Here is a 144,179-nt window from a genome sequence, read left to right as displayed (position 1 = left end):
GTGTTGTGGGAGGGCCTCAGTGGGAGGCAGTTGAATCATGGGGGTAGGTCTTTCCCATGGTTTTCTCGTGGTAGTGAATAAGTCTCATGAGATCTGATGGTTTTAAAAATGAGACTTTCCCTGCACAAGCTCTCTCTTTGCCTGCTGCCATCCATGTGAGATTTGACTTGTTCCTCCTTGACTTTCACCATAATTGTGAGGCTTCCCCAGCCACATGGAACTGTAAGTCCATTAAAACCCTCTCTTTTGTAAATTGTCTAGTCTTGGGTATGTCTTTATCAGCAGTGTGAAAAGAGACTAACTACCAGTAGCGTGGGGTTCTGCTGTAGATACTCAAAAATGTGGAAGCAACTTTGGAACTGGGTAACAGGTAGAGTTTGGAATAGTTTGGAGGGCTCAGAAGAAGACAGGGAAACGTTGGAAAGTTTGGAACTTGCTAGAGATTTGTTGAATGGCTTTGACAAAAATGATGATAATAAAATGCACAATGAAATTCAAGCTGAGGTGGTCTCAGATGGAGATGAGGAACTTGTTGGGAACAGGAGCAAAGGTGACTCTTGTTATGTTTTATCAAGCAGACTGGTGGCATTTTGCCCACGCCCTAGAGATTTGTGAAACTTTGAGCTTGAGAGAGATGATTTAGGATGTCTGGCAGAAGAAACTTCTAAGCAGCAAAACATTCAAGAGGAGACATGGGTGCTGTTAAAGCATTCAGTTTTATAAGCAAAACAGAGCAGAAAGTTCAGAAAATTTGAAGTCTGATGATGTAGTAAAAAAGAAAATTCCATATTCTGAGGAGAAATTCAAGCTGCCTGCAGAAATTTGCATAAGTAATGAGGAGCAGAATGTTAACCCTCAAGACAATGGGGAAAATATCTCCAGGTCATGTCAGAGACCTCCACATTAGACCTTACCATCACAGGCCCAGAGGCCTAGGAGGAAGAAGTGGTTTCATCAGCCAGGCCCAGGGACCCTGTACTGTGTGCAGTCTAGGGACTTGGTGCCCTGCATCCCAGATGCTCCAGCACCGAAGGGATCAATGGCTAAAAAGGGCCAACGTAGAGCTAGAGCCGTTGTTTCAGGGGGTGCAATCTGCAAGCCTTGGCAGTTTTCCTGTGGTGTTGAGCCTGCGAGTGCACAGAAGTCAAAAATTGGGGTTTGGGAACCTTTGCTTAGGTTTCTGAAGATGTATGGAAATGCCTGGATGCCCAGGCAGAAGTTTGCTGCAGGGTGGGGCCCTTATGGAGAATCTCTGCTAAGGCAGTGTGGAAGGAAAATGTGGGGTCAGAGCCCCCACACAGTGTCCCTACTGGGGCACTGCCTAGTGGAGCTGTGACATGAGGGCCACCATCCTCCAGACCCCAGAATGGTAGATGCACTGACAGTTTATACTGTGCACCTGGAAAAGCTGCAGACACTCAACACCAGCCCATGAAAGCAGCTAGGAGGGAGGCTGTACCTTGCAAAACCACAGTGGCAGAACTGCCCAAGACCATGGGAATCCACCTCTTGCATTGACGTGACCTGGATGTGAGACATGGAGTCAAAGGAGGTCACTGTGGAGCTTTAAGATTTGACTATCTCGCTGGATTTCGGACTTATATGGGGCTTATAGTCCCTTTGTTTTGGCCAATTTCTCCCATTTGGAATGGCTGTATTTACCAATGCCTGTACTCCCATTGTATCTAGGAAGTAACTAAGCTGTTTTTGATTTTACAAGCTTATAGGTGGAAGGGACTTGCCTTGTTTCAGGTGAGACTTAGACTGTGGACTTTTGAGTTAATGCTGAAATGAGTTAAGACTTTGGGGGACTGTTGGGAAGGCATTATTGGTTTTGAAATTTGAGAACATGAGATTTGGGAGGGCCCAGGAGTGGAATGACATGGTTTAGCTGTGTCTCCACTCAAATCTCATCTCAAATTCTCACACATTGTGGGAGGGACCCTGTGAGACATAGCTGAATCATGCAGGCAGGTCTTTCCCATGCTTTTTTTGTGATAGTGAATAAATCTCACAAGACCAGATAGTTTTAGAAATGGGAGTTTCCCTGCACAAACTCTCTCTTTGCCTGCTGTCTTTCATGTAAGATGTGACTTGTACTTCCTTGCTTTCCACTATGATTGTGAGGCTTCTTCAGCCACGTGGAACTGTAGATCTATTAAACCTCTTTCTTTTGCAGATTGCCCATTCTCAGGTATGTCTTTATCAGCAGCATGAAAACAAACTAATACACAGAGTAGTCTGGTTTCTATCTCTTTTCCAAAATACTGTTTGTTCACTATTTGTATTTGTAGTATATGGCATTCTCTCTCTCTCCACACACACACATACCCTCCTCCTTACACCTATACATACATGCTGATACAGACACATAAATGTGTGTATATATATTTATATATACTAGTATCTTTAATACCTCAGTACGTCTTTACAATATATTTAGACTCCACATTTTAAAAAATTGTCCATTATTTCCTAACTCTGAGAAACTTTGAATTTAGCTACATTTTATTCCCATGGGACCCCTTTTAATATAGGGCCTTTATTCAAAGTTTAATAACATAACATCAGCCTGCCCTATTAGTTCCTTAGTTGCAAAAGTCTAAGCTTTGCATGTTTTCATCACTGTTTTGTTCAAGTGTTTTTCTTTGTTACTTTCAATAATAGATAGATTATACAGGCATTATTTGTCAACCATCATTTCTAAAATGGAACTTGAGCCTCAAAATATGCCAAAGAATTTTTTAAGAGATAAAATAAACATCTCTGATAATACTATAAAAAAGAGAGAAATTGTGAATGTACAGTGAAACTAAAAAACTTCAATGAAGGATGCTAATATGAAGATTTCAAACAAATTGTCAATTTCTATAAAAACTACTAACAAAAGGAGCCTAAAGTTACCAGGTAGAGTGGAGAAGACAGATATACTGAAAAAAGTTCTGTAACTGTTAAGTAGATGATACTGAGCCAAAATAAACAAACAGTAATTCACCAAAAGAAAGGTCATGAGCTTCAGAATTTTATTGCAAGACATGCGTCTTTGTGATTTTGCTTTTACCCAGAAGGGGTAACTTCTAAACGTTGAGAGGTAAAATTGTTGGGTTCCTTTCCTGCTTTCCAGACATTCTCAAAATTGTTTTGAGACTAATGGCCTTCTCATAAAGTAGACTTCAAGAGCAAACTTCTAAGAGGGTATCTGTGAATAAATACACAATAACAAGAAGTGAAATCATAAAAAAGGAAAAGAAGAAAGATAAAAAACCAAAAAGCTGTTACAGGAATATGCGTCAAAGGAGAATTAATTTGGCTAGCAGAACACTTAAAATAAGTATTTATTTATACATTAGAAAAAGTAACGTAGTTACTACTGGAAAAACAATATTAGATGCCAGACCATATAAACTCAAAGTCTGTGCTTTTAACCATCATGCAATTCTACTAAATAAATCTGAAAAGAAAAAAAGGAAGAAACAAAGACATAGAACTAAGAAATAGAAAATGTGCAAAATACATACATTCAAAGATTGTTCCTTTGAACAAATAAATTAGACATATGAAACACTAAAATAACACAGGAAAAAATAAAAATGCAAACAATCCAAATTCGAAACAAGAACAAGGAATTAGCCAAAAGTTAGATGACATTAAGAAAATCATAAAGGAATGGTTTCCTCAACTGCGTAAGTAAGTTTGAAAGTCTAATTGAACTGCATAATATAAATTTTTACAATTTGATTCAAGATACATAGAAAATCTTAAGTACACCATAAGTTAAAGGTAAACAGTTGTGAATGTATTCTATAATATGCCTCTGGAAACAAAATGAAATACCCAGATAGTTTCACAGGTTCAATTCTACCAATATTTCAAGGAGCATTTAAATCCAATTTTATTTAAATAGTTTCATAGGATGTAGAAAGAAGAAAGGCTTCCAAATATTTTTAGGATAGTATACATGCCACCACCTTGAAAAAATAAAAGGGATAAAAATAACACACAGAACCACACAATTACAGACCAAAATCCAGTCTATTCTCAATACAAAGCAAGTACTCTCTTTAGAAGCAGAGATTACTGCTTTTAAAACACTGTTCCTCTCCTCTTACCAGATCTCCCAAACAGACCCCTGTAAAACCCAGTCTTTAGAGTAGCTGACAAGGCCCTTTGTGACCTGCTCACTCCATTCTAGACACATGCAGGTACCCTCATATCTTAGACTTTTGTCCTTTGGAGCTTCCTCTGGAAGAACTTTTCCCCGTATATCTTCCTGGCTAATGCCCTCCTTCAAGTCTTTGTCAAATCTCACCTTTTATAAACGAGGTCTGCCCTAATCACTCCTAATCATTCTATCTAAATTAGCAACCAGTTCCCATAGCCTCTCTGGATCCCTCTTCCCTGCCTCTGTTTGTTTGTTTCTGATAGCAATTATTATTTTGCACCATGTTACGTAAATGACTGAACTATTATTTGTCCTTGTTTGTCTAGCCCTACCAGAATGTAAGTTCCAGAAAGTGAAGTCACTTTTATCTGTTTTGTTTGTTGATGTATTCCAAACACCTAGAAATAGTACTGGAACATGATAAACTCTCATTATGTATTTATAGAATTAATTGATTGATTTTAAAAATTGTATTCCTACTATTTTCTTTGTTCTCTCTTTTTGGAAACTACTGTTATTTGTATATTGAACCTCTTGGATTGAGTCACTAATTTTCCTGTCTTTTAAAAAACTTTTTTATCTTTTCCTTCTGGTTCTACTTTCTGAAATTATTCTTAAACTTTCTCTTCTAGTCTTTGAATATGGTTCTTTTTTCATTTCTGCTGTAATAGTTTTAATTTTCAAGGACTCTACAGTGCTTTCTGATTTTTCTTCTTTATATAGTGTTCTGTTCCTATTTCCTGGATGTCATATCTTCCTTAATCTTTCTGAATAATATGCTAAATGTGGGATTTTAGGGGGAACTTTTTTTCCCCTCCCATTTTATAATTATAGAAACAAAGAAGGAACTGATAACGGTGAAATCCTATTGGAAGTAGGAGCTAGGGGAGGGGAGTCTTTCATTTTTCATTTTATATCCTTTAGTACTATTTTAATCTCTTGCATTATGAATGTATTACTTTTATAATTATATTGTTGATAATAATAATGAGAAGGTAGAGGAAAAGGGAGAAAAAAAGTCATTAATTAGATAAGCACTGTGACCTTTGACCAATGCCTTTATAATATTTATGCAAGAAAAGAAATACCCTTACCTATCGGAGTAATATCTACAAATACATAATACATAAAAGGAATACCTATCAGCAGAGACCCAGACAGAATTCAAGTTTCATCAGGCAACTTAATGCCCCTCTGCATTCTATAGCAGTTCTTCAATGAATAATTTAGTGTCCCTGTAATGAGTTCTACTAACTGATGTGTCTACTCATCCTTATCTATTGCAAAGTAGGACTATGGTGAAGGATTTTAATGTGATCTGGAATTTTATTCATCTGTAGTTATGCTACTTGTGTCTTGCATGGCAATGTAGGCTATCTTTAGCCTACTGTGCAGCAATCTAAAAAGTTAAACCTTCAGTTATCCTTACTTGGTAGTTTCCACTTTGGCTATTGAGCCCAGCCTGCTTGCTGTTTGACTATTGGGCCCCACCTATGTGCTTGCATAAACCTTAAGTGTTTTCTTTGCAAACATGAGCTGGGAAGCTGAGCCATCATTTCCAGAGAAGGTGACTTAAGTTTTATATCCAAGTTTGGACAGTTTGGGCCAACCTTGCATGTAATATTTTTGGGACAATTTTGGGTAGACATTCCTGGCCTAAACCCGTATTCCTGTGCCAGTTTCCTTAAGCAGATACTATGAAGTCCCCATATTATAAGCAGAAGACCCCATGTAGCCTGCTTTTGCAATTCTCCACCTACCTGATGGGCCCTGAAAGAAGACTAGTCAAGCAGCATCAAGAGCTGGCCATCCTAATGCATGAAGCCCTTCACTGGAGCCCTTTTCTTATGGAATGGCTATTATTTATTCACCGTGGTGTGTCTGAAATGAAAGCACATACGAACTTCTTGCAGATTGTTTTAATGATAAACGCCAATGTGCTCAGGAAGAAAACCGGGAAAAGTCACTTTGGAGGAACCAGAGGAGAGGCCTGCAAAATACAGGCAATCCTGTGCCTCATTGTGGTAATGTTGCTTAAGGACACAGACACGTGTTTTACAGATGCTTAAATTATTGTCGACTATTCTAAAAGTGAGTTTTATTCTCTTTCTTTCTCTAATTCAGAAGAAGATAAGTAAGTTGTCTAATTTAGAGTTAGACAAAAAGTAAGCGGTCCATCAAAATGATGACATTGTTTTTATTTAGGATGAAGTAAGAAGTAAGAAGTCCAGAGACATAAATTTGGGGTTTCTTGAATTGTGCTTGTAACTGGATTCACAGAGAAACCGTGATGAGGTTCATTCCCATAAGCTTCAAAGAGAAGATTATGTGGACTAAAAAATAGCATTAAATACTAAAAGATGGTACAAAGCACAATTCGTTGCTTGAAAAGGGCTGAGTGATATATGGCATCTCAACTTAGAGGTAATGATTTCAGTCAGTTATTTCTCCTCTATCAGGAAAAGAAAGAGATGAAAAAAAGAGAGAACTAAAAGTTCTCATGTTATTTATTTTTGTGTTAAAATTGGGGAAAAACAATCTTTGAAAGTGTTTATTTAACTCAATGGTGGATGTAATTATTTAGAGATATTGACAATAAAAAATTATGTTGTACATTGAACTATCAGGGCTTTATAATGATAGATAGCATATCATACCCTAAAAACATTAGATTTTATTTTATACATTATCACAATAGTGATAGCTCATTAGTGAGATAGCCCTCTTCAATTAGCTCATTAGTGAGCTAGCCCTATTCAATTGGGAGAAGACTTTAGATCAAGCCATTGGAATAGGGTGAAAACAAAGAAACAAGTCCTTTCCCTGCCAAACATGATAAAAAGTATTTTTTGAAAATATTTGAATACATAGTTATAAAAGACATTTGTAGTTGTCATTTGTAATAATTTATTAAAGCAACACACACAGTGGAAAATTAAGACCTCGGTTTGATCTTTTATGCATTTGGGTATGTGTGAATGAATAGATGATTGATTGATAGATAGATAGATAGGTAGGTAGATAGATAGATAGATAGATAGATAGATAGATAGATAGATGCAGATACACACTTTCTTTGCTTCTGCCCTCGTTGTGAGGGGATAGGGGTATGTTGAATAATTCTTACTGACACAAAATTTAATTGCTCTGCTGCTTTCTTCCAGTTATTGGCATTTGTGGACTAGAGAGAAGAGGGAAACGTAGAACTCGCCAATGTCTAGATTCTTTTCAGTTGCTAAAGGATAGGTTTCTACTTTTGATACCCCTTTGTCCAACTCATCACCTCAGTGAGGTGGGGATGTGCAAGACGATGATTGTATAATATAATGCTTTTCTAGGGCACAGTCGGAGGATGCTAGGAAGACCCTAGGGGTCTCTCAGGTAGTCCAGAGGAAGTTTGGCAAATTCACAAGAAAAAGTGACATAATTGTTTGACTTATGCATAGTTCATAAGTGTGAAATGTTAGATTATTTTAAATTTTCACAGAAATTCTGCATTCATTTCACATTTTTCTCAAATGTTTTGCATGTACTTAAAAAACTGAGTTGGTCAGTACACTTTGACTAACATTAAGTTAGTAGAATGGTTCATCTTGACAATGGTATTTTCAACATTCAAACAACAAAATCGGATGCTTATGTATTGTTTTCATTTGCTAAATAGTCTTTGTTCTACCAGTGTGTACTGTTATATCCCCAATTGTCACGAATGAATAGATGACTCAGACATACTTCATTGGAGATAATAGTGCTATTAAAAACAAATAAAAGGATTATATTTAGATGATGTCATGATATAAATAGTAAATAGGTCTTCAGTATGAGTACAGAATGTGACTCTATATATGCATTGATAATTTCACTCACGTAGCTAAAAATTAAAAGGGCAAATGGGAAATATAATTGTTAATATCAAAAATTAAGATGTTATTATTGTATGGGTGAGGCTTTCATCTTCAAATATGCCTGGTGTGAAACTTTTGAAAATATTTGATGAAGCCTTCTAGATTTTCATGTCATTTTTAAATACATAAATGAAACATGCACTTATTTATCAGAACAAATGCAAATTAGTAAATCAGGACCAAATGGAAAATTTTATCTCTGAAGTCAAAGAAGAGATAAAAATGAGAGGTACATAATTAAAAGTTTTTTCTCTATAGCAAAAACCAAAGTGCTTGCAACAGTCAACCAAAATTAATGTCAAGTAAAAGAGCACAGAAAGTTGATTATGTCATTGTCAAAATAAGCCATTAGCATAATTCCTTTATCCATTATATTGTTGGATATTCCTTTATAATAGTAGGCAGTTATGATTAATGCAATTCCAATTTGACCCAAAAGCCTCACCTAAGGAGTTCTAGTCTATCCTCAGGATGACTACCATGTCACATTTTGTGTGCTCATCTACCTCCTACAATCACAAAGTCAGCATATTACAGGAACTTGTTGGGTAGCCTGGTTAAATTTGTCTTCATCAACTCAGTCCTCTCTTGGAGGTAACTATAATTCTAGTTACTTTTTTGCTCCAAGTGAGTTAAAATTATATTATACCTTTGTGATCAAAACTATACAAGAACCCTTTTTGAAGTTCATTTTATAGATACCAATTGGGATTGGAGTGATCTCTCTTTTCCCCTGTCCTTGCATATTGGATTCCAGGCAAAATCCAATTTATTTAGTTAGTTATATCTGTTTATCTTAAAATATTACTTGAGTATTCTCGTGTATTTTAATGTTCATTGCTCTCTGCCCCATTATATTTACTCTGTAACTACTGTGGATATGCTATCAAGTGTTGCAATTTACAGCTAGATGAAACCAGAGGTTATGTAGTGTGTGAATCAGTTCTTAGTATAGGAGAAAGTCTCAATAAAGGGAGAAATGCATGATAATTTTTTGTTTTGTTTTATACTAAAAATTCAAACTGGAAAAGAACATAATTTCTATTTAACTGGTTATTGTTTTGTGAGCATTCATATAGACTAGAAAAAAAATGCATTCTCATAAATGCTAATACTAAGACGCACTAAATGTGCAATAAAGATTAGTGTTGTTGTGCAGATGAAATTGGCTCCACCTATATTCTCAGCTATACAGTGATTTATTCATAGAGAAAAGTTAGCAGCCAACAATTCCCTTCCCTCCTATTCTCAATTTGGAGTGGAAAAAGAAAAAAGGTACATATTGTGAATATAACTAAATGGTTATCAGCGAATACAGATAGAACAAGACTCTACTTTTTCACACTGAAGTTTTGAGTTGCAATAGAAATGGTAAGCACATGAGTATTTGAAAAGAGGCTTGAAGTGAAAGCATTTCCTCATAACCTAGATCAAAACAAAGACATCATTTTTATGACTTCAGTACTTCCTTCCAGAAATATAATACTAGAAATGTTAGGGCCTTTACAAATATAAACATGTCACCCCAGGTCCAACATCCCACAATTCTAAAATGGAAGAATAGAAAACGTCAGGATTTCTTAAAGTTCACATTTTGGTATTATGACTCAATTATTAAAACAAATTTTTTTTTCTTTCAACGACTAACAATTTTCTTAACTTCTTGGTCAAGAAGGAAATAGATGTTTACATTTTATATAATAACTTGATTGTTGAAAATTTGCCTTTTTGCCAGCTTTATAATTGTATTTACTTTTGTAAAAGAATTTGATGGCCCAAAAGATGAAGGAGAATATAAAAACAAAAGAAAAACTAATAATACTTTTAAAATCTTAATTCAACCAGTATAAGAATGAAGAATGCATTTTCAAGATGAAATATGCAGCCTTGCCTGCTTTGAAGGGGATGTAACTATTGACTCAGCACCCAACAGCACTGAAAGTTATCTTCACTGAGAGCCACCACTATGTTTTAAGTCCATATTCAAATGAAAATACTAGATATTTCTGGTATTCAAATGAGAATCCAGATATCTAGTATTCAAATGAGACATGACAGATATCTGGTATATCTCATTTGAATATGGACTCAAAACATATTCTGCCATCATTTGTGACACATAAGTATGGGTTAGGATTTTCTACTTTTGTTTAAAGTACATATAGTAGTGAAAAAGAGAACCAAGTTGACAAATAAATACCTATTTCTCAGGTTTTCTATCATCAATCTAAATGCAAAAATGTTGGTAAAAGTTTACAAGAAGTTTTTTACTCTCAATATGAAACCATTATAATTGAACTTGAAATTATTTATGTTAAATGCCTTTTTAAAATTTAGAAGTATAAAGATTTTTTTAAACATGAAAATTTGTGGTCTATGTACATTCTTAATAATCACCAAATGCTCTATTAATGTAAAAATGGACAATATTATTCTTACAAATATTCAATCACTTAAGATAAGCACAATAAAAATAGTCATCATACTAATTATACTAATTGTCACTATTTAAATATGGAAAGTCAAGTACATTTTATTTTGGCTATCTAAATTTATTAATCAAAGTAATGTATTCTTTATGAATTAAGACAAAAATCAGAGAATTAGGACTGTAGACTCTTTCAGGTGCCAGTAAATTTTTAGAAAATGAAATATTGTGTTTAAAATGAATACTGACCCTTATTGAGATATGTTAGTATAGTGAACACTTGACCACCACTTTTTGTATTCCAGCTACTGCCCAAATAACCCATTCTTCACCCTGACTTGATATTCACCCATTTCAACCACATTCATTCATTCAGTTATTTGTACATATAACATTTATCAATAGGAGCCATTCTAACAGAGATGATAATTCATTATGACTTTGATTGGCATTTCTCTGATGGTTAGCGATGTTGGGCACATCTTCATACACCTGGTGTCCATTTTTACTCTTCTTTGGACACATATCTATTCAAGTCCTTGTTTTAAAAAACAGAGTTTTTTTGGTATTGAATTTCAGCACTGTCTTGCATATTTTAAATATTAATCCCTTATTAGATAAACGGTGTTCAAATATTTTCTGCCATTGCACAGGTTACCTTTTCACTCTGGTGATTGCTTTCTTTGCTACATAGAAGCTGTTTTTCATTTGATGTAGTCCCACTCATCTGTTTTTGCTTTTGTTGTCTGTGCTTTTGGTGTCATACTCAAGCAGTCACTCTCTATGCAAAAGTCAAGAAGCTCTTCTCCTTCTAGGAGTTTCATAGTTTTAGGTCTTAATGTTTAAGTCATTAATCTATTTTGCGTTGATTTTTGTGGATAGTATAATAATTTGATTATTTGCATGTGATATTAAGTTTTTCCAGCATAATTTGTTGAAGACACTACCCTTCCCCATTGTGTATTCTCAACACCTTTGTCAAAGATAAGTTGGCCGTATATGAATGGCTACTATCAAAATGTAACAAGTGTTTGTGAAGATCTCAAGAAATTGAAACCCTTGCATACTGTTGGTGAGAATGTAAAATGTTGTAGCCACTATGGAAAGCAGTTTGGAGTTTCCTCCAAAAATTAAAAACAGAACTATCATATAATCCAGCAATACTACTTCTGGGTATATATTGTAAAGAACTGAAATCAAAATCTCAAATTGATACCTGCACTCCCATGTTAATTACAACATGATTCACAATAGCCAGGATATGGAAAAAACTCAAATGTCCATTGCCAGAGAAATGGATTTTAAAAATTGTAGCATGTACATATAATGAAACCTTATTCAGCTTTAAAAAAGACAGAAATCCTATAATTCGGAACAACATAGATTCTTCAGGTTTTGGTGATGAACCTGGAGTACATTATGCTAAGCTATTCACAGAAGGACAAATACTGCATGATTCCACTAATATAGTGTATCTAAAATAGTCAAACTCATAGAAGCATAGAATTGAATGATTTCCAGGGTCAGGAGACAGGGGGAGATGGGAAGTTGTTGCTGTACGGGTATAAAGTTTCATTTATGCAAGACGGGTAAGTTCTAGAGACCTGGTGTACAACATAGTGCCTACAGTCAACAATATGTTAATATGCACTTAAACTTTGTTAAAATAGTAGATCTTAAGTTTTCTTACCACACGCATAAAAACAAACAAAGGGAGAAAAAAAGGACACAAGTAAGTTTTTGGAGGTGTTGGATATGTTTAATACTTCAATTGTGATGATGCTATCACAGGTGTGTGTATATGTTCAAAGGTATCAAATCATATACATAAAATGTGCATTTTGCACATCAATTATACATCAAAAAAACTGTTAAAAGCATGTATTGACCACTTACTATGTGTTAGACACTGTTTCGGGTACTGGCATAAATATTGAACATAATAGATCAGTGTTTCTACCCTCATAGGACTTACATTCTAAAGAAGGGAAGTAGAAAATAAGGAAGCTAAATAAGTAAAAGCATAATGTTATTATGTTCAATGTATCAAATATATTGTGAGTAGTTAATAAAGCAGGAGAGGGTATATGAAGTGTCAGGGGTACCCACAAAAGCCCTTTCTGAGAAGGTGACTTTTTAAAAAAATGTAAAGGATGAAGTCAGCAAGCCACAGCTGTATCTATGGAAAAAGTATGTTAAGCAGAGGGAAGAGCAGGTGCAAAGGCCTTGAGGTGGGAGCACGTGTGATGTGTTTATAGAACAGTGAGAAGCTCAGTATGGCCTGAGTATAAAAGCAAGAGAGAGAGAGTGAGATCAGCGAGTAAAGGGTTGAAGCAGTTTACATAGGGCTATAGGGGTTCAAGGACTTTTGCTTTGATTCTAAATGATCTGAGTTAGTTTTTAACCATGTTGCTGTGACTTGTATGATCAGGGAGACCAATTCGTAGCTAATCCAGATGAGAAATAATGATCATCTGAACAGGTAATAGTGGCAAAGGTAATAACAAGTGACTAAAATCTGGATATCTATTTTAATGCTAAATTCTTCAGTATTTGGTGATGGATTAGATGTGAACTGCAAGATAAAGAGGTGAATCAGGTTGACATAAAAGGTTTTGGCCTGAATAATGCTAAGGTTAGTGTTGTCATTAATTGAGGATAGGAACATTTGCAAGTAGAACTTAGAACGAGGAGTTACAGGAACACTTATTTAAGCAGGATAAGTTTGTAATGCCTACTAGACATTCAAGGGGAAGCGTTAAGTAGAAATTTGGATATTAACATCTAAAGCTGTGCAGTGGCAGGTAGAGGGAGGAGGAACAGCTGCTGCTATTAGTCAGGAATCATCTGCAATGATTCACACAGTGATCACACAGGGACTGACTGGATAGAAAATGGAGAAGTTCCAAGGACTGAATTCCGAGACATTATAGCATTTAGAGGTAGACGAGGAAAGGAGAAGGAAAAGGAGAAGCCAGGACAAGAAAAAAACAAAAAAAAACAAAAAAAAACAAAACAAAACAAAAAAAAACCGGTGAGGGTGATGTCCTAAAAGCTAATTAACAAAAAGGCAAATAATACAGAGTGATCAGCTGACAGGTCAAGAAATAACCATCAAGAATTGGCCGTCAGGTTTAGCAATATGGAGATGACAGGTGATCATGACAAGCCAAGTTTTCCGAAAGTGGTTAGGAGAAAACCTGATTGGTGCATATCCAAGCAAATTTGGAAGGATATCATTTGAGAGCAAGGACAGACAACACCACAAGGAATTTTGCTGGATAGATGACCAAGAAATGGAAGAATAATTGGAGGGAGAAGTGGGCATTAATAGTGAATGTCATTGGGAAAAATGACATGTGTTTTTATGCAATATAAATGATCCAAATAGGTTGATATTGAATACTTACATTAATTCATAATCCTCACATCAAGCATGAATATTAACAATGAAGTAAAATTTTGTGATGAGGTGAGGATTTGTTTAGATCAAACTCAAAATTTATCTATCTATCTATCTATCTATCTATCATCTATCTATCTATTTCAAAGCAGCTGCATTAAAACCACAATTTTTAAAGAGCTCCACTAAACTTGCCCAGTCAAAATGTCTTGTAAATCTAACTCCTTCATGTCCTTTTGTTCTTTCCTACTTTCCAAATACTTATAATCTCATAGGAATGTATTCCTTTTAAAATGCTATCTTTCCTTGAACTTTTTTGTATTTTAAATCTTAAATATAAATTTAGGAAATAAAGCTTTGTTTCTCTTTAAGGTGATTTCCACTACTAATAAGCCATGTTATGGAAAGATCTTGGAAGTCAAGAGGTTCCTTTGTATGATCTTGGCCCTGAAATCAGCCCAGGACCTGAGCTGACTTTGAGAATTATAGTCCAGTTATGTTGGGGTACTATATAAGACTGGATCAGGGAATGAGGGAAGCAGAATAGGACAGGGAAGAAGTCAGGCAAAGATGTGGGCTTAACTAGTGACTAACTTCAGCCTGATCCCATGGGCAACCCTGAGCATGAATTTCACCAAGGAGTTGTTCCTTTCTGAGATAAGGGTGCTGGGCTCTTGTGTCACCATGTTGGTCAGTCATCATCTGTAGGCTGCTCTCAGTGCAAAAGTTGGTGATAAAGAGCAGTCACTTCCCAGATAAGGCAGCTTTTGTGCTTCCCAGGTTAATTTTCAGGAGAAAAGGAGATCTTAGTAGCTAGACATGGATATATCACCCCAGAAAAGGGATCCGGATGGAGCAGCACCAGTATCCACTACACTGGCCACCAGTACCTGCCATTTAGATGTCTCTACGTTCCTCTTAGGAAGAGTGATATAGGTTCAATAAGGTAGGCATGGATGTTGTTTATTGTTCCCAGAACACCAATAAAGGAAAGTGAAACATTCCAAAGTCTTGAAGTCTGCAAAATGTTAGTATGCCAACTCCTTGTCTATTTTCCCATGTGCATCTTATGAATGGCCATGAAGGCTGATCAGGACCACAGTTTACCTTTGCCTGTCTGGGGCCACCCACAAGGAATCCCTGGGAGTTGAGGTACAGATATATGCTCTCTGCTATCACCTGTAAGGAGAGTTCCTGCCTATAATGCATCATCTATCATGGTCCTTAGGTGATATTCACAGTAGATTATAATGACTTCATACTTGACATGTATGTGTAAATTTCATGTGGCTTTTTGCTGTTAGATAACTGCTTTAATTGTGTTGGTGGTTGATAATAATCACTATAATTGCATCCATGAGATATTTATGCAAGCAGACTTCGTGTTTTCTATTTATGCCTGTTAAATTTTCCTGTAAGGATGGGCACAGGTACCTCACCACATACTTTTACATAACACCAGAAAACATTGTTGTAGAGCAATTTTAGGAGGAGGGAGAACACTGAGATGTCAAACTTGTGTTTAGATTTTGGTTCTTCTACTTTATAGCTAATCTAGCCAAATAAGTTAATTGATATTCAGTTTTATCATCTTGAAAATGAGAATTAACCAATCCACCTCTATTCCCATCCCCAAGGATTTTAGTGATGCCTTAACATGATAAAATAGAAAAGGAAACTTGTCATAAATTATTTGCTTGGGCCAATGTCCAGATAGTTTTTCATAGGTTTTCCTCTAAGATTTTCATAGTTTCTGACCTTACATTTAAGTCGTTGATCCATCTTGAGTTAATTTTTGTATATGGTGAGAGACAGGGGTCTAGTTTCATTCTTTTGAATATGGCCAGCCAGCTATCCCAACATCATTTATTGAATAGGGTGTCCTTTCCCTTCTGTTTATTTTTGTCACCTTTGTTGAAGATCAGTTGGTTTTAGGCATGTGGCTTCATTTCTGGGTTCTCTATTTTGCTTCATTGATGTGTGCGTCTATCTCTGTACAAGCACCATGTTGTTTTGGTTACTATAGCCTTGTTTAATTTGAAGTCAGGCAATGTGACGCCCCTAGATTTTTTTCTTTTTGCTTAGGATTGCTTTGGCTATTTGGGCTCTTTTTGTTTGTTTGTTTCATATGAAATTATAGGATTGTTTTTTCTAATTCTGTGGAAAATGATGTTGGTAATTTGATAAGGATTATGTTGAACATATAAATTGCTTTGGGCAATATGTTTATTTTAGCAAGATTGATTCTTCCAAACCATGAACGTGTGATAATTTTTCATTTATTTGTGTCATCTACAATTTATTTCCTTAGAGTTTTGTAGTTCTCCTTATAAAGATAGTTCACCTCCTTTATTAAACGAATTTCTAGGTATTTTGTGCATGTGTGACTACTGTAAATGGGACAAAAGATTTGCAAATTATGCCTCTGACAAAGAATTAATATCTAAAAGGAAATTAAAGAACTCAACAAGAAAAATAATCTAATTCAAAACTGGACCTGAACAGACATTTCTCAAAAAAAGAAATACAAGCAGCCAACAAATGCATGAAAATAAATACTCCACATCAGTAATCATCAGAGAAACACACTTTAAAACTGCAATGAGATGTCATCTTATACCAGTCAGAATGGCTATTATTAGGAAGTCAAAAAACAATAAATGTTAGTGTGGATGTGGAGAAAAGGGAACACTTGTACACTATTAGAGGGAATGTAAATTAATTCAACCTCTATTTAAAATAGAATGGAATTTTTTCAAAAAACTAAAAATAGAACTACTGTTAGGTCCAGCAATACTGCTACTGAGTATCTACCACAGGGAAAAAAAAATCATTATTTAAAAAAGACACCTGCACTTGTATGTTCATTAGAGTGCTGTCCACAATAACAAAGTCATAAAACTAACCTCAGTGTCCATCAATGGTTGACTGGATTTAAAAATGTGATATATAAACACCATGAAACACTTTGCAGCCATAAAAAAAGAATAAGAACATATTCTTTGAAGCAACATGGATGGAGCTGAAGGCCATTATCCTAAGTGAACTAACTCAGAAAACCAAACACTTCATCTTCTCACTTGTAAGTGGGAGCTAAACAATGGGTACACATGGACATAAACAAGGGAACAACAGACACTGGAGACTCCAGAAGGGTGTGGGAGGGAGGGTGGTGAGGGCTGAAAAATTATCTATTGGGTATAATGTTCACTATGTGAGTAATGGGTACACTAGAAGTTCAGTTGCCACCAGTATGCAATGCACCCATGTAACAAACGTGCACATGCACCCTGTGAGTGTAAAATAAGATACAGTAAAATAAAACAAATAGTGCAAAAAAAAAAAAAAGAAAGAAAGAAAAGGAAACTTGTTTAATGCCTGCTTTGTTAAATTCCTGCTCTTTCTTTCTTCCTCCCTTTTCTCCTGTGCAGAGGTAGAGTCTGTGTGTTTTCTTTTTTGAAACCTGTCCTTCAAAGGAACTCATTTGCACTATGTCCTGGCGTCGGGCGTTGTACTGTGACTTCCTGTGATCTCTGTTTGCAGTCTGTCTTCACCTTAGGCCCAGTTCACCTGGACCTCAGCACTCCCTCGCTTTCCTCAAAAAAAAAAAAAAAAAGAAGAAAAAGAAAAGAAAAAAGAAAAATTCACCTGTGCCAAATATGTTAGAGAAAAATAGGACATTTCCTCAAACTTCCAAAATGAAAATGCAGCAACATCCACATTTTCTTCCTACCCCCATCAGCTATTTGCTCCAGACCCCCCTCCATTGCAGTTCCTCAAGGTCCCCACCTAACCAGAGTCAACTGCTCCCCTCCCTACATTCCCTCCCAGTCTCCCTTTGGTCTCTATTATGCTAACACTCCAAGCACTTATTAAAGGAAATTTCCTGGTAAAGGATGTCTGATTACCCACCCACATTATAATAAGAAAGCAGGCAAGGGAGGTTTGGGTGAGCTAATACAAAACAACTTCCTTTTACCTGGTAGGAAAACTACTTCTGCCGGTAATTTACTATCCGGAGATTCTTTTGCTTCTAGGTCTAAATAATTGTGTAAACTCCTTTTGTTTCATTTGAAATGTGGCTGTCATTTCCTGTCAGGAGGAAAACAAGAGAAACTCCTAATATACGTTCATTCCCTGATCACCTGTCAGCCTCACAGGAACAAGCATCTCACAATTTGTCCCTGCCCAGGCACTTCATCTTCAAACAGAAACTGCATCTTAATTATAGGCTTTAATGGGCTGTTTCACTCCAGGATCAATATGTCTGACAAAAACCAGGCTTCCCTAAAAGCTCATTAATTCACATCCGACTAATTCAGGATTTGTGATGATTTTGGCAGGGACCATGCTGAAGTTTTACCTCTTATACTGCTGCTTACAAAGGCTTAGCTTGGCCGATTAATTAGGGAGAACAGAATTGCCAGAGAAGTATTTACAGAACACCAGTTTGCACAGAGATACAGCTGTTTGTAGCCTCCAGACTGTTCAGCTCTTACCAGGTAACCTGATTTGACAATTATTTTTTATTAGCACTCTGGATATAGAAACTGAAAAGTGTACTGCCTCAAAAAGTGTCCGCAGATGCACCATGTTAGCCCCTTGTGACCTGTGCCTTCAGTACCTTACGCCCATCGCTTGTTTTACCTCTTATTTGCAGCTGCAGCTGAGGTGGATGTTTCCATGTGGGGTCAGAGTCATCTCTAGAGACAACATCCAATCCCCAACAAGGAATGTGAGCATCTCCTTGTTCTTTATCTTAGGACCTCCTCTGAACCCACAGGAAAAATAAGCTAGAAGTGCAGAGGGTTAATCTCTTCAGAGAATAATGTTCTACCAAGGGGAACTGGTGTCAGTATTGGTGAACACCTTGGAAGTTATTTTCCAAGCTTTTCAGAAGTCCATGGCCAATAGCTGTAACTGTGATAATGTGCCCTGTTTTGGCTTTCCCTGCTTTCCTCTGTTACCCATTCACTTCAGGGTATTGCTTCCCAAATAAACTATCTGCCCCCAAGAGTCACACGCAGCTTTCAGGGGAACCCAAACCAAGGTACCCACTCCTCCAAACTTTTGTGTGAATGAATGTAGGCATTTCACATGCTCACTCATTTCTTCACCCACTTGTTTTTTGGTAAATGTATTCATTTCTTGTGCTTCTTGGTCTTAGGACCGTCTTTTGGTAGTAATGTCAAGCAAGCAATATCTGTCTTCATTTTTTTCCTTTTCTACCCTTACGGAACTCTTTCTCTTTTCGCTAATGTCTTTTTCTTGGGTTCTCACAGTCCCCTCTACATCCCTGTACCCAGTTTCAATCTGTACCCGCTAATCTCATTTCTCTGCCTCCTCCTTTTCTCCAACATCCACATAAATTATTCCCCCCCAACTTTATTCCCTGTCCAGTGTTCAGTTTCTTAGTAACGTAGCCTCTACTAACTAATGTGGTAGACGGATCCATGTCAAATGACGTGTGTGTTTATGTTACTCTGAGAAGGTAAGAAGTATGTGGTTATCTAAGTTGCCTTCTAAGCAACTAAGTTGCCTTCTAAGCAACTGAGCCTCCCCATTATCGCCCAAATAATGTCTACATTGGATATCTATTCCTATCTTCTTGAACCTAAATTGTCTTAGCATTTAGGATATAAACATCATATTTTTTTTCCTCTGAGTTCCTTGGGTCTTCCTGCTTCATCTTTTTGGTCTCCTCTTCTTTCCGTGCTTTAACTTCTTGTTACTCATAATGTGATCTGTGGATCAATAACATCTTTAACACCAGGAAGTCTTTTTTTTTTTTTGAGACAAAGTCTTGCTCTGTTGTTCAGGTTGGAGTGCAATGGCATGATCTCGGCTCACTGCAACCTCTGCCTCCTAGGTTCAAGCAATTTTCCTGTCTCAGCCTCCTGAGTAGCTGGGACTATAGGCACCCACCACCAAGCTCAGCTAATTTCTATATTTTTAGTAGAGACAAGATTTCACCATATTGGTCAGGCTGGTCTCAAACTCCTGACCTCAGGTGATCCACCTGCATCGGCCTCCCAAAATGCTGGGATTACAGGTGTGAGCCACCGTGCCCAGCCAGGAAGTCTTTTTATAAATGTAGAATTTGGGGTCCTACACCAGATCTACTGGACCACAGAATTCGCATTTTTAAAAGACCCCCAGGTGATTGATATGCATCTTAAGATTTTAGAAATGTTGCTGCAATTGGTGGCGGTTTCTTAGGTTTCCAGACCTGTTTCTCTTCCTCAATTTCGACATTCTTCTGAGAAGTTTCCCTGTCCTCATAGCTCCAGATACTGTCCATGAACTGATGACTGCAAGAACTTCTTCCCAAGGCTGGACGCAGTGGCTCACGCCTGTATTTCCAACGCTTTGGGAGGACGAGGTGGGTGGATCACCTGAGGTCAAGATTTCGAGACCAACCTGGCTAACATGGTGAAACCCTGTGTTTACTAAAAACACAAAAATTAGTGGGGCATGGTGGCGTGTGCCTGTAATCCCAGCTACTCGGGAGACTGAGGCAAGAGAACTGTTTCAACCTGAGAGGCAGAGGTTGCAGTGAGCCGTGATCGCACCACTGCACTCCAGCCTGGGCCACAGAGCAAGACTCCATCTGAAAAAAAATAGATAACTAAAAATAAAAATAAACTTATTCTCAACTCAGATCTCTATTCCATGCTTATGTTAATTTGTACAACTGGTGAACTGCCCACATGACATTTATATTTGGAAATCTCACAGATGAGCCCAAATCAAGATATGGAAATGTGATTACTTCAGTGAGGCTGTTGCTGGTTGAGTTAGCCTGGATACCTTTCAGAAGCATGTTCACAGGAGTGAAGCTGTTGCTGACAGGCTAGCCTGGATATTGATGTCAATGGAGACCAGTTGAAAACTGATACAGGTAGTTACGGTTGCTATAGTCCAAGAATAATTGGTCATATTCTTTCTTAAATGTGGAGTCTAAGAACTTTTTATTCCCCCAAATTAATAACTCCATCAATAGCTAGTCCCACAAAAAATACTTTGTGGTAGGTACTGTGGTACTTTTCCAGATCCCCTGTTCAGAGTAAACACAACTATTCCCCTAAAGCTGTGGGTATGTATCTGCAGCTGCAGCCTTTATTAGGAATTGTCCTAGGTTGTAGGAAATGTATATTTTCAAAGGTATGTCCCTTCACTGGGGGTAGACTAAGACCAATGATGAGCTGATATGGGGATAGAGGTCCAGCTCCCTTATTTCAATATGAGATAACTCTGAAGGTCTCATTCCAGTTTCAGAGCTCCCATAGAACCAGCTGAGGCCTCAGTAGCAACCATACTGTGGATCAGATTCTCTCTCTATCCAGTACTGCTTTCCTCACTTCCCCACAGATGTATCTCCTGAGAGCATTCCTGTACACAACTCCTGCAGGCAATGCTTTATCTCAGAGCCCATTTCTAGAGTATACAACTTAAGACACCACTGCTTCTCCATGACTCCACATCTTACTGAATGCACCAATACTATCCTGTTGCCCCAGCCAGACAACAGTGAATGCTATTTTTTTTTTTTTTTTTTTTTTTACTTTTCTCTCCTCTCTTTAGCTCAAATACTAGGATGACAACATTGCATTTATTTCTCCTTTCTATCCTTATGATATTGCCCTAGCTGAAGCTTTCATTCATCTCTTACCTGGATAACTGCAACAGCCTCCTGACTTGTTTTCTCACTGCAACCAAACTAATATTTCTAAATTTAAAAAGGTCATATTATTTACAATTCTTCAGTAACCTCCTATTCCTTCAGCATAAAATCTACATTTCTGAAGGTACTGCATAATACCATTTGGTTCACTCAGCACTGGGCTTACGTGTCCCAGAGGAATCATTTCATTGTGTTGCCACAAGTTATCAAATTGTCTCCATACATAAAAGTGGCCTTTTTGATGCCAAGGATGTATTTTTGTCGCTCAGTATCCTTCTAGCCTTGTTCAAAGTGTGGCCTCTAGTGGGAACCTGAATGAAACTTCCCTGCAGACATCTACTCAATTCTCCTAAGTAAGTCATTTCTCTCATACCACCCATTCTAAATTCAGGGAATGAAATGAGATCACTGTTTGCTTATGTATCTAACCTGTCACTTACCTTTACTTCTTAAGAACAACCATTTAAACTTGAGGGCACGATGATCCATCAGGAATTTGCTGGGGTGGCTGGTCAGCCAGGATTTACAGCACTCGGCTGATGGGATTTTTTTTTATGCACCCTGTAAATTTTAGTTATTGCTACGCTTGTCTGTGGTCAGCATGGACAAGGCTGGCTCCTTTTTGTAATTTCATAAGCACAATAAGGTCATAAATTTCAAGCTGCCTTTTTTGTTCCTGATTTTTTTTTCTTTCCAGTAGCCTATTGCCTGAAGCACAATGGACTTTCAAAGGAAAATGCCAGCATTAATAGACAGCTACTCTAAATGAGCCAGGTAGTGCTGCTTCAAGGTTATTTGAAGGTCATCCCTACCTCGTACTGAAGACCTCAGATTGGAAAAGTATAAGGATTTTCTCTGTGAACAAGTAACCAAACCTTTTCAGAGCTGAAGGATAAGTATGTGGATGAGTATCCAAAAGTTAGTGCCATCCTCATGCCTCTACCAGATGGTGACTAGTCTTTGGAAAAATCGTACAAATAGTTTGACATCACAGAAATTTTCTCAGCCTTCCTGGATAATAGTAGCCTTCTTTTATTTCAGTACTGTGTAAATTTATCCCAACAATGTAGTTTATGCTCACCAAAAATATTATTCTCCAAGATTGGAATGGTTTCTATAATAAACTTTATTACAATAGTTGTAGAGTTACAGAAAAATTGAGAAAAACTACAAAAAGTTCTCATATATATGACACCCAGCTTCTCTTGTTATTTAACTTCTTAAATATTGGTATGATACATTTGTTATGCATCATTAGCCAATATTATCTACAGATTCTGATTTATTAATATTTTGTTTGTTGTTTTATTTTTATTGTAGGTGGTGTTTTCTGGTTTTGCTTTGTTTTCTTTCTTTTGTCCATTTTGATGACCTGGGTAGTTTTGAGGAGGACTGGTTGAGTATTTTGTAGAATATCCTCAATTGGGATTTGTCTGATTTTTATCTTTTGTCATATTTGACTGGCTGTTTAGGAGGAAGACCACAAGAATGAAGTGTTGTTCTCATCACATCATATCAAAAGTACATATACAACACATAATCACTATTGATGTTAACACTGATCGCCTGGCTGAGATAGCATTTGTCAAGTTTTTTCAATGAAAAGTTACTCCTTTCTCTTCCTTTCCATACTACATTCTTTGGAAGGGAATCATTATGTGCAACTCACACGTAAGGAGCAGAGAATTATGTTCCATCTCTTTCGTGGCCAAGTATCTGTATAAATTATTTGAAATTCTTCTGCATGGGGCATGTTTCTATTGTTACCCACTTATTTTTTATTCAACAACTTATTTATATCAATATGGACTCCTCTATGTGATACTGTAAGCAGATCTTATACTTTGGGTTATAATTGAATACTACTTATTCTGTATTTTATTACTCAGAATGTTTCAGACATGGCCACTGGGCTCAGTTGGCTCTTTTATTTCTTTAACATACTTCCATTACTGTGGGGCTTTTTGTTTGTTTGAGCACATCTTTACTTTCCAACCCTGCAAGATTCTCCAGGCTTATTTCCTGTCACAGTCTTAGAATCAGTCATTTCTCTAAGTATCCCTGGTTCCTTTTAAAGGAGGATGGTATTAGAAACTTACATTTGAATACTAGATGTGCTTGTTGCCATTGGAATGTTATTTCTTCTAGGACCTCTTTACTAACAGAAGGAGGAAATATATGTGTGTATAATAACCTGTGTACGTACATATATAGATAATTATTCCTATGTGCAACCATCTGTATCTATATTAAGTTAAACATGAGTTTATACTAATATTCCACTGTATGGATATACAACGATTTGTTTTTGTATTCATCTGTTGAAGAAAATTTTGGTTTTATCTAGTTGCAGGAAATTATAAATAAGGCTGCTTTAAGCATTCATATATAGGTTTTTCTGTGAACATACGTTTTCCAATCAGATAAGTAATTAACTAAAGGAACAATTCCTGGGTTATAGTAAGATTATGCTTAGTTTTGCTAGAAACTGTTAAATTGTCTTCCAAATGGCTATCCCATTTTTATTCTCACTAGTAGTGATGAGAGTTCTTAATGCCCTATAACCTTGTCAGCAATTACTAATGTCAGTTTTTTGGGTTGTGATCATCCTAATTGGCTTGTGGCAGTATCTCATTGTTATTTTCATTAGAAACTCCTTAATGATAAGTAATGTTGAACATTTTTACTTGTGCCTATTTGCAATTTGTATGTCTTCTTTGGTGAAGTGTACTTTCAGATCTTTTCCTATTTTTAATTGGGTTGTTTTTATGTTGAGTTCTAAAAGTTCTTTGTGTATTTTGGATAGTCTTTTATCAGGTATCTTTTACAAATATTTTCTCCAGTCTGTTACTTGTCTTTCTGTTCTCTTAAGAATGTCTTTCACAGATCAGAAGTGTTTAATTTTAATAAAGTCCAATTTAACATGTTTTTTCTTTCATGGATCATGCTTTTGATGTTGTATCTAAAAACTCATCACTGAACCCAAGATCATTATTTTTTTCTTCCAGAAGTTGTATAGTTTTCCATTTTGCATTTAATTCTGTGATTTATTTTTGTAATGACTGCTTGAGATACAATTAACACTGCATACAATTTGCTCTTTTAAAGTGTACAATTAAAGGCTGTCAGTATATTGATAGAGCTGTGCAACCACCACCACAATAAATTGTGGAACATCACCATCACCCCAGAAGCAAAATTATCCAATTTTCCCCCACCTACTACTCCTAGCTTTAGGCAATCACTGATGTGTTTTTTGTCTCTGTGGATTTCTCTGTTCTGAATATTTCGAATAAATGGAATCATAGAACATATGTTTTATGAACTGGCTTCTTTCACTTAGCATAATGTTTTCAAGGTTTATCCATGGTGTACAATGATAAGTGCTTTATTTTTCATATCTGAATAATGTTCCATTATATGGACATATCACATTTTGTGTATCCATTCATCACTCGATAGGCTTTTGTATTATTTCTCTCTTAGCGATCACTAAAAATGCCGCTATGAGCCTTTGTGTATAAATTTTTGAGTGAAAATATGTCTTCATTTCTCTTAGTTACATACCTAAAAGTATAATTGTTGGTTTTTATAGTAACTTTATATTTAAGTTTTGAGAAAGTTCAAGATTGTTTTCCAAAGTTGCTTCACCATTTTACAGTTCCACCAGATGGTTCTGATTTCTCCACATCCTTGCCAACATTTATTAGGAGGCTTTTTTAGTATGGCCATCCTAGTAAGTTTGAAGTGGGTTTCAAACGATGTCTCACTGTGGTTTTAATTTGCATTTCTATGATTACTAACGATACTGAGCATCTTTTCATGTGTCTACTGGCCATTTGTACATATTTTTGGAGAAATGTTTTTCCTTAATTTTTATTTCCATTAATTGTCTATTATCGAGTTACAAGTATTCTTTATAAATTCTAAATATAAACCCCATATTAGGTATATAATTTAAGAATTCCTCCATTTTATCTGTTATGTTTTTACTTTCTTTGTATTTCTTTTTGAAAAACAAGAGTTTTTAAATGTGATGAAATCCAATTTGTCTACTCTTTTTCCTTTCTTGCTTGTGCTTTGGACTTTATATATGAAAAGTTATTGCCATATGCAAGGCTATAGAAAGATTGTATCTGTGTTTTTTTCCTAAGAGTTGTATAGTGTTAACTCCTTGGTCTTGGATTCTATTAATTTTTGTGTAGGTGTAAAGTAGGGGTCCATCTTTATTTTTTGCATGTATATATCTAGGTGTTTTATAATTATTTGTTGAAAAGACTAGTTTCCCCATTGAATGGTCTTGGCATCCTTGCTAAAAGCCAGTTAGCCATAGATATATGGGTTTATCTCTGAACTCTCAATTCAACTGATCTATATGCCTAGCCATATGCCAATACCACACTGTATTAATTATTTTTGTTATCTGGTAAATTTTGAAATTGGAAATTTTAAGGCTTTTGAATTTATTCTTAAGATTACTTTTGCTATTCTGGGTTCCTTCTGTTCCTATATAAATTGTAGTATATGAGCCATTTTGAGTTAATGTGAAGGGTGTAAAGTGTTTATGTTCATTTTTATAAAAGAATGTCCAATTTTCCCAGCATCATTTGTTGAAAGGTTATCTTTTCTTGATTTAAGTGCCTTGCTCTTTTGTCAAAGGTCAGCTCAGTATATTTGTGAATTTGTAGGTCCTTTGTTCTTTTGTATTGCTATGTCTGTTCTTTTGCCCTTATCTCAATAAAAGTATTAATTACGGTAACTTTATATTGCTTGAAATAAAAATAAATAGTGGGAGTCTTCAACTTTGTTTCTCTCCTTCAGTATTGTGTTGGCTATTATTAGAATTTTACTTTTTCATATAAACTTTAGAATCAGTTTACTGATAAATACACAATAACTTTTGATTGGCTATGTATAGAATCTATAGATCACATTAGAAGAGACTGAAATCTTAACCATCTGGAATCTTCTAATTCATGAACACGGAATATCTCTTCTTTGGCTTCTTTCATTATAGTTTTTTTTGTTTGTTTTTTTCTGAATATATATCTTCTACATATTTTGTTAGATTTGTACCTACATATCTTGTTAGATTTTTTTTCTTTCTTTTTTTTTTTTTTGGAGGGGGGACAGTCTTACCCAGGCTGGAGTACAGTGGCACAATCTCAGCTCACTGCAATCTCCACCTCCCGGTTCACACCATTCTCCTGCCTGAGCCTCCCGAGTAGCTGGATTACACGCGCCCACCACCACGGCTGGCTAATTTTTTGTGTTTTTAGTAGAGATGGGGTTTCACCATGTTAGCCAAGATAGTCTCAATCGCCTGAACTCATGATCTGCTCACATCAGCCTCCCAAAGTGCTGGGATTACAGACGTGAGCCACCGTACCTGGCCCATATTTTGTTAGATTTATACCTAAGTCTTTTGAAGTTATTCTGAAGGTATTTTTAAAATTTTTAAATTGTAATAGTTTATTGATGTAATGTAGTAAAGCAATTGACTTTACTATATTAGCCCTGTAAATGCAAGCTTGCAAACAAATACAGTTTTTCTTCTTTCTCATTTTATATATCTTACATTTCCTTTTCTTGTCATATTGCACTAGCTAGAAATTTCAGTACAATACTGAATAGAAACTATAATATAGGAAATCTCTGCCTTGTTCCCAATATTATAAAAAAGCATCCAGTTTCTCAAAATTAAGTATCATGTTAATTGTAGATATTTTGCAGCATTTTTTAATCAAGTTGAGAAAGTTCACTTCTGTTCCTAATTTGCTGCATGGGCAGTGTATCTACCTGGTAAAGGAGTACATCCAATTCCTTCGTCCTCTCTCTTAAAATATTGCTGTTATTCATTTCACTTTTCCATAGTTACAATTACCCAATATATAGTTGCTATTATTATTTTGAACAAATAGATACCAGTCTGACCAATTAAGAATAAGAAGTAAAAATATTTATTTTACCTTCATTGATTTCTTCTCTAACACTTTTTTTCTTTATGTAGATTCAAAATTCTGTTATCATTTGCCTTCTCTCTGAAGAACTTCTTTAAATATGTCTTGCATACATCTTGCAAAGGAGATCTATTTTGACAAATTCTCCCAATATTTATTTGTCTGAGAAAACTTTACTCCTTCTGCACTTTTGAAGAGTAATTTCACTGGGTACAATAGACCCTCACTCAAATCTATCAAAGTTTTTTTTTTTTTTTTTTTTTTAACTGAGTACCAGAGACTTTAAGATCTCATAGTAAATGTATTTTCTTTTATGAATCTTGGGTACAAAATTGCTTTGGATATTTTTGTAACTATTCAGCTGACAAATATTGTGCTTACAAAACATTTATTAAGTGAATAAATGTCTTTAATCACTACACAATGTATAAAATCAAATACAAAGTGAAGGAGAAAACTTTTGGTTATGTATATTAACTGCTGGTCAGTAACCAAAAGATGATTTTGAAATCCAAAAGAGAGATTGATCATTATTATTATTTTTTTGAAAATATTGCCATTTCAAAGAAAATATGCAGAATTGCAGGATTGGAAATGAGAACTAAGATGGTTTCATTAGTTCTAATGAAGCCAAGATAATTTTCTATCTCTGAGTTAAACAACAGTAAGAATGGGGATATTTTTCTATCTCTATGTTAAATACTACTAAAAACAAGCAAAATAACATAGCTACTTGCTCCAGAAAATTATTCTTCCAGGAAGACAGCAAACAACTGAATTCACTTAAATATTATGACCAATATGTTGTTTACCAAGTCTTTTTTCAAGAGCCTTACCAGTTTTGCTCAGTAAACCAAAGCTATTGTGTCATAAACTCTGCCCAGTCACAAACAGTTCCTCACGTTCCCACTTTAAGTCCACCAGTCCTAGTCCTAAAACCCTCTACAGATCCTCTCTACTTCTCCCTATTGAGACATCACCAAGACCTATGAAGGTGGTGATATAGTTTGGATGTTGGCCCTCTCTAAATCTCACGTTGAAATGTGATCCTTAATGTTGGAGGTGGGTCCTGGTGGGAGGTGTTTTGGTCGTGGGGCCAGATCCTTTATGAATGGCTTGATGCCTTCCTTATGGTAATGAATGAGTTCTTGCTTTATTAGTTCCCTAAAGAGCTGGTTGTTTAAAAGAGCCTGGCATCTCTCTCTTGCTCCCTCTCTCACCATGTGACATGCCTGCTCCCCCTTCACCTTCCACCATGAGTAGAAGCTTCCTGACGTCCTAACCAGAAGCACCTGCTAGTGCCAAGATTCTTGTACAGCCTGTGGAACCATGAAATAAACCTCTCTTCTTTATAAGTTACCCAGTCTCAGATATTCCTTTATAGCAACACAAAACACAGGTGGCATTCTACTTCACTGAAATAAATCTAACAATCTTAGCTTTGCTCGAATAGTAGGTACATTTAAAGATCTTTTGGGCAATTGATAATTGACAAAATAAGCTGAAAAAGGAACTGAATGTAGCACTTTTTAAGGCCTGTAGTATAGTTTACATTGTAGAATCTAGTATTGCTCTTGGATTTTTTTTAAAACGTATGCCTAAATCCTCTCTAGTAGCAGGAAACTCACTATATTTATTGTCCTTGTTTTCTTCTAGGACAAATTCGTCAAAAATTTCTCCCTTATTTGGCTAATTTCCATCTCCTTTTTACATTAACCACTAGAAAGCTCATGAACCCTCTTGCATCATCTGTGATGATTTATGGCTTTTATGTGCACATTCCAGTAACACAAATGCAATAATAGTTCTCTTGAGAAGCTTAAAGAGGAAGGTAACTTATGACTGTTCTAACATATTTTTAAAATGTAGATGGCTCCTTAAAGACCTCAAATGGACAACAAAATATTTTAACAAAATCTGAGGAGATATCTGCTAGTGGGATTTATTATCAAAGATCTAATTTCCAGTGACAGCCATTCTAAAATATTATTTGTGATCATTGTAAATTAAGTAAGCAAGCTGAAATTAGAAACTAGAAAAAGCTTCCCTACATCTCTACTTACTTTTTTTTTTTTTGTCACCACTTCTTAAATCCACTGAGCATAGACAGCTTGGGAAATTATTTTCATGTCAAGGTATAATTGCATTATAAACTGATATATAAATCATTTTCTTAAGCTAGGTAAATTATGCTATGCCACTGATCAATAGCGTCTGCATTTCTTCCTCTTTTTCATCGTGTTAATGTAATCATACCATTTTGTGACTACGTTTCTAAGCCCACATATACTGTTTTAAAAGCTCAAGATCTGTTGGGACAATCTGGACTTGGTCATGATCTGGCTTCTCTGGGTCATTGTCAGACAGCTGGTCAAGGTGAGCCTGAACAGAAGAAAATCTGTGCAGGGACACACAAAATGACCATTTAACTGCCCACATATGCCAGCAAAGATGCGGATTTGAATGACCTGCCCAGTTCCTTAATGTGCCTTTCCCCACTGGCCACATCTGAAAGCCCTTGATGTATCCACTTACAGGCTTGTGGGACAAGACACTATTCAAAGGAATGGGAGAAGCACTGATCCAGAGGTTCCAACACTGTGATCTGCAACGAACTGGGCTTCAGTGATCAACAGTGAGTACTTCTGACACAACAAAACTTAATTCAACCAATGAAGTGCTATATTTTTGTTTTCTTGTTTTACATAGTAATAGTTATGCAGATTTTATTTGAATAAGAAAAAGTGCTTCTGATGAAACATTTGAAAACTAGTTATCTATTTCCATACTATAGGGACTTGTATCCAATTCAATTTAAGCTTTTTTTCTATCCAAATTCATGGACCCCTTCAAGTCTATGTGCAGACCTGGATGGTGCACAAATCCCAGTCTAAGAACTCCATCTTATGACCACAGATGGCTCTGTTAACTGCCAACTGTCTTCCTTGACACATATTACCTGCCTTATACATCTACATATTGCTTTATTATGTGCCTTTGGGCACCTTCTCCCAAGAACTCATCTGCCTAGCAGGTGACTTTCACAGCCTGACCCCCACGGTCCTACCCCAGTGGCTCTTCATCACCTATGGAGTCAGTATCACATCTTCAGCAGGTCTTTCCTGGCTGCCTTTTCCACAATAGCAACTACATTTACCCCCGATATGGTTTGGCTCTGAGTTCCCATCCAAATCTCATCTCAAATTGTAATCTCCACATGTCAGGTGAGGGACCTGGTGGGAGGTAATTGGATCTTGGGAGTGGTTTCCCCTTATTGTTCTCATGATAGTGAGAGTTCTCCTGAGATCTGATGATTTAAAGTGTTTGGCACTTCTGTCATGCATTTTCTCTCTTTTGCTGCCATGGTCATGTAAGATGTACCTTGTTTCCCCATCACCTTCTGCCATAATTGTAAGTTTCCTGGGGCCTCCCCAGCCATGTAGATCTGTAATTCAATTAAATCTCTTTCCTTTATAAATTACCCAGTCTCAAGTAGTTCTTTATAGCAATGTAAAAATTGACTAATACATCCCCTCAGTCTCTTTCATTCTGCCCAGCTTTATTTATCTTTGCAATTACATGGAACTATCTACAATGTATATTAAATAATGTACTTATTTATTGTCACTTTCTTTCACTAAAATATAAACTCCATCCATTCAAGGACTTTGTTCCACTTTCTCCTAAATCACCAGTGCCAGGCAACTCAATAAATTAATTCTACTTAGAAAAAGAAAAAAATGAAACAAAACTGTGGTTCTACTCTGCAACTTCCTGGATTTTTTTTGTTCTTTCTCTCATTAGCTGCATTAAGCATTTTTCAGGTTCTGTGTCATGGCCAGGTCCTTTTCACATAAGCCCCATTACAAACTTAGTAGGAAGATCAAAAGATCAGCCTCATTCTTTCTTAGGAAGGACATTCAATCTTATACCCTTCTTGCTTTTGATCCATGGGTGGCTGACTTCTTTCCAATAAGATGCCCATTCACCTTACACAAAGAGAGGGATGGGAACTATTGCCTATTACCTTGTATAAGGAATGTCTGGTTCTGCCAACTGCCTTAGTCCCCTATAGCTACCCCTCAAGAAAAACAAAAAACATATGTCTGAAATGCTAAGAAGTCCTAAGACTCTACACATCCCAGTGAGATTGCATTGTAGTCCAATTACCAAAAGTAATTTAAAAATGTTTCTATCCTTACTCAAGTGCCAAGTCAATACCCACATTAAACCTGTGTTTCTTCTTTTAAAAACACACACATAACACTTTCCTCTCTTCTCTAGTTCTTAAATAACACATTGCTGTACCAGAACGTCACTAAACCCTTCATCCACAAATCTATCACTAAAACTGTCATGAATACCCAAACTTCATAGGCCCTTCTCTGTCTTCCACTCCCTGGACCTCACTAACCTCACCTCCCTGGCAGAAGTTGCCAGCCTGACTTTTGCCTTTATCAGTCTATCTATCTATCTATCTATCTATCTATCTATCTATCTATCCATCCATCCATCCATCCATCTATCATCATCTATCTATTGATCCATCTATTATCTAATCATCTATCTCCATATCTGTGATTTAGTTATACCTCACTCCAGAACTTAGTAGCTTAAAACAATCATTTTTTAGTCCAACATATCTCTTCCAAGACATTTATTTACTACAAAGGGAAATATAATCTCTTTAAAATGGAACAATCAGGAAGAAATCACCTTAGCCTCCTGTTTAAGGTGATTAGCACTAGCAAAAGGCCAACTTAGCATGATGAACTTGTAGATATGATGCACTGAGAAGGACCCCACATCATTCCTAAAATGCAAAACGTCAGTCAAACCCAAATCGAGAAATGTTTCATGAATAACTGTTCAGTACTCTTCAAAAGTGTCAAAATCATGAAAAACAAGGAAAGACTTAGGAGCTAGCATAGAGTGGAAAAGACTAAAGGGATCAAAACTAAACGCAGTGAATCCTGGACTGGATCTTGAAACATGAATGAAAATAGACACTAGTAAAGAACTGGTGAAATTTGGATATGGTCTTCAGTTAATAGCAACATGCCAATATTAATTTCCTGGTTCTGATCTTTGTACTATGGTTCTATGTCATGATAATATTAGCAGAAGCTCAGATAGAGATTTATGAAAACTTTCTATATTACTTTAACAAGTTTTATGTAAGTCTAAAGTATATCAAAACAAAAAGTTGAAGAAAAACACACAAGGATTTATTATTTCTCACACTTCTACAGATTCTCTTGGTGATTCTTTTGTGTCTCTTCTGGACTCACATAGCCAGGAGAATTTACCCTGTAGGTTGCCTGAGTGTTGGCTTGGCTGGGACATGAGGAAACTGGGAATCTCTCTCTATGTGGTCTTTTATCCTGGGCTGCTTTGCATTATGTCAGGAAATGATTCCAGGAGGGCAAAACCATAAGCTGTAGGCCTCCAACTGCCTTCCCTTGACAGTTGTACCACATCACTTCTACATTATTCTGTCAGTCAAAATGGGTTTTGAGTCCAGAGCAGATTAAAGGGGTAGGAAAATAGACTTTACCTCTTGATGGGAGTAGTGGCAGAGTCACATCACAAAAGGTTGCGGACACAGGTGGGTGTCTATGTCTCTTCAGGCTACTACAACAAAATACCATAGAAACTATTGGCTTATAAATAACAACCACTAATTTCTCACAGTACTGGAGGCTGGAAGTCCAAGATCAAGGTGCCCGCAGATTCAGTGTCTCACGAGGGCCCATTCCTCATAGACAGTGTCTTCTCAATTTATCTGCACATGGTGGAAAGGGCCAATTAGCTCTCTGCAGTCTTTTTTATAAGGGCACTAATCCCATTGAAGGCTTTGCCCATCAAATCTAATTACCTCCCAATGTTGCCCCTATTATATTAATATCACTGATATCAGGCTTCAGATTTCAATATATGAATTTTGAGGAAACACAAACATTTAGGTCATGGCAGGAGTCATAATCTATTGAGGTCGTTACTGTAAAAGTCTATAATGAGTCACACTGAGCAGCACCAGGATACTCAAGAGACTGAAGGCGGAGACTGGATGCCTCCTCCCCAACCACAGTCACCTGTCTTGCTGCAGCCCCTGGAGAACGTGGGCCTCCTCTCACCCTGAATCACCCTTTATCATGAAAAAAATCCCCATGGAACAAAAAATAATTCCACCCATACATCTCCTTGTAGAAAGTGTTATATGTCTATGTATGTGAGTATGTGTGGAGATTTACTTTGTGTTTTTAGGTTTATTTTACTTTGTAGTAGCAAACCTGATTTTCTCATCATTAGTTTAAATTTTATTTCCCAAAGCTTAATTCTGTGTTGATTGCAACACAGATGGTTTCTGGGTATGTGTAACACGAACAGCAGGGGTGGGGAGGGCAGTGGTAAGTTCACTGCTTCACAATAATATTCACCATAGATAATTCAAAGAGTTGATCACCAATACATTTATAAATTGAAGTGGCCCCTGAATTCCTATTTTTCCTAGGATTTTACTGTGTTACAAACAAAAAATTTTGCTTACTGTCAAATTAAATTCAGGATAAAATCAACGAGAAAACAGAAATCAATAGTTTTCTATAAAGCATGGAGAAAATCAATAGAAATTGGAAAAAGTTATTATCTGTGTTCAGATGAATCAGAGTCGAGATGAGATTCTGCTATTAGTTAATTGACAAGGGCAAACGAATGTGTCTCGCAGATGGGATTGTTATTTATTATTTGATACTCGAAGGGGTATTACATTCAGAGCTTCCACTTACAGGACCCAATAGAAAGTAGCACCTGTACACACTCGTTTTAATTGAATTTGGTGTTCAAATAGAAAATAAAAGTGAGTTCTATCAAAAGACACGAACTCTTAGTCTATTGAGCCCCCAAAATAAGGCTAATGCCCTTTTCACTGTTTACCATGTGTTTTGATGCTATGTAAAACCAGGCAATATTATTTCTTATCTATGCAAGTGGAATAGCAGTTTCCACTTTTGTCTAGGTCTCCTCAAGACTTAATCTGTCGGGAATTTTATGTACCCATGGTCGGCTTCATCTGTCTTCCAGACAGAGTGATAAAAAGTGGAATCACAGCTAATGGAGTCCCATGCAGGTTTGTGCTCTTAATTACTTTCGAAACTTTGAAATCGGGATAACCTTTCCAAAGAGAAGTATCTCTAATTTTCAATGATGTTAATATTTCTTCTAGTTGCCACATTTCTTTTTTTGTCTTTAGTCTGAAAAACTGAAAGCCTTTGATACAGGAAATGAGAAAAGCCGTCTGCTTTCATTCCAGGAGTTGGAAGATGAAGATAATGTCAATGCAGCTAACTGCTAATGCAGTGAAAGGTTATGATGAAAATGGTTTTGATAAAATAAAACTCTTGATGCCTAGGTACATAGATTCTAATATACATCATTTTAAATGCAAAACTTCTATAGAGCAATGTTTTATCCAACAGGTAAAATTAAAGATGTTTACTGAATATAGTTTGTGCTCAATAAAAGTTTCAACTGATGAATAAATAAAAAGGCTAGTGCAGGTTACTTTTACCAGAGACATTTAGGTTACAAATATGCTTTTACACAACTTCACCTATTGCATTAAATTATGCATTTATGTTTAATAAGATAGCTTGGTTGAACACAGGTTTGAAAATTTGACTCTTGTTTATAAAGTCCAACTTATAAGGCCTTCATTATACTTTTCTTTAGAATGAAATCTTAGAAATTTTTTTTGCTAAAATACCATAGAATATCTCTTCTCCTTGTGTTGAAATAAGGCCCATCTGGTCAATCTGTGGATAATAATTGACCAAGGTACAGGATAATGACCTGGTTGCTATAGGAAAATAGAAACAAAATAGAATACAGGAATCCTGACCTCTGAAAGTTTACATATTAAAGGAACAGCCAAGGTTAACATAATAGAGAAAAAAACACAAATCAAATATATTAAAAATTACATATTAATAAATCTGTGAAAGAACAAAATATATAAATTCTGAAAAAAATTACATATATATACACATGCACACAAACTCTTTAAGAAAAGCTAACTTTTGTAAAAGAAACAGAAGAAAGGGAGGGAAGAATGAAGTAGGGAGGGAGAGAGGGAAAGAGAGAGGAAGGAAAGGAGGGATCTCAGTGGTGTTACACAGTAGCGATCTGTTTCTTCATTGTGTTACAGCTGCTCTGCTCTATGCTGTCAATCATGGACTCAGGTTTCTATTATCTTTTTGTTCCATTCTTCTGTGAGTCCTTGAAGATATCACTATTCAACTGAATAATTAGGAAGCAGAAGCTTGAACATGGAATAATTCGAACATGAAATATTGTAGAGTGTTTTCTGTGTGCTCAGTTTGGGAATAGTATAGTTCACTTTCACCCATATTCCACTGGCCAGAACAGAGTGCCAGGACAGCCCCCAGTGATCGTTGCCTCCTGGTCTTCATACCCTTGTGATGTCCCCTCACCTTGCATCTGTCAGAAGTGATGGTACGACTTCTAAGATTAGACAATAAGAGATTTCTGCTTCCATCCGAAGCTTGCCTTCTCTTGTGGAAAGCAAACTGTCGTGTTGTGAGCCGCCTTAGGGAGAAACCCACATAGTAAGGAATTTCTAGTAGCTATCCAGCAAGGAACCAACAACCACCATGTGAGTCGGCTAGCAAACAGATTCTCCAATTCCAGGTGAGTCTTGAGATGACAGCAGCCACTGCCGAAAGCTTGACTGCAACCCAGTGAGAGACCTGAAGCCAGAACCATGTTGCTAAGCCACACGGAATTCTTGGATTCCTTGACTGTCAGGAACTGTGTGAGATAATAACTCTGTGATAATTTAAACTTCTGAGGTTTGGATAACTTATTACATAGCAAGAGGTAACTAACATGCATAACCTCACCCAACTGAAAGGGAGGCTGGAAAATGACTTCCAGTTGTGTGCCCAAGAGGAAAGGAGAGAGGGTTTAGTGTCCATAGCTCTCTATATCACACTGAATATCCACTCTGGACAGGTCTTAGGGCCAATGAAACTTGTACCTTCCCCTCAGGAGCTCCTATGGACAACACAGCCCCAGAGACATCACTCAAATTCTCTACATGCTCTTAGCCTTTTCCAGTTACTCTGATAACCATGCAAGTGGGCTCTATAAAGAATGCCAGAATGAATGGTGCCTATGGTTCCCGATCTCAGTCTTACTTCCTCATAGGTTGATAGTGGAGACTGATCTTGTCTAGGGGAATCTAGGAGCACTCAGAACTCCAGACTTGAAGAAATACCCCTGCTCTAATGCACACCCAGATCCTTGTACTTAACATTTGTACTCAAAGACTTTCATCAGGTCTTTACAAGCCAAAAGATAATCCAGAACACGTTATTCTCAGGCCTGGAACCCTCCAGTGGATTACTCAAAGAGTAAAGATGGGATAGCTTTATCTACCTGCTTTCCATCAGATATTGCATAGCTCCTTAAGAATGCAACACATATTCTGATGGGTAATTTCTCGTGTGAATATTTTTCAGGTAATCACTTTTCACTTATACTCTTTACCTATAGTCTTTCCTGTAGTTAAAAACACTCTATAATTCCTCTATATACTTCCTTACAATAAAGCCAATTTTTGACACTACATATAAAATTACTAAAATCTTTTTGATGTCCCTCAGTTGCCTCTTCCGTGGTTTTATCATTTCTCCCTAAACTAATGGAAACCATTGTTCTTCCAAGGACTTGATATCAATATTTCACATCTTAATAAAAATTGAGTTTATTATGTAAAAAGCTTTGCCTTGAAATACATATTCTAAAATTTTTCATCCTACACAAGAAGTTGTAGTGATACTGTTACTATCCCGTTGAGATCCCCTTTACGAGATAACTGGTTGTTGAGTGTTGTAGTGGCTGTGAGTGTTGGATATTTTGGCTCTCAGCTCCTTCCTTTTCCATTGAACTGCCCTCTGCCGATAGTAGCCACCTTGCTCTGGAGATTATGCCCTCCCATCCCAGGGGCAGCTCACAGCCAATGACTGACTAATATAGGGGTATAAAATCTTCCCCCTTTGACTCATGAAGGGATAATTCTGTGGTTCCAGTCATACTCCAGAACTCCCTGTGGGATCAAACTGAAACTAAGCTTCAGTTGAACCACTTCCTTGTCTAGCTTCTTCCCCTACCCTCTTCTGCTTTCTCCACTCCCAGAGAGGGTTCACTATGACTTATTACAGAAGCAAAAATAAATAATATAGGAGAGTGGGAAACGCATTACTATTTTTATAGCAAAAGGTGAATTTAATAATTCAACTTTGCCCTTTATTACTAAGGGCCTTTAATTTCTCCAACAGCATTTTTTAGAGCCTCACATTTTATTGTTCATACTATTGTGTGGGTTTCCTTCAGAGTGAGGAATTAAGACTGTCTTGAACTACGGGAAAGAGTTTATAAACAAAGCATTGACTAAGAACTAAAGTGACTTCAAAAATATTTACCCCGAACTTTGCTATGTGAATGTGTGTTCTACTCATGGAGAACTATACACATATTTTAGTGTGCTGCCAATCTCTAGCATCTTTGGAAGTTACATCTATCAGCGTGGAATTCTCACCTGAGGCCTGCTCGTTCAACAAACGTTGTCTGAGGGCCTGCTATGTGACTGGAAATGTGCTAAGCATTAGGTATGCTAATTAAATCAAAATTGTTATTTATGATTAATATTTGTCCACTGCTAATTAATTTTATTTTCCCATGAATAGATTTTTCCATGAAATCTAACAATCACAGGGAATCAAGTCTGTTAGAAAAGTTTGGAACTAAGAAATAGATGATTACACTTGGTATCAAACATGAGTTAATGATTGGAATTCAATGAAACTGATTTTTCCAATGAGGCTGGTAAATTTGATCTAAAGTGAGTTCCAGACTAAGGGAAAAGTAATATTTATTGAACACTTAATATGTTCCAAAAATTATATTTTCCAAATACCACTTTAAGGAACTATCTCAAAAGCCCATCATCTGTACTTGCCAGTGAGATTCAGTGATTGTTACAGATCAGTTTGCTAGGAGTTGGCAGTGGCAGATACAATCTCACATCACTCTGATGTCAAAGTCAAAGACCATGTTCTTTCAGTTACAACAGTAACATATCCCTGGGGGTTTCAAACGTTTTATGGGCAAAGGCAATAAAATTGAAATATTTACATAGCTTCCTGGGGGAACCACTTAGAAATAAGAAAACACAAGTATACATATGTAACAAACCTGCACGTTATGCACATGTACCCTAGAACTTAAAGTATAAAAAAAAAAAAAAAGAAAGAAGAAAACACAGGGGATCAGTAAGTTTTGAATTGTTTATCAAAGAACATCATTCTTTTTGATAAGTGTACCTTGTACCTCCATGAAAAAGAAGAGCAATTTCCATTCCAACAAAAGACAGCAAATTCCAGCTGAAGGATGACGAGATGAGATTTACAATGGATTACCCAATGAAAATCACTAGACAGTAACTCCAAGATGATGGGATTACAAACTTTAAAGCACTTCAAACCTATAATTGTTTGCCACATTTGTGATCTAACTTGAGGGTACCTAATCCCTATTTGTTGTAATACAGAGAATTTCCCAGCACTAAAACAAAAATCTCCAAATAGGTAATATGTTTCTTTGTTCTTCCATAACATTATCATCACCAAAACCCAATCAGACAGCCCTGACACCATGTCCTCTTCTTAGAATCAAATTGGGGAGATAATAGCAAAAACCATCATTTATTACAAATTCACTATGTACATTATTATACTTCATGCTCTTAATGTAGCTAAGAAGTGGACATTATTATTATAATACCTCTTTTATAGCTGAGGTTTACAGAATGTAAGGATTTTTCATACAACACATAGTTGTAAGCAATGAATGCAGGATTTGAACCCAGTGGTATTCAACCACAAATCTTCATTTTTTAACTATTATACTATAAGTTTATCATCACTGCAAGAAAAGTAAAAATAATTTTTAAAGCATAAAAAATAAAAATAAAGGTTATAAATATCAATTTAGTACCACAGTACAAAAAGAAAATGGGTTACACAGTACCAAATATGTGGGAGAGTAATGGGGGCCCTTGGATTTTGAGAGTCTGAGTCAGACTCCACAGAAAATGGTAAAGCATTCTTGAGAAGACTTTTTCTGTCTTAAACTGAAATAATAATTTATCACTCAACAGTTTTCACTCTTTGGTTTGTAGATAAAATTTTTGTTATGAATTAAATAATATTATAATTGTTATTTCAATAAATAGCAAGTTATAGAAGCATGAGTGCTGGCCTTTCTTAGCACAATGTCCTGCCGTTAACCTACCAATTGTCCTCTTCAGCCCCACTTTTTTCTTCTTGATTCAACACTGGCCCAGATAATGGAATCAGCAATTCAAAAAGGCTCAGTCACACTTAGGGAGTTCTCCTGGGTGCCAAGTATTGTGCAAAATGCCTCACAAACATCCCAGTGAGTTCTCTTGGTGTTCCATTATCTATATTTTCCAAATAAGATATATAAAGGATAAAATACCTGTGTAGCCCTTTGAAAATTAAGAAACAGTTTCTTCCCAAGGTGGATTCATGAGATTTCTTTTTCTGAAATCTCCTGAATCCACCTTTCTTCTTGTCTTAGAAATGAGCTGGATATGACTCATTTATGGTGCCAGAGAGAGAAAATATACTCACTTCTCAGATTCCTACGTGAGGCAGTTGCCCTTCTGCCCACCCACTTCATTTTCTAGGGAAAGACTTGATCATCCTCTTTCCTTGGTTCAGCAGTGGACAGTCCACGTACTGGTTTGAGACAAAGCAATGAACAATCTTGCCATGTCTTGTTTTTCTCATTTCAATTCTCCCTGGAAGAATGGGATTGTAGTTATGGTAAACCATATATTGCTTTTCTGCTTTTGTGAGTTTCAGTAAAGTCTTCCTTTGAGTTTCTTGGAGGTAGAGACTATATCTTATTGATTTTTATTCCTCTAGCTCCTAATTTAATATCTGGTACATTATCTATACACCATAAATATGATATGAATTTGATTCCATAAAAAGTCACTTACATGATTTGGATGTTTAAAATTATTCAACATGGGCAAGGGCATTCATTTTATATGAAAAGTAAGGCTTAAAGAAAATCATTATCACAAAAGTCAGGGGATCTGTTACCTTTAAGGTGAAGGAACAATCTCCCAAAGGCAAAAGACACACAGGAGCTTTTTGAAGTGCTGTCAATATTTTATTTCTTGATTTGCATGGTAGGTACCCAAATGCTCAGCTGCTAATTATTATTTACATTTTTATAAGCACTTTTCTGTATGCTTTATAGATTTTACAAAATACATCATACATGTATAAAATAGATTAAGCAAACAGAGATGTGTTTGCACAATTTAAGGGAAATTATAATCCAAACACTGTGTAATCACCAAACCACATGTGTTACTACCAAGCTAAAATGAAAAACAAAAAACTAAAGGTGACTTAAATTAAAATGTCCGTAGGCAAAGTAATTATCCGACTTAACTTCCAATGTCTGTGCACATGATACTTCCTAGTGAGGACAAGAAAGGGGAGTGGCACAGTGACTATGGAAAAAGAGTGTGTCAATAATGGGATTGAAGGACAAGAGGAAATAGTTCTTGGTTCATAGATTTGGGCAGCAAATATTCTATCCATGTGAGTGATGAAGAGATACGTACTCCACTCGGAAGGATGGCTCCTTTCTCTTCAGAGGGGATAAAAGATGAATGGAAGTCAGACTAGGGAGGGGAGGGTGTTAGATGGTGGTGGTTTTGGTAAACCTGATAATTTCAGGTGAAAAATCAGATCTCCCAGATTAAGATTATGATGCTCTAATAACGCTGTAATATTACTTAAAGGAAAAGATGGGGACCTAAGTCTTGGCAAGTGTCACACAAAAATTATTGATATATTGATCATCTTAAAAGGTTACTATGTTTATAAATCGTAACTGTGATGGAGCCACGGATTGGTGGGCAGCTCATTGGTATTACAAACTGACATCGATGAACTATGGTGGCTTGACATTTGTTCCTTTGTTCTTCTCTATGAGTTAACTTATGTGACAGGCTGTGTTTTCAAAGGTCTGAGCTTTAGAATGAATCAGAGTAAACAACTGCCCTGCAGTAATAAAATGCCTACACCTATTTGCTGAATGAATCCTTCTTGGAAGGAGACAGCTCTGAATGGAATGGCTCTGTACTTCGAAAGCTAATAATTAAGCACTTTTTCACCAGTGGATCAACACCCATGGTTATAGGTATTATTATCTCCTATATAGAATATGTTCCATTTTGCCATGCTTAAATTCCTAAGACCAATGGAATGGAAACATAGAATTAACCCGATTGAAGCAGAAAGCATTCTGGAGTAAAAATCTTTCATTCTCCTGGTCTGTCTTAATGGGAAATCAAATGCGATTTGTGTTGTGTGGAGATGATTACTGATGGGTAATTATTCTAAAATATCTCTTTTCAAATCCTTTACATGGCAATCAAGGAAGAATGTGAGAGGTTAGGCATTACATTAGCAGGGCTATCAGTAGCATATAATTTCTTAATTATGCATAAAAATGAATAGCAATACCTATTCAAGGAGTTCTTAAATTTCCTTTGTGAAGTCTGGAGGACACATGGGCCTCCGAGACTTATTAAAGAATATGTGGTTAAAAAGACAGAAGCAAAGATTCTTCTTTCTGATAATTGTGTGACTGAACCTCAGTTTTCTCATCTCTAAAATAGGAATAATGATACTTTTTACTCGGGGTTGTTATGTGAATTGAGTTATGTAATGTCACAAGCTGTTTATTTTTGTGCCTAGCATATAATACAAGACACTCAACAAATGAGAGCCCTTATTATGGCTGTTATTATTAGTAGTAGTGTTACTATTACTACTTCTTGTACTATTACTTTTGGCCAAGGCTTACCTAATTCAGGTAGAAATAAATTTAATTGAAATGAATGTCACTTGGATATTTCATTTTTATTATGAAGTTATTGACACAGTTAAAAGTAACACACATTATTAAGGTACGTTTTAAAACTGTTGTAGGAGAGTCTATCATAATATTTTCCTAAGAGCATCTTCTATTTCACCATGGTAAGTTATTCATCAGTTGCTTTTAGAGTGGCATGTGTTATCTGAATGTGGCAACCGACTTTAAATAAATTAACATATTTATTTACACATCCCAACACTGCATCCTCTAATTTTGGGGGGAAATATGTACATTTAAAAAATCTATTATGATGGCTTGTCAGGAACAGATGAAGAGCTATGAATTGTTACTATTTGTGTTCTCTTTCTTTTTTCTCACGGTAAAAAGAGAACTTTAACACTGTGCATCCTTTCTCAAGGAATTTAAGAAATTACCAAATCGAGCAGTTGGTTGAAGGAGACTTTAAGCTCTCAACTACTCAAGTAGCCAGTGCTACAGATTTCCAGCTTTGCAATCACATTTATCAGCAGTGACAGACCAAAGCAGTTCATTGCCATGGTCTTGTTGCTGTTTGATTGAGGGTGATGAGGAATCTGATAAAAGATGTTTTGTGTAATGAGAATAACACTGTACCCAACATTTCACATAGAAGCAAAGCTGGACTGAGAGTTCAACTCCCCCGGTGAGGCCATACGGTAAACACCTTCATCTCTGGTGCATCTCATTCCTCCTTCAGCATTTTCACTGCCACTGTCCTAAGACATAAGAAAACTGGAAGATAAAGGAGAGCATGTTACATTTTTTATTGACTCACATGGAGGCAGGAACAGAGATATTCCTAATCAAAGCAATAGATGGTGACTGTAGATTGGAAGGTAGGTGAACTCTGGCCCTTAGAAGGAAAGAATCAGCAACTAGAAACTAACAAGCCTGAGCAGAGTCCCAGGCATTGCTCCAAGCCTGAGCCTTCCCATTCACTCTCAGATGTTCCTGCTGTACCCTGCCAAGCCACTAAGTCATTATCATGGGCAGAACTTTGTGTCCCTGGGCCTGGCATGTGGCAAAGGAGAATCAAACATGGAACCTTGAATGATTTGATCTCAAAGGTGGGAGAGAGAGGAGTTCCTAGTTCAATTTACTCCTACCATTAGTACTCCAGGGATAGTTAGAACTCTAGGGTCCAGGAGTATTGTCGATGAAAAATGAGTGTGCAGATTTACAAACAGGAAACGTAAAGGTAACCTTTTGAAATATGACATTTTGAGAACCTCTTGTGTCTTTTGTGTGTTTTTTTGTTTTGGAAGTGCAAAATCTGTTTTTATTTTAAACTTTCATAATCTGAAACTGTAAAGAGGTAAGTGGATGCTGAAGTCTCTCAGCCTTGCAACTTGAGGTTTTTAACAAACTGACTCATCAGGAGATTTGGACCTGTGGTTCAGCTTTGCTTGTATACGCTTTTGTTGCTGACTTTAATGTTCTTTCAAGTGCACTGGCCTTATCTTTTCTGCTAGTCTGGATGCTATCTGGTATCTCAGACGGTGCTTTTTCAGTGTTAGCCATAGAAGCTAGTATTTTGTTTCTAGTTCCCTTTGTTGTTGACACTTTAGTACAGCGTTCATCAGCTTCAATGTGCATCAGAATGGTCCAGTGAGACTGTTACAACAGATTCCTGGATCCTAATTCTAGAGACTGAAATGTGTTAGGTCTAGGATGGAGCCTGACATTCTATATTTTTGACATACCCCTATCCTCCTCCAAGTGATCCTGATATTGCAGGTCTTTGAACTACACTTGACACTTTGGGTAACATGGTCTTGGAGTGTTGCTGCATTCTACAGTCTTCATGTTCACTTTGCTCTGGAAGATTCTAGTCTTAGTTATAATCTATTGTTTGGTCTACCAAAGTAGAGATGCACCAGCTTGCACTTAAAATCCACTACACAAGTCCTCAAGGCCTCAGTAAAACCCTCTGGAAGCCTTTTGTGTCTGTTATTCTTGGATCTTTAAGCTAACAGAACCTGAGATGCATGTACCTTGGGATGGTGAACAGACTCACTCTATAGCAGTGGAAGTAGGAGGGACAGGAGATATGTATAAAATACCAAATTTCAGAAATGATTAGTTTTGTTTTTCACAGAACACAAAGGAATCAATTTAAAAGCCTACTTGATCTCATCCCTATAATTTCACTCTGGTGTACAAGGAAAGTAATACTCACTGCTGGAAAGGAGATGTAACATGGCTAAATTAAAGCTATGTATAATCCAAAAATCTTTTAGATCTGGCTTGAAATTCAACCATACCCTCACCTAGTCACAGCCCCATTGTGGGCCTGGCTCTGGGAGATTTCTAAACATAGTGAGGCATTTGTGGAACAGGGGTAAGATATGGGAAGGCAGGGTGGGTATGGGAGTCAGGCAAGCTTAGCTTCTCTGACCCTCTGTTTTCTCATCTGGCAGATAAAAAATGTTATATATAGAAGGTTCTTACAAGACTGTTATTCATATACAGGTTCTTAAAGAACCTCAAAGAGTTATTTTAAGCATTGCATGTAAATATGTGTAGAAACAGTATAAAATCTAGAACATCATAATGCCCAGTTAATATTAGTTTTTTAGTGCTTTCTGCCTATAAAGTTGGAAAAACATGGTAACTGAAGAAAGAAAGGATTATTAAAAATTGCAAAGTACTTAATCTCCTGGCACATAATTTATTCTATTTTTTAAAGGTTACTGATAGCTCCAAAGACTGGCCTAGAAACTGGCAAGCACTTTACAAGTTACTGGCAACAGAAAATCTAAAAAATGGCATCAGATTTTCAAAGTAGAAGGGATACGTCTTGGATGTGAAAGATAAAAGGTATAATATGGATGGAAAATATTTATATAAAGTCTTCAGTATTTGACAATTGTCCTTAGGAGCTCCTAAAATTTCAAAGTAAGGTGCAAATTATATGTAATTGAAGGGAATCTGACATAATACAGCATATGGAAAGGCAATGGAATTGGAAGTTGGGTTTTAATTCCCATTCTACCCTTAACCAGCCTTGTGATCTTGGTGAAGTCACTTATTACCAGTACACACACACACACACACACACACACACACACACACTCCAGGAAGACCAGCTAAGTGACTTACACCCCAGAAATATTATCCTTTGTTCAAAGTCATCAAGGATATACTTTGGATGATAAATATTGCCATGAAAAAAAATGCTTCAAAGACAAAATATGAGGGAAATAAAGTTTGCTATTGGGATGCTGATCTTTACATGTCTGTAGTCTGTAGCTCTGTAGACAGATTTTTTTCTGAAAATCTTTCCTTCTTAACTTATTCCCAGGTTGCTCTGCTCACAGGAAGACATTAGGAGGAGAGTGGATCACTTAATCTTTCATCGAGGTAAGATCTCTTCTATTTGTGCTATGAAAATGGGTCCACATCAGACTGTTCACCGTAGGCAGTGCCTACTGCATAGAAAGAGCTTAATAAATATTGTAAACTGAATGAGGAAATGGATGAATGGAAAACAATTCAACCCCAAGAAGGTTACCCCAGAGAGCCTATACAAATCAAATTGTAAAAATTTTCACCTTGCCTGATTCTGTGTGGACATAGCCTCAATTTCACCGGGGCCTGAAGAACAATTACAATGATCATTCATGTCTCCATGTCGAAATAAGGCATAACATTCAAACTTTCCCAAGGTGTATTATTGCATATACTTCATTTTGGAAAGGTTGATATAGTAAATTAGCAGCTCCACCACAAGGCTAATGAGGCTAATGAGAGGTATCCGTAAAATTGCAGCAATAGAAATAAGATGTCCTTTCCCATCATGAGAAGCAAAAATGTATAGCAGAAAGCCATGCATGGAAACACATTCCACAACAAGCAGACCTTATCATAATACTTTTTTCAAAAGTGTTTTCCCTCTCTCTTCATGTATTAATTATTCAGTATTTTGTCTTTAAAAATAGCATTGAGTGCAAATTATGTGCATGATATTATGATAAATAGTGTGGGTGACAGATAACACATAAGTCAGTTTCTACCTACAAGAACTGCACAGCAAGTTGAGGACATAAACATAAACATATGCACACAAATCTACATGTGAAACGTCTGATGGTTCCTATACTAACTAGGGAGACACCTAGTTACCAAGATTTCTGATACTTGCAAGTAAAGAGTCAAGGGCCACCATGTTGAGTAGGGGGAGGTTGGAAAGGTTGAAAGTATGTTATAATAAAAATAAACAAAGTTGAGGTGGAACATCTCTGGATATCTGTGGGTTCAAGTCAGTCCAATAATAATGAGGTAGAGAAAGTCATGGGTCATCCACAGAGATGTGGCACTTGTGGTGACTAACAGTAATAATAATAACTGCTAAGTAGAGTAAGAGGAGCACTGGTTTTGGAATCTAACGATATACATTGGAACTCCAGCTCTGTCAATTACCATGCAACTAAACTTGAGCCACAGTTATGAGCATCAGTTTACCAATCTGTTAATAGTTGATAGATATCTATCTCAGAGGGATCTTCAAAGGAACCATTGTGGAAATATATAAAATAAGAAACACTTTGCCAATACACAGGGAAAAGATTAAAAAATTACATTTCTAGTATATGAATGAAGTTTAGAAGTGGGTACTAAAAGGAAAGCACAGAGACACTGTCTGAATGGTGAGAGGCTCAGATTTATCTCAAGTGTTTGACTGAACCAGTTTAGACGAGGTTGAGTCAATAGGGTTGCCCATCTCCAAGACTGATGTTTGAAAGATAATCAAAAAGTCAAATAATCCTAACACCTATCACTGCCTTGTTTCAGCCTGTATGTCCCAGTCAATGTGTTTAGCTTTCATTTGAATAGTTAACCTGCTCAGAGTGGAAAACTTAATTGGATCATTCAGCCCTTGCTATTTTTATTTTTGGATCAATTAAATTTGGCAGGAGACACTGAGGAAAGTAAGCAAATGACTGCCAAATTTCCACTTATCTTGGTGGAAATATATATACAAATCTTAGCTCTCAATAAAGGTATATCGGGGGGGGGGGTCTTGCTAAAGGTGAAGAAGTTTCTAGAAAAAGAGGCAGGCGGTCTCTCAGGTTATCTTATTCTTGGAGAATTTTCATCATGCACAATGCATCCGTATATTTAAGTTACTTCTGCTATAACCAGCAGGCTCTCTGGATTTCATTCCACTTCGCTTCCTAAATGACTTCTGAACTTGGCTCACATTTTTCTTTACCATCTAATCACAATGACAATAACATCTACCAAACAAGGCATTTTGTTTTACATTTTACAAGGCATTTTCGCATATTCATTTAAGTCCCCTAAAAACCATGAAAGGTTGACATTGTTATTTTTACTTTACAAATGAGAGAATAAATTTAGAAAATAGGAAAAGGTAAAAATATACAGTCAAGAGTGAAAAGAGGAGGGCAGCCTCCTAGAATTAAAAACACCATGGGAAGTAATACTGTCCAATGGAGGTTACATCTCAGTGGCCACCAATTTTTGATAGGCTATGAGGTTGAAGTTTGCACCTTCTTTTGAGAGCCTACAACCAAATGTTCCAAATGTTCATCCTGGCTCAGATTGGCTAATAAGTGCCCAAGTCTCAAATCCTACATCGTACTATCTCCTTGCGCCCCCATGCTTGAGATCTCAATCCTCTTATCTAATAACAAGACCCATCTTTGCCAAAACATGCCATTGAGTGCAGGAGGGGCAATGGTATATGGTGGTGCATGACAGAAAATCCTGATTGTATAGCAAATCTATACAAAGAAGAAAAACAAGGGCATGAAGTTGTGTCAGGGGAAAAAAAATGTCAGGATGCCAGGCACTGATTAGATCACAATGTACTTCTGCCTAAATGCATATCCCATGACCAAATATTTTGTGATGCATACAAAGTTCTTAATAACACTACGTCCATCCACATGGACTTGTTTCTTGAGTTCTTTTCTTCTAATATCTGTCTAAGAAACTAATTATCCTTTGATACACACTAAGGACAGATGAGTTCAGGAAAATGCTGAACGAGTAAGAGAGAAAGCCTGTAAACAATAATTTGATGCTGCCTCTATTTCATTTGCTTTGTATTAGCATCCATGGCATATATTTATCTTTAAAGCAATATTTCTTACCCAGGATATTTAATGCCGATGAGTTTCTTGTCCCTCTGAATTCTTACTTCACTTTTGCCCTTTTTTGTCCTTTAGTTACAGAATAAAACTTCCCACAGATAGGGGAATCTATCCTGTAGATCTTTAGAGCAGAGGTGGTTTGTGCCTTCACATGCAGAGACAAAAACATAACCCACAGAAACTTTTCTAAATATTCTATCTCAAAGTACTCTAACACAAGCAGCTGATTGCCTTCCCCACTTCTCATCATCCTTCCCTTTCCACCCACAGCTTCTCACTGAACTTTATTTCCTCTTCTGAGGTTTCTGCCCACCTTTTTAATGGCAATGGTCTAGAGGTGATTGTTAACTTGTACAACCTAAGGAACCATCCGAGAGTGATGGTAGGAAGGCTTGGCCAACAAAGGAGAAAACCCAAGAGCCTGGAAGCTGTCTGGGTTTAGGGGATTGGAGATTCATCTTCCTCTTTATGTAATGGGGAAAAAAAAGAGAGAGTTGAAAGCTAGATGGGATTATTGGGTATCGTGATGGTTAACATTGAGTGTCAACTTGATTGGATTGAGGGATGCAAAGTATTGTTCCTGGGAATGACTGTGTGGGTGTTGCCAAAGAAAATTAACATTTGAGTCAGTGGGCTGGGAAAGGCAGATCCACCCTCAATCTGGGTGGCTAGAATAAAAGCAGGCAAAAGAATGTGAAAAGATTAGACTGGTTGAGTTTTTTGGCCTACATCTTTCTCCCATGCTGGATGCTTCCTGCCCTCGAAGATCAAACTCCAAGTTCTTCAGTTTTGGGGCTCGGACTGGCTTCCTTGCTCCTCAGCTTGCAGACAGCCTATTGTAGGACCTCACTCTGTGATCCTGTGAGTCAATACTCCTTAATAAACTCACATTTATATATACAGCTATCCTATTAGTTGTGTTCCTCTAGAGAACTCTAATATAGGTATACAGTGGGACTTGGTGGAAAATGGATCCAGACACTATGGGAGGAAGTGGGTGCAAGGAGCTAGATGAAAATAAGGATATGTGAGGGTGTGAGGGGGCTTCTTCTTAGGCCCTAGTCTAGAAGCTAGAATCTAGCTGGGCATTGAATTGGACAACACAACTCCCCCAAATAATAGGTAGGGAAGTCAGATGAGTGAAAGCATTTTCTCCAGGGGAGAAAAGAGGAAATGCAGAGTATAAGTGTAGGCATGGGCTCAATCAAGAGCAGCACTGCCCCAATAAATAGCCACAAATAGTGGCTGCTGTGGTTTACTTTTATTAACCCTTGTGTTGTTCCAAGTCCAGAAAATATCTTCACAGACACAGTTTCTGATGTGTGGTTCTCTGGTTTCTAGTTCATACTACAATTACACAAAGAAAGTAGAGAAAATTACATGATAGGATTTTTTTTTTTTTAGTCTCTCTGTGGCAATATGAATTATTCACCTTAAAATTTTCCTTTCTCCACTTAACTTTGGAATGATAGAAGAATCTTGACTTTAAAAAATAAATGGAGAGAAATGACAGACAGGAACTCCGGAAGCACCTAGTCTTTATTCACTCATGTGTTCTTGTCCCAATTCTACCACATTACAGTGAATGGATGCCTTGGAACTCTTCTTAAAATATCAACATTTACTATTTAACATATTTTCTAAAATGCATGACTCTACTTTGGGCAAATAATTAAATCTTTGATCATTTATGTACTCATGGAGGCCCAGAGGCAATCCTTCTAAATGCCAATTTGTGCATAATACTGTGACAATAAATAAAAGAAATATAGGATTTCAGCTGCAAATGCATGCCTGGTCAGACATGGAGCTTCACTTTGTTTTGTTTTTGTAAAAAATCTTTTGTATATCTTTATTCTCATATTGATTGATTTTTAGGATTCATTTTCTTAAAGCAGAGAAAAATAAATATTGGGAGAGAACTCTACATTGCAGATTTTTAGCTAAGGAAGTTTCATTTATGTCATGCCACTCTGCCATACGTTTTCCACCAAGGTCTCTTCATTACTTCTCTTCACTCAGGGATGCCACTCCTGTTTAGGTCTCATTCTACCTCTTCGGCGATTCCTGCCCAGTCTCCTTGTCTCTTTTGCCTCATCTCACCAACCCCTAATGCAGTCTTCCAGGGCTCATTCCAAGGACAGTTTTGCTGTTCATACTCATTCCTTATTTGATCTCATCCAGTCCCTTTGCTTTTTAATGGTTCCCAAAATTACATCTCCAGTCCCAACTTTCTGCTAGGCTCATTATTCCAACCGCCTGTTAAGTGCATCATTTTGAAAGGTAAAAAGACATCTTAAAGCGAACATAGCAAAAATTAAACTGTGGATATTTCTTTCAAATCTGTATCTCCTAGAGTCTTTTCAGTAATGGCAAGTCCATTTTTTCAGGTGCTTATATCCAGATCCTGGAGTTATCCTTGACTTTCACTCTGCACATTCAATCCATTAGAAAAAACCTGCTTCCTCAGCTGTAGGATTTATCTAGACTCTCACCACTTCTGCCTTTCACTGCAAGGAGCTGAGTTTGCATCAACATCAACATCAACAGCAATAGATCTGTAACTGTCTCTCTCCTTTCTCCCTTATGGTCTATACTCAAAAGCCAGAGCAATTTTTTGAAAATGAAAGTCACATCATGTCCTGCTCTGTCCTAAACCCTCTACTAACTCATCAATCCACTTGAACTAAAATTTTATGGTCCTATGAATCTGGTGATCTTCCACCTGGGTTCAACTCCTTCCACTTCCCCATCATTTACTTCAGTCCAGCCTGGCTGATCTCCCTGCTGTTTCTTTGCTCTGCTCCTTCCTTGGGGTCTTTGCACACACTGTTTGTGCTCTTTGAAATGTCTTCCCCCAGGAATATAGTTTATTCCTTCAGGTCCCATAAGCCTTTGTTCAAATGTCACCTCATCAGAGACTCCTTATTTAACCAAACTATTTAAAGTAGCACCCCTCTGTCCCAGCCTATTTTGCACTGCTATAAAGGAATACCTGAGGCTGGGTAATTTATAAAGACAAGAAGCTTATTTGGCTCACAGTTCTGTGGGCTGTACAAGGAGCATGGCACCAGCCTCTGTTTCTAGTGAAGGCCTAAGGAATCTTCCAATCATGGCAGAAAGAAAAGAGGAAGGGGAGTCTCACATGGTGAGAGGAAGGAAGGAAGAGAGTAGGAGATGCCAGGCTCTTTTTAACAATTGGATCTGGGAACTAATGGTAAGAATGCACTCATTACGCAGGAATGGCACCAAGCTGTTCATGAGGCATCCACCCTATGACCCAAACATAGGTCATATAGCAGGTCCACCCGGCTCTACCTCAAACATTGGGGATCTCATTTCAACATGGGACTTGGAGGGGAAAATTATCTGAACCGTATCACCCTTCCTGCCCACTCACTCTCCATTCTTTCCCTGCCTTATTTTAACACATAGCCCTTATTTCCATCCCCAGGTATATACTTCCTATTTTCCTGTGTATTGTCTATCTCCTCAGTAGGATGTAAAATCCCTGCAAACAGGCACTTCTAGTGTTTTATTCATTGACAGTTCCCCAGTGCCTAGAGCAGTGCATGATTCATAGTAACTAATCAATACATGAATAAATTGGCATTTTTTTTTTTTGAGATGGAATTTTGCTTTTGTTGCCCAGGCTGGCTCACTGCAACCTCTGCCTTCCAGTTTCAAGTGATTCTCCTGCCTCAGCCTCCCAAGTAGCTGGGATTACAGGCTCCCACCACCACAACTGGCTAATTTTTGTATTTTTAATAGAGATGGGGTTTCACCATGTTGGTTAGGCTGGTCTCGAATTTCTGACCTCATGATCTGCCCACCTTGGCCTCCCAAAGTGCTGAGATTACAGGCGTGAGCCACCGTGCCTGGCCAAATTGGCCTATTCTTATTTAAAAATGTCCGTGGGTAGGAGATCCAGAGGGAAATTAGAAACCCAGGATCAGAAAAAGATTGTCTTTGAGCCTTGCTCTTCAAATTGTGGCATCACCTGGGTGCTCAGTTCATTCAAGATTCAGAGTTTCAGGCCCCCAACCCAAACCTACTGGAACAGATTCTTCAGTTAAATTAGTCAGTTAAAATCTAAAGTTGATTTTAATTGTTCCAGGCCACATTGGTGTTATTTCATCCATTTTGGTGGGCATTGAGATAACATGGCTGTAGCTGTATGGGCCTCCTCTGTACCCTGGAGCAGGTATGGACTTCAACATGGAAATTGGTAGAGCTCACAAATACACACTTTAACGAGAGGTTCTCTAGTCACACACACTGGAGTAAGAAGTACTGTCCTAGAATTCCCAGGTGGGTCTCTATCTTTCCTCGATGAAACACCTGATCCTGTTTGAACAAGGTTGCTGATTGTCTAGTATCTCACATTGGGTGGTCTTTCCGTGTTTTCTTCCTTCCAGCACTTGTGACCCATAAATGGTTGATAAATGAGGAAAATGACTTGAATCAGGGAAACTAATAAGACTAGGTATCCTGCTGTCATTCAATCTTTGACATACAAAAGACCTACCCAGAAGACTCTGCAGGGGCAATAGCATCACTCTGAAGATCATGGTGCTCTATCAAGAAGTGTGTTGCCAATTTAAGCCAAACAAGTGTCCATTGAGAATCACCACAGGCTCAGCCTTCCCACTGTGGTGATCTGAGAAGACAGGCACTGTGTGTAGCAGAACTTAATGTTCAGAGAGACAGAAGGGAGACAAAGCAGCCGCATGTGCATTGCACTTCATTCTTCTTTCTGGTGGTCTTGCAAAGAGCCTCTCCTCTCCTGGTAGCTGCTATAATTAGTATCCTATTATCTTGTCACTGTTCAAATTTGATTTGCTAAATCATTCTGAACTTCCCTGGCAGGCTGCTGGTGCAAGGTCAGAAAATAACATTTCATACTTATTTTAGGCCAGCTTGCCTAGAAGCAGGGTCTGAGATGGGGATTTAAATGCATGTGATTAGTTGGAAGAGTGCTCTTAGGAGAAGGGCGGAAAGTAGGATAGGACAGGAGAAGAAACTCAGCAAAGATGTGGTTCAGATGAGGTTTCATCTCGGTCGGATCCTACAGGAAGCTATAGAGAATGAAGGGCACCAGAGACCAAGTCGTACCCTGAGGCAAAGAGGCTGGTCCTTTGAACCCTCGTACCAATCAGCTACAGATTGTCCCCAGAAATTTAGTGTAACCCCATAACTCCCATATATTTCTCGGTGAGACAACTCCTCTAGACCAAGGTCGCAGTAGAAGGAGGAAAGCAGTTATCTGGAAGCAAACAATACTCACAGCAACAGGGGACGGGACTCCTCAGATGAAGTGTATCTTGACAATACTTACTAGCAATTGTTTAGTTATTTTAGGCAAAAAAGGAAACTTTTCCAATTTTAGATATTAATTTTTTAAAATTTCATTACCCTTCACTGCTTCAAGTTCAGTATAACTATTAACTCATTTAATCCCCATGACAGCCCAGGAATGTATGTGCTATTGTTGTTTTCATTTTACTGATAAAGAACTAGAAGCACTCAAAACCTTGGATAGTTGCATAATTACACAGCAGAGGTAGACATGAGATGGGGCAGTCTGGCTCCAGATTCTTTATTCTTAGCTATGAGGTATCAACCGAATGACTGCCATTCTGAGAGTAGGCATGGCATCATATACCCTCACTCAATGCTTGACACATTGTAGGTGCCCATTTTATGTTGCCTAAATGAAACCAAATGAAACAAATGGACAAAGAAACAATCTTGGATAAAATATGGACCCCAAAGATCTTGTATAGGTTAGCTTTTGTTGCACATTAAAGAGTCTTAAAACTTAGTAACTTAAAACAACAAATATTAACTAACTTTCAGTTCTGTGGATTAGCAATTTGGGCTAGAAACATCTGGGTGGTTCTCTTGTTCTTTACGGGCGCAGGCCTGCATTTCATGGTCAGCTGCCAGTTTTTTCTAGGCGGCTCTACCTCTTTGATTAGTTGTCTAAAAGCTGGAGTAATGGGAGCAAGTGGGCCATGTGACTATGATTATCTGACCAGTTATCTTGGGCTTGTCCACCTAGTATCACGGCAAGATTCCAATAAGGAGAATTCAAGCATGCAAGAGGGCTTGAAGCCTACAGTAAGTATCATACCATCACTTTTGTTTCATTCAACTGGCCCAAATCAGTCACATGACAACTGCAGATTCAAAGAATGAAATAGACTTCGTATTTTGGTGGGAGAAGTTACTGAATCATATTGCAAAAAGACAAGGAAACAGGGAGGGGAATAATTCGTAACCATTTTTGGCTTTTACCACAGAATCTTTCTGCATCTGTTAGTTATATATAAAAATGCCATATAAACCCTTCCTTCGTATTTAGTGCTTTCTTTTACATATAAAATGTGGATAATATTAGGTTGGAAAACTTAGAAACCAAATTACTACTGTTAATTGGTTAAAAAAATCAGAGTGCCTTCTGAAACAACAAGCTTGCCTCTTGATGCTTTTTATCTTTTTTGGCTCTTGATGTTTTTTTATCTTTTTTGCCTCTGAAAATATTGTAAAAATATCTCATTAGCAGTTCTCGAGCCCTATTTGTATATCTCTATTTTAAACAAAGTTAAAATAGAATAAAATGTTGGAGCTCCCACTCACCCAATCTAGTACCCAGTTTTACTCTCCAGAGTGACCAACCACAAGAGTCATCTGCATGTATTTCCTAACGTGATCTCCCTGGACGGGAGCATATTGTTACACTGTCCTCTTTCTCACTTAGCACTCTGTCTTGGAGAGATTTTCATATTAGCAAAAACAGTTTTACTTCATTTTAAGAAACCATATAGTGGTCCCTCCAAAGTCTAGAAATATACCATAATTTACTTACTTCTTTGTAGATGATTATTTTTATTGCTCCCAAATGTTTGTTTCTACAGCCAGTGATGGGGAATAAATTTTTTTCATATTTCATTGGATTCTTTATGGGAGAAAATCTAGGAGAACTCTAGAAGTGGAATTTTTGTTTTAAACATGACTTTTAAAAAATCTGAAAGATACTGCTAAATGAACTGCAATGAGGGTGTGCCAAGCCTACCAATTTTAGATTCCTGTAAACAATGCATGACAGTAGGATTTCTCCACATGCTCATATAGTACATATTGGCAAATATTTACATTTTATCACTGTTCAACTCTTGCCATTTTGAGAGGTATGGTTACATGGTTATTTAATTTGCATGTTTTTAAAATAAATGAGGTTATATGCAATTCCATAAATTTATAGACTATTTAAATTTAATTTTGTTAAATGCCTGTTCATATTTTTCACTTATCTTAATATCGTGTTATTGATATTGCAGGGAAAACATTATATAAATGTTTTATATAATAAAGAAAATTAAGTATTTTGTGTATTGCAAATATTGCTTCTGTTTTTTCATCTGCTTTATTGAGAGATACAATACTCACACAGGAAAATGAACTCATCTAAAGTACAAAGTTCAAACGATTTTGGCAAATATGTGCAGCAATGTAATCATAACCCAAATAAAGATATTCTTGGCTTATTTTTTGTCTACAATCCATTTCAAGTTAATATTTGTGTATGATGATAGTCAAGTATTTTTTCTGTATAAATATACAATTGTTCCAACATCATCAGTTTAAAAGAGTTTTTTCCCATTAAGTTGTCTAGAATATTTCTAGTAGTCCAGAAATTTCCTCCTGTCTTTTCTAGTCAATCACTTACACTTCTACAGAAGCAGCCACTATTCTGACATCTAAGTATGTATACTCTTTTGCATGTGGCTTCTAACATATATGTAGCATTTTCAACTACAGCATTTCTTTCATCAGTAGCTTGTTGCTTCTTGTTTTGAAGTTGTTTTAGTATACTCTCTTTCTACAGTTTGCCTGTTCACCTGTTGATGGACATATGAAACATTCTGTATTTTGTACTATTATGAATTAAGTTGCTATGAATATTCCTATGCATACATTTATTTCTCCTGAATATCTACCTAAAAGTGGAATAACTAAGACATGGAGTAGATATATTTTTAATTTTATTTGGATTGTCAAACTAATTCTCAGAGTGATTATACCACTTTATACTTTCACTAGCAATGTATGCATATTTCCAGGTTCTCCACATGTCAACACTGATGAATGTCAGTCTTTATATTATTTTGACATGTGTGTATAGTATATCTCCTGTGATATTATTTTGCATTTCTTTGATAATTAATGATGTTGATCATTTTCTCATGTGATTGGTGGCCTTTTATCCATCTATTGTGTAGTATCTGTCCAAATGTTTCACCTCTTTTAGTTGGGTTCACTTTCTGTTAGTATTGATTTGTAGAAATTCTTCGTTCAGGATATGAGTTTTTTTGTTACATATATATTGCACATATTGCCAAAGTCTATGATTTGCCTTTCCATTTTTATAGTGGTGTTATTTTTGATTAGCATGTGATTTTAATTTTGATAAAATCTTATTTGTGAATTTGCTTTTTTTTAGGTTAGTGCTTTTTTTTAATAACTTTATAGTAAATCTTTGCTTATTTTTGTCTATGAGCTATTTCAAATTAATATTTGTGTATGATAATGGTCAAGTTTTTTTCTATGTGAATATGCATAGAATATTCTATGCATGTGAATATGCATAGAATAGATGATGTTCCAACATTATATTTTTTCCCACTATGCTGCTAGATATCTGAGTTCCATCTCTGAGCTTTCTATTTTATTCCACGTTATACTTGTCTATCTTTACACCACAATCACACTGTATAAATTACTGTCAATCTTTAGGAAGTCTTAAAATCATGTAGTCTAATTCTTGATTTTATTCTTCACAATTATTTCAGTATTATAGATCTTTTACATTTCCATATTTATTTAAAATCAGCTTATCGTTTCCATAAGGAAGATTCCTGAAGTTTTAGTTGGGATTGTGTTGAACCTATAAGTTAATATAGGAAGATTTGATATCTACAAATTTTGAGTCATTCAGTCCACTAACTTAGTATATTTCTCATTTTACTTAGGACTTCTTTAATTTTTCACAGCAATGTTTTAACCGTTTTCAGCATGGAGATATTACATGTAATTCATTAATTAGATTTCTAGAATTTAATTTTTGAAATTATGAAAATGCCATTGTTTTAAATTATAAGTTGAAGAAATTCTATTCCTAACTTGCTAAGGGATTCACTTATTAAGCATTAGTGTAAAATTTCATGAAATGATTTTCAATATCTATTGAGCTGATCATACTTTTCCTTTATTATATTAATTTAGCACATTATATTCATTGCTTTTCAAATGCCAAATCAACTTCACACTCCTTGGATAATTTTGACTTGGTTATGGTTTACATATTGCTGAATTCAATTTGCTAAATCTTTCTAAAGAATATTTATGTCTGGTTAATGAAGTATATTAGTATTTAATTTTTTTTCTCATGCTTTGATATCAGGGTTTTGCTGGTTTCATATAACTACAGCAGTTATGTGTATGAATCTTGAGAAGCCAAACTGGAGAAAAAAATATCCAATCTTGTAAGTTACTATATAAAATATTTATGATTAATTTGAACACTTTATGTTTAACTACTTAGCCAGCCTTTGTCTACTAATTTTTCATGTTTCTATCAAAGATATCATATGTTGATGTGTAAAACATAAAGTTTTATATCATAAAGTATTTAATTTTTGAATTTTGACTTCTCACACAAGACAAATATAAATTAGACATGGTAGAACAAACTTTTATTCTTACCTCTTAAAATTTTTATAAACTAATGCCTATTCCCTAACTTTTGTTCCTTTGCCCCAATTAGAAAAAGAAAAAATATCACGGAAAAATAGAGAAAACTGTTTCTTCAAAGAAACCATGAATAATATTATAAAGCCACCTTTTTTAAGACTGCAAAATCTTGAACAAGATGGGAAGCAATAAAAATACTGCCTGACACTTGCCACTATAGTGCTGTCTGGAGTCAAATAGAGATACTATGTATTTTTTGTTTTTGTTTTTAGAGATTGGGTCTCACTTTCCACCACACCCAGCTAATTGTTAAATTTTTTATAGTGACAGGATCTCATCATTTTGCCCAAGTTGGTCTTCAGCTTCTGGGCTCAAACGATCCTCTTGTCTGGGGTTCCTGAAGTTCTGGGACTATAGGTGCAAGCTACCCTGCCCAGCCAATATTCTGTATTCTAAATACTGTTTTTCTTTTCTTTTCTTTTTTTTTTTTTTGAGACAGAGTCTCGCTCTGTCGCCCAGGCTGGAGTGCAGTGGCGCGATCTCGGCTCCCTGCAAGCTCCGCCTCCTGGGTTCACGCCATTCTCCTGCCTCAGCCTCCTGAGTAGCTGGGACTACAGGCGCCCCCGACCGCGCCCGGCTAATTTTTTGTATTTTTAGTAGAGACGGGGTTTCACCGTGGTCTCGATCTCCTGACCTTGTGATCCGCCCGCCTCGGCCTCCCAAAGTGCTGGGATTACAGGTGTGAGCCACCGCGCCCGGCCTAAATACTGTTTTTCTGAAAGGCTCGTCCAAGTATCCATTAGTTATGGTGATGTGATTCCAGACCACAGGTGACAACAAATTTTCTTTGGAGTTCAAATTCAACCATAGATTTCAAGGATAGGCTAAGAAACAAGGCAAAAAAAAAAAAAAAAAAAAAAAACAAAAAAAACATAAGAGTATTCACAACATTAGAAACCACAACACAAACCAAAATGCTCATCAAAAGGATATTGCAGACTAGTCCGATGTCAGTATTCGATATTGGATACAATGGGACAAAATTCTAAGGGATAGAAGATACAGCTTGAAATATTTGTTCCCCGTTATATATTTATTCACATATAATAGCTACATGTTCAAACATGCAAGATTGGAGATCACAGCAGTCATAAACCCTGCCTATATATATATAAAAAATCAAACCAATCTAGAAATAAATCCAAGTTTAAAATTCAAGAATGGAGGAAAAATTCAACATAGAAGTAAAGGTAATGATCATTGAATCCTCTAAACTTTAAAATCAAGATCAAACAATAACCAGTATATTGATTATAACATTTTTGTCAATGTAAACATAATAAATAAACATCAAATGTGTGTTTATAATACATAAACACCAGATGTCATAGGGGAGTTTGGAGAGAATATTCTAGTTCCCTTATCATTCAGAGAAGGAAATCAATAGAGCCTATCTAAATTTGAAACACAAAGTTAAAAAAAGTTACTCTAATGTCTTAAAGTGCCTCTAATTTAATTTGTTAATTTCATATTTTTTTTTGGTAATTAATGTCAGGTGGTGAAGAAACATTTATCTGAGGTTCAATACTTCTAATTTCAATGCAATTTCCCCCCCATTAGATGTAAATTCTAACTATGTCTAAATAAGTGTAGCATTACTGTGAGATACCATCTTTGTAAAAAGTATTTGTATTTTTTTATTATTCATCATTATATACATGCCTATATACATATATATATCTGAAATAATATACATGCATATCTACATATATACCTGAAATAATATGCTTAAATATTGACAATGATTACTTTTGAGTAATAAATATGGAGTGATTTTGAAAATATTTTATATTTTTTGAATTATCTGATTTTTAATATAATGGCTATATATTATTTGTGTAACTCTTTATACATGAAATCATCTTTTGAAAAATTAATTACAGAAATTAATGTAAATGATATTTGATTTCATAAGTTAAGATTGAAAATCATATAAATTATACAAACTAGCCAAAGATATTTAAAAATGTGTATTTACAGAAATACATTGTTTTAAAGGCAAAGGACAAAAACAAACAATTCACAAAAAAATGAAGTATTACTGGCTAATACATTTTAAGTAAATAGTGCAAATTCTCCAGTAATCAAAGAAATTCAAGCTCAAATCAGCTGACGTGTGGTTTTTTCCTAACCTGCTAATAAAGGTTTATTGGGATAGGCCTTCTTACATCATAATGACAGAAGTAGATAAATTGATACAATTTTTCTGAAATCCAATTTAAAAACATATGTCAATGCACATAATTTTGTGCAACTTTGGGAACTTGAGCCTGTAAAAATACTCTAAGATATAACCAAAGATTTTTGGGAATGAATATGTATTACCATTCTTTCTAGAAGTAAAAAAGAGGAAATAATTAAATGTTCAACTATAGGAAAAAGATTAAAATTTATAATACATAACAATTATTTACTGAGTTCTTATAACATGTTCAATTTTGTTAAAAGATTTGCTTATACAATCTCATTTTATCCTTATAATGACACAGAAGAGCAGTGACCATTCACATTTTATACTTGAGAGTTTGACCATTAGAGACAATAGGAAATATAGTTGAGATTACCGAACTCATTGGTGGTAAGGCTGGATTCAGTGTGGTTAAAAAATGAACATTCATCAATATTATGTACTTCCTTCCTCCATAGTGATATTGTGCACCCATTTTAGATGAAATATATTATAGAATTTTAAGAAGAGAGATACAAGGAAGAAAGTAAATATTACTCACAAACCCACTCAGAGATATCCAATGTTAGGGCATTTAATTTATTTCTGTCTTCATTCAAATGTAATACTTCTCTCTCATATAGACAGATGGATAAAACTGGGATCTAATATATAAATATTTTATATTGTCTATCCATTTACTTTCATATTTCAAATATTTCAAATTATTAAATATTATTTGAAAACTGTTTTTATGGAATACATTATAATCTGTTCTGTTATTTCCTACTCTGCAAACCTAGAGTTTTAGAACACCTTTATAAAAACAAGTAACACTGTAATAAACATCTTTGTACTAAAATGTATCTCCAAATTCCTTAGTATAGACATTGGAAGAGAAATTACTAGACCCAAGGGTGCTTATGTTTTTAAAGCCTTTTTATATATATAACCAAACTTTAAAGAAAACAAATACCATTTATACTTGGCCAGCAGTGTTTGCAGTCAATTTCAATGATGACTCAACATAATGAAAATTTCATTTAAAATGGATGTACAATGTTATTGCAGAGGAAGGAAGTCCATATATTGGGGAAAATGAAAAACTTTTAAAAGGAAGATATTTTGTTAGGAAACTCTGGAACATACCCCCAAAAACAACAAAAAATGTCATTTTACAGTAAAGGTGCCATTGTAATGTGATGGGAAAATGACTATCTGTTCAATAAATGGTTCTGTGACAATTAGATATCCACATGGAAAACAATTCATCTGAGTCTTAACTTATATCCTGCACAAAACATCGATTCCAGTTGTATCATAGACCTAGAAGAGAAAAATGAAAGAGTAAGGTAAAGCAATCTTGTCCAGTATAAACATAATGCAAGCCCTATTGAGGTATAACTCACATACTATACATCCACTCATTTAAAGTATATAATTCAATGGGATTTATTAGGTTGGTGCAAACATAATTGCAATTTTTGCCTTTAAAAGTAAATGCAAAAAACACAATTATGTTTGCACTAACTTAATATTATATTCACACAGTTGTGCAACTATCACCACAATCAATTTTAGAACATTTTCATCACCTCCCTAAAAAACCTGTATCATTAGCAGCCACTTCCCTTGGCCCCTCCCCACCCCCGCCGCCAAATCCACCAGCTTTATGCACCACTAATCTACTTTCTGTCTCTATAAATTTGTCTATTACGGATATTTTATATACATAAAATCATTACAATGGGGTCTCTTGTGATTTTGTTTTCACTTAACGTGTTTTCCAGGTTCATCCATGTTGTAACATGAAGAAATATACTGCCATTTTTTTTTATGGACAGATAATATTCCACTGTATGGATACACCACATTTTGCATATCCATTAATCAGTTGATGCATATTTGGGTCGTTTCCAATTTTTACTACTGTAATTCATGCCACTCTAAACATTCAGATACAGGTTTTATAGACATATGTTTGCCTTTCTCTTAGGTATAACTAGCAGTGGAAATGCTGAGTCATATAGTAGGTCTATGCTTAATATACGAGGAACTGCCAGGTTGTTTTCCAATGCAGCTGCATCATTTTGCATCCCTACCACTAATATATGAATGTTCTCATTTTTCCACATCCTAGCCAACATGTGTATTCTTTCTTTTTCATTCTAGCTATTCTAATGTGGGCAAAGTAGGATCAAATTTTTGTTTTGACTAAGTTTCCATGATGAATAATGCTGTAGTTTGAATATCTGTTTCTTCTTAAACTCATGTTGGAATTTAATTATTTTAACACTATTAAGAGGCAGGACTTTTAAGAGGTTAGGCCATGAGGGCTCTAACCTCATGAACAAGTTAATACTGTCATAACAGAAGTGGGTTTTTTATCATAGGAGTGGATTTCTTGTAAAAGGATGAGGTTGGCTCCTTTTTGCCCATCCCTTCCTTTCCTCTTGCCACCTCCAACTCCTTCTCCTTCTTCTCCTCTCTCTCTCTTTTTCTCTCTCCTTCCCTTTTTGCCCTCTCTTTGTCTTTTCATCATGGAATTATGTAACAAGGAGGAACCCTTGCCAGATGTGTTCCCTTAGTCTTGGACTTCCCAGCCTCTAGAGTTGTTAGCCAGTAAGTTTCTGTTTGATATGGTTTGGATGTTTATCCCCTCCAAATCTCATGTTGAAATGTAATCCCCGATGTTGGAAGTGGGGCCTGGTGGGAGGTGATTGGATCATGGAGACAGATCCCTCATGCATGGTTTAGCAGCATCCCCTTGGTGATCAGTGAGTTCCACTCAGTTAGTTCACAAGATCTGGTTTTTAAAAGAGTCTGGGACCTCTCCTTTCTCCTTCTCTCTTGCTCCTACTCTCATGTGATACACCAGCTTCCCCCTTTGCCTTCTGCCATGAGTGTAAGCTTCCTGAGGCCCTCACCAGAAGTCCAGCAGATGTTGGGACTGTGCTTGTACAGTCTTCAGAAGAGAAGGGCAATTAAACCTCTCCTTTTTTTTAATTGCCCAGCCTCAAGTATTTCTTTATAGCAATGCAAAAAGATAGCCTAACACACTGTTCATGAAAAATCAGGTACTATGATACAGCAGCATAAAACTGACTAAGACAGCTGATAATGCTGAGCATCTTTCATATGCTTATAGAACACAGTACAATGGGTCATCATATCACGATATATTCATGAGTGGAATAGTAAGCAGCAATATAAAAGAACAGACAGCACATAAAGGCAGGAGTATAAATAGTGCTCATAGACACAATGTTTAGGAAAACAAGCCAGATGTAAAAACATATCTATTGTATTATTCCATATATATGAATCAAAAGAAAAAGTAAATAAATATATAGCAACAGCAGTCAGAATAATGGGTACCTCGTGGAGGTATTGAGTGTGAGGCAATATGAGGAAAGCTTTCATGCTACTGGAATATCTTTCATCTTGATCTGTGTGATGACTGCAGGAGGGTAAGCGTAAGTACAATTTCATCAGGTGGCGCTCCTAAGATTTGTGCATCCTACTGCATTCACATTACACCTCAACACAATTTTTTAAAAATTTAAAGTCATAATATGAGGCAATAAAAGATTCCCCTAGGTCAAACAACGCAGGAGTGATAGGAATAAAAATTTAATGATGTAGAAGATAAGCCATTTTAGGGAAATAAAGATTTTTGGACTAGAGCCTGATACAGACTTTTCTAAGCTGTTTTATCTATCATTTTTTAGCCAATTTAGTTTGAATTTAAATTATCTTTATATTATAGCAGTTATGATAGCTAAATTCCTTCCATGATTTGAAATCTCCAGATATATTTAAGGGCGGGAAGAAAACAATTTCTGTAATGAGAAAAAAAAAAAAGGAACCCTTTCTGCCTCGAGCTTAAAAAATAAGAAGGCATTTAGTGCAGCTTTTCCTTTAACTTTAGTGGGCCCGGCATGGGGGAACCCTCTTTTCATGTGATTTAATGATGCAGGAAGAGTATTCATGAGTGATAAACCAATGTGCTGTATATAGGGTTCAGAAGAAAGAAGAAAGAGTAAAGGGATTGGTTTATGCCATTAAAGACCCAGAAACATTTATCCTATGAGAGCTGGTCTAGAAAAAGAAAAAAATGATGGTGAAGAAGTAAACTTAGATATGGCACAAAAGGAGCAACTAGTACTTATCATTATGGACAGTAGTCTTTAAAGCATCCACTGGCTCTAATATATGACTGACGAGAGAAGGAAAAAAGGTAAAGTAGATCAGATTATTTACAGAGACTCAGAAGGTATCCATCCAGTTCCATGTTCCATGGGGCAATTATTAGGACAGATTCTCTAGAAGCAGAACCCGAGACAGGAATTCATTTGCAAGGGATTTCCTGAGGGAGTGCTCTCAGGTGAAACTGATAGGGGGATGAGGGAGGCAGAGTAAGAAGTCAGGTACGAATATGGGTCAAGCATTGTTGACCCACACTCAGACCTAAAATTACTCAGTCTTGGGAAGGAGAATCCCATGGGGAGGGATAGGGAGACAAAAATTCTCCCTTTGACCAAACTCTAGTCAGGCTCTTCTGAATTCTTTCCTCAACCAGCCCTTGACTTTTGGTTTTCTAGGTTTGCTTCTGCATTGTTCAATTTTAGCAAGAATCCTACTAAGTCAGTTGAGCCAGAATTTCTCATCTTTGGTATCTTATCACTCTCAATATGCAATCAGCCTTCTCATTCTCCCCCATCTTCCAGGTAATATCTAATCACCCTGGCCGGTCTTTAACAAGAATCTTGTCAGGTTGTTTAACCAGAATCTTCCCCAACTCTGATTTTTTCTTCTCTTAGTAATTTTTCATTCACTGACCCCCCACCCTGCTCCTATAAATTCCTATTTTCCCTTGTCATATTCACAGTTGAACCCCATCTCTCTCTGTCACTGCAAAACCCTACTGCAGTGGTCCATACCATTATGATCCTAATTTAAGAATGTCTTACTGTTCTCTGCAAGGGTCATGGATAATTTTTTTAACACGAGACAAGGATGTAAATACTCAGGAGAACAGGCAGCAGTGAGCTGTTAGCAGCCTATGTGCTCAGCAACTGGGGAATGAGGGAACTAGCCAGATAAAGGGAATGCACAAGGAGTGCCAATAGCATTTTGGTGTCCCCCAGAAAAGGAAAGTTGGAGACTTATCCTTATCTTTGCTTGCTTATCTACCAGGTTGTACCACTTAAACTTCAGCCTTTTGCAAATTACACTCACATCATTTTGGTGTATATATATATATCATCATCATCTAATTTATACTTTTCCTTAAATGGATTCTATTTTTTCTTGAATGTATCACACTTTTGATAATCAATAATGTCTGTGAAACTATATGTTTGGTGGCTGCACTTTTAGTACATCATTAAAAACATGTACAATTATGAATATTTAAACACAATGTATGGATGTGATCTAAATGCCTCTCTTAAATCACTAATGGTACAATTGCCATCATTTGTGGAACAATGGTTTAAGGGATGCCACAGGGTATACATGATCTCAAAATGTGCCCCTCATTGTAGAAAACTTCTTATGGTGTCTGAAGTTACCACCCTGAAAACCAATCTTTGCATTGAGGTATTGCCTTTAAAAGAGCCTAAATCGAAAAGTCTAAATATATCAACAGAAAAGGATAAACATTATCAAGCATCATCACAGTCAATCTTACCCCTTGTACATAGCAGGGCTCTCAGGGAATGAAATACTGGAGAGGTAAATTTTAATATTTGAAGCGAAGAGATCACAGATCCTGCCCAGGATGGCATGCTGGTGTAAGATCCAATAGAGTTAGATAAGAGAATGAGAATAATAGAACCTATATACATAACAGATGTTGAGAAGTGATCATGATGTCAAAGGCTCCAAATTTGGCCTGGCTAACACTTCAAACTTCGGTGATCAATAGTAATTGGCATTAGTGAAAAGTTAAACGTGTAGATTAATGAAATAGAATAGAAAGCATACATATACAGTCAATTAGTTCATAACAATATTGCTAAGGGGATAGAGAAGGCAAAGGAAAATCTCTGCAATGAATGGTGCTGGATCAGCTGGAAATTCATTTGAAATGGGAAAAAATGATCTTGATAATTACTTGATACTATATACAAAAACATCAACATTATTCATTATCATAAGTGTAAAGCATAAAACTATAAAACTTCTAAAATAAAACAGGAAAAATATTTGTGACCATTGGGTAAGCTTAATTGCTTGTATCATAAAAAGGATGAACCATAAGAAAAAAGCTGGGTAAATTGGACTGCATTTTTTTAAAAACAAAGCTCTTTAAAAGATATTATGAAAACAAAAGGCAAGCCACAGAATAAGAAAGTATCTGGGATGTACAAAACAACTCTTATAAATCAATAAGAAGGCACCCAACCTAATACAATATGGGCAAACATTTGAATAGAGGCTTCACTGAAGAAGATATGCAAATGACAAGTACGCACATAAAGAGATGCTCAATATCTTCAGTCATCAGGGAAATGCAAACTAAAGCCACAAAGAGACACCAATACATAACTGCTAAGCAAAGAGGAACCAGAGTATTCTGATTTAACTTTTGGAGGGTTTCTTTCTATATTCAATAGCAGGTCTTTTCAATTTTCAAGGGCAAATGCAAGCAGGAATCATTAGCAAGCCAGCTCATAGGGGAGGGGAGCATACATGATTTCATTAGGCCAATTTAAAAAATGATAATTCTAAAGATGTTATTTTTCATCTCTTTCATAATGAACTTGGAAGGCTCGGGATGCTGTTTTGTGTGTCATTTCAGGCTGGGATAATGGGCTCCCCTGGGCCTTGCCTCAGTCATGCTGCCTCACTCTCTGGGAGGGAAACAAATGACACCAACTCACATTTCTGGCTTTGTCACATCCATGCCTGACGATGCTTTTATGTAGGTGATTCTAGAAAGGGTGAGATCGAAGTTCAGCTGCTCTAATAATTGTCTCAGAGAAGTAGGATATTTAGATGTTGGATTGTGAGCCTGAGAGGAGAAAGAGGATGAACGGTATTGCTAAATAAATGTCCTGCTTCTGCTGATGGGACAGATACATCATCGTCCCAGCTGTCACCTGTCACCACTAAATGAGAGTGTGTTTGTCATGCTTCACTTAGCAGGCTTTCAGGACTGGGTGAGCTTGAGCCTGGCTGGGATTATAGACTGTTTAAAGTCTCTAAAGCGGAGTTCATAATAAACCCACCACAAAGCCAGGCCAGGAATGAAGGGAGCCAGGTTATTTCAAGGCTTTGTGAAGGGGATAAAGGTAGGATCAATACTGCAGAAAGGGGTTGGAGAAAGGAAAGAAGAAAGGCAGACATTTTCTGGAGATTAACCTGCATGGATTTTTCTGTTTTTGTGTGAGCCTCGCTAGCTGCAGGCAAATCACTATCATCATCACCCATAATCATCATCAAGAAAAACCACAAAAGGTAATGGAAACTAAGTAAGCATCCAAGAAATCGAGAAGAGTTTTCAAGGAAAGCTGGGGCAGGAAATAAAAGAGTCCATTTTGAGTCTAGGCATTGTTGCAGCCCTTCTAGTCTAGAGGTAGATACCTGTGGACACTAGAGAGAAGCTGTGGCATGGGAGAGGTGTGATTCTTCCTTGCCCTCAATTAGAGTGTTCTGCATTTGAACGTGTAGGCAGCTATCACAAAAGCAAGCAGCTTATCTGATCTTGAAAACCTTTCTGAGCAGTCTGAGTTAGGAGAAACCCTCATGTCAAACTTGTCTTCTCTCATCTTTCTTGAGATATGAATGTCAACACCAACAACAGTGTACACTCAAAAAGTGGAGAGAAATCCTCAAGGTGCCCGCTAGAGAGTGTAGGTAGATTCCAGGTCCCATGTATTGAAGCAAGAGGGCAGGCAGATATGAACGGGTATAAACTATACAGTGTGGCAGAAACTGGAAGATAGGTAGGCACAGGGAACTGTCCAAATTACACCTGCAGGGAGGGTGAGACAGAGTAGAGAGAGGTGTGTGTGAAGGATGGATGGGGCATAAAATCACGGGAGAGGAGGATGGGACATGAGCCTGAGAGTGTCCACAGGTCAGATCTTGAAAGAGCTTCACATCCATGCTCAGGAGATTAAACTTTATGCTGGAAATAATGGGGAGACATGGGGGAGTCTTAAGCCATAGGAAGGTTTTAAGATTATTATAAGCAGAGGATTGATTGTATTTACAGTGCTGAGAATGGATTGGAAGGAAGCAAAGATAAATATAGGGAGACTAGTAAAGATGGGTACACTGATCCAGATTAGAAATGACAATGAACAGACTCGCTGAAGAGGCAAATGGAAAAAGAAAAAACGTGGATCGATTCAAGGAGGCAAGCAAGGTATGGATTTGCAGTTAGTTGATTGGTTACTGTGTTGCCCTATTTTGCTATTTGCTGTTCACATTCATGGGAAATCCAATACTTCTTACTCAGGTCTCCATTCACCAATATGTCCAAGAAACCTTAGCATCCCCATGCTTCTCTCCTTGAAGCTGGAGGACTTGGTAACATGGCAGAAAGCTGGGTCATCTGAGCTGGGAGGATCTATTATGCCACTGCTGCTACCTCTAAGTACTAGACACCTCGGGATTATAGATAAAAGCTAGCCAAGAATCCTAGTTAAGAAAAATTGTCCTGTCTCCCTGGCTGCAGCTACTGTCACCTTTATGTGATCCGCTATTGTGTCCAAAGCAATGTGAGCTTTCATTCTGCTCTCTCAGCCATTAGTATAAACCACTGCTGAAGCTACAGTGACTGTTTTTTGTTGTTGTTGTTGTTGTTGTTGTTGTTTGGTTTTTTTTTAGTATTTTACCAGCACCAGTGGGCAATTTTCTCAGCTAAAAATGCAAATGGGCCTGAAAAAAAATTGACCTGGGCTCACAACATCAAATCTATTTCAATTCAATCACATCTTTTCCTCAGATTGTATGAATGTTCCACAAACTATGATGGAACAGTTTCCACTCTGCCGTCTCATGAAGCCGGAGCAACCACAAGGTGATGATTTGTGTGCAAGTGGTACTTATTAAGAAAGTAATAATAAGTACTGGGGAAAGAAAATTATAAGATTAGAGTGGGGAAGCAGAAGAAGCCGAGCAAGGGTGTTGTTTCAGGCAAAACCCCATCTCAGCCTGATGCTACAGGGAACTCTGGAGTAAAAGTTACACCCCATAGTTTACCAGGACTCAAGGCAAAGGAGCTGGACTTTTAGGACTTGTGTACTCACTGGCCAAGGGCCACGCCAGGGGATGTACCCAGACCCTTCCAGATTTCTGCTAGTAATGTGGGCAGACAGGCTTCAGTAGTACAAGGACAGTGCTGAAATGAAGGTAACAGATATGCACCATAGGGCTAGAACCCACAGAGACTGAGGAACAGGCACATAGAGAGAGTGGGAGGGACCAGAGCAATAAAAGGAGGTGTGCCATACCTGGTCTTAAGCACAAAATGGCCCACCCCACAGCCTTCTAGTCTCATAATACTTTTATTATAGGTGCCTTATTGCCTCATTGGCACTGGAAGTTCTGTCATATTTATTTAATTATTTTTATCCAATCACATTCTAAAGTTTTAAACTTGAGGGAAGAAGGTGATGGACTTTTGATTCATCAAATCCCGAAAACCCTGAACTCCTTATGCAAATAACTCTGAACTCCTTTTGCCGATAACTTTCAATCTTTACATTTCAATAGTGTCTTTCTCATATACATCCAACATTGAAGTTCCCACCTCATCAGAACTCCAGTTACCATTGCATTTAGAGGAAGAGAAGAGTGTAGAATGACACTCATCTTATGGGTCCCAGAGCACTGATTTCTCTTTGCTCACAGCAACCAAGGAGCAGACTCATAGGTCTGAGCTCCTTGTAGGCACTTTTCCCTGGTTTATACAGGAAAGAAACCAACGCATTGGGCAAAACTCCTGGACTCCCTGCAGAACATGAAAAAGTTATTAGAGAACCACAGAAAGAACCTTGGACCCAGGCTCCTTTTCTGAAACTGAGGATGTAAAGGAAAGCAGGGTAGTATATCTGTTGCCCTAACGTACACGGTTCCTACAGTTACAGAGTAATTAGACCTGGAACATGAGGTCATCTGATTATTACCCTCTAGTTACAAAGAAAGACACTACTTTCCATAAAAATCTTTGAGACTTTTAAAATTGATTTCCGTTTGCCTCACAAATATTGTCCAAATATACTGAGCTACTCTATGCTGTTTGTAGTTAGTTGTCAATCAACCTATGAATGTTTACTATTCTCATAAGCCATAAAGTAATTCATATAATTATTCTTTCAAGAAAACTTGAGGCAAAATACCAGCACATATACCAATGGGTACAATGACAACAAAAACACATCTTTCTGGCTGTAGAATATCAGCATGTCTGGCTGTAGAATATCAGCATGTCCAACACCCCAGCTCAGGGACCAGACTCCACTCCCAGCTTCTATTCTCAGTATTCCCAGTTCCAAGACTGCTTAGCTCTGTGGTCCTTGGACAAGTTATTTAATCTTTCTAACAATTTTCTCCTCTGTACAATAAAGATAACATTAGGATTTTCCTTACAGGTTTGCTCATGGGTAAAACTTCATAATGTATGTAAAGTCTTCAGCACAATTATCCGGAATGTAAGTATTCTAATAATGGTAGTTATTATCATTAACTTTTCCACATATTTTCCATCGTTAATTCATAATTCACACACCCAAAATTCATCATTTTAAAATGTACTATTCATTGATTTTTAGCGTTTTCACAAAACTGTGCCACTATCAACCCTATCTAATTCCAGAACATCATCACCCACAAAAGAACCCTCAGGCTCTTTATTAGTCACTCTCCATTCTCCCCTCCCCAGCCCTGACAACTATTTACTTTCTGCTCCTGCTAGATTTTTTTATATAAATGAAATTATATAACACATGGCCTTTTGTGTCTGACTTCTTTTAGGTATCATTATGTTCTTAAGTGTCATCCATGTAGGAGCATGTCACTACTTCATTCTGTTTTATGGCCAAAAATTATTCAGTTACATGGATATACTAGATTTTGTTTATTCACTCATCAATGGATGGGCATTTAGGTTGTTTCTACTTTTTGGCTATTATGAACAAGGTACTAATGAACATTTCTGTACAACTCTTTGTATGAATATATATTTTCAATTTTCTTGGGTAGATGCCTTGGAGTGGAATTGTTGGTCATATGGTAATTCCACACTTAACATTTTGAGACACTGCTTAACTGTCTAAAACATCAGCACCATTTAACATTTTCACCAGCAATGTACAAGGGTTCCAATTTCTCCATATCCTCTTCGACACTTATGATTACCTGTTCTTTCAATTATAGCCATTCTAGGGGATGTAAAGTGGTATCAAATTATGGTCTTAATTTGCATTTTCCTAATGATTAATGATGTTAAGCATCTTTTCCTGCCTTCGTTGTTAATTTTTATACCTTCTTTAGAAAAACGTCTATTCAGAACCTTTGCCCTTTATAATTAGGTTTGCTTGTCTTTTTGTTGTAGAGTTATAAGAATTTCACACAATTTTATTGGGTTTTTTAAAAATGAGCCAGTTGTCATTCCAGAAGCTGCAGACCTAAAGATGAAAGTATAAGTAAATCCCTGTTGCATTAACTTACATACTAGTGAAGGTGTAGATAACCAAAAAAAAAAAAAAAAAAAAAAAAAAAGCAAACAAGTAAATGAACAAGAAAAATGTCTGAGAACAATAAATGCAATAAGGGAAAATCTGAGGGATATATCAGTGACAAATGCAATAAGGGAAAATCTGAGGGATATATCAGCGACATGCAGTGAGAACAACACGAGATACGGTAATCAGAAGAGAATATACTTTAACTTCAGATCTATAGCAATAAAAAGAAACAGCCACAATAAGCTAAGCTTTCTATTGAAAATATGTACCAGGATTTCAGCAGCATGAGAAAAAAGGGAATTTTTATTTTAAAATAAAGTGTAACCACTGTCAAAAGAGCCCGTTTTAGCTTAGTAATGTCACTGATGGAGTTTTTGGCCAACTTGGTCCTGAAATCTGCAATTACAGGAAAATATGTAATCTTCAATAAAAATTTATTTCACAAGTTATTCAGGTAGGCAAATTTTGTCTTGATGTATTTTTGAAAAAAAATTGGACCTCTTGAATTCAAGGTTTATACAGTGTTATTTTTTAGCATTTTACCAAGTTAGTACATATTTACTAAGTACATACAATTCAAGCCTTGTCCTCACCAGTAATGAGGCCAAAGAACAAGGCATAATGTTAAATTATCCTCTTCATTAAGACAACAAATGGCAAGGAAAAAATTAGGCATTCAACAATGTCAGAGATAAGTTTTATGTTCCTAATATTGAACTTTCTTTGAAATCATTTTCCAAAGCAAATCCATAAAATATGAGGTGACCGTGTTTCCTATTTGCAAACAATGCATAAAACATAAAGTAACAGGCACAATATTCACATTTTAAAAATGCAATTTGGAAAGTAGTGCTCCCTTGCTTGTTTTGAAACCAGCTGCCAGAGGATATGAATAACAAGATCAGAAAAATCCAATAAATGGTAAGTGTGCTTGTGGGTAATTTTCCCTTCTTTTGGGTGCAGTTCTACTTAGATGAAGGACAGATACCTGAAACCAATGCATACATTTCACTGGAATATAAGCCAAAAAATGGTCCTCCGCTCAGAAATTCAATATAATGAAATGTGAACTATTCAACCGAACATTCAGCAACACCTTATTATGAAGGCCAGTGCTTCTGCTAAATTAAGAGCAGAAATTCAAAACTAGAAGTTAACACAAATGTCTTAGGAATAACTAAAATATGAAAAGTACCATCCATTATTAGGATTCATTAAACACTGAATTCTTAAACTACTATTTATTGGATACTTACCTTGTACCATATACCATCTGTAGGTGCTGGGGCACAAAAATTAGCAAGAAATGACACCCTTCTCTTAACAAGTTTACATTCTAGCAGAAGATTCAGATAATGAACAAATAGATAAACATGAAACTGTGGAATGTAATAAATAATACATTTATTACACTCATTCATTATGCATAATGATAGGAGGGATTGAGTGGGGGCAACATTAAATAAGGTGATTAGAAAATATCTGCATGAGATTGTAGAAATATGACTTGAGATTTGAAAGACTATGCTTGAAACAAATCTTTTATGTTGTGTTTTTTATATTCTACATGTGTTGTTTAACACTCTTTGTGGTGATTAAAGAATAAAGTCCAGCTTGTGTTGTTTTTCCCTATTTTTCTATCACTATCATTAGTATTATGCCTACCAACAAAGGCTTTGGTATTTGTGGGGAAGACAGCAGATAGGAGGCAGAAATAGCTTGCAGCTCCCACTTGGACAGACAAATCCATGTGTGGAACATCACATCGTGAATTTTTGCTCCAAAAACTGCCACAGGAACATACCAGGAAAGCTGAGAGAATCCACAGACCCTTTGAAGGAACTGGATGGCCATTGCAGGTTCCCTGAGATGCTGAAAAACTGTGAGTCTGTTTGCTTTCTCACTGGGGAGGCAGGTGTTCTGGAGCAATTTCTCAGCCTTGGTCACCAGCTGCCTGGAAGTAGACTGGGTGCTGTTGCAGGGGACCAGTGGAAGTGAGACTGGCTTTTAGGATTCCAGGTCGTGTGGGAGAAGGTGAGGCCTGTGACTGCTGGCTTTTCCCCACTTCCCTTGCAACCTGTATGACTCAGCAGACACAACCGTAATCCCCTGGGAACATAACTCCATTGGCCTAAGAACAACACTCCCATCTGCCACAGCAGCTGCAGCAACCTTGCCCAAGGAGAAGCTGCGCTCAGACATGCCTATCCCTGCCCAAACCTGGTGGTATTTCTGCACCTGCCCTGGTTGCCAAAGACAAAGGATATAATCTCTTGGGAACTCTATGATCCTGTCCACCACCTGAGGAACCTGAATACTTAACCAGGGGACCCTAGGGAAAGTTTGCTTCCTCCCTATAGTAGGGCAGCTGATGCACTCTTAAAAGTGCCACCTCCTGGCTGGAGGCCATCTAACATAAAACCAGTGCACTAAACAAAAACACAACCAGGGACTCTCACAGAGTCCACTTCACTCCCCTGCTATCTCCACCAAAGCAGGTGCTGGTATCCATGGCTGAAATACCTGAAGACAGATCACATCACAGACTCTGCAGTTACTCCCCAGTACTAGCCTGGAGTCTGGTAGCTCTGCAGGTGACTAAACCCAGAAAAGCAAAAACAACCACTGCAGTTTGGCTCTTAGGAAGCCCCATCTCTAGGGGAAGGGGTAAAGCACCACATCAAGGGAGCACCCTATGGGACAAAAGAATCTCAACAGCAGCCCTTGAGTCCCAGATCTTCCCTCTGACATAGTCTACCAAAATGAGAATGAACCAGAAAAACAATTCTGTTAATATAACAAAACAAGGTTTTTCTTATACTGCCAAAAGATCACAGCAGCTCAATAACAATGGATCCAAACCAAGATGAAATCTCTAAATTGCCAGAAAAAGAATTCAGGTTGATTATTAAGCTAATAAGGAGACAACAGAGAAAGGTGAAGTTCGACTTAAAGAAATCAAAAACATGATACAGGATATGAAAGAAAAAATATTCAGTGAAATAGCATAAATAAAGGGCAATCACAACTTCTGGAAATAAAAAACACACTTAGAGAAATGCTAAATGATGCACTGGTATGTCTCAGCAATACAATCAAACAAGAAGAAAGAACTTCAGAGCTCAAAGACGAGGTTTTTAATTAACCCAATGCATCAAAGACAAAGAAAAATAATTGTAAAAAAATTAACAAAGCCACCAGAAGTGTGGGACTAGATTAAGCCTCCAATCCTGAGAATAATTGCTGTTCTCAAGGAAAAAGATAACTCTAAAAATGTGGAAAACATAATTGAATGAATAATCAAGGGAAATTTCCCTGGCCTTTCCAGAAACCTAGACATTCGAATACAAGAAGCTTAAAGAACACCTGGGAAATTCATCACAAGAAGATTATAGTGTAGGAACATAGTCATCAGGATAGATAAGTCACGATGAAGGAAAGAATCTTAATAGCCGTAAGGCAAAAGCATCAGGTAACCTATAAAGAAAAACATATCAGATAAATAGTAGATTTCTCAGCAGAAGCTCTACAAGCTAGAATGGATTGGAGTCTTATTTTTAGCATCCTTAAACAAAACAGTTATCAGCCAAGAATTTTGTATCTAGCAAAACTAAGCTTCATAGATGAAGGAGAGATACAGTCTTTTCCAGGCAAGCAAATCCTGAGAGAATTTGTTACTACTAAACCAACCTTACAACAACTACTAAAATGAGCTCTAAATCTTGAAACAAATCTGCAAAATACAGCAAAATACAACCTTCTTAAAGCATAAATTCCATAGGCCCTATATAACAATAACACAATAAAAAAACCCCAAAGTATTCAGAGAATAAATAGCATGATGAATAGAACAGGACCTCACATCTCAATATTAACATAGAACGTAAATGGCCTAAATGCTCCATTTAAAATATACAGAATGACAGAATGGATAAGAAGTCACCAACCAAGTTTCTGCTGTCTTCAAGAGACTTACCTAATACACAAGGACTCACATAAACTTAAGGTAAAGGGGTGGAAAAAGATATTCCATGCAAACAGACACCAAAAGTGAGCAGGAGTAACTATTCTTATATCAGACAGACTTTAAAGCAACAGCTTTAAAAAAAAAAAAAAAGACAAAGAAGGACACTATACAATGATAAAAGAACTAGTCCAACTGGAAAATATCACAATCCTAAATATATATGCACCTAACACTGAAGTTCCCAAATGTATAAAACAATTACTACTGGATTTAAGAATGAGATAGGTACCAACACAATAATTGTTGGGGACTGTAATACTCCAGTGACAGAACTAGACAGCTCTTCAAGACAGAAAGTCAACAAAAAAACAAAGGACTTAAACCGTACCCTACAACAAATGGACTTAACAGATATTAACAAAACATTCTACTCAACAACTGCAAAATATACATTCTATTCATCAACACATGGAATATTCAGATATTAACAAAACTTTCTACCCAACAACTGCAGAATATACATTCTATTCATCAGCTCATGGAATATTCTCCAAGATAGACCATATGATAGGCCACAAAACAAGTCTCAGTAAATTTAAGAGAATTGAAATTATATCAAGTAGTCTCTGAGACCAGAGTGGAATAAAATTGGAAATCAACTCTGAAACAAGCATTCAAAACCCTGCAAATACATAGAAGTTAAATATCCTGCCCCTGAATGATCCTTAGGTCAACAAAGAAATCAAGATGGAAATTGAAAAATTATTTAAACAGAATGATAATAGTGACACAACCTATCAAAACCTATGGAATACAGAAAGATGGTGCTAGGAGGAAAGTTCATAGCCTTAAATGCTTATGTTAAAAAGTCTGAAAGAGCACAAATAGATAATCTAACGTCACACCTCACAGAATGTGAGAAAAATGAACAAGAACAATCCAAACCCAAACTCAGTAGAAGAAATGAAATAATGAAAATAAGAGCAGAACTAAATGAAATTGAAACAAAAAAAAAAAATACAAAAGATAAATGAAACAAAAAACTGGTTCTTTGAAAAGATAAATAAAGTTGATAGACTGTTAGCAAGATTAGCCAAGAAGAGAGAAGATCCAAATAAGCTCGATTAGAAATGAAATGGGAGATATTGCTACTGGTACCACAGAAATACAAAAGATCATTCAAGGCTACTATGAACACCTTTACGCACAAAAACTAGAAAAGCTAGAGGAGAAGGACAAATACCTGGAAATATGCAAACCACCTAGATTAAACCAGGAAGATACAGAAATTCAGAACAGATCAATAACAACCAGCGAGACTGAAATGGTAATAAAAAAAAAAAATTATCAACAGAAAAAAGTTCAGAACCAGATGGATTCACAGCTGAATTCTATCAGACATTCAAAGAGTTGGTACCCATCCTATTAACACTATTTCACAGGATAGAAAAAGAGGAAATCCTCCCTAAATCATTCTATGAAGCCAGCATCATCCTAATACCAAAACCCGGGAAGGACATAACAACAACAAAAAGGAAACTACAGACCAATATCCCTGATGAACACAGCTGCAAAAATCATCAACAAAATACTAACTAACTGAATCCAAGAGCATATCAAAACCAATCCACCCTGATCAAGTGGGTTTCATACTAGGGATGCAGGGATGGTTTAACAACCACAAGTCAATAAATATGAACACCACATAAACAGAATTTTAAAATCATATAATCATCCCAATAGATGCAGAAAAAGCACTTGACAAAATCCAGCCTCCTTTTATGATTAAAATCCTCAACAAGATCAGCATAGAAGAGACATACCTTGATGTAATAAAAGCCATCTATGACAAACTGACAGCCAACATAATACTCAAAGGGGAAAAGTGGAAAGCACTTCCCCTGAAAACTGGAATAAGACAAGGATGCTGATTCTCACCACTTCTATTCAATATAGTACTGGAAGTCCTAGCCAGAGCAATCAGACAAGAGAAGGAAACAAAGGGCATCAAAATCAGTAAAGAGGAAATCAAACGGTTGCTGTTTGCTGATGATACAGTTGTACACCTAGAAAACCCTAAACACTCCCCCCAAAAGCTCCTAGAACTGGTAAATGAATTCAGCAATGTTTCAAGATACAAAATTAATGTACACAAATCAGTAGCTCTCCTATACACCAACAGAGGCGAAGCTGAGAATCAAATCAGGAACTCAACCCCTTTTACAATAGCTGCAAAAAAAAAAAAAAAAAATTGGGAATATACCTAACCAAGGAGATGAAAGATCTGTATAAGGAAAGCTACAAAACACTGCTGAAAGAAATTATAGATGACAAAAAGAAGTGGAAATACATCCCATGCTCATGGATGGTTAGAATCAGTATTGTGAAAATGACAATACTTCCTAAAGCAATCTACAAATTCAATGCAATTGCCATCCAAATACCACCATCATTCTTCACAAAACCAGAAATGAATTCCTACAATTCATATGGCACCAAAAAAAAAAAAAAGCCTATGTAGCTAAAGTAAGACTAAGCAAAAGGAACAAATCATCACATTATCTGACTTCAAACTATACTATAAAATCATAGTCACCAAAACAGCATGATACTGGTAAAAAAAAAAAAGGCACATAGACCAACGGCACAGAATAGAGAACCTGGAAATAAACCCAAATGTTTACAGCCAACTGATCTTAGACAAAGTAAACAAAAACATAAAGTGGGGAAAGAACACCATATTCAACAAATGGTGCTGGGATAATTGGCTAGCCACATGTAGAAAAATAACACTGGATCCTCATCTCTCACCTTATACAAAAATCAACTGAAGATGGATCAAAGGCTTAAATCTAAGACGACCTGAAAACATAAATATTCTAGAAGACAACAGTGGAAAACCCCTTCTTGACATTGGCTTAGGCAAAGACATCATGACTAAGAACACAAGGGCAAATGCAACAAAAACAAAGATAAATAGATGGGACTTCATTAAACTAAAATGTGTCTGCACAACAAAAGAAATTACCAGCAGAGTTAACAGACACCCCACAGAGTAGGAGAATATCTTCACAATTTACACATTTGACAAAGGACTGATGTCCAAAATCTACAAATAACTCAAACAAATCCTCAAGAAAAAAACAAACAATCCCATTAAAAAGTGGCTAAGGATATGAATAGACAATCTCAAAAGCAGATGTACAAATGGCCGACAAGCATATGGAAAAATGCTCAGTATCACTAATTATCAGGGAAATGCAAATCAAAACCACCTCACTCCTGCAAGAATGGCCATAATAAAAAAAATAATAGATGTTGGATGTGGTGAAAAGGGAACACTTTCACCCTGTTGGTGGGAATGTAAGCAAGTACAATGAGTATGGAAAACAGTGTGGAGATTCCTTAGATAACCAAAAGTAAATCTACCATTTGATCCAGCAATCAGATAATGTATCTACCTAGAGGAAAAGACATCATTATACAAAAAAAGATACTTACACATGCATGTTTATAGCAGCACAATTTGCAATTGACAAAATATGGAATCCACTCAAATGCCCATCAGTCAATGAGTGGATAAAGAAAATGTGATATATATAGATATATAGATATATATAGATATATAGATATTTATAGATATATAGTATATATGCGATATGTATATATGTATACACCATAAAATACCATTCAGCCATGAAAAAGAAATGAAATAATGGCATTTTCAGCAACCTAGATGGAACTGGAGGCTATTATTCTGAGTGAAGTAATTCAGGAACGAAAAACCAAACATCATATGTTCTCACTCATAAGTGGGAGCTAAGCTACGAGGATGCAAAGGCACAAGAATGATACAATGGACTTCGGGGACTTGGAGGAAAAAGTGGGAGGGTTTGAGGAATAAAAGACTACCCATCAGGTACAGTGTACGCTGCCTGGGTGATGAGTGCACCAAAATCTCAGAAATCACCACTAAGAAATTTATTTATGTAACCAAACACCACCTGTTCCCCCAAAACCTATTGAAATAAGAGTAAAAATTTTTTTTAAAGAAGGCTTGGAAACAATTACTATTCTTGGAGAACATTAGCATATTGAAACAATTTCTGTATTTGATTATGTTTAATATTTTACAAAAAAGTACTGTATTGTAACCAATATTGTCTTGTTCTGATGCTTAAAGAATTTGTTTGCTTACATTCTGTGTCAGTCAGCTAATGCCACAAAAGTGTTGCATAATAAACCATCCCAAATCTCAGTATTTAAAACAATCATTTATTCTAATTCATATAACTGTGGGTAGACTGATCAACGGATGGTTCAAATGGGCTTGGCTCAAAGCTATGTAGTAGATACAGCTCTAACCCATATTTCTCATCCTTCTTAAACCAGTGTCTTCTTGAGGCAGGTTTTTTTCACGTAGAAATGTAGAATCATAAGGGATCAATTTCTAACATGATGTATACGTGTCAAGCCTTTGCTTGTGTCACTCATGCTAACATCCTATGGTGGAAAGCAAGTCTCATGGCCAAACCCAACAGAATAAATAATTCCTCCTTTGGGCCGGGTGGGGTGGCTCAAGCCTGTAATCCCAGCACTTTGGGAGGCCGAGGCGGGTGGATCACGAGGTCAGGAGATCGAGACCATCCTGGCTAACATGGTGAAACCCCGTCTCTACTAACAATACAAAAAACTAGCCGGGCATGGTGGCGGGCGCCTGTAGTCCCAGCTACTCGGAGGCTGAGGCAGGAGAATGGCGTGAACCTGGGAGGTGGAGCTTGCAGTGAGCCGAGATCGCGCCACTGCACTTCAGCCTGGGTGACACAGCGCGAGACTCCGTCTCAAAAAAAAAAAAAAAATAAAATAAAATAATAATAATAATAATTCCTCCTTTGTAGGGAAAAGGAGGAAGTAAATATTTGCCAAACAATAAACTAATCTACCACACCTTCCAGTTACCAACTAAAATATGGCACATCTAGTATATTCCAGACATTGTGTTTTGTACTGTAGGGCGTGAAAAAATAAATTGGAGGCACATTTTACGGGCAAAGACGTGAAGAAACATTTAGTTCTGCTTAGTGGCATCAATAACTCAAAGGAGCGTGAAAGTAGTGCATTTTCAAAGAATCACGTTAAAGGTTTCAGACATTCCGGAAAGGAGGAAATTGCAGGCACATTCCTCATTGTACATTGTATTTCTAATACAAATCTTCTTATGTTGAAAAATTATATACCTCCTATTACTCATGTCTACAAATAAAAATCGTCTCCCAACAAACTCACACATCTATGACACATTCTATTGAATGTTGAGTTGAGCATGTATTATAATTTTCTGTGTTTATAAAAGATGCTTTCAGTGCCCAATGCATATCCCCTTGGCATTCACCTTCCTGTAATGATCAGGTTGGTGTATTACTTTCAATGGCAAAAACTGCAATTACTTTTGCCCCAACATAACACGAGTGACTTCTTACTACAAGAACCTGCAGTCCTCTGTCTGAAGGTTGGCCTGTGCATGTGACTGGCCAGAAGAGCCACGGAGTTAAAAACCCCAGGAGGTCCCCTCAACCAGTGATAGAACAATACCTTCATTTCTCACCTTTTGGTTCATTTAAAGTTCCCCAGCATGATGGAGTTCTAGTCACCCGCAGTGGCACTCTGTTTATGAGCACACCCTCTATTGGCTGTCCTCCTTTCCCTGTCTCTCTTCCTTAGGCCCCTACCAGTGTGCTTTGTTGGATCACCTCCCACATAAATTGTCACTTGCACTGAGATCCTTGTCTCAGAATCTGCTTCTGAGTAGTCCAAATTAAGATCATGAAACAAACTGAAATAACTCAAATTGATGGTGTTAGGATCTATATATTGAAGGTAGACACATCAGAAGAAAAGAAAAAAAAAAAAAGGAAAAAGCCTTGAGGCACATGACTTCATATCTGGCTTGATGCTTTTCTTCTGGGCTTAGTTTCTGTATGAAAAGCAGAAGCTTCTATCCCTATAGAGCACATCATATGCCTTATCAAGCAATGCACTTCAAGGTAAATTTGCATCACCCAAAAGTTTATATGCACCCAGCTGAAGAGATTGGAGACAAATTCTTATGTAAACAGTTCATTATTCATGAATTCATGAGGAACTGATCAAATCAGAATCGTGTATCTACATTTAGTGAAAATTTACTACGTAAAAGACACTTTTCTACTGTTTCGAGAGTAAACATTAGATTGAGGCCTGGTTCCTTTCCTTTATGTATTTATAATCCAGTTACAAGTCAGGCATGTTAGAAATTAATGACAAATGCCAGGCCCGGTGGCTCATGCCTGTAATCCCAGCACTTTGGGAGGCCGAGGCGGGCGGATCACGAGGTCAGGAGATCGAGACCATCCTGGCTAACACGGTGAAACCCCGTCTCTACCAAAAATACAAAAAAATTAGCCGGGTGTGGTGGCGGACGCCTGTAGTCCCAGCTACTCGGGAGTCTGAGGCAGGAGAATGGCGTGAACCCGGGAGGCAGAGGTTGCAGTGAGCGGAGATCACGCCACTGCACTCCAGCCTGGGGGACAAAGGGAGACTCCATCTCAAAAAAAAAAAAAAAAAAAAGAGAGAGAGAGAGAAATTAATAACAAATGACCTATAAACCTATAATATAAACTACGACAAATTCCATATTTGAGGAGTAAGCAAATTTTTCTCTATATGCCCCAACCACGCCCCAACCACACCCCAGAAGGGAGTTGCTAAAAAGATACTCTCAAATAAATAACCAAATGTAGGTTAAAATGGATTTTTAAAAGGAGAGAAAAAACACTGCTGAAAATATAAACTGTAGTTTAAAATAAATAAACAAATGTGTAGTTTAATATTGATTCTTTTGTCAGTAAAAGACCCTTTTTATATATGTGGTTTGTTTCCCTGAATCCAACTTTGTGAGATCTGGATTGGGCAAATTTAACTAGGGAAACAGAATTAGAGATACTTTATTTAGGGTCAGGAAATTGGTTGTACAGGGGTTGGAGGAATGAAGAGGCCAAAGAGAAAAACAGTAGTCAGCCAGGCAATAGGAGGAGGTCTGCTGCAGCTCCCCTGGGCTGCAGAGACCCATGGCAGCTGAGCTGGTTTGGGGGTGACAGCAGGAGCCATGGATAAGCGGTGAGCTCTCTTTCTTTTTTCCCACCCTCCATTCTCACACCATGACTCCCATTGGCTGAACCCAAAGAGAAGGTGCTATCCTTAGAGGTAAGGGCGGCTCCCTGCCTTTGGAACTGAACTAGGGCAAGGGTGAGGAAGGGAATGGAGGACAACCCAGTCTGGGACTGGCACATCTGGACTTTCATAGGTTTTCTCTGCTAATAGAAAATAATGTTCACTCCTCCCATGAAATAAAACAAACAAACAAAAAAACAAAGAGGTCCAAGATCCTGAGATGAGTGCTGTGACATCAATAAGTAAAAGCTTAAAAAACAGCATTCCATTATCTGAAATTCACATTGCAGCTAATCGGCAAACAAAAATAATACTTATTCTTCCTGATATAAATTTTTTTGAGAATTAAAAGATTTCTTAATTTTAATTGAATGTTATACTTCACTGTGTCTGATATAGATAATTATATGCCTTTCTGGAATTTAGTTTTCATTTTAATATTGAATAAAATTGTGGAGAAATATGAAATATTATGTTACCACCCCCCCCCCATACACACATCTACTGAATTAAGTTGGATCATTTTGGGGAGAGGTTTGAAAATTTTAGTCACCTTATTATTACTATATATATATATATATATATTTTTTTTTTTTTTGTAAATTGGTCAGATCTCTTTCTTTCATCTACAGCCATACCATGCTGAACACACCCAACCTCATCTGGTATAAAATTCTAAAAACATGTTTTTAACTTTCAAACCCTTTCAAGTCTGCATGTCTTGGTGTTTTGATAATTTTTTTTCTCTTATCTAAGAAGGTCTCACTGTGTCACTCAGGCTGGAGTGCAATGGCACAATCATGGCTCACTGCAACCTCAACTTCTTGGGCTCAAGTGACCCTCCCACCTCAGTCTCCTGAGTAGCTGGGACTACTGGCATGTGCCACCATGTCTGGCTAATTTTTATTTTATTTTTTGTAGAAACAGGGGTCTCACAGTGTTGCTCAGGCTGGTCTCAAACTCCTGGCCTCAAGCAATCCTCTCTCCTTGCCCTCCCAAAGTTCTGGGATTATAATAATGAGCCACCACTCCAGGCCACTTTATGATTTGAGTAAAAGCTACATTATTGTTCCTGGATGCTGCCTTGTTCCCATTTAATCACTTCTCTTCTGGATTTTCTTTGGTTCAGTTCACTACACGTCAAACCTATGCAGAATGTATATTCGTTATCAATTCCCCTGCACATATCAGAATAATTATTTTTTCTCAACCTATAGTAGAAATGCAAGGAGGCTATGGGGAAGGTGGTACTGAAGAAAAAAAAAGTTATTTAAAAGAGGATCCAAAAACAGAAAATCAGTCACCACTAATTGCTAGGTGGCTTTATAATAATCAACACTAGCTTTGTGCCTATGTAAGTTCTAACAGACTTTGTGTCATCAGTTATTATCAGCTCACTGCCTCCTCCCTTCTTTCCTTCCTCCCTCTTTTCCCTTTTTCTTCTCTTCCTCTCCTCCTCCCCTCCCTCCCTGATTTTGTCTCCTTTCATCTTTTCTTTCCTTTCTTCTTTTCCTTCCTTCCTCCCTCCCTCCCTCCCTTCCTTTCTTCCTTACTCTTTGCTTCTTCAATTTTCCATAAAAGATATGAGATCATAAATTTATGTTCTAGTTGGAGAAACGATCTTACACATATTCAAAAATTAGAGAACAATAGAACTTAAAGTGGCAATTATGCAACCAAGATAACTAAAGAGAACAAGAAAAGGAATGGCTGTGTGGGCAGCAGCCATCAGATTTCACTCACACCCTGGGATGAGAACTGAATCTTCAAGATTATGGAATGTGGGCATACAGGAAGGAAAGAGAGAGTAAGGCAGAGAGAAGGCTAGATCAGCCAAATTTCAGAAGGAGAAAAGAAGAGAAGAGGGGAGGGAAGGGGCAAAGAAGACAGGTGTGGTGAGACCCTTCTCCACTGATGCACCTTTGAGTCACTGTACCCTGGCGGTTTGTTTTTTTTGTTTGTTTGTTTGTTTGTTTGTTTTGAGACAGAGTATCACTCTGTCACCCAGACTGGAGTGCAATACGTTGATCTCAGCTCACTGCAACCTCCGCCTCCCGGGTTCAAGCAATCCTCCTGCCTCACACTCCTGAGTAGCTGGGATTACAGTTACTTGCCACCATACCTGGCTAATTTTTGTGCTTTTAATAGAGACAGGGTTTCATCATGTTGGTCAGGCTGGGCTCAAACTCCTGACCTCATGATCCGACTGCCTCGGCCTCCCGAAGTACTGAGTTTACAGGCGTGAGCCACTGCACCCAGCCGGCCTTGCTTTCATATCTACTAACAACCAGTCAGCATCTTCACCTGGCTTCATTAGCCAGTGGTCACCCAATGAAGCTTAATGATATTCAGGCTATCCAGCATGAAGAAAATATTATTCTTGCTTCTCTTTTCTGCAGTCTTCATAGTTTTATCACCAGCTTTCTTGCAAACACCTGCATGCAGAAGATGCAGGAACACACAATTTTATGGTTGACACAAAAATGTCCACTAAATTTGCACAGAATCAGATTTTCACATCCCTCAATCCAAAAAAAAAAAAAAAAAAATAGCAGGGAAATTTATCAAGAAAGCATCAGTTCAACTAGATGTCATTACCTGACCAGAAAGAAACTCCCTCTCTTGTTTTTAAAAGTTTTTATGCTTTTAATCATCATTATTATTTTAAAAGGGAGAAATACGTTTTGTTAATGTAGTAGACCTCCCCTGAACTTCACTAAAATATAAGTCTGATATGGCCTTTGAATGAAACTTTGTAGCATATTGGCTTTACCTTCTCAGCTTTTCTAGCTATTGTTTTTTGAGAATCATCATTAAAAAAGCTTTTACATTTTGTTCTGGAGGGGTACACCTGATTCTCATTGTCATTATTTTATGAAAAAGTATAGTATAGACTCAAGACTTTAACTGTGCAAGATTCCATTTGCACAAGGAAATCAGCAATTCTCAGTGATATCTCAAATTAAACTGGAGATTCCATCTCAATGTCTGTCTTGACTTAATAAGCAAGCAAACACGTTGGCCCTATGCTTGGCACATTGTCCATTACATCATCATGTGTTGGCTCCTTTTGGACTGGAATTCTTTCAAAATCTTTCTGGATTGATGATGCTTTTTACTTTGTGTCTCAGCTAGCTGTATCTGTCTTACATCTTCTGCATATGACTTTTCAAAATCCAGTCTCCCTAGAACATTCCATGATGAGGCCCGAGGATCTTTGAAGATATTCACCTTTTCTCTTCCTTCTTAGTAGCATCTGTGGCTATCTAAGATAGGCTCATTTAAATAATATTTACTGTCATCTACTAAGTGCCAGGCATGTTTTCTTTATAAAATTTACAATTTAGTGATTATGTGGTCAGAATATCAATTTTAAACTTTCATTACGAACAATCATGCATTGAGCCTGAGAAAGGAAATGTGCACATCATTGGAGAGGCTAAGCAGAACAAAGTCAAATTTCTAACCAGAATAAATGGATAATATAACATCAGAGAGAGGCGTGTATATATAATTTGTTGGAATATTTAGACATGTACTAACAAAAATATGCAAAAACTGTAATGGTAAAAAGAAAGACAAAGTGATCTTAGGCGTCAAGAAAGACTACACAGAAACAGAAATATTTATAATTTTAAAGTGGTATAGAAGGAAAGAGTTTCTCAGTTCCATTTATTAATTTAAATTAATTAATTCTGTAAGTGGCTAAAAATTACACATATTTATATATTTTCATGGACAAAATGTTTTGGAATATGTAAACATTGTGGAATGATGAAGTTGAACTGATCAACTTATGTATTACCTCACCTACTTATAAATTTTGTGGTGATAACACTTAAAATCTACTCACTCAGCAATTTTCAGTAATGCAATACATTATTATTAACTATAGTCATCATATTGTACAATAGATGTCTCAAAATTATCTCTCCTATCTAACTGAAATTTTGTGGACTTTGACCAACATCTCCCCTAATCTCCCCACCCCTAACCCCTAGTGACCAGCATTTCACTCTCTATTTCTATGGGTTTGACTTTTTTAGACTCCACACATATGAGATCATGTGGTATTTGTCAGTCTGTGAATGGCTTATTTTGCTTAACATAATGCCCTTGAGGTTCATCCATGTTGTCACAAATGACAGAATTTCTTTCATTTTAAGGCTGAATAGTATTCCATTGTGTATATAAAACACAATTTCTAAGGTCGATTTCATATCTTGGCTTATTGTAAATAATGCTGCAATGAACATGAAAGTGTAGATATATCGTACACAAACTGATTTTATTGCCTTTGGATACATACCCTGTAGCAGGGTTCTGGATTATATTTTCATTCTATTTTTGATTTTTTGAGGAATATGCATACTGTTTTCTATACTGGTTGTACCAATCTCTAGTCCCACCCCATCTACAAGAGTTCCTCTTTCTTCACATACTCTACAACACTTGTTTTCTATGGTCTTTTTGATAATAGCTATCCTACCAGGTGTGAAGTAATATCTCATTGTGGTTTTAATTTGAATTTTATGATGATAACTGTCTTCGAAGATTTTTATATATCTATTATCCATTTGTATATCTTCTTTTGAGAAATGTCTATTCAAATCCTTTGCCCATTTTAAAATTGTTTTCTTGATATATTTTGAGTTCCTTATATATTTTGGATATTAACCTCTTATCAGATATATGGTTCGTGAATATTTTCTCCCATTGTAAAAGCTGTCTCTTTACTCCATTGATTGTTTCCTTGACTAAACAGAAGCTTTTTAGTTTGATGTAATCTCCTTTGTTTGTTTTTGCTTTTGATGCTGGTTCTTTTTGGTCATCCAAAAAATCATTGCCCAGAACAATGTCATGGAGATTCCCCCCATGTTTGAGAAGTTTTACAGTTCCAAGCCTTACATTTAAGTTTTTAATCCATTTCCAGTTGATTTTTGTATGGTTTGAGATAAGGATCTAATTTCATTCTTCTGCATGTGGGTATCCACTTGTTCCAACACCATTTCTTAAAGAAACTGTCCTTTCTCCATTGAGTGTTTTTGGCATCTTTTTGTTAAACCAGTTAAACATAATTGCATGGGTTTATTTCTGTACTCCCAACTGTGTTCCACTGGTCTTTTTGTCTGTTTTTATGCCAGCACCATTCTGTTTATTATTGCTAAGTAGAATATTTTGAAGTCAGATAGTATGATGTATTCAGCTTTGCTCTTTCTGTTCAAGTTTGTTTGGGCTAATTGGTGTGGAACCATACAAATTTTAAAATTGTTTTTTCTATTTCTGTGAGGAATATTATTGGTATTTTGCTAGACATTGCATTGGATCAGTAGATTGCTCTGGGTAGTATAGACATTCTAACAATATTAGTTATTTTATCTATTCTGTGAATAGTTTTTCAGAATAGCTTCCCATTTGTGTCGTCTTCAATTTCTTTCATCAATGTTTTATAGTTTTCATTGTGTAGGTCTTTCATGTCTTAGGTAAATTTTATTTAGTTTTGTAGTTTTTGAAAATGATAATGTTCTCTTGATTTCTTTTTTGGATAGTTCATTGTTAGTGCACAAAAACTCTACTGATTTTTAGATTGATTTTCTATCTTGTGGCTTAACTGAATTTATTAGTTCTAACTGCTTTTTGCTGAAATCTTTATAATTTTACATGTATAAATTTTGGTGTCTGAAAACAGGGATAATTTAATTTCTTCTTTTTAAATTTGGATATATACATATTTCTTTCTTCTTGCTTAATTGTTCTGACTAGAACTTCCAGTACTATGTTTACTAGAAGTGATGAGAGTGGGCATCTATGTCCCATTTCTGATCTTAAAGGAAGTTTTCAACTTTTCAGTGTTGAGTATGATGTTAGCTATAGGTTTGACATATATAGTATTTATTGTGTTGAAGTACATTCTTCTATATAGAATGAAGTACATTCTATATCTGATTTTCTGTGATTCTTTTCATGAAAGTATATTTGATTCCATCAAATGTTTTTCTTCATTTACATTCTGCAAATGTGGTATATCATATTTATAGATTTGTGTACATTGAACCATTCTTGAATCTCTGGGTAAACCCAGATTTATCATGGTGAATAGTCTTTTCAACGCACTGTTTAATTTGGTTTGCTAGTCTTTTGTTAAGGATTTTTGCTTCTATGTTCATCAGAGATATTGTAATTTTCTATTTTTGTATTATCCTTGTTTGGCTTTGGTATCAATCAGATTAATGCTGGCCCCATAAAATGAGTTTGAAAGTAAAGTAATCCCTCTTCTTTAACATTTTGAAAGAGTTAAGAACAATTTTTACTAATTTTTCTTTAAATGTATGGTGGAATTCAGCAGTGAAGTCATCAGTCCTGGACTTTTTGTTCATAGTAGATATTTTGTTACTGACTTAATCTCCCTACTTGTTATTAATCTGTTTATATATTCTATTTCTTCATGCTTCCGTTTTGGTAGGTTGTATTTCTAGAAATTTATCCATTTTTCTAGGTTGTACAATTTGTTGGTGTGTAATTGTTTATAGTAGTATTATATAATCCTTTTTTAATTCTGTGATATTAGTTGTTATGTTTCCTTTTTCATTTTTGATTTTATTTTAGTCTTCTGCCTCTTTTAGTCTAGCTAAAGCTTTATTTTGTTTATCTTTTCAAAAAACTAATTCTTAGTTTTACTTAACTCTTCTGTTGATTTTTTGTCTCTATTTTGTTTGTGCTCTGATCTTTATTATTTGTTTTCTTACACTAACGTTGAGTTAAGTTTGTTCTTGTGTTTCTAGTTGCTTGAGGTGTAACTAGTTCCACCTCAAGGAAGTTTGTTCTTGTGTTTCTAGTTCCTTGAGGATTGTTTATTTGAAATACTTCTTCATTTTTGGTGTAAGTATTTCAAACTATAAACTTTTTTTCTTAGAAATGTTTTGGCTTCATGTTTTGTAAGTTTTGGTATGGTATATGCTCATTTTTGTCCATTTCAAGATATTTTAAATATTTTCTTTTAATTTTTTTATTTGACCCATTCGTTGTTCAAAAGCAATTTGTTTAATTTCCATATATGTTTGAATTTCTAAAAAACTTTTTGATTATTGATTTCTAGTTTTATATCATTGTAGATGGAAAAGATGCCTGATATGATTTCAGTCTTCTCAATTTTTTAAGACTTGTTTTGTGGCCTAACATATGATCTAGTCTGAAAGATGTTCTGTGTCAACTTGAGAAGAACTCTGTTGCTGTTTTATAAATTATTATGTATATGTCTTGTCATGTTTATTTGGTTTAAACTGTAGTTTAAGTCTTATGTTTCTTTATTGCTTTTCCTTTCTGGATTACCTGTGTGTTGCTGATGTGGGGATTTGAAGTCCCATGCTATTATTATTTAAAATGTTTGTAGTTACACAGTAGGTGTATATATTTGTGGGATACATGAGGTGTTTTAATACAGGCATGCATTGTGAAATAATCACATCATAAGGAATGGCATAATCATCCCTTAAGCATTTATCTTTTGTGTTGCAAACAATCCAATTGCACTATTTATTTTAAAATGTACAATTAAGTTATTATTGACTATAGTTCCCCTACTGTGTTATCAAATTGTCAGTCTTATTTATCCTAATTATTTTTTATACTCATTAATCATCCCCATCTCTACCTCCCCCACCACCCTCAGGTCCCCACTACCCTTCTCAGCCTCTGGTAACCATTCTTCTACTCTCTATGTAGGGATACAGTAAGAGTGCTTCCTTTAGCATTTCTTGTAGAACGAGTCTGGTATTGATAAAAGTTCTGAGCTTTTGTTTGTCTGAGGATGTCTTTATTTCTTCTCCATGTTTGAAGTGTATTTTCACCAGATGGACTACTCTAAGGTAATTTTTTAAAAATATGTTATGCCACTCTCTCCTGGCCTGTAAGGTTTCCACTGAAAAGTCTGCTGCCAGACATATTGGAACTCCATTGTATGTTATTTGTTTCTTTTCTCTTGCTTTTAGAATTTTGTTTTACTCCTTGGCCTTTGGGGGTTTGATTATTAAATGCCCTGAGGTAGTCTTCTTTGGGTTGAATCTGCTTGGTGTTCTATAATTTTCTTGTACTTGAAAATTGATATATTTCTCCAGGTTTGGGAAGTTATCTCTTATTATCACTTTGAATAAACTTTTTACCCCTCTCTCTTTCTCTGTCTCCTCTTTAAGGTCAGTAACTCTTAGATTTGCTCCTTTGAGGCTATTTTCTAGATCCTATAGGCTTGCTTCCTTTTTAAAGTTTTTTTTTCTTTTATCTCTCCTGACTGTGTATTTTCAAATTCTTTTCAAGTTCACTAGTTTTGTTTTACATGCTTGATCAAGTCTGCTATTAAAGGACTCTGATGCATTCTTCAGTATGCTAATTGCATTCTCAGTTGCAGAATTTCTGCTTGATTCTTTTTAATTATTTTAATCTCTTTGTTAAATTTATATGATAGAATTCTGAATTTTTTCTGTGTTATCTTGAATTTGTTTGAGTTTCCTCAACATGGCTATTTTGAAGCCTTTGTCTGAAAGGTCACATATCTCTATCTCCAGGATTGGTCCCTGGTACCTTACTTAGTTCATTTGGTGAGCTTATGTTTTCCTGGACAGTGTTGACACCAGTAGGTGCTCTTTGGTGTCTGAGCATTGAAGAGGCATGTATTTATTATAATAGTCACTGTATTGGCTTATTTGTAGCCATCCATCTTGGGAAGGCTTTCCAGATATTTGAAAAAACTTAGATGTTGTGAACTAAGCTGAATCTGCTTTGGGGGGTACCCCAAGCCCAGTAAATTTGTGGTTCTTGGGAACTTCTAGAGGTACTGCCTTGATGATCTCAGACAAGATGCAAGACATTTCTCTGGATTACCAGGCAGAGATTCTTGTTCTCTTCCTTTACTTTCTCCCAAACATATGGAGTCTCTCTCTCTCTCTCTCTCTCTCTGTCTCTCTCTCTCTCTCTGTCTCTCTCTCTCTCCACCCCCCTCTCTCTCTCTTCTGAGCCACCTAAATCTGGGGGTGGAGTGACACAAGCATTCTGGTGGCCATCACTACTATGACTTCACTGGGTCAGACCTAAAACAAGCACAGCACTGAATCTCACCCAAGGTCTGCTGTAACAACTGCGTGGCAACTGCCTATGTTCACTAAAGACCCTGGGGCTCTACAACCAGCAGATGGCAAAGCCAGCCAGGCCTTTATCTTTCACTTCAGGAAGGAGAGGTCCCCCAGCTCTTGGGTATGTCCAGAAGTGCCATCTAGGAGTCAGGAAGTAGAGTCAAAAACTGTAGAACTCTATCTGGTGTTCTACTGCATTGTGGCTGAGCTGGCACTCAAATGAGAAGATATAGTCCTTCCCACTCTTCCTTCCCCTTTCCAAAGACAAAGAAGCCTCATCCCCCAGCCACTGCCAATCCAGGTAACTACTGCCAATATTCCCTTAAGATGCAAAAATCTCTTCAGTCTGTTTGTTGTGAATGATGCTTGGCCTGGGATTCACCCTTCAGGGCACTGGATTCTCCACTGGTCCAGGTCAGGTGCAGAAATGCCATTGAGCAGTCAAGTCCTGGAATAGGCAACCTCAAGATCCCATTTGGTGCTTATCCCCCTGTGACTGTGCTGGTACCTAAGGTGCAAGAAAAAGTCTCCTTTACTTTTCCCTCTGCTTTTCCCAAGAAGGAATTTTACCCTATAGCCACCACAGCTAATAATGTATTGAGTCTCATCTGAAGCCAGCAAGTCTCAGAGGTGCTCCCAAGACCCTCAGTGTAGTACCTGGGTATCACTGGTTATTCGGGACCCAAGGAGTCATCAGTTAGCAAGTGATGAAGGCTGCCTGGACTGGGTCCTTTCCATCATGACAGTGGATTCTCTTCTGGCCCAGGCTGTGCCTAAATATGTCATCTGGAAGCTAGGCCATGGAGTGATGGTCTCATGACTCTGACCAGTGCCCTATCCTGCTGTGGCTGAGCTGGTATCCTAGATGCAAGATAAAGTCCTCCCCATTCTTCCCTCTCCTTTCCTTAAGCAGATAGCAGAGGTGTCTTCTGGAGCTGTGAGCTGTGCAGCCTGGGGTTTGGTGAGAGATGATGCTAGCACTCCATTGGCTGCCCCAGGAGATGTCTCAGTATGTCACATCTCCCGTCAGTCCACTGTCTCTGGGCCTAGTTCAGCACCAAAACTCATCTAAGATTTGCAGTCCTTATGGCCTAGATGGCCTTTCAAGTTAATTTGGAGTCACACTGTGCTATAGCCCTCAGTGGCTATACATTTGCAGGCACTCAATTTTGTACTGCGGAGATTGGCAATTCTCTTCTAGCTAGGGCTGCTTTAAATGCTCCCTCCATGAGCAGGCATCAGTTGAGTTTTTTCTGGGTTTCCTTTCTTCTCTAACACGATATAAGTGAGTTCAATACCTCACAATTGCCACGTTCTCCCTCCCCCAGCACCCAGAGATGTTCTCAGCACCATGCTGCTGCTGCTGTGAATAGGAAGGGGTGGTGTCAGAGATTCAAATCTCTTTTTCCTATCTCTTCAGTGCATCTTTTAGCAATATAAAGTTAAAACCAGGTACTGTGAATGCTTACCTGATTTCTGGTTCTCATGAAGGTGTGTTTTTCTGTGTAGATAGTTGTTAGCTTGGTGTCTTTGGATGGTGGGGAGGACACCGGTGGAGCTTTCTTTTCTCTCGTCTTGTTCCACCTCCCCATGCTACTATTAAATTGCAGCCTATCTCTCCCTTCAGATATATTAATAATTGCTTCATGTATTTATGTTTTCCAATGTTGGGTACATATACACTTGTAATTGTTATATCTTCTTCATGGATTGACCCCTTTATCATTATATTGTGACCTTTGTCTCTCTAAAAAACTTTTTTTGAGTTAAGATCTATTGTTTTATATAAGTGCAGCTACCTCTGTTCTCTTTTGGTTTCTGTTTGCATGAGGTAACTTTTTTAATCCCTTCACTTTCAGTTTATGTGTGTCTTTAAAGTGAAGTGATTCTCTTGTAGGCAGCATATAGTTGTGCTTTCTTTTATTTTCTTTTACTTTTTTCCAGCCATTTAGCTGTTTTCTTGTTTAAAGATTTAATCCATTTACATTCATCATAATTATTGATAGGTAAAGACTTACTCCTGTCATTCTGATAATTATTTTCCGGTTGTTCTATATATCCTTCATTCCTCTTCTCTTGCTGTCTTCTCTTACAATTAGGTGATTCTCTCTCATATTGTTTTAAATAGGCTTGGCTTTGTGGTTAATATGAGGTTCCATAAAACATTTCGTAGTTACATTGGGTTATTTAAAAATGATAAGATCTTAAGTTTGATCATATTTGAAAAAATTTTTTTGAATTTTTTACTCCACAGCCCCCACACACATTGTTATGTTTTGGATATCAAAATTTACATATTTTTATATTGTATAGACCTTAAGAAATGATTGTAGCTGTTATGATTAATAGTTTTTGTAACCTTTATAATGAATATGTAAGTGATTTACACACCAGCATTACAATATAAGTATTCTGAATTTAACTGTGTATTCTCATTTACCAGTGATTTTTATATGTTCATATGTTTTCATGTACCTAGTTAGTCTTCTTTTTTTTTCAAGTTGAGGATGTCTTGTTAGCATTTCTTGTAAAACAGTACTGGTGGTGATGAACTATTTTATCTTTCGTTTTTCTAGGAAGAAAGTCTTTACCTCTCCTTCATTTGTGAAAGTCAACTTTACTGAGTATAGTATTCATGGTTCACAGTATTCAGCACTTTGAACATATTATACCGTTCTCCCTGGTTTATAAGGTTTCTGCTGAAAAATCTGCTGCTAGCCTTATTGAAACTCATATATATATGTTTATATATGTATATATGTTTATATATGCATATATGTTTATATATGTATGTATTTATACGTGTATATATTTATATGTGCATATATGTATGTATGTTTATATGTTTATATGTGCATATATGTTTGTATATTTGTGTACTTGTATATATGTATATATGTTTGTATATGTGTGTATATGTTCATATATATGTGTATATGTGTTTGTTTATATATGTGTATAAATATGTTTATATGTGTATATATGTTTATACGTTTATGTTTATATGTTTATATATTTATATATGTTTATATGTTTTTATATATGTTTATATATTTTGTTTATATGTTTTTATATGTTTATATGTTTTATGTTTATATATGTGTTTATATGTTTTTATATGTGTTTATATATGCTTATATATTTTACATATTTTATATATATATATTTATATATATTTATGTTTATGGGTATACATTTTTTTTTCTTGTGTCTTTCAGAATCCTGTGTTTGATTTTTGACTATTTCATTTAATATGTCTTGGCATAGTCTTGTTTGGATTGAATCTATTTGAACTCTCTTTATCTGGATATTTATGTATTTCTAAGACTTGGAAAGTATTTTGCTTTTATTTCTTTAAATAGCTTTCTACTTCTTTGTCTTTCTCTTCTCTTTCTTAAACTACTACAACTTGAGTATCTTCTCTTTTAATGTTGCCTTATAAATATCATAAGCTTTCTTCATTTATTTATATTGTTTTTATCTCCTCTGACTGCGTATTTTCAAATAACTTTTTTCTCCTCTGACTGCATATCTTCAAATAACTTTTTTATATTTACAAATTGCTCTGCTTGATCAATTCTGCTGTTGATGCTTTCAAGTTGCATTTTAATTTCATTCAATGTATTTTTCCACTCCAGAATTTCTATTTCACTTTTTAAAAATCCTGTTGTGGTCATTTATTTTTTTCCTAATTTCATTGACTTGTTTCTCCAAATGCTTTTTAAGTTTGCCGAGCTTCCTTAAAAATAATTATTTTGAATTTTTTTTTCATCTGGAAGTTCACATATCTACATTTCTTCAAAGTCAGCCACTGAGAGATTATTGTGGTGTTTTTGGTGATTGTGTGTATCCTTGCTTTTTCATGTTTCTTGCCTTATTTTGCTATCCTAAGTCCACAGGGATGATCTGGAACCTGGGATTGTGGGTGCTGGCCAGATGACTAGGACTTCAGTAGGCGGCTCATCCCTGGGGTGAGCCTGGAGCTTTAGTCTCTGGGGACTCGCATGGCACTGGGGCAGACCCAAAGTCTCGGGTCACTGGGGACAGCTGGGTACTGGGACTAGTCTAGGGCCTGGAGCCAGTGGGATGACTTGGTGGTAGGTTGAACCCAGAGTCTGATACCATCAGGTCGTCCTGAAGCCTGAAGCTCTAGGATCTTGCTAGGTGTTGGAACAGGCTTGGAAGCTCAGTCTTCAGGGACTGGTCTGGAGTCTGGGTCCATGAAGGCCTGCCCAGTGCTGGGTTTTACTGTCGTGGGCTCAGTAATTAGACCTGAGTCAAAGTCTAATGTTCACTTCCTTTTGTTCTTCCATATGAAGATTTATATCTCCGTGATGTGATGCCTGAGGTTAGAGGAGGAGTGATACAGGTAATATGGTATTTTCCTGTCTGCCCTCTTCAATGCAGTTGTTTTCTTATTTCTGTGCTACATTTAGGTGCTGCAATCTATCATCTTGGTTGTTTAGCTCTTGTGCAGGTATTTTGTTGTGTAGATGCTTGTTTAAATTGATGTTTCTATGGGGGGATGAATGGTAGAAAGTTCTATTCTGTCACCTTGCTTTTAAATTATATACGCTTAGATTTAAAATATAAATTTTATATTCTAAATTATAATATGTATTATATGCATTCAGATTCATCAATATTTGAGGTTTTCCCAAGAACAGAAGATGGGATCTCTTCTTACAGTTACAAAATTAAAATGCCTACTCAGGCAGTTTTCACAAAACAAAGTAGCACAATGCCTCAAAGAAAAACAAACATCATCTCTACTTCAACTCCCATAGAAAGTGCTGCTTATTTAAATTAGATATATTCCAGGTTCTACCCATTGAAACTTTAAAAAGTGTAGGAATCAGCCTTACTCAAAACATCTCTCTACGTAAGAATAAGCTGGTGCCTACAAGTTTGCTGTAGAAAGAACATAACAAATTTGCTGTGTTTAGTTTCTGTTTAGTTTGTTCTTGTTTAGTTTTGAGGTTAGGAAGATAATAGTCCAGGCAGCAAGTAACAGCTTAATAAATATTATTTTTTATTCCTCCTGCTTTCTGAACTTGTTAGATTTGGGAGACCTGGGAAAGGTTCAAGTAGTGCCAGTAAATCTTTCTCTCTCTTTCTGCTCTGATCCTCCCCACACCACCTTCTTCCTACCACTTTCCAAAAACAAAGTCCAGGAAACACAACCTCCAAAGTGTTTAGACATTCCTAGATTGCCAATACCACGTAAGCCCATAATTTTCCCCATTAAGTGCAGTTGAATGTAATTTTTTATGTGATCTGTTAAGACTCTTGTTAGGTACTTTTCTTGTGGTAAGAAGACTTTGTTTCACTTAAGAATCCACTGAAGCAAGATTATTTATGGATAACCAAATCCAGCAATTCACACTCTAATTTATTAAAAACACTTGTTTCTATTAAAGAATCAACACTTGTTTAGAAATACAACTTTATTTTAACTTTATCAAGACTAGCACTGTGCTTTACTTTCCAGGTCATTTTTTTTAAAAAGAAATTTCTTTTTTTTTAATCACTTCACTAATACTCACCTGTAGCATAAGCAATAATTGGCGAGAATGGAACATCTATACAGAGCCACAGAGCAGGATATTTGGTTAGGCTCACTAACTAATTCCTTCCTACCTACCAGCTTGATAATGGGCATGATTCAAAAGTTTGTTCCAGAAAAATTAAAAATTACTACTTTAAAGAGACCTTCAAGAAAGCTCCTAACTAGACAACATTAAATATTAAATCTGTGGGAACCAAGGTAGTAGTCTATATAAACTTAATTCTGCCATGTTCCTTGGCTCAATGTGGTGACTAAGAACTTGAGCTCTGGAACCAGATTGCCTGGTGTGAACCCAGACTACACTAATTATCAGCATAGGACCCTGAATGAGTTATTTAACTTCTCTTTGTTTTGTTTTCCTTATGCAAAGATCTGATAATAACATACTTACAACATATTATTGTTATTTGGATTAAACAGGATAATGAATGTAAAGGACATAAAAGACTGCTTGGCTTACAGTAAGCACTCAATAAATGCATGGTTCATTATTTCTACCCATTAATTACCCTCATTCTATCTCACCCTTGGGTTAAACATCATTTACATGATTTTCTAATGACTATTTCCCAAGCATGTTATCATGCAAAATAGATCAAATGAGCTCTATGTAATGATTTAATTAATTAATCATTTGGGCTTTATTTAAATTAAGTCCCAGACATTTTCATCTAAGATATATTAATTTCTTTGGCCTATTTCCTATACTCTTGTGAACAAAGACTGGTTGAACAAAACACATCCTTTATACTTGTCCCAAATTATCCTGACTGCAGGCTCTTTGAAATGGCATCCCTGTCAGGCAATTCAGAGAGTTTTAAAAACAAACACACAAGCAAAACCCCAGCCGGGCCAGCTGTATTCTACATGATAATTAAGTGGAACTTGGATGAACTGATATTCAGTCAAGGTCACTTCTTGGCTTTAGCACTTTTGACATCTTTAAAGTCCATCTAACATTATAGCAGCTACTATTTAAACTGAAATGCAGTTTTCAAAACTAGGGAATCTAATCAAAATGAGTGAAAGCAGGAGAGAAACAATAGGTTTTCATGCTTTGTGGGTGTGATCTTTTTTCTTTCCATTTTGTTTTTCTTTTTGGTAGTGAATCCAAAACGTTTATGATTTGCCAAGATTATGTACTTTGGAACTGGAAAAATAACACAATGTAACAGAAATCATGTTTGATTCCATGGACTATCTTCCATGATGACATTTTGGAAAGCAAAACAATGGATTTATTTCAAATTTTGTCCATTTAAAAAAAGTTAAGGGGAAAATTGTATCCCTTTAATTTTCTAGACTTTGTCCTTTGACTTACATCTTATTACATATAACAACTTTCAATTTAATAAGGCTTGTTGAAAAGCATTTTTTTCATAAAGATTTATCTTGAGGGAGACATGGAGAAAGCTAATTTCCATTTCTTTGTTTTTAAAATGAAAGATGTTTTAGTTCATATACCTTATTCAACCTTCCCACTGCATATACTATTTGGAGAATACGTTCTTTATTTCAAAACCATCCCCCTTGATTCAAGGTAGTTCCAGATAGTCCTATATGAAAGGGAGAGATTTAAATTTACGTGTGGGAAGAGTGTTAAGAGAAGAGTACAAAAAAAAAAAACCCAGAATTTTTTGTGTGTATTAAAAGAACAAAAGGTGGGCAGTAGATGACAGGCTTCCATTCTAAAACATTAAAATAGTATTGTATTTTCTCCTCTTCTAAAGCACTGAGCCCTTAATTTCTTTAAAAATGACCCTAGAGCAAGGTCACTGAGGTCGTGGATCACATGTAGCCTACTGCATCTCAGATTGTCCAGTAGCTATCTTTGCATTATTTCGTCAAAGGAAAGCAAAATTTCTGGTTCACACTGCTCCTGCCCATTTGCTGATATGTTTTTGATCTAAAATTTAATACTAAATCCTCAGATTTCCTGAAAGGTGACTATCATCACTCTCTCAGATCACAGTTCAGTGTAGACCAGACCAACCAGAGATTCTCTATGATGCCCATATTGATTAATTTATTCTTAGGAGATATCAAGAAACCATTTTTTTTTTTTTCAGGAAGGCAAAGTGTGATTATGCTGATCTCGTAGATAAAGGGATTGAGATCCACAGAAATTAAGTGATATATTTAAGAGCCCTCCTCTTATTAAAGATAATGTCATGGGCTGTAAGTCTTTTGACATGAGAAGGTAAATTTCTATAATACTTCTTCCAAATAAATCATTTTTAAATTGAGACTTTTTCATCTGTTCTTTGACACAACGCTAGAAAGAGTTACCCCAAAACATTTTTTCCAGTGTTGTCTATATTATGTACTTGACAGTTAATCGCATTTAGTCCTATGAAGCTTTTCATTGAGCTTGTATTTTTTCCTAATATATATCTTCACAGGTACATGTTGGTTTTTTTACCCCTCCGTAATATTTTGAACACATTCATGAAAAAATATTCTAACACTTTTTGTACTTCCCAGGGTATAACACTATGTTAACTTACAGTTGGTTCCAGCATGGACAAATTTTATTTATTGGTTGTCTAATTTATGATATTGAAATGAGCATGACAAAAGGATCACCGGGCTGTTTAAGGTTTAGGTTGTACCTCTATATTTTGGAAGAGGTGGAACATCACTTAAGACAAGTCATTTATGCAGGTCAGCCTCAGGTTCCTTGTAGCACACAGGGTGACTGGGTGAAACAAATTGTATAATATATGGAAATGCTTCAGTAACTGCACTTAACTTTCTTCACTCCATGTGCGTATTATCTGACTTTGGTCCTCACTTAATTCTGGGAGATTAAGTTAAATCAATTGAAAGTGTTATGTGTTGGGTAGAATGGGAAAATGAAAAAGGACAGACATACCCTGGACTGAGGAATAAGATGCCAACATGGAACCCCGTGAATTTAAGTTACCACAAATGGAAGTATGAATTGACCGTGACTATATATGAATAGCTTACAGTTTCAGAATGGCAGTCTGCATGCTGGAAAAAAAAAAAAAAGAAAGAAAATTACATTCATTCTCCTCCTTCACCTCATATGAAATTATCCTCTTTGAGTTAAATGGTTCTTTTCTGTAATGAAGAACCTACAGGAAAACTGGATAAGAAGAGCACACAAGACCGAAAGTGGTGGCTCACACCTGTAATCCCAGCACTTTGGGAGGCTGAGACAGGCGGATTGCCTGAGCTCAGGAGTTTGAGACCAGTCTGGGCAACATGGTGAAATCCCATCTCTACCAAAAATGAAAAAATTATCCGGGTGTGGTGGCGCATGCCTATAATCCCAGCTTCTGAGAAGGCTGAGGCAGGAGAATTGCTTGGACCTGGGAGTCGGAAGTTTCAGTGAGCTGAGATCATACCGCTCCCCTCCAGCCTGAGTGACAGAGTGGAACCCTGTCTCAAAAAACCAAACAAAACAGAGCACATGTGCTCTTCAGAAATCTTCTGAGGATCTGATCACCGTGGTTCTGCTTAGTTATCTAACTTGCCTCACAAAGAACAAAATAATGCCACTTGATTATGGAGCTGATTGGGAGGATAGATCCGTTACTACTCTTCAGTACATGTTGAAAGACTGTCTTTTTAAGATTGCTCAACCTGATTTGGGATGTCATACCTCACATAAAAACGGTGCTTTATTTTCATTGAGGTATTGCTTTGTGCAGGCCCAAACCCTATTCACGATGTGTTTAATATGTCATAACAAATAGGTAAATCATTCCCAGCCAGAGAGTTAATGTGAGGTTATAGTAATTTTGCCCTGAGTGCTGAAATCCTGGCACTTTTAGTGTTGTTACCCTATAACGTTATTTCAGTGGATAAATAACAGCACTTTTCTCTATCTCCTAGAAAGATCTTCTGGCATTTTCTAGGGCATTAATCATAAAACCTGTGTTTAATAAAAGGATAAAAGGAAAATATGAAGAAATGAATTAGGTATTAAATAGCACTGAAGGGAACTGTGTGAATTCGGGATATGTTGGAAGGTGAACATTTTGTAGTTTTGACTGGTTAAATCAAAGAATCTTAAGAGTGAGACACTTCTCTATTCCTTCAGGATAGGAAATGTTGAGTAAAGGTATGTGACATATATTCAATTTGTGTGTGTGTGATTCTTTTCACAGTCATTTTCCCCAAATTATGCATTTAAAAATAAACACAAAAATATGTCTTCTCTGAAGCAAGTTAAAGTAAAACTCTGATGACTTCGAAATAGTCATTGGAAGGTAGTAAATTCAATTTAATTAACATTTAATAAAAGAAAATTATTCAATTAGCTCTGTTTCCACAGGTCAAATTTCTATATACATGAGGTAAAGGCAGATTACTAACAAATGGATGAGACAAAATAATTATGAACATAAATATTGTAATTATGTAAATAACCTTTGGTATTTTGGAACTCTACCTTTATAACACATAAAACATAACGGTCACAAAGGATAGTTTTTTCTGAAAGTAGTTCAAGTTGAAACAAAAAATGCAATAGCATAAAGTGCACCAAATAAGCTTTCATAAGATTTATGTCTTGTTTTTGTTTCACCATTTATTATTAGCTCTAAGGTGATGAGGGGTAAAACTACTTAACTGCAACTATCAATATTCTCATTAGTACTCATTTAATCCCCATTATTAAGTAGAGATGGTACTAACTTCTTCACTCGTTTTGAGGAGTTGTGAGCATCAACAAAGTGATGGATGCAATTGTACTTTGTGAAATGATGAAGTCCCATACAAAGGTGAGATAGTATCCATCACCTCTGCCCTCCTTTAGCTCTACCTTTCAATACAGCAATTCTTACCAACACATTTCAGGGGCTCTTGAAAATTACAAATCAGGAAGGATATCATAACAGCATTAAAATCCTGTCCTCTCTTTCTCAAGGACTAAGGGATTCATTCAGGACAAATAAAGTCCCTTGCCAGATGCCTAATTGCACATACTTTCCTGAGCTACTTCTTTCAGGAAATTGTTCAGCTAAAATGAGTTTTCAATTAAATGGAAAATTGCTTTTGGGAAATTCCTTGAGAATATCACGATACATTGTCCATAGTAGGTCCTTAATACGTATCTGTGGCTTGATGGAGCGAACTTGTGTATTAATAGCAAGTGATCTGAGTGCGACCCCAGTACGTGAGCACATGCTGACTGATAAAGCTTTGTGTAGATTGCGCTTAATAATAATGGTCTCTCCACTGATGACTCATGCCATCGACGGGCATGCCAGTTCACATCCAGGATACACATTTAAACTCATTCTAGTTTGACTGTACCCCCAGGGAAGATTTGAGTCTTCTATATCCTGCTAAACATTAATAAACCAAAAAATAAATCAACTCAAATTAATTGCATATCTACTATGTACAAAACATTGCTTCATTACACACACAGAAGTGTATGAATTATTGTCCTATCAGCACAATGAAATGCATAAAGTGAATCTCTACATGACCATAAATACAAATTAATGCTTATAAAATATAAGAATGGAAACGTGCTAAGCCATCATAAAATAAAGGAGGAATTTTAAAACAGAAAGAAGAAACCCTAATTTCTAGAAATAAATGGAATCATAAAATCCTGTAAATAAAAGCATAACTTGATGCTGTGGCTGTTGGTTGCAGATCTAGCTCTTTACACCTGGGAATTTGAAGCTTCAATAACCATTTAATAGAAGAGACATGAACTGCAACCTTACCAGGATGAACAAACACACTTGCATACAGCCAAACTCTGATGGTTTCCTACTCAGTCCACCAGCCCAAGAAAAGCATAAGAAAGTTCATCTGTGGCTCCAAATTCTGAGTGTCAATTTTAACCCATGAGTAGATTCGTTAACTATCACCCAAATCAGGAAATAGAAGAGTCTTATTAACCTCACCCACAAAAAGAAAATTTTTTGTGCTACCTATTTGTAGCCACTCTCCCCTCTTTTATCTCTAACCCAGGTGACTACTGCTCATAACTCCAGAATATCATATAGATGGAATAATTCCATATATAACCTTCTGAGACTGGTTTCTTTCACTGATCAAAATGCCTTTGAAATTCATTCTGCTTAAGTGTATTGATAATTCTTTCATTTATATGTTGAGTCATTCACTGTGTGGATGTGTGCCAACTTGTTTATCTGTCGATTTATTGAAGGGCGTTGGGTTATTTTCAACCTTGGGCTGATTATGAGTAATGCTTTGATAAACATTGGTATACAGTTCTCTAGACTAAATGCCTATTAGTGAGATTGTTTGTCGTATGGTTAAGTGTATGTTAACTGTTGTAGGAATTACTAAACTCATTTCCAAAGTCACTATATCGTTTTGCTTCTACATCAGAAAGGTATGAGAGTTTCAATTGCTCTGTAGTCACCAGCTCATGGTCTTTGCAGTATTTTTTTTTTTTTTTTTTAGATGGAGCCTCACTCTGTCACCCAGGCTGGAGTGCAGTGGCACGATCTCAGCTCACTGCAACCTCCGCCTCCTGAGTTCAAGCAATTCTCTTGCCTCAGCCTCCCGAGTAGCTGGGACTATAGGCGTACACTGCCATGCCTGGCTAATTTTTTGTATTTTAGCAGAGATTGGGTTTCACCGTGTTTCCCAGGCTGCTCTCAAACTCCTGAGCTCAGGCAATCCGCCTGCCTCGGCCTTCCAAAGTGCTAGGATTGTGAGCCACAGTGCCCAGCCTCTTTGTAGTATTTTTTTAAATAGTTGTTTTAGTCATTTAAATGGATGTTTCTCACCATAATTTTTATTTTTGTTCTCCTGAAGTATATGGATGATAAGTCACTTTTCTTGTACTTATTTGTCTTCTGTAATATTCTCACTGGTGAAATGTCTGTTCAAATATTTTGTCCATTTTTTGATAGACTTTTGTTTTCTGTATTTTGAGGTTTTTAGAAGTCTTTACATATTTTGGAAAATAGTCTTTATTAAATATGTGCCTTGAAAATCTTCACTCCCAGTTCTGTAATTTGTCTTTTTATTGTCATCAGTGTCTTTTTCAGAGCGATTTTAAAGAGCCAATAAAATTCAGTTTATAATTTTTTTCTTTCATTGATTGTACTTTTGATGTCACATCTAAGAGCTCTTTGTCTAATATCAGGTGGCAAATATTTTTTATTTACTCCCAAGGATTTTACAGTTTTAAATTTTATATTTAGGTCTACTTTGAGGTAAATTTTTGTATAAGTTGTAAAGTTTAGGTCAAGGTCTTTGGGGTGTGTGTGTGTGTGTGTGTGTGTGTGTGTGTTTGGTTTTGGTATCCAGATTTACAATTGTTTAAAACATTATTTGTTGAAATAACTGTTTTTACTTCATTAAATTCCTTTTGTACTTTTTTTTCAAAAATCAATTGACCATATTTGTGTGAGTCTATTTCTCTACTCTGTGTGGTTACAATAATTCCTTTTTCTATCCCTTTCCAATACTTTATAGTTTTGATTACCGTAGTTTTATAATAACCTTAAAAACCAGCTGGCATAATTCTCCCAGTTTGATTATTTTTTAAAAATATTTTCCCCACTATTCCAGGTCCTTTACCTTTGAATATAAATATTAGAATCTCTTTGTCTAGGTCTGCATAATATTGTGTAGAGGATATTTATAGAAGTTGTGTTAAATCTGTAAATGAATTTTGGGAGAACTGATACCTGTACTGTTAAAACTTGCAATCCATGGACCTGTTATATTTCTCCACTTATTTAACTATCTTTGAATTCCTTGGTATTTGATGGTATTCAGCATACATATTCTGTACATATTATATTTCTTTCTAAGTATGTCAATTTATATAACTATTGTAAATAGTATTGCTTTTAAAAATTTTGTTTTGCTGTTGTTCATGAGAGTATATTACAAAATAATTGATTTTTGTGTGTTGATTTTGTGTACTATGATCTTTCTAAACTACTTATAAGTGGTTTCTTCCTTTTTTATAGATTTCTTGGAAATTTTCTGCATAAATAGTGATGTCATCTCTAAATAGGGGCAATTTTATTTATTTCATACTATGTTGTTTTCCTTTTATTTCTTTCCTTCCTTTATTAAATTGGCTATGACTTTCACTATGATGTTAAGTAGTAGTAATAGGAATGCACACCCTTTCTATGTTCTTGGTCTGAGGTACAAAGTATATTGCTTTTTAACACTGAGTAGGGTATTGGCCAGGGGATTTTGGTAGAGACTATTAGTTTGAGGAAGTCTTCATCTATTTTTAATTTCCTAGAATTTTTTTTAGAATTGGTTACTGAATTTTGTTAAATGTATTTTATACTTTGATTAATATGGTCATGTGGTTTTTATTATTTAGCTTGTTAAAGTTGTGAACTACATCTTTTAACTTAAAAAAAAAAGACAATGATTTGAATCAGACTTCTATTCCTATGATAAACAATATTTGGTCATGGTGTTTTTTATAAATATATTTTTATATTTGATTTGCTAATATTTTTGAGAACCTTTGTGTTTAACTTCACAAGGGATATTAGTCTGTAGTTTCCTTTTCTTTTATTGCCTTTGCCTGGTTTTGGAATTCGGGTGATTTTGGCTTTATAAAATGCGCTGGGAATCATTTATTTGTCTTCTATATTCCAGAAGGGATTGTTTATGGTGTTTTCTTTGTTAATTATTTGTATAAAAGTATCTGTAGAAACAAATTTTTTAAAACTATTTTAACTGCAGGACTATTCCATTTATCTGATTCATCTTGAATGAGGTTTGGTAGCTTATTGTTTTTGAATAACTTGTCACTTTTATCTAAGTTACTAATGTGTATGTGTAATCCCAGCACTTTGGGAGACCGAGGAGGATGGATCACTTAAGTCAGGACTGAGACCATCCGCCGGGCCATGTAGAAACCCGCCTCTACTAAAAATACAAAAATTAGCTGGGCTGCAGGTGGCTGGTGCCCAGTCCCAGCTACACTGGGAGGCTGAGGCAGGAGAATCACTTGAACTTGGGAGGCGGAGGTTGCAGTGAGCCGAGATTGCACCACTGCACTCCAGCCTGGGTGACAGAGCAAGACTCTGTCTCAAAAAAAAAAAAAAAAAAAAAAAGAAAAGAAAAGAAAAAGTACTATGAAAAGCTCTAGTCAGATATATTTAGAAAAAAAAAAGAGGAGAAAGACAAATAAATAACATTACAAATAGGTTTTGAAAAGACATTTAAGTGAAGACAATATTATAAAGTATTTTATGCTAAAACATCTGAAAGCATTCTAGAAAAATATAAATTACCACAAGCACCTCATTAACAGACAGGAAATCTATGGAGACCTATACATTTTCCAGGGCCAGACTTTATTACACTTCAGTTATACTGAACTTTCAAAAACAAATAACAGAAGATATATAAAAGCTATTGCAGAAAACTTTAAATACAGATACATTGTTCTAACTTAATTTGAAAGAATAGAAATAGCATACAAACATAACAACAAAAGTAAAAATTACAGGCCAATCTAACTTACAAAAAAAGGATAAAATCATGATGATTCAAGTACTAGAAAAATTAATTAAGCAATAAATGTTTGAAATTCATTATAAATATGTTGAGTTTAAATCAGAAATGCAATAATTTTTTAACATTACGAAAACTATGTCATAAAGTAGCAAACACATTCATGGTAGCAATACAAGTTCTGAGATGCTTGAAATAGATCTATAAGACTTTTATAGAGAAAACAAATAATCGGGCCGGGCGCGGTGGCTCAAGCCTGTAATCCCAGCACTTTGGGAGGCCGAGACGGTGGATCACGAGGTCGGGAGATCGAGACCATCCTGGCTAACATGGTGAACCCCGCCTCCTACTAAAAAAAAAATACAAAAACTAGCCGGGCGAGGTGGCGGGCTTCGTAGTCCCAGCTACTCGGGAGGCCGAGGCAGGAGAAATTTGAACCCGAGGCGGAGCTTGCAGTGAGCCGAGATCTGCATTACTGCACTCCAGTCTGTATTGATGCAGACTGCCTCAAAAAAAAAAAAAAAAAAAAGAAAAGAAAACAAATAATCCAAGCAATTGAAATATATTTTTGTTATTAATTGAAAAATACACTATAACAAAAATGTTTTCCTACATCCATTAATCAAAATTGTGATCTTTTAATGGAACTTTAAAAACAGTTCTAAAATTAATATGAAAGAGTATAAAGAATAAAGAATACAAATTATAGAAAATATAGGTATAAAAATGGAGGTATAGATAAAAAACAAGTTTGTAGAAGGTGCTTTTTTCTGATATTAAGACTCATTTTAGGCCAGGTGTAGTTGCTCACGACTGTAATGCCAGCATTTTGCAAGGCTGAGGAGAGTGGATCATCTAAGGTCAGGAGTTCGAGACCAGCCTGGCCAACATGGTGAAACCCCATCTCTACTAAAAATACAAAAGTTAATTGGGCATGGTGGTGCGCACCTGTAATCACGGGTACTCAGGAGGCTGAGGCAAGAGAATCACTGAACTGGGGAGGTGGAGGTGGCAGTGAGCCCAGATCACGCCACTGTGTTCCAGCCTGGGCGACAGAGATAGAATCTGTCTCAAAATCGTGAAAATGGCCATGTTGCCCAAAGTAATTTATAGATTCAATACTATTCCCATTAAGCTACCATTGACTTTCATCACAGAATTAGAAAAAAACTACTTTAAATTTCATATAGAACCAAAAAACAGCTCATACAGCCAAGACAATCCTAAGCAAAAAGAACAAAGCTGGAGGTGTCATGCTTTCTGACTTCAAACTATACTACAAGGCTACAGTAACCAAAACAGCATGGTCCTGGTACCAAAACAGATAGATAGGCAAGTAGAACAGAACAGAGGCCTCAGAAATAATGTCACACATCTACAAGTATCTGATCTTTGACAAACCTGACAAAAATAAGCAATGGGGAAAGGATTCCCTATTTAATAAATGGTGTTGGGAAAACTGGCTAGCCACAGGCAGAAAACTGAAACTGGAGGACTTCCTTATACTTTGTACAGAAATGAACTCAAGATGTATTCAAGAATTAAATGTAAGACCTAACACCATAAAAACCCTAGAAGAAAACCTAGGCAATTCCATTGGGGACATAGGCATGGGCAAAGGCTTTATGACTAAAACACCAAAAGCAATAGCAACAAAAGCCAAAATTGGCAAATGGGATCTAATTAAACTAAAGAGCTTTTGCACAGCAAAAGAAACTATCATCAGAGTGAACAGGCAACCTACAGAATGGGAGAAAATTTTTGCAATCTATCCATCTGACAAAGGGCTAATATCTAGAATCCACAAGGAACTTAAACAAATTTATAAGAAAAAAACAACTCCATCAAAAAGTGGGCAAATGATATGAATGGACACTTCTCAAAAGAAAACATTTATTTCTGTGGCCAACAACATATGAAAAAAAAAACTCATCCTCACTGGTCATTAGAGAAATGCAAATCAAAACCACAATGAGATACTATCTCATGCCAGTTAGAATGGCTATCATTAAAAAGTCAAGAAACAACAGATGCTGAAGAGGATATGGAGAAATAGGAACGCTTTTACACTGTTGGTGGGAGTGTAAATTAGTTCAACCATTGTGGAAGATAGTGTGGTGATTCTTCAAGGATCTAGAACCAGAAATACCGTTTGACCCAGCAATGTCATTACTGGGTATATACCCAAAGGTTTAAAAATCATTCTAGTATAAAGACACATGCACAAGTATGTTTATTGTGATACTATTCACAATAGCAAAGACTTGGAACCAACCCAAATGCCCATCAATGATAGAATGGATGAAGAAAATGTGGCACATATACACCATGGAATACTATGCAGTCATAAAAAAGGAGGAGTTCATGTCCTTTGCAGGGACATGGATGAAGATGGAAACTTTCAATCTCAGCAAACTAACACAGGAACAGAAAACCAAATGCTGCATGTTCTCACTCATAAGTGGGAGTTGATCAATGAGAACATTTGGAAACAGGGAGGGGAACATCACACACAGGGGCCTGTCATGGGGTGAGAGCCTAGGGGAGGGATAGCATTAGGAGAAATACTTAATGTAGATGATGGGTTGATGGGTGCAGCAAACCACTATGTATACCTGTGTAACAAACCTGCACGTTCTACACATGTATCCCAGATCTTAAAATATAATTAATAAAATAATTAAAACAAAGACTCATTTTAAATTAGAATAATTAAAATACCCTGACACCAAAAAATTTTAATAAGAAATAACTTCCAAATCATTTTTAAAAGATTTATCTGTTTGACTACATCACAACTCAAATACAGATTACCTTAAGTTTAGATATCATTAAAACTTTCATCAAAACAAAAAGTACCTTAAGCAGATGAAAAGAAAATTCATGTAATCACATGAAGAAAGGATATACTGATGATGCATACAAGGAAAAGTGAGTTACCACTGAGACTATATAAAGAACACCTACAAATGAGTGAGAAAAAGCCAGAACAATTGGAAAACAGAAAAAGATGCAAATAGGAAATTAAAAAAATAAAAGCCAAATATCTAATGAGCATGGAAAGAGATACTTGACCTTATTAATGATGAAGAAAAGAGGAAGTAAAAGAAAAATTAGACATTAGCTAGCATTTCACACTCATTAGATTGGAAAATAAATAAATGGGTGTGTGTGTGTGTTTGTGTGTGTGACAATCAGTGTCAGCTATGATATAAGGAAATTGGAATTTTTATCCTGCTGATATAATCAGTGATACACTGGTAGATATTTAAAACCTTCCTTTGGAAGAAAATAAAAAAAGTCCTGACTTGTAACATTTACTGATTTTGGGGGGCAACTCTTCTTACTGTGGCTGTTTTCAAGCTACTAATGGGATGTGATGCTACTGAACACAGAATAGAGATGTGCACAGCTAGACTTCTAAGACTAAAACCTAGTGTTCTAATTTTTAAGTATATACTATGAAACAACTCTAGTTTATGGAAACAGGGGATATTAATTTTAAAAGAAAAATGTTGAAAATAATCTAAATAAACAAATATAAATCTGATTGTCTACATAGAAACAGATGAATAAATTACATTGCATTTCCATAATGAAATACTGCATAGCAGTTGAAATGAATAAGCTAGATTTACATATAGTGATGGAGATAAATCTCAACAATATAATTTGAAGTGAACAAATAAAACTGCAATGTAACAGCATGTATGTACATTTCAAATCACAGTATAATATTTATGAATATATACACATATGTAGTAAAATATGAAAACATCAATGAGAAAAATGCACCAATATCTACCCCATGGCAACCTCTTTAGTGGGAAGGTGAGAAACAGTAATTTGGCATAGGGCTTTAATTGTTTTGGTAATAATTTATTTCTTTACGAAAATAGAGAAAGGTTTGCAGTGAATGTAGCAAAACTCCTTTTAGATCAGGATGGAAGATAGGTGGTTGCTGGCTGTACTATTCTCTTACTTTTACTTTATGATTGAAATATGATATTTGGAGGAAAATACTTATCTCTGGTTGGAGTTTCTTATAGCTTACTGTGATGAGGGTAGGATGCTTTGTAGACATGAATAGCTTATGTAACCACATGGTCATGCTCAGTATTAAATGACAGTAATATGTGTGGAGGCCCTTGAAAGGACTGTCATAACCTATAGAAGCCAAGGTGGGCTTCACCTCCCATGACTCTGCACCTTAGTTGTTGGAACTAGAACACCTCCTGTGAAATGCAGTGGCTCTCCATCTGGAACCACTGGACTAAGGCATCAATCTGCTCATAAGTGATTATAGTGTATATGTTCAAGTGAGGTGCCTCCTTTCATCATACATAAAAGCAGGGGATACTAAAAGGAGTTCCCTAAGATTACCATGGAGATGTCAACCTTGAACCAACACAGAGAAGGTGAAAGAAGCAAAATAAGACACAATTGCCTTATTAACCACTGAATTCATTTCCTTTCTTTATGTGGAGTAGCTTCACTCAACCTATTTGATCTGTAATCCAGGTATCTGTCAGTTATTTCAAGGGACTGCCTGTCTATGGAAAATGAAATAAAAATGACCATTTAAAGCCAAAAGCCTTCGGTACATGGATAACCATGCAGAAAAGAGAAATTTCATGGAATCCCGGAATGTTAGTGTTAGGACTCAGAGATCAGCTAATTCACTCTTTTCTTCTTTCAGGTAAGGAAATTGAAGCTTCGGGGTGATTTTGTGACTTGCCAGACACTTGTAGTGGAAGAACTAGGTCTAGACCCAAATCATTTAATTACCAGCTGAGCGACCTGCACACAACTGCAAGAAATTGTTCCATCACAAAACTTCGGGAAAATTGTTTGGGGGTTCTCTCTTTTTCTCTCTTTTATTCCAAGCTTCAAAAAAAAAAAAAAAAAAAAAAAAAAAACATCTGCTGAATGTCCCACTGGAGCTGAAATTCTAGAAGACAACCAGCTCTTTAATTATGATGTGCAGTGAGCTGCTTTTACTTTTCACTTATCTCTGAAGCTGAATTGCCCAGTGCCTCTGAATACTCCCTCACAGGTCCCCGTGATTTGTTTCAGCTCACAAAATTTAAAAAACGCAGACTTGCAGCTCTAATTTGCCAGACTCCTTAAGATCTCTTTTATCATGCCCTGCTGCCTGGATGGAAAGCAGCATTCTCTTTAGCGGCAATCTGCTGTAATCATTTTTTATTCAGGTGGCAGGCAGGGTTCAAGGAAAACATGAAAGACAGTGATTGGAGCACAGTGTCTTCAGAGAGTTTAAACCGCATCACTCAGGAAATTTTTATCCTTTTTTATTTAGCTACATTTATACAGGCTTCTTTTATAGCTCAGGAGAACAAACCACTGCACAGGGATATAAATAAAGTGCATCAGAAAAGAGCATGGCATTTGTAGTCTAAAGTTACTCCTTCCTAGATGTATATAACCTTGGGTTTCTAAATCTGAGTCCTGGTTTCCTCATGCACAAAATGGGGAAGAAACAATATAGATACTCATCACCAGATTATTGTGACGGGAAAATGAGCTTTAAGAATTGCGTATGAAAGTGCCTTATATATTTTAAAGTGTTATACACATGTTGGGACCATTTTGTATGTGAATTTTTAAAACTTGCCAACTTGTCTACACAGGACAATTAACGTTTTCCCAGTCAATATCTAACTATCCATGTCCTCACTAAGAGTTATTTAAAAACGAAAACAAAACAGTTCAGATTCTGGTTCTATTTTTTCTTAATAATACTCTATGCCATGCCATTCCGAAACATAGATGGTGAAGATAAATTGTGTAATAAACAGCAGCCTTATTTACTACAGAGAAGAGAGAGACATTGTTTCTCTGCTGCAAAATGACAATTTGTTTTACCTTATGAGAAAAAAAAAATCAATGAGAAAAAAGGAGGGGGAGTGACCGCTACTGCAATCACAGAGGAATAACTTCTAACTGGCAGTTGGTTTTGGAAACTTCACTGGTTCAAAGAAAGGCTCCAGCCCCTTGAGAATGTAGTTCTTTTCCATGGGGCTGGGAGACCAGGGCAAGTTCTGTGTTTTTTCACTTAGTAGATTGTCTTTTGCTCTTTCTTGGTTTCATTTGCAAATATTGGGGTGGGACATAAAGAATAAGATACCGTCACTGGGACTGTCACCTTCAGCAGCCCATGCAGGGAGGCTCCAACACAGCTGCTGTGTCTGGCCTCCAGGGGAGTACTAGTGTGTTTTTATACCATTGGAATACTTCTGCGGGCTCCCTATCAAGGGAAGAATTCTCCTGATGGAAACCCCAATGGAAGATTCTCTCCTCATCCTGAAAGAAGCAGGGCCACAAATCAGAGATAGTTGTTCAAACTACTGGGTCAATATTTCTCTGCCATTGGGACTTAAGAGACAAGCGTAAGTCCAATGTGACCAGTTTCCTATATTAAAGTAAATAGCTCACTATTGTCATCTTCCCCCAATACCTAAAATCCCCATGGGTTCACTGAGAAAAGATGTTTGTAAGTGAAACCTTTGTGCCAGATACAGTGCTAATGCTAAGTATAGAGAGATATAATTGTTCCTGTATAATACAGGATTTTTCTCTTAAAAGTCTCCGTAAGGATACATGTACATTTTAATGCCTGGGGACATTAGACCCTGTAGATATATCATTTGGGTCACAAAGATTGCTCTGTCTGATATGGCCATAGCCGTGACCTCCCTTTCTCCACTGGGGTAAAGGAAGGGAGAAGAGTGAAAGAGAATATTCATCACCGAGCTGCCATGCAGTGTGGACACCGGAGCATTGAGTAGCTGGAGAATGTGAAGGCTCTGAGACACTGGCAGAGCCCCCAAGGTGGACTGAAAGGCAGGTTACAGAAGAGATAAGCTCAAGTTGTTTGTTTTAGAATCCCGTCCTGAGCTGAACCACATAGCAGGCTATAAATTGGAAGTAAATTTAAGCCACATCAAAGTCCCAGCCACCTAGGCCTTAATGGGTCTGAGGGCGGTGCTGAGGTGACTAGGGTCTTGTTAGTCAAGGGTGAATCCCGGAGTAGCGGTATTATCATCATGTGTGGTCTTGTCAGAAATACGGCATCTTGGACCAGACCTATTGGGCAGATCTATTGAATCACAACTTACATTTCCATACATTCCCCAGGTGATTGCCCAGCTCTAAGTTTTGAGAGTAGATGGGCTAGATAATTTGATAACAGGGAAAACAGCTTATAGACTTAATTGTAATTCTTCTGAAGCCACCTGAGACTAAATCTAACTGGGCACTTTTTAACATCTCTGTTTAACAAGCTCTTAGTGAGCAAAAAGGGATTCTTCACTGAGTCCAGTGGACAAAGCAAAACAAAGATGAAGCCTGTATGATTTTTACTGGAATGCATCTCTGATCTTCCCCATGGCCCCAAGACAGGAAGCTTTAATGGTCTGGACATACTTCTCTTTGATATAGGTAGGACCTGGGTTTGAAGTGACAGTAACAATGCCTATTGGATGACTATTTGGGTCTTCAGGGATTTCCAACACGCTTCCCGCTTGGGGGATGTTGGAAGTGCAGGCTTCAATCTCAGGTCATCTTCGAAGTTATATTAATCGCAGAAGACCCACTTCACTCCTTCTGTAATTCCCCTTCCCATTCCCATGCATCGTAGAGTACCAATCTCAGACCTGACTTTTCTGGTGTTTTCACATCAGAAATGGGGGTTTACTTGCCATTAAGCTAAGAAGATACTACTTATCTATTTATTACCATTTATTATGAAATACCAAGAAGAAAAAACATACCTCTAATTATAATGGTTGAAGTGCTGTATCTTGCTTAAGGAGACACCATATAGAAAACATAAGAAATTTGAAACATACGTTATGGTAGGTATTGCCTACCAGCAGTAGATAATTTGAATTTTGAATACTTAAAAAAGTATATATTAAACCCAACATATCTAGTGGAATGTGTATTCTTCTTTTTTCAAAGGTGAAAAAACTCCAACAATATTTTATCGAGAATTCCCCATATACACTATCACATTTGCTAATGTAAAGCCCACTGTTGGTGAGCTGATGAGGAACTATTAAGCATTGTTCTTCAGGATTCCAAAAGAAATGTAATGCTGTAGCATTTACACAAATAAATGTGATGCTTGTATTAGATGGAACAATAGGACAATTTCACGTGGCTCAACCTTATACAGTCAGTATTGTTAGATCAGGATTTTTCTGTGGATTGATTAGTTAGAGGTCCTCTAATAAATATGTATAAAACAGGGGGATTGAACTATATGCTGATACTCAGACTAGAATAAGGTATAATACTGCGTCTGTGAAATACAGGAAGATCAACCCTAGTGTTTAAAATTCAGTTGCCCATCACTATATGAACTCCTGTTCATCTCATTACTCACTATCCAAAGCAACAAAACGGAATGCATTAGGATAGTCAGAGTTAGCTCACTCAGTAATGGCAAACCATGGTACTTAACTGCTTTTCTATCTCCCTGACTATTTAAATAGCTTTAAAGTTAAAGAAAATACCAATTAGCATTTTGTGGTTTCACGGAACACCTAGCATGCTACTCAACAAATCTTTGTTGTCTTTTGTTGAATACTCATAAACTTATGTGAGCAGGTTAAATGAGGAAGTTCTTTACAAAGCAGAACATGCCTATAGCATGGAGGAGCACTCCTAATCAGGTTCTAAAATAATAATTATTTGTTATTCACTACAGTCTTAACCACGTGGTTGAGAAAACATGTTCTTCGTAGGTATAGCAGTGAGTATCTCTGCCTATCACATGGTTGAGAAATGCTTTTACCCTCATCCAGGTGCTTGCTGGAATAACCCCTTGAGGACAGGCACTGTATTTTCTATCTCTTTACGTATTTCAAGGTAAAGAGCCTGGCAAAGTGAAGACCACACTTACCAGGATTAGAATAAATGAATAAGATCTTTAGAACTGGAACTTAGAGAGCCCTCAAACTGTGAAACTCACAGTTTTGAAAGCATTTTTAAATCTCAGATTAATGCATTGGCAGATCAATGGTTGGAAAAATTCAAGACCACTGTGTATATATCAGGTCAGTGGTGATATAACCATAATCCTCTTTTTGTGAAACTCAGTGGGAAATCTGAAAGACAGACTTCTATTCTGACTCCACAGCTGGCTGGAAGCCCCAGAATGAATATACAAACGGACAGTGTCTAAACATCACATGGAAAGAGATTGCTGACCTACAACCTCTGCAGCAACCAGCCACGAAGCCAGACCATCACCTCTGTAGAGTGGACCCAGAAAGATCAAGACTTTGTTAATAACTGCTAAGTTCTTTAAATGTGCTCTTGCTTTCAACTCAGGACCAACTAGAGCAAACCAAATATGCTCCCCAAATCAATCACAAAAGATACCCTCTTCTTAGGCATCCAGCTGGCTCCAGCTTCTCTAGGCCATCAGCCTCTCATCAGGGCACACCTGAAGCTTTCCCACTCCCCTGCCTGGACACATCTGAAGGGCACACCTGAAGCTTTCCTCTGTTTTATTATAAAGCTTTTCCCACTCCCCTGCCCTCCTTTGAGTATCTGCCAATGGCGGTTAATGATTCCTATTCCCTGATCACCAAACGTGTCTAGATTTGTCTGAATATTTTATGATTATACTTCAGATTTCAGCTTAGATATTTTTACTCTGGGAGTCATCCTTCCTTGACCCACTAGTTGCTTCCCCCGTCTTATGCTACAGCAGCTTCTATATTTCTTATCAGAACACTTACAATTCAGAATTAGAATTGCTCATTTGCCTACGTAACTGGAATGTAACTACGGATTCAGGTGGCCCAGTTTCTGGACAGTATTACTTTGTCAAAAATAATTCTTGGGAGCAATTCAGTTATCCTCATTTGTAAAAATACCAGAGTACTCTTGTAAAGTGGGTACATTATTAAAGAAAGAAAAAAAACACTTAAAATTTTATTAATATTAAATATTCAAACGTTAAATTTAAATTATCTAAATGTCTAAAATATTTCTCTCACAATCAATATCTTTCTTATGCCTGGAAGATGCTTAAAACAATAGGAGCAGCAAAAGTGAAATCAAGTTAGTGTTCTAGCTACTTTTCCTTTCCCCAAACATTTTCCCACATCTAGCCCACATGGGGCTGACCCTCTTGCTATGGCAACCTCAGTCGTTTTTTTTAATTCATTTTGGATAATCTTAATTTATTTCCACACCCCCACTTCCAAACTCCTGATTGGGAAGAATTATTTTTTCACATCAATGAAGAGAATAATGAAAAACCAGCCATTTCCACTGTCAATACACTAGTGATCCAGGCCTTTCACTAATTTGAATTTCCAGCATCTGCCCTCTAGGGGTCGCTCTCACCAATTCCCTCTATATCCACCATGTGGCAGCTGTAGCTGGTAGTAGCTCCCAAGAACGGGAGAAGTGTCCATTTTATTTTCACATTGTTACTGGGTAGACCTCATGTGTACTCACAAAGCAATGTGTATACTTCCTAATCATACAGGAAGAGGTACTATTATTATCATCATTGTTGACATCATTTTTATTAAATCTGGCATATGTGAAATAATTGTAGTTACAAAAAGTTAATGTTAAGTTTGATTCTGGGATTGTTTTGGCTTTATCAGGGGGCAACATTTTATTTACATTTTTCCACTGATTCTGCTCAACCTTGCAAATAATGTAGTTCCCTACCAAGCTAGGCCAAATAAAACTGAACACTAAGCAACAGGTAAACATGAATATATTGACTGGCCCCTGATTTAGAGTAAAATGTAAGGAAGATCCCAGAGTACTTTGTTATAATAACAGATGGAAACATGATTATAAATGAACTTTTTAACAGAAAAACTTTAAAATCTTAGTTCTTAAGTCAGAAAACTTTAAAATTTTAGTTCTTAAGTCATTTAACAGAAAACTTTAAAATCTTAGTTCTTAAGTCATTTATTTCTCTTTACTTTATGTACCTCACTTCCAAGTAAAATAGAATCGAGAGATGTTGATGGTGATTTGCCTAAAACCTGATAAATCACTTAAACATGATTACGGTCCTTGAACTACTCTAGATCAACTTTAATCACATAATATAGTTTAACTCTCTGTAAAATGTGAGAAGAGGGTCACCTCAGGAGTGCTCTCAACTCAGAGGAAAACAGGCCACTATTCACAGGCTTTAAAATCAGACTCATGGTGACACTTACAAGAAGTCTATTTTCTCCAATGTGTATGTTTATTTATGCATACATTTAGGTGTCCATTCTTTGCCAGGTATCACACTAAATGCTGAGAATATAGTATTTGCCAAGACCTAATCTTTGTTTTCAATGTTCTTAGGGCACAGAAAGATAAGGAAATAACAAAAAGCATAAATATGTGAGCATTCACAGCCTTTCTTCCCCTTTCCACCACCTCTATTTCCCAACTGAAGGAAGATTCCCACTTGCTTGTCATCTCCCCATCCACTAGTATAGCAAAAAGTGAAAAGCGTTCAAAGCATGTAGAGAAGGAAAGTTTGTCATCATAATAAGATCTATGTCATAGATGAGGAAAGAAAAAAGGAAAGCCATGTACACTAGGTGTGGTACAGAATTCTGGGAAACAGACGAAGAGCAGCAAGAAGACTCACTTGATTTCATTTTTGTTGTTCCTGTTGTTTTAAGAAACTTCCAGGCAAAAGGAAAGATACTGAATGTGAGAAAAATACTTTAAACATTTAGATATGCTAAGTTTAGTATTTAAATATTTAATATTAATAATGTTTACAGGTTTATATTTTATTTCTTTAAGAATGCACCTACCTTACAAGAGTACTGTGGTATTTTTACAAATTAGTCAAATTGGATTACTCCAAACTATTATTATTTACAAAGTGATACCGTCCAGAGATGGGCCATGTGGATCCCTAGTTACATTCCATTTACATAGGCAAATGAGCAATTCTAAGCCTGAATTGTAAGTGTTCTGATAAGGGAGGTAAAAGCTACTGAAGCATAAGACAGGGAAAGCAACTAGTGTATCAAAGAAGGATGATTCTTAGGGGGAAAATATCTAAGCTGAGATATGAAGTACAATCATGAAATATTTAGACAAAGCTAGACATGGTTGGAGATCAGGAAATAGAGTCACGGGGGCAGTATCATTACAAGAAGCTAAGTATTATTCATAAGCCTGCAATAGAGTGTGTGTTGGGGAATAAAGGGTAAAATAACATCGGCAAAGGCATTTTCATTGTATAATATTTTCGTGAGATCTGGAATATAACCTGGGGTTTCCATTAGCAAATTCTCTTTCCATCTGTGTAAGATGCACTTCTTCAATGAGGTTGCAGTTTAACTGACTTTAGTGATTAGCCCTCTATGCCAACCAACTTTTATCTATTGGGCCTCAGGGTAGATTGTACATGGAGTAGGTTCAGCAAATAATCAAACAAATTACTTAGTTGATTAGACATTTACTCTGTATCAGACCCTACTCACATATCACCTTCAATTCTTACTATAACCCTAAAAAGGAAAGTGTTATTTGTCCTACTTAAGGAATGAATAACTCAAAGATAAGAGAGTCCAATAATTTTCACATCAAAGTGGGGACACAAGATTCATGTTTTTATTTCCTCCCACTGTGCTAGACCGCTTTTAACTGCTATAAAAATTTTAAATCTCCATTTAGCCATGGGATTCAGTAAAAATGCATGTCCACTTTCTCAAGTCTTTCTCACACTCACCCAGTTTTTTGTGGCTTGCTACTTGTTTGTTAACTCCTAATATTACTTATTAAGAGTAAAGTTATCTTAGAGTTTAGGAAGTCTTTGCCACTCCTTGGAAATATTACTTTAATCCTCCTAATTTTCAGTACCTCATGTGTAAAATAGGGATTACATTCATACCTATCTCATGGGAGTGCAATTAGAATAATATGATATTACTTACGGAAATGTAGGCATAAGGACTGAAATAATGCTGACACCCAGCAATGAATGTTAAATTCCCTTCATCTTTAATGGGAGCTTTCTCAAACTCAGTCTTCTTTCATCTTCTTTTATAAGAACTTTGCCCCCATTATCACATTCATACTATCTGAGATGGACCTAAATTCTTAAGTTAACAAAATGCCAATATACTATTACCCTGTGTGTTATATGTACTTGACTACCCAGCATTTTAAAAACAGTGATTTTTCTTCTCCATCACTTTCTGAATGAGAACTAACTTCTTTGTACCCTTAACACTCTGTGGTGGAAGCAATCAAAAGATTTCAACCCTCTAGAAAGAACTTCTACGTGACACCACTTAGAATTCATGACACAGGAGGTGGCTCCAATTCCACCAGAGGTTCCAATCAGCCCTTAGTTCCCATTATCTCCTCCATTCACTCACTTAATTATCAAAACGTCTAGTAAAGAGAGAAAACCAACATAAATGGAACATCGTTCCTTTAAGAAACTTCTCCCTGCCTTTGCCTTTCAGGTTGATGACTTTGATCTTAAGAATGCACTGTCTCAGAAGGAGGCAGCACGCAGAGACAAATGTCACAGTAAATAATACGTGAATAGTCCCTCGGGACTGCAGACACCAAGCTCAGACCCCAGGCATTTCTCTTTCATGATGCTCCAGAGGAACTTTTCAGTCTAACATAGCCATATTGCAAGATGAATAGGGGAATCTTTCTTTTCCTGCTGACTGAGCTCTTTCAGTAAGTGACAAGACCAAGCAGAAGATGCCCTGTGGGACTGAGGGTTGGCACAGAATAAAGATGTAACCAGCCAACATGACTCAGGAACACAACGTCAGGTATTTTTGTCCTGAGAACAACTGCCCAGGAGAAACAAACATACCTATAAACACACCCAAGTGAGGACTCCAACATCCAGAACGTAGAATTAAAAGTTAAGTTTGTGAGAAGATAAGAACATTGTTTGAGGATTTAGGTTAGCTTCCCTGGAAGCAGACAGGGGATTCTGAGGCTGAGAAGAGGATTCCAATGCATGTGATTTATTAAGGGAAGGCTCTCAGGAGAAGAAGGAAGAGGGGTATGACAGGGAGAGTAGCTGAGCAAGGATGTTATCTCTGCTGGAGATTAACCTCAGCCTGATCACACACAGAGATCTGAGCATGAATCAAACCACAGAGTTCATCCCACCTTGAGGCAAGGGGCAAGACATTGTGTAACCTGGCAGGCCACTCCAAAGGTGGTAATGTAGAACCCCCTAGTAAGACAGTTCCCTTATAGAAGAAAGCAGTCTCCAAAGAGGTGGGCAGCCTAGAGCCATCTAACAGCCAACACTCATGGCAACTGTTAGATGGCTACACTTGCTGGATAAAGGGAATCTGGGCAGAGAGCAAAGAGCGTCTACTACACTTGGAATAACTTTATTCTTTCATATGTGTGTACCTGTGGATGGAGAGGATCTCTCTCTCCCTCTCTTTCTCTCTCTCTAATCTATCATTTTGCAATTTTCATTAGTCTATCTACCTATGATCTATTTATTTCAGGCTTTCCTTAAATGTTGCTATGTTGCTAAACTTGTAGATGAGTTCCATTTGTTTCTGTCTACCCAAAGCTATCTTTCTAAATGACATTTTAAAAAGCAAATTGTTCAAAATGTAGCATAATTATATGACAGGGTTTTACAATATGTTTTTGGTCCTCTGTTATGCTAGACCAAAAACTTTTTTAAAAAAGAATGAATATTGCATGTCAGTTGATAGAATAGAATTGCATCTCAGCTGTGAGAAGAACATTTTGTCTTTTCCTGCTGTCATAATTAATAGCCTCGGTGTTTGATTTGCAAGGTTTTTCAAGCTACAGAAGATCGTTTCTATATGCACGATGAAGCTATTAAGCACTGAAATATATTTTCAGAAACTGTACACAAAAATCAGCTTTAAAACTTCAATATTTTCCACACATCCCTGGGCCCAGAAGTAAGGAAGGCATCTGTTATTCTCCTCTCCTCTTTTCAAATTATCCTTCTCTTGGCTTTCTAAAAGAGCTAGGTGTTAATTTCAGGTGCTATCAGTAGTCTATTGCCAAAGTAACGCTGCATGACAAGCCATCCCAAAGCCAAGGGCTTAACACAATGAACACTTAACTTCTCAGGCCTGCAGTTTAGCAATTTAAGATGATATATTAGTTATATATTGCTGCCTAACAAATTATCCTAAAACTCAGCAGCTTAACACAATACACATTTATCATCTCAGTTTGCATGAGTTAGGAATTAGATGCAGCTTAGGTGAGTCCTCCGACTCTGGGTGTCTCACTGGTTACAATTAAGGTATTGGCTAAGACCAGGGTCATCTCAACGCTCGGCTAGAGGTTGACCCACATTCAAGCTCACTCTTGTGGGTGTGACTGACTTCAGGTCCTTGCTGGCAGTTTGCTGGAAACATCAGTTCCTTAATATGTGGGCTTCTACACAGGACTACTCACAGCACAGCAGTTTGCTTCCACCAGAACAAGGGATCACAGGAGAGGGAGAAAAGAATGAGCAAGATAGAAATCACAGTCTTTTATAACTTATTGGAAGTGACATTCCATCACATTTGCTGTATTCTATTCATTTAAAAACAAGTCCCTAGGTCCAGCCCACATCCAAATAAATGGGGTTACATAAGTACGTATATACCAGAGCCACTGGGAGCCATGCAAACTGCTGCCTACCACAGCTGGGTTCAGCTGGTTAGTTTCCTCAGACTAGATTGGACTCATCATATATCTGGGAGTCAGCTGGCCTTTGGCTGGGGGGCTTTGGCTATGGTGATTTTGCTCTGAGCCTTGTTTGTTTTATCCTCTTAAAAAACAGCTGGGACATGTTTTCATGGTGTTCTCATGGAGGCATGAGAAAAGAAGCAGAAACACCCAAAGCTGCTTGAAGATTAGGCTCAGAACAAGTATGACGTCACCTTCTCTGTATTCTGCTGGCCAAAGCAATTCTGAAACCAACACAGATTCAAGGGGTGGGGAAATGGGTTCTATCCTTGACAGGAAAGCTTGCAGGGTCACATTCAAAAAGACCTGAATACAGGGGGTGGGGGCACTGAAGAATTGAGACCACTAATACAATCAAACCAGTTGATTGTATCAGCAGAGTCTTTCGAATTGAGACCACTAATACAATCAAACCAGTTGATTGTATCAGCAGAGTCTTTCTCTTACTTTGTACCCACAAAGCATTCACCCAACTAGTAGCTCTTCACCTCATAACTTGACGCTTTTTTTCCCCCACTCACTGGGACTCTATACAATGCTATTTCTGTTGGACTTCTTGGGGTTGTTGATGTCCACAAACATCAGCGTTTTCCATTGGGGGTACCATTGTTATTTGAGGAGAGAAAATTCTTCATTTATGTGAAACTATTGCTTGGATGTCAAGGAATTTGACTTCCCTGACTCCTGCCCTCTAAATGCCAATAACACTTCCCAGTTTGAAAATGCTCCCAAAAGGGAGGGAGGTTTCAAATAAGCAAGTGGAGAGGGCTAGAATGATCCATGTGACATCAGCATGAATTTATGTTTACCTTGACATAGATACAGACAGGGACATACAGAAATGTTCAGCTGAGAGAGCCTAGAAGTGGCAGCACACCAGGAGCAAAAAGCAAACTGGGCGCCCAGATCTTTGTTTCTAACACCATTCTCTAAGAAAGGGAACCAGGGTTCTTTGGTGAAATCACTCATTCTGGGACTGGCAGAGAAAATATCTGAGATGAATCTGGAGCATACTTGAGTACCAGAAAGTAATGTTAAGAAACAAACAAAAGCCCCACAATGATGGGGGTATGTCAGAAGATCACAAGGCGCCAACTGAGAGCTCCCAAGGCTGACACAATTTGTGTAACAAATTAAGTAAGGCAGAATCAGATTATAGCCCAAAGTATAAAATACGTATCCATACTGATAAAAATACATGATTAAATAAATACACACGGAGAAAAACAGACAACCCTCCCATGTACAAGAATTCCAGATAATCTAGGTAGCTACTCTGCACTCAAGTGTAACTCCCTACTCCTTAGGCATGGGCTGCAGATCATGCTTAATCCCAAACAGTAGAGTATGGAAAGGGAAATAAAAGAGTAAATTTGCAGTGGAGCAACTTGACAGAAACTACCTTAGTCAGGTAACCAAGGTCAACATCAACAGTGATAAGCCATTGCTCATAGCATGTTGCCTTGATATGTGAAGATAATGAAATTTTGCCTCTGTAAAGTGGGTGTTTCTCCACAAAACCTATAACTCCAGTCTAATCCTGAGGAAAAAAACAAATCAGACAAATCTCAGTTGAGGGATGTTCTGCAAAATACCTAAACGAGTTGTCGCCAAAACTGTCAAGGTCAGAAAAAAACCAGGAAAGTCTGAAAAGGCAATACAGCCAAGAGGAGCCTGAAAGACATGACAAGTAAATGAATGCGGGATCTTAATGGGATCCTGGAGCAGAAGAGAGACATTAGATCACAACTAAGCAAATATCAATAAAATACAGACTTTAGTTAGTAATAATCTATCAATATTGGTTCATTAATTGTAGCATATATTCCACACAAATATAAAATATTAATAATAGGGAAAATTGAGTATGAGATATATGGAAACTATGTACTATCTTAACTTTTTTGAAAATCTAAAACTATTATAAAATTAAGTTTATTTTAAAAAATAAACACATTTTCAACCCCATCTCCCTGACCTCAGGTGAGTGGTAGCACTCTTGTTTGAAAGATACCAGTGTAGAAATTCTTCTAATGCCTGTCAGTCCTATGACCTCCTTTCTGTCCTTCACTCCCACTCAACCACTCACTCCTGTGGTCACAACCAGACGCTATCATCGCCTATAGTACAAATCTTTCATGATCTCATCTCAAACATCTCTCTCCCTTTTCTGAGGCTTCTCTCTAGTACCAAAAATTCTCCACCCACTAGGTGAGGACTTCTACTCCTACCACCTTTTCACTGCCTCCTCTTGTCCTCATATTTGAATTTACCTAGATTAAGTTGTAGAGTCAATCATTAGAATTGCTCCTTTGGTTATACTCTTAACTCTCTTGTTTCTCTTCTGCTTTGACCTATTATTTTGGCAAAACTCCAGCCCTAATTAAATTTGCCTCCCGACCTATTAATCTTATGTACCCATTTAGCTGAGAACAGCTGGCCTGTAATGTTGCCTGGTAATAATGTCCTACTCGTCTAATCAATTTATTCCCCTTCTCTTCTAGACAACTGTTTCATGCTTTCTCCTCTTTTCTTAAATCTGCAATATATCTTTCCTTGTCCTCACTTTCAGTTGATGATATAACTCCTTGTTTCAACGAGAACATTCAAGCATTCAAAAAAGAACTTGCATAAGCTCTCACCATCACAATTACCCACTTACCTGCATCTGTATCCATTAGCCTGTCTTCCCCTGGTTACTGTGGAAAACTCAACTGGATTTTCAACTAAGGCTAAACTTAGCTTAGGCACTATATTTTATCCTTCATGCTTTTCCAAAGACATTACTGTAACAGTTTTTCCTCTTTCTTCTGCTTCATCAGAATTTTTCTTTCTACTGGATTTTTCTTGTCAGTGAATCAGTAAGTTGTTTTATTCTCCATTTGAATATAGATAGATAGATAGATAGATAGATAGATAGATAGATAGATATGTATATCTATATATACACATATATGTATATACATATATATATATATGTGTGTGTATATCTCAATCCACTTCCTTTCTCAGCTACAGTGCTATTTGTTTCCTCTTATTTGTAGTTAAACTCCTTTCAAAAGTAGCCAGTACTCTTCTAGCGCCACCATTGCTCACTTCTCATTCTCTTTTAAATCTACTCTGATGAGGCTTTTTCTCTACTACTCCATCAAGGTCAAATTTCCTCTCCATATTGCTAAACCCTATGGTAGATGCTTGGTAAATATTAATTGTCATTTTTCCACAGCTAGCTCAGTCCTCCTTGAAAACTTTTCTTTGACTTCCAGGAATTGACACCTTTAAGGTTTTCTTTCTGTCTTATTGGCAGCTTCTTCTCAGCTTCTTGTGCTAGTCCTTGTATCTCTTTAATCTCTTAATTTTGGAAAGTCGCAAGGCTCAGGATGGCTACCTCTTCTTTATCCATCTGCAGTTACTCTCTGGTCCTCATTCAGTCTTTGTTTTAAAGACATCCTCACACTAGTGATTCTCAAATGTATATCTGCAGTCTTTATTTCTACCCTGAACTTCAGACTCATATATACAATTGCTTACTTAACTCTCCATCTGGATGGTTAACAAGCATCTCAAACCATAAATGTCAAGAACTGACCTCCTTATGTTCTCCTCCCTTCCTCATCCCGATTTTTCTAAAGACTTTCCATCTCAGTAATGGAACACTATCCTTCCAGTTGATCAATCCAAACATGTGGTGTCATCCTTGATCATTTTATTTTACTCACACCTCAAATCTATGCCATTCAGAAATTCTGTTGGCTCTAGCTCCATAACACACTTCAAATCCTACCACTTCCACTTAGACTGTATCTGCTACAACCACACTGACTTAAGTCATCATCGACTTTTAGTTGGATTAGGTTCATAGCTTGTTAGCTAATTTCCAAGCATCTGATCATGGTCTCTTCAATTTATCCACTACAGAGTTGAGACTGTGCTCCTGCTAAACAAGTCAGGTCATGTCACTCCTCTGCTCAAAACTGTCTGGTGGGCCCCCATCGCCCCTTGAGTTAAAATCAAGGTCCTCACCATAGCTTAGAAGCTTATGAAGTAACTTTGGTCAATTTTTTAAAAATGGCTCCCCTTCTTTGCCTTCTGTGCTTTATATTGGCTAAACCTTGATGAAGTGCCTGGTGCCTTTGTAAGAATGAAAGTGCTCTGACCCCCCACTGGCAGGTACCACCCTGTACCAGAGCTCACACCTTGGCAAGTAGAGAGTTGGTTCCCTCAGTAGGCATTTTGTGCAGTGCACACACTGCACAGCTGTCCTAGTTCTATTCAGCTGCCTGATCCCTTCCCATTAATTCTGTGCATTCATTCATCACCACTCTTCACTGCATTCACTTTAACCAATCACACTGGCCTCCTTGCTACTCCTTGGACATGACGGGCATTCTTTCACCTTGAACTCAAATTTCCTTCTCCAAGTATTAGCCACAAGGTTCACTCCTTCAGGTCTTTGTTCAAATACCTCCACTGCTATGAGATATTCCCCAGCTCCCCATTTGATATTATAGTTATTTCTTCCTCTACTCTGTATCCCTCTCTAAGTTTTTTAAAATTTTATTCACTGATATTAGCATCTATTTCATATTCCACTGTGTTTTTCTTTCTGCGTATGTGTTGACTGTATTTCTGACCTGAAGGTACACTCCAAGAGGGCAGGAAATTTATTTTACTTTTTGTTGTTGTTAACTGTTGATTCCCCAAACCTACAGTTAGTTCCACATGCTCCACAGTAGGCATTCAAATCCTTATCACAGAAATGGAGATATAAGAAGCGTCTTTTTTCTTTTTCCATTTTTCCATTAGAATCAAGGGGTACATGGGCAGGTTTGTTGCCTGGGTATATTGCAGGATGCTGAGGTGTGGAGTATGATTGGACCCATCACATAGGTAGTGAACACAGTATCCAATAGGTAGTTTTCAGCCTTCGCCCCCTCTGTCTCTCCCACTTTTTTTTTTTTTTTTTTTTTGAGACTGAGTTTCACTCTTGTTGTCACCGAGACTAGACTGCAATGGCGCGATCTCAGCTCACTGCAACCTCCGCCTCCTGGGTTCAAGTGATTCTCCTGCCTCAGCCTCCCCAGTAGCTGGGAATTCAGGCACCCACCACCACTCCTGGCTAATTTTTGTATTTTTAGTGCACACAGGGTTTCACCACATTGGCCAGACTGGTCTCGAACTCCTGACCTCAGGTGATCCATCGTCCTCAGTCTCTCAAAGTGCTGGAATTACAGGCATGAGCCACTGTGCCTGGTCTTTCTCTCCCACTTCTAGTGGTCCCCAGTGTCTATTGTTCCCATCTTTGTGTCCATGTAACCCAATGTTCAGCTCCCACTTACCACAATGAGAACATGTGGCATTTGGCTTTCTGTTTCTGTGTTAGTTCACTTAGACAATTTGAAGAGGGTTTTTTTTTGATAGAAAAAATATCCCACTTCTCATACAAAAATTAGCCAGGCATGGTGGCGGGCACCTGTAATCCCAGCTAGTTGGGAGGTTGAGGCAGGAGAATTGCTTGAACCCGGGAGGCAGAGGTTGTAGTGAGCCAAGATCGCACCACGGTATTCCAGCCTAGGCAACAGAGTAAGATTCTGTCATAAAAAATTTTTTTAAAAAAACGTACCACTTCTCTCTCTGACCTATCTCTCCTCCACTAAGCAACATTTATTTCCTTTCCTCACATTCTAGTTATGCCTGAATGTAGGTTCTTGAGTTCTTCTTCCAAATGCAGACTTACTATCTGCCACACATATCCATTGACCTCACTCATATATTTTTTCTCCATTGCTCAGAGAAGATTTCCAGATCAAACACTACATAGTATGATTAATTGGAGGAAAGCTTCTACTGTACAAATATTGTATTGGTAAACAATAAAGATGGAGACTTTTAATCTTTTAAGCCTAGCACGTATCTCTGTTTGTAAAATTAACTGTCCAAAGAGAGTGAGAAGTGTAAACCAAGTGGTATTTGAGGATGATTTCAAAAATAGCAGAGTAGCCTCAGTGAATCATGAATATAATGGTTGTTTCTGTTCATGTATAATTAAACATTAAGCAACCCTAATTGTTATAATAGGCATTTAACCGAAATCCATCGGCTTCAAAGACAAAAAGAAGTGTGTTCTTCTGCACAGTACTGCATTTTCCTCTTTGGTTATAAAATGTTAACTGGGGAAATGTGAGCTCTTTCTTTATTATCTTTGGCAAACATCATTTTCTTTTTCTGTCAGGTGACTATAATGTCATTTTCTTGGTAGCACCCCTGGCCTTGCAAAGTTTGGCTTAACTTTATTGATCTCTTTATACGTTTACAACAAAACAAACATATTTTGTTTGGAGAACTATGTCATTTGTTGGTCTTTGTTTGAGCTCAGCTGGCGAATGGGATGAGAAACTGAGTTTTAAGAAAAGAACAGCAGCGCCATTTGAACAGCTGCAGGAATGGATCTCTGAAGCAAACAGCTGGGCCACATAATACGTCTCAGACTGAGCTCCTCTGGCCTCGAATTGGGGCCTGAAAATAAAAGAGAAGGGCCTGAGAGATGGGTGATGTGGAGCTGGAAGCTTGTGTTTTAGTTGTCAAATTCATAGCATGTTAATGCCAAATTGAATCCTATTACTTTCCATGAGTTAGAATGGCAGGTTTTTAAAGCTACTTCTGAGTTTCAAAAAGTTACCGCTGTCAAAGTCGTTCAGGCCATATAGGGATAGAAGATATTCTTTCTACATCTACCCCAGAAAACAGTGATTTCATGCCTTGTACCAGTTACAAACATGCCCAGTATCAAGGCAGTCCATAAACCAGATGACTTCTGTCCACCAAATGAGCTATCAGGAAACAGCCTCATCATGACTGACACTTTTGATTGATGCTAATTTACTGAAGAGCTATTTTACTCTTTAAGTGCTCTTAGCATATTCAAATAATATTTCTTGTGTCCATCTAAGTAATAAAATATGTTTATTAACTTTTGAGAGACATGTCTTTTCAAATTAAAAAAGGTATACTTATTTAAACACATAAGGTGTCATTGTTTTATCTAAACCATTCACCTCCTCCCACCCATGTTAACAACATGTATTAGTCCATTCTTGAACTGCTGTAAAGAAATACCTGAGACTGGAAAATTTATAAAGAAAAGAGTTTTTATTGGCTCATGATTCTGCAGGCCATATAAGAAGAAAAGAGACTTCTGCTCGGTTGCTGGGGTGGCCTCAGAAAATCTTTACTCAAGACGGAAGGCAAAGCCAGAGCAGTCACATCACATGGCCCAAGCGGGAAAGAGAAAGAGTCGGGATGTGCTAGGCACTTTTAAAACAACAAGATCGCTGGGCGCGGTGGCTCATGCCTGTAACCCCAGCACTTTGGAAGGCCAAGGCTGGTGGAACACGAGCTCAGGAGTTGGAGACCAGCCTGGCCAACGTGGCAAAACTCCATCTTTACTAAAAATACAAAAACATTAGCCGGGCATGGTGGTGCGCGTCTGTAGTCCCAGCTACTCGGGAGGCCGAGGCAGGAGAATTGCTTGAACCCAGGAGGTGGAGGTTGCAGTGAGCCGAGATCGTGCCACTGCACTCCAGCCTGGGTGACAGAGCGAGACTCTGCCTCAAAAAAGTAAATAAATAAATAAAATAAAACAACCAGAATTTAAGATACCTCCCTCTCTCACTATCACGGGATACGGCACCAAGGAGATGGTGCTAAACCACTCATGAGAACTCTGCCCCCATGATCCAGTCACCTTCCACTAGGCCCCACCTGCAACCACTAGGCCCCACCTCCAACACTGGGGATTACAATTCAACATGAGATTTGGTGGGGACACAGATCCAAACCATATCATCACCACTCTTAAAGACATGCTACTGGGAGGCCAAGGTGGGTGGATCACCTGAGTTCAGGAGTTCGAGACCAGCCTGGCCAGCATGATGAAACCTCGTCTCTCCTAAAAATACAAAAAATTAGCTGGGCGTAGTGGTGCATGCCTGTAATCCCAGCTACTCAGTAGGCTGAGGCAGGAGAATTGCTTGAACCCAGAAGGCAGAGGTTGCAGTGAGCCAAGATTGCACCACTGCACTCCAGCCTAGGCAACAAGAGCAAAACTCCATCTCAAAAAAAAAAAAAAAAAAAAAGACATGTAAAATTTTTTCTTTCTTTTTCATGCAGAAACTTCAATTAATACACTGAATGTTATTTTATTATCAAATGCAGAAACTAGAAACCAGAACATTCAATTATTTAAAAACAAAACAAAACCAAGCATACAAAGTCACAGAAACCCAACTACTCAGCCCATATCCCTGACCTGGCCATGCAAGTAAGAAATTTGTCCACTTTCTTCATGGCCCCTTTTGCTTCTGCCAATGTGTGAGCTTTGTGAGGACTGTTTGATTCCCTTACCTACAGGCAGGCAAAGCTGGTTAACACCAGTGTCAACGGATGCTGTGTTAGGCTGTTCTTGTGTTGCTATAAATACCTGAAGCTGGGTAACTTATAAAGAAAAGAGCCTTAGGCTGGGCACAGTGGCTCATGCCTATAATCCCAGGACTTTGGGAGGCTAAGGTGGGCGGATCACTTGAGGTCAGGAGTTCAAGATCAGCCTGACCAACATAATGGAATCCTGTCTCTACTAAAAATACAAAAACTAGTCGGGCATGGTGGTGTGTGCCTATAATTCCAGCTATCTGGGAGACTGAGGCAGGAGAATCACTTGAACCCAGGAGGCAGAGGTTGCAGTGAACTGAGATCGTGCCAATGCACTCCAGCCTGGGCGACAGAGCAAGACTCTGTCAGGAAGGGAAGGGAAGTGGAAGGGAAGGCAAGGGAAGGGAAGGGAAGGGAAGGGAAAAGGGAAGGGAAGGGAAGGGAAGGAGAAAGAAAGAAAGAAAAAGAAAGAAAGAAAGAGAGAGAGAGAGAGAAAAGAGAAAAGAAGGAAGGAAGGAAGAGAGAGAAAGAAAGAAAAAGAAAGAAAGAAAGAAAGAGAAAGAAAGAAAGAGAAAGAAAGAAAGAAAGAAAAGAAAGAAAGAGAAAGAAAGAGAAAGAAAGAAAGAGAAAGAAAGAAAGAAAGAAAGAAAGAAAGAAAGAAAGAAAGAAAGAAAGAAAGAAAGAAAGAAAGAAAGAAGAAAGAGAAAAGAGCTTTAATTGACTCGTGGTTCTGTAGGCTGCACAGGAAGTATGGTATCTCCTTCTCGTGAGGGCCTCAGGAAGCTTACAATCATTCAAGAAGCCAAAGGAGGAGCCAGTGTATTAGATGGTGAGAGTGGGAGCAAGAGAGAGAGAAGAGGAGCAGCCAGGCTTGTTTCAACAACAGCTCTCCTGTGAACTGAGGAAGAACTCACTTGTCACTAAGGAGATGGTGCTAAATGATTCATGAGGGATCCGCCCTATGATTCAATCGCCCCAACCAGGCTCGACCTCCAACATTGGAAATTACATTTCAACATGAGATTTGGAGGGGACAAACATCCGTACTATAGCAGATGGTGTTATCTTTTTTCCAAAAGGTTTCTTTGCTGAGTTTAAAAAGTGATGCAAACAATATATCCTTCGCGACTTCATAATGATCCTTAGCATAGCACAGTTTTTGAGAAGTCCAATGACAATTATTTAACTTTGTTTCACCCTGCAACTCTCATACTTTCTTAATCAAAAATTTTCTTCCATAGTAGGATCCCCTCTTCTCGTGGTAGCTGGGAGAGGATCACCCAGGAATGTACGAGACTCAGGCTTTTACTCCTAGTAGGACAAGAAACTATTGGAGGGTTTTTAACAGAGGAAGGACATGATTTCTTAGGATTTATAGGGCCCACCTGGCTTCTGCGTGAGCTGTGACTGAGGGAAACACAGATGTACAACATGATTTAGGAGGCTAGTGCAATCATACAGGCGAGCAAGCAACTGTTAATTTGAACCAGGTGGTAAAGGTGTAGATGATGAGAGGGGATCATTTCCCAGATGCATTTGGAAGGCAGAGCTTTCAATATTGTTTGACAGATGGAATATGTGGTATGAGAGAGATGACTCCAAGTTTTTTTTTCCCCCCCAAGCAAAGGGAAGACTCTATGAAGAGCAGATTGGGGTATTTAGAAGTAAATCATGAATGTCGTTTTGGAGATGTTAACTTTAAAATGTCAATTAGCATTTCAACAATAGCCAGGACACTCTGAAATCCTCTCTCTGAACTTGAGGTAGTTCAGTGCAGTGCCTATCAACCCTGGCAGCACATTAGAATTGCTTAGGGAGATTTAAAAATTCTGATGCTCAGGATGCTACCAAACAAATTACCTAAATATCTCTGGGGTGGATTAAGCCACTGGTGTTTTTGAAACCCTCTGGGTGATCCCAGTGTGTGACAAGGGTTGAGAACCACTGGGTCAGAGGCATCAGCGGTTTCAGGTTTGAAACGTCATGACACTCTTTACTGGTTGTTGGAACAAGATAGGCATGCTTCCTGGATGTATGGAAATTGGAAACAAGGCAGGCACTATGGCTAGGAAGCAGATAATTCCCAGGTTTACTCTAACTCTTCAGGCACACTCCCTTCAGTCTCTTTAAGTTTCTGGAAGTGTCTAGCCTTCTTCCTTAAGGCACTTGTTTTACACATTCTTCACTTAAATTAGGCAGCATTCATGGTGCCTGGACTCCTGGCTCAGAGCCTGAGCCTTTTCTCCTGGTCTCTGGAGATCCATGACAGCAATCCATTACTGAGTTACCTGAGAATGTAAGAGCACTTCAGAGCCACCCTCACAGCCCAGCCAGGAACAGCTACAGTTGCAGCCAATCTGAAAGCAGCCGGAATTCAACAGCTCTGGATGAAGAGAAGAGAGGACCAGGAGCATTGAAAAGTAAGACAGTGGAAGCGACTCTTGGTCAAAGTGGAAGGGTCTTTAGGGAGAAGCTCTTGGAACTACCCTCAGTGAAACCCACACAAGCATGTATGATGTTTGATTGCCCAAGCCCTCATGTGAACACATTTAGACATATCACAACACACCCTTAACACACAGGCCACTCATATACACACAAAATATACAGCACATCACACACCCCTCTCATCCACTGCCCTCCCATATCAAATATCTCTGGTAAGCATTTCAATGGGCTCATTCACTCTTTAGATGAATGAGGATTAAGTTTGTAATGGGCTTTCTGTGCCCCCAGAAAATTTATCATTTAACTGGGGGGCAAACACTGCCTGATGAACTTTGAAATTTGAGGTGTCATGTCCCAGGGAGGAAAGCTCCTGGAAGACAAGTGTCCTTCCAAGTCCCCCTAAAGCTGCATTATTTAGGCACTGACTTACTCTGTTCACCTACAAAACCACTCTTGAGTAAGGGAGAAATCAAGGTGGAAGAAAGCCCTCAAAACCCCTTTGCCCAGGGGATAATTTTGTTTAAGGCACTGATTATTAACTCAGACCGAGTAAAAGCCCTAAGGGGACATTGATTCTTCTGCCCAAGGGCAACTCGTGCTGTCAGTGCCTGCCCACCTCCCAAGCCCTTATCTGTCAGTGAACAGAAGCTCAGCTTTCAAAGCCCAGGATCTGCATTTCTTGGCCTGAGGGCTTTCTCTAGACTAAGAAGTCTTCTTTGCCCACTTCTGTACCAGGCTGGTAGTTGACACCACCAACAAGCAGCTCTCCATCTATGACTGACAGAGAGGGATGCTCTACATGGGCCTTCTAGAACTCCCCATTGGGATTGAGCCCCAGTTATCTACAGTGGTGACTGGCTTGAGCAAATACTCTTCATTGACTGCATTCTTACCTCTGGCTCACTTTCCCATATCCCTACCAATGCTTACTGGAATCACCTCTCAGATAATCTATCTGCACTGAAATTGTTATTCGGGGCCAGCCTCTACAGAACCCCTACTAAGACACCAGGAAAGGGGCAAGTCCTCTGCAAGCATACATGACAAAAGAAGGATAAACTTCAGTTGTCAAAAGGGACCAGAGCCACAAATATGTTTACAAAAACTCTGTCCTGTTACCTATACTTGATTTACAATGACCACTTGGGAAATTTGCCTCTCTGCTGGGGTAGGGACCTGACTGACCATGTAAAGGGGAAACAGATGCACTCAGCCTGCGGCCTCACACATCTGTTGGATGAGCAATGACAATAATTTTCCAGGAGGAGACAATAAAAAATTCACATAAAACTTTTTATCGTGTAAGTGACACTGGTTATTGTAGTCGGCAAGCAGAAAGTTACCCCGAGGACAGAACTTTTCTGCCTATTAATGTAGAGAAAATGGCTAGCCTGCTTCCCGCGTCTCAGAATATAACATTGGAGATGCTAGGATTCATTCCAGAGGAATTATGATACTAGCAAAATACAAAAAGGATGTAGCAAATGTGTGTTGCAGTAAAGATCATAAAATAAAATCTAAGCATTTCAGAGCTCTTGGGGCAAATTGAATCCATGGGAATTGAAAAATAAAGGGCTTGAAAAAAAAAGTATGCTCTTTTTACAGAGAACAGGAAAATAATATATTTCTCCTTTTTACGAAGAGTAAGTTCTTCTGGCCCCAAAACTGTAGCCGAGATGTTTCCTAACATATAAAAACATTATTTTATAAGGACCCACCCACAGTTTTGGTATTTGTAATCAGGTTTTAGTCTAAAGCTTTCCTTTTCAGCGTGGACAGATGCCAACAAAGGAATACAATTTGTAAATAATGAAAGTAATCAGTATCCTCCTCCACTTGCCGCCATCATGCAACCTCCCTTTTGATACTGACTCTACCTCCTGCAGATTCAGCCTCTGTGGGAGCAGCCAGGGTGCCAATGTCTTCACCTACTCCATACCCTCCATTCCAACACAGCTCTAGGAGGCTGTGCATTCACCACAGGGTGTGGGAGAGCTTGGGATGATGGGAAGGGGTCAGTTTTACAACATTATCATCATCACTAAAGCTGAAATATTTGAGGAAAGGGGGCTATTCTGAGGTATCATTTAGATAGCCCAACCCAAGTGCTATAAAAAAGACTAGCATTTGCATCTGCTTTTATACCCCAAGTCTTGATATTTAATAAAATTTTAAAAAGTAGTGCTCATATCACAACCTAATGCATGTCAGTAGAGGGGCAAAGGGGACTAGTTTATGCAGTCACTCAGGGATCTAGGCTGTCCCTCTATATTGGTTCTACAATGTCCTAGGACATAGGTCAGCAAACATTGTTTTTAAAGAGCCAGAGAGTAAACATTTTCAGACTTGTGAGGCATATAGTCTCTGTTGTAACTACTGCCACTGTAGTGTGAAAGCCAACATAAATAATACATGAACAAATGGCCATAGCTGCATTGCAATAAAACTTTATTTATAAAAACAAAAGGCCAGCCCACAGGATGTAGTATGAAAATTTCTGCACTAGGATCTTGAAGCTCTCTACTGCCTCTGGTCAGCAGACAAGGAAAAAGAGAGAGTGGAGGATCAGGATTGTGTGGGAGATCTTTTTAGGGACTAGACATGAAATAAGCACATAACACTTTACCTTCATTTCATTGGTCAGATCATGTGGCCTCAGCAACTGCAAGGGAGCTTGGAAAATGTAGTTTATCTGTGTGCCCAGAATGTGATGAAAGAATTTTGCCTGCAATTGTACAGTACAGTGTGTGAGAGAAGCATTACATAAGCAATTTCAGAAAACCAACTATTTTCTTGGACTTAAGAATGCTCCATGTTTCCATGTGGATGAATTCTGCAAATCTTAATTAGGAATTAAAAGGGATCTGGCTGGACTTCTGATTATAAAAGAAAAAAAAAATCTGTTAATACATTCATAGATAGAAATAATAAATCTTTATTTCTTTTTAAAAGTTCATAATTCTTACTTTCTGTAATGAACATTGGTCTCCCCTCAAATACTATTAAATTAACAAGATTCGACTGTATCCATGAGCTTGGCTAATAAATCAAGTTTAATTTTCTTATGTAGCTTTAGAGGCAACACTATCGAATTCAGGGTTTTATTTTCCTCCAATAATTCTTAAGAGTGATTATTTTCATGGAATCTGACAATGGAACATAATTATTTTTTACCATTCAAGGTGTGAAAGGAGACTAGATTTAGTAGCATTAGCAAACCCAAGGGGCTGAAAGGATATAAATGGAATTTCATCAGACACTCTTGCTACGAGAAAAAGAATTTTTAAAAAAATTCACTGTAATTGTTCTGGTGTCTGGTTTGGGTCAGAATAAGTAAAAGACAAAGAAATAAATCTAAAGCTCTTGTCTTCATTTTTCATCCTTCACGCCTTCTAATGAGGCAGAGCTGTGCAGATAAATCTAAAATTTTAATGAGGAAAAATGAAAAATATATGTAGTTGGTGCTGCAGTGCCCTTCTAAGTCACCCTGAAATTTTTAAAGTTATTGTGATTGTTCTGGATTCTAGATATATTTTGAATACAGTGAAAGTAACTTGCTCCACATATCAAACTACACTTAAAATTGCATTAGTTTGCTTTGTTGTTTTATTTTTTAGATGCTGGTGCTTTTCTCTTTCTTTTGCCAGTGATGTTGGCTTCTGGTGGGCAGTAGTTCTGAAAGTTTAGCATGCATAGGAATCACCTGGGAGGCTTTTAAAATACAGTTTCCTGAGCCTCACACTCAGGAAGTCAGCAGATCTGAGGTCAGGCCTGAGAATCTGCATTTGTAACAAGCCTCCAGTGATGCTGATGCTGCTGGTCCAGGGCCAAACGCTGATTAACACAGAATCAAAGGTCATTCCATTGGAAACTCAACTCAAGCTGATTTAGCAAATAGGAAATATATAGGCTTGAAGAGCTAAAAATTCAGGCTGCTAGTCTGTCTTTAGGTACTACAAACTCCACCAGCTCAAATGAGAACCCGAGGGTTCAGCTTTTCTCTCTTTCTCTTGCAGCTCATTTCCCCTGTGTTGATATTTCTCTCATGGCCACAAATGGATTCTGATGCTCCAGACCTTACGTTCTCATATTTCCAAGCCCAACAGTCAAAACAGACTTTTCTCCCATCAACCAATGAAAATTGTTTCTATTATTAAATAATTGAGTCACACAGTTGTCTTGAGCCAGTCCCCATTTTCAATGTAACCCGAGAGATGCGATATCGAACCAGTTTAAGTTAATCTGGACCTACCCTTGGATTGAAATCCTCAAGCACCTGCCTTGTCTGTTTTTTTGTTTGTTTGTTTCCTTCAGGGGTCTCTCCAAAGCAATGAGAGGTCTCTCAGCTTGAACTTAGCTGCAGCCTGGGCATGCGTGGGGTTGATGTCCTTAGAGCAACTCCTAATCAATGGGGTATGGAGTTCATGGATAGATGTCCCACCTCCCATCTTTCAGAAGGACAATTATTAAGTGCATTATATATAATGTTTCTTATAATGTACCGGCAGGAGTCTGTTCCAGCTGTCCACTCTAGAAACCTGAGCTATGATAGACCTTGACCAGACCTTTTCTTTTTTCCTGTCTCTATCTCTTCACTCTTTCACCCTGCTTCTGGAATCACCTCCCAAATAAACTCTCTTTATCTAATCTTTTTCTTTACCTAAATGAACTGTAGTTTTGTCGTTCATTGATAATATCCACAGATTGGGCTTCTTTTACATTTGAAAAAAGTATTAAAGAGCCTAAATACTAAATACCAGTATACTCAATACATGGGCATCATTTTTATCACTGACTTGGCATATTTCATTATCTCTGCATTCGTTTCCTAAGGCTGCCATAACTATACGACAAACAGGGTAAATTAAAACAACCGAAATTTATTGTTTCACAATTCTGGGAACTAGAGGTCCAAAATCAAGGCATCAGCAGGTCCATGCTCTCTCTGAGACCGATAGCAGGAAATGCTTCGTTGCCACTTCCTAGCATCTGGTGGTGGCTGTCAGTGCTTGGCATTCCTTGACTTACAGCTCATGGCTCCAATCTCTGCCATCTTCACATAGTTTTCTCCTTGAGTCTGTGTTTTGACTTGACTACCTTCCCATCTTATAAGGACAACAGTCATACTGGATAAAGGGGCCATCCTAATCACCTCATCTTAACTTGGTTATATCTGCAAAGATCCTATTTCTTAATAAGGTCACATTTATAGAAACCAGGGAATAGAGTATATCTTTCGGGACAATACAATTTAACACATATTAAACTCATAGGAATTCACGAATATTCTGCCTAATCCACTTCTTGTATTTCAAGCTTTGCTCTAATCTTTTTCAACTCATCAACTTGTTGTCACTACAGTACCTTTTGCGTGCAGGAAGGAAACAAGTTTCTGATTCAGAGAAAACTGCAGGGACAGCAACTTCCTAAAGCTTTCAGAAAAAAAAAAAAAAAAAAATAGTGCCTGAGACTGCCAGGCCCTAAATGCCAAACAGCTTAGAGAAAGAGATTTAAAGCTCGTAAATATCAAAGAGCCTCTGGAACACTGGGGGCAGGAAGAACAATCCTAAACACAGTGAAACATAAATAAAATTGCATTGGGATCATTGGTTGCACTCCCAGGGCAAAATTATCATCCCCTTTCCAAAAGTAGCATTTAGCACAACATTAGTTTGGAATGGTTATTGTCTTTTTGGAATACATTATTTTTATAGCTTATGGCAGAAGTTGACACACAACATTACATTATTCTGTATTTCCACTCAGATGAACACAGGTAGGATTGTAGCCCCGATAGACACTTTGGGATTGATTTAACCTAGGCCTTAATCAAAAGAAGGTCACTTACCTGCCCACAAAATGATAATCTCACCTTATTCCCCAACTCTAATGGGAGGATTATTTATATTTTATGTTTCTTTTCTGATTAGAGGAAAAAATAAATTGCCATTTTACATACAGAAAATAAATAAATAAAAATGCCCTATAAGCTCATTACTTATATATTTTTTAAAGCATAAGCTTATTACTTTTTAAAAATTGCATCACGTAATCTTTGGAACCATGATGTTTAGTAACTTCCTAGTACTCCATTGCCTGATGTGCCATAATTGTTTTAGTTGATACTCTATCATGAACCATTTACTTTGTTGCTATGATTTTCATTCTTATAAAAATGCTGTAATTATCATCTTTGTACCTGAATTGTTGTGTGCACGCTAGCATTATTCTTAATTTCATATCCTGAGTTTCAACAGTCAAAATATGTACACTTTCTGACATGGAACCCTGTTTCATCTTGAAAAAGGAAGTAAGCACCCCTGCAGCAGTCCAGGTCTCAACAGGTTCATATGTCAGGAGTCACTGATAAGAAAGTACAAATCAGCCCTTTCTGTTTCGGTATTCTTAGCCTGTGTTCACTCACTTACCTGCATGCACAGATGGGAAGAGTCCACCTTGGGCTGTTCTCTGAAATCTCCTCATCTCTTATTTTCATGGGTCTTGGGAAGAGCTGTTAGGAAAATCTTGAACTGGGATCTATTTGGATGGGCTTTAACCAGGTAGAAAGTGGGTTTGTCAGGGGCTCCCCTCGTTAGACACAGAACATTTGCAGTGCATGCATACATTGTGCTCCTCCTGATCACTGCATCTCAATCAATCAGGGCAATTAGAGCCTTGTTGTTACGTCCCTTCCCCATACACTCCCATCTTTCAGAGCCAATCAAGAAGCAGGGAGTGGGTCACTCCTTAACCCAAATCTACCTTGGCCAGGTTCCAATTTTTTTCTTGTTTTTTGCTCTCCCCTACAGTAGAGGGAACTCCATTCTTCAATCATGTCTTTGGCGATTTAAATGACTGATGGCTTGTTGCCCATCATTATCCAGGCTTGGAGAGAATAATAATTGCACAACCCCTCCAATCAGGGAAATAAGATACAGAATTCTGCTGAAACCCATCTCATTACCTGATAGAGTACAGGCCAAAAGTCAGTTTGGAAAAAATCTAATCCAGTGTTTGCTCTTTGCTGAAAGTGAGAGCTTTCTCATCTGAGTTTGTGAACAGTTCTTATCTGTGATGAAAGAACAAAATATATTGATGGCACACTGTAAAAAAGAAGCTTCATGTATGTCTTTCTGGAAGATGACTTTTTGCTATTCAAAGTGTGGTGCAGCCTCAGCATCAACTGCTAGTTAGAAATGCAGATTCTCTGACCAACGAAGATATTCTGAACCAGAACCTGCATTTTAATAAGATCCCCAGATGATTTGTATGGATTTCAAGGCTTGAGAAGCACTAGCATGTGCTTCTGAAGGTACTGGCACCTAGCTGCCAGAAAGAAGCCCTTTTAAAAACACAACTTGCATATGTACATAGAGTGTAGGATGACAGACATTGAAGACTCAGAAAGCTGGGAGTGGGAACAGATAGATGATGTGAAATCACTTAATAAATGCAATGTACATGATTCTGGGTGAAGGACACACTTAAAGCCCAGATTTCATCTCTATGCACTATATCCATGTAACAAAATTACACTTGTACCCCACAAATTTAAACAAAAATGAGACTTTGCTTATAAAACAAAACAAAATAAATGCAAACCGTCAAAAACTTTTCTCCCTAGAAGAACATTTAGGTTCCTCCAGGATGCAGTTGCACAGTTTGTAGGGCTAACACCCAAAAATTAATTCTAAGGGATGGGATTTGGTTTTTTTGGATCTCCTTTCATTTCTAATTACATAATTTTAGGTAGTTTAATTTGTTAAAAAATAATACAGGTACACGGTAAAAATTTTTTTAAAACATAAGCACAAAACTATGTATATTTAAAAGTAAGACCTCATTCTGGGTATTTAATTTCATTCCTAGATGTAATCACTGCTAATTGATTTTTATATTTTGTATAACTTTCCAGAAGTAGTCTAATGTATATGTGTGTGCATATATTTATTTATATCTTAAAATAAACTTTTGTATGAGCTATTCTGCCCCTTTTTTTTAACAACTTTTAAATATCCCATAACAGCACATAGAGAGATTCACCTTGTTTTTAATATTTACATACATTTTTATATGTTTGCATGAAAATTTGCCTTGTTTTATTTGCCTATTCCAAATGATGCTGCAATGAATATCTCTCTGCATATGGGTTTGTACACATGTGTATCTATCCGTAAAACAAAAACCTACGAGTTAAATTACCAATTCTAATAAAAGGAGAACTTAAAATTTTGATGGATTTCACCAATTGCTCTTCAACAACACCATAGACATTTAGCACCCCACGAACCGTTCAAAAGACTTGTGATTTTCCTTTATCCCTGTTGTACTAAGCTATCAACCCATAAATGTGTAACCTGACAGTTGGAAATTAGTATCCTATTTCTATTTAAATATACATTTCTTCCATTATGAGTGAATTTGAGCATATTTGCATGTGTACAAACCATCTGTATCTCTGTTTGTTAACTGTTTGTTTACTTTCTTCAGCCCTCCTTTTCGGAGGAAAAAAAAAGGCCTTTGTCTGATTAACTTATCAAAACTTAACTTTTTGTATTAATGACTTCATAAATTAACCCTTAGAGGGTGACACATTTCAGAAACATTACTCTCAGTTTGTATTTCATCATTTTTCTCTTTGTTATATTATTTTTCTTTTGAACAGATAATGCTTTTACCTAGTTTAAATATTGGAGCAATGTATGCATGTTATGAATTAAGAAGACTCACTCATTTTCATACCTACCAGTGTCTACTCCCTAGTCACCTCCTTGTGATCATTTTTTCTATATGTATCAATGCTTATGTAATAATAAGCAAATACACATATACAACCTTAATTCCTCCTCTTCTGTAGAAAAAGAATTTCACTTGCAATATTCTTGCTTATTTTTCACTTAGAAAAACATCTTAGAGACTTTTCTATATTAATAGAAAGCAACCTCATCATTTCTCCTTTTTTACAGCTGTATAGTATTCCACTGTGTGATCATAACATACTTTATTTCATCAAATTTGTGGTGATGGACATTTGTTTTGTTTCCAATTTTTCACTATTAAAAAAAATTTGCAGTGAATAACCTGGTAACCATATTTATATTTTGTGTGAGCATATGTATATGTAAAATGTATTCCCAGAGGTAAGATTGCTGAGACAAAAGATATATTAATTTGTAATTTTGATAAATATTGCCAACTTTTTTACACACTCTTTTTCATTTTTACTAGCGATGTATGAAAGTGTCTATGTTGACCAAATTATGAATTAACTGCCATATGATAAATAAAGGATGGCATTTCACTGTGGTTTTAATGTACATTTCACTTTCATGAGGAAGAGTGTACAAATGGTTTAAGGGCTATTTGTATTTTATTCTGTTAACTCTTATTTATCTGTTCATACCTTTACCTAGTTTATCACCAGATTGCTGTCTTTTAAGATTATTGGAATTTTACTATGTATATCCAGGTACGAGTCCTTTGTCGTTTGTATCAATTACCAACATTTTAAAACAAGTTGTTATTCTTCACTTGATCTTTCCCATTTTTTTTTCATGTAGGACTTTAATTTTTTTGTTATTTATCACCCGTATTTATGTGTTACGTCTTTGGTTCTAAATCATGTCTATAAAGGAATTCCCTACTCCAAATTTGTAAAATAATGTGACCATATTTTACTTCAGTTCCTTCAATAATTCACTCTATTGGAGGCTTATTTTAGTTTACTACATAAAGTATGGCCCTAACACCGTTCTTTTTCCAATAGTTACCAATATCATTTGTTAAATATATGTATTTATATTATATATCTTCTCTCCCACTAGATTG

The 144,179-nt window shown here is 37.0% G+C and overlaps 2 long non-coding RNA genes across 3 annotated transcripts; one reads left to right on the top strand and one right to left on the bottom strand.

The window, feature by feature from the left end:
* The first annotated feature begins 27,818 nt into the window (after nt 1-27,818).
* On the top strand, nt 27,819-49,447 carry LOC116270789. Of its 2 annotated transcripts, none has more exons than XR_004179018.1 (3): nt 27,819-30,177; nt 34,561-34,671; nt 45,283-49,447. It is a non-coding gene; the product is annotated as an uncharacterized LOC116270789 (long non-coding RNA). The 2 variants fall into 2 exon arrangements; XR_004179017.1 differs by having other exon boundaries at nt 27,819-34,671; nt 45,283-45,413; nt 45,898-49,447.
* An 11,689-nt stretch (nt 49,448-61,136) lies between these two features.
* LOC116270788 lies at nt 61,137-140,253 on the bottom strand. The gene is made up of 3 exons (XR_004179016.1): nt 136,978-140,253; nt 134,192-134,286; nt 61,137-62,024 (listed from the first exon to the last, which is right to left on the bottom strand). It is a non-coding gene; the product is annotated as an uncharacterized LOC116270788 (long non-coding RNA).
* Nucleotides 140,254-144,179: the final 3,926 nt, after the last annotated feature.

The sequence above is a fragment of the Papio anubis genome, chromosome 16 (assembly GCF_008728515.1).
Source record: "Papio anubis isolate 15944 chromosome 16, Panubis1.0, whole genome shotgun sequence".
Classification (NCBI taxonomy): domain Eukaryota; kingdom Metazoa; phylum Chordata; class Mammalia; order Primates; family Cercopithecidae; genus Papio; species Papio anubis.
Note: the sequence above shows the minus strand (reverse complement) of the source record. Positions and strands in the feature narration are given on the sequence as shown.